At 46.1% G+C, this 144,179-nt stretch overlaps 2 long non-coding RNA genes and 2 pseudogenes across 3 annotated transcripts; 2 read left to right on the forward strand and 2 right to left on the reverse strand.

The window, feature by feature from the left end:
* Positions 1-27,190: 27,190 nt before the first annotated feature.
* LOC148119406 (uncharacterized) lies at positions 27,191-36,531 on the reverse strand. The gene is made up of 2 exons (XR_015735348.1): positions 36,416-36,531; positions 27,191-29,905 (listed from the first exon to the last, which is right to left on the reverse strand). It is a non-coding gene; the product is annotated as an uncharacterized LOC148119406 (long non-coding RNA).
* Positions 36,532-37,663: 1,132 nt separating this feature from the next.
* On the reverse strand, positions 37,664-64,744 carry LOC146891258 (uncharacterized). Of its 2 annotated transcripts, none has more exons than XR_014997808.2 (5): positions 64,505-64,744; positions 47,310-47,410; positions 46,231-46,344; positions 39,050-39,136; positions 37,664-37,871 (listed from the first exon to the last, which is right to left on the reverse strand). It is a non-coding gene; the product is annotated as an uncharacterized LOC146891258 (long non-coding RNA). The 2 variants fall into 2 exon arrangements; XR_014997809.2 differs by lacking the exon at positions 64,505-64,744 and adding an exon at positions 57,242-57,436.
* Positions 64,745-88,333: 23,589 nt separating this feature from the next.
* On the forward strand, positions 88,334-88,970 carry LOC148119407 (large ribosomal subunit protein eL15 pseudogene; annotated as a pseudogene).
* Positions 88,971-122,444: 33,474 nt separating this feature from the next.
* LOC148119408 (small ribosomal subunit protein uS19 pseudogene) lies at positions 122,445-122,929 on the forward strand (annotated as a pseudogene).
* Positions 122,930-144,179: the final 21,250 nt, after the last annotated feature.

Below are 144,179 nucleotides of genomic sequence, written 5' to 3' on the forward strand. Positions count from 1 at the left end.
GACGGGATGGGGAGGGCAAGTTAGTGGCAATACTTCTTAATTTTCATCCGGCAGACATCTCCACGTTGTTTATTACACCCGAGCCTCTGAAAAGGCAGGAGATATAATGGGAAGAACCTCGTCACCATTGATTCTCAGTCATATGTATTTGAAGAAGATGCCAAATAGCTGCAGGGATTGGCCAGACAAATGCCGTCTGCAAGGTTCCTAGGGGTTTTCCACAATTACATTCCCCGAAACTCGCATCCTTTTTCTAAGTAGATTGTCTTGAATAATTAAGAACTCAGAGACCAAGCCCTTCAGAAGCCTCTTTACTCATTCCCCTGATAATGAGGGTGATACTAAAAGATGCATTATAGAAATTTTTCCACCTTAGCCACTGGCATACAAGAGCTTTGAACATCCTAATCCTGGCTCTGCCACTTTCTTGCTGAGTTCCATAGCAAGTCAGCTCCCTTCTATGAGTTAACATTCCTCCATTCACTGACGATTTCTGCAGAGCCCAGATGAGACAAAGGTGAAAGAAAATTGAATACGGGCAGAGTTCAACACCACAGTGTCATTTCTTTTCTACACACCAGTTTTCTGCATGTAACTAGTATAACACCCTCTCGCTGTTTATCCTCAACCCGGGTCATCCTGCCCTGTGCTATAGAACTGATCTGCCTCTGACAAACCAGAGTGTACCAGGTCGTGTTAGGAGTCTGAGAGAAGTAAGGTACAGTAGCACATGTCTACAATCCCAGAACTTGGGAGGTGGAGATAGGGGGATCATCCTCAGCTGTATAACAAGTCTGAGGACATATTGAGCTACAAGAGACTCTATTTTTAAAAATAGATAGATAGATAGATAGATAGATAGATAGATAGATAGATAGATAGATAGATAGATAGATAGATAGAAATCAGAGAGAAACCTGGATATGGTACTGCAATAATAAGTCCAGTACTTATAAGACTGAGACAGAAGGATTGAAAGATCAAAGCCGGACTGAGCTATTCTGTAAATTCAAGATCAGTCTAGGTTATGTAAGGAGGCCTTATCTCAAAAAGAAAAATATTCAAGATGTCTACCAAACCTGTATTAATAAAGACTTACTAAAGCAAATGGGGTGTATTCTCCCCCTGCCTTTCTGTTCCCCTTTCTCCTTATTCCTAGAAAGAAAAACATAAAAGTCCTTCTGAGATTTTCTCCAAAGATCAGTACATGGAATCTACCAGACTGTGTCCATCTTTCATCCTTCCCGTTTCCTGACTCCTTCCTCTTCCTGCGCTGCCAATCTCCCTCCACATCCCCAACAAATGATGCTGGAAACAGTCACCCCAAGGCATAATAAAGCCTGGCATACCTTTAGTCAAAACAGGATGCTAGCTTTTCAAAGGTCGGGCATCAGCCATGATGTCTGCAGCTAGCTAGCATTTCAGATAGGGCAAAAGCGATCAGGGCAGCAGAAAGCAGAAGACATGTCTTCCTAAAAGCCATCAAGTTACATGTTTACGGGGGAAAGCCAAACTCAAAGTGAGCATAGTGCTGCCACTGAGTGTCTCCTTCCATCTACTTCTCCTCCTGGCCCCATTCACAGCCAGAGGTCTGAGACAAGCTGACCCTAGGAGTTTGAGCCCCTCCATCTGTCTCTCAAGTTAGGTTTTTGCGTTGCTAGCTGTTGGGATGGGAGAGAGTCTCCCAAAACCAGCCTTCAGCCATGTGTAAGCATTCTCATGAGGACTAATTGTTTCGTAAGATTTCTCTGGATTCCTGCCAGGCTGACCTCTCCCGCCACTCTGGTTGTGCCCCTTACTTCTTCTCTGCACCCTGGGTTGGTAATTGTTCCCATCTCAAGTCTACGTCTCACTTTAGCCTCAACAAAGCCTAAAGAAATCGGGAAGTCTGAGGGCGCCGGCTCCCACAATGCATTGCAGAATCAATTTAAAGGATCACGTCCATCAGCCCGTCCCTATTGAGCATCAAAATCAGTAGCTCTGGCTACACCCCGTTACTCAAAAAGCCCTGTCCCCCACCTCCACTGCCTCTTCACAGCCCTCCCACTGGCCCCACCACCACAACCACTACAAATTATTGATAATCTAATTGACAGATCCTAGGCGGCTGTCCAGACTGTCAGAATTGTCTGTCAAACTAGGGGGCGCGGGAGGTAGGGGATGGAATTAACTGCCTTCCTTTTTCTCTCTCCGTCAGAAGCAGATGGGGAAGGTGGGAGGAAAGCGATTATTTATTTTCTAGTCTTGCCCAAAGCCATCTCTATTTTGAGGGTCAGTTCCCTCCACCCGCATCTCGAGCGTGCCGTTAGAGTGACTGACAGTAGCCCCCATCCAAGCACAGTTCCAAGAGGCCCCAGACGAGCCTGCTCACACCGTCCGGAAGTGCCTCTGCACTGCAGAACTTTCAGTTTCAAGATTTTGCAAATTTTATGAGAATTTTTCAGGCAAACTGATTTTTTTTTTCTTTTGCTCCCTCTTTCCCCTGCAGCTAAAATCAAGATCTTTCATGCAGCTCTGATCTCAGAAGGACTTTTTTTTTCCCCTCAGCACTTGGGACATGATTAAATAACAGGTGCACGTGCGGGCACCATCCGCAAACCCTTTTATTTCCCAGTTCTTTCTTCAGTAATGAAGCCTGAAATGGAAAACTACTGTGCAGGGAAACTGTAGCGAAGAGAGGATGAGGAATAGAAAACGCCCCAGCCTGGCTCCTTCTGTGGGAAGGAGGTTTGCTCAAAACACGGAACAAATTAAGTCTATGTATCAGATGGAAACCTGTCCGAAGAAAAGTTTCTGGAGTTCAGGGACTACCAGCTGGGGGTCCATTGGACGTGAATAAAGAGAAGTTGGAAAACATGTATCTTTGTATCCTCTCCAGAGAGCCTTAGAGAGGGAGGGATTGGCTGTCGTGAGTGTTCTTTCCATAGTCCAGTTGACATGATCATTAACTCTACCAATTATGGCAATATAAAGAAATCATTAAAATGCAATTATTACAGCTGTATAAGTTTATAGCTGCGTAACTACACCAAAAGCCTGCCTTTGTAAGTCTTTATGTGCTCCATAAACCTGAATAAATTGCAACAAAGAGAAAAAGATTGCTTCAATATGAATCAAGAACAGATTTGTGATTTCTCTGTCTGTCTCTGTCTCTGTCTCTGTCTCTGTCTCTCTCTGTGTGTGTGTGTGTGTGTGTGTGTGTGTGTGTGTGTGTGTAGACAGCAGTAATGCAAGCTGGGTCCCTCCCTCCACCCCGTCCTGGGTGTCTGCCACAGTTTCCCCTATGCTTTGGACCTACATGGACTTGTCACTCACCAGATTGGTCCAAACAAAGAATGATTAGCTAAGTCAACAAGCAGGAAACAAAATCAACCTATAATGTTTTGCCAGCAGAGTAACCAAATGCAACCAGAAACTGTTAGAAATATTTTCTAACACGAGCTCTCTGTTGCTGCAAAAATCCCAATCAAGCTGAATCAAAACAAGCCGAATTAAAAAATATCCAGGTTTAATAGGACTCCTGCACTTTCAGGTGGTCCCTCGTGGAGGGGAGGGGTGTCACGTGTTGACTTTCCTGGGAGCGGTTTAAATAGACTGGGGGAGTGGTCCTGACCTCCTCTGGGAGGGGTCAAGGTTTGACAGGCACAGGAGATGAAGGCCAGAGACCAGGATTTACCTTGGCAGAAACAACTTAAAGGGCGAATTGTTTATTTTAGCTCATGTTTTCGGAGCTTTCCGTCTGTGGTCCTTGGGTCCATGGATTCTGGGCTGGCGAGGCAGAGCTGGTGATCACGGCAGTGAGACTGGAAGAATGTGGCAAAAAATCAAAAGATTGTTCACCTGACTCATGGCAGAGAGAAACAAAAAGAGGCCAGGGCCATGACTCCCTGAGGTCCTGCCCCCAGGACTGTGCTTCCTCTCCCTATGTTCTGCCTACTAAGTTTTCCAGAGCCTCCTACCTGGTGATAACACTACCTGGGTACCAAGACCCTGACGTTCAAGCCCTTTGGAGGCATACTTCATGCCCAAATCACAATACAAGCCCACGCATTATGTCTTAAAGTTCTCGCATTTAGTAGTCAGGAGTGGCTAAATTACCATCCTTGCCTTACAAACGAAAAACTGAAAATCCTAAGAAACTCATCCAAAAGCACATGGTAGGCAGAGTGATCTTGGTTTGTACCCTTTCTCCAACCCCAGGCTGATGGTCCAAGCTTCTTTCTACTGTTCTATTCCTAGAGGGACTATGTCAGAAGTCTTTGACCCTCTGACTTTCAGTCAGATTACGCCAACTTGAGGTTATAAGCAAGAAGATAGAAGGTAAAAGAAAAGAGAAATTGGGATTCCCCTGGCCACTATTATCCAGGTATGGCAGCATGGGTTTGTAATTCCAGCATCAGTAGGAGTGGACGAGACAGGCAGATCCCAGCCATTCTAGCCAACAGATCAAGCTCCAGATTCAGTAAGAGATTTTGTCACAGACAGTTAATGTGGAGAGTGATCGAGGAAGACACCCAATGTAGACTCTGACCCTTACATACATTCAGTCAAGTAGCAAACATACACACACACAATATGCATATTTGCATATAAACCAGAGAGAGAGAGAGAGAGAGAGAGAGAGAGAGAGAGAGAGAGACTCCTCCTCTTAGGATCCAGACTGAGATGCGCAGCTAATGAGTGTTGGGACCTGAACTAGAACCCAGATCATCAAAACCCTAGGAGTCCAGGCTTGAATGATTTAGAAAATTTAATTTGCTCCAGACACAGACATACTAATTGTCATCACTATCAAAGTGCCATGCCTCACTTGGCACTGTGCTGGGATGCCTCCCAGCGTATCAAGTACGCTGACATAAACCAGGAGGTACAGTGTGTGGGCTGGCAGGGGCATCCCAAAACAACACCTGCATGGATGGTGATGGCATGAGGGTCATCCTACAGAATGGAGGTAAATGCTCTTAAGAGTTGAGAGTGGGCTGTCTAGAAATCGCATGTTCTATTTCCAAGCCAGGTAGAGAAACACACTGGATCAGATCACAGAAAATTGCAAATGATCTCCAAACATTTCTATTTGGCTTTGCCATGCATGATTAGACAATACATCATTGATTTGTTTGGGGATTTCTCCTGTAAATGTGCCTACCTAATTAATGTTCATTAGACTAATAGTGAAGAGAGCTGGAATTCTTGGAGTTCACACATATGACTACCACCTGGAAGGCAGAAACAAAGCAATCTGTCCTCCTATGTCCCTATGAGCAGGCTAAAAAGCAGATCACCCAGACATGGCTCACCGTAGTTCCCTGCCCATTTCTGCACTGTAAGAACTGATATTCTGCTTGTTGGATGTAGTCCAGGACACAAAAGGCCGTGACTGGTCCATAGTCTGTGGATTCAGCATGTGGCTCCATGCTCCTTCCCCTGAGGTTCCAAATACTTCTGTGTAGCAAGGTAAATCTTCTTACTCACTCATGGACTGGGGACAGCAGGACGAGTAAGAAGATGAACTAGGAACCAGAAGATGCTGTCTCCAGGCATCTATGCATGGTCTCCCTGGGAAGTCCTTGAACCTCAAGGAATTTCAATGTCTGATGCTTTAAGATGATGAAACTAATAATTACATCTAGAATCAAAGTTCAGTGAGGAGGCTAAAAAAAAATGCTCAAATGATAAAGTACTTGCCATGACTTCAATCACCAGGCCCCACACTAAAAATGGCATGAATATTGATTGATACCCACTTCTAATTCCAGCACTGGGAAGACAGAGACAGGAGGATCCCTGGGCTCTCTGGTTAGCCAGTCTAGCCTAATTGGTGAGTTCCGGTTCAGTGAGAGACACTTGTGTGCTTAAAGAGAGAGTGAGACACTGGCCCTAACACGCAGAGAATACTCAATGAGTGTTGACAGGCAACACTACGGATGGATAGCTGCTTGTACACCTTAACACATGTGCCACCATTATTGCTAGAGACAAGGGCTGGAGTTCTCTTGTCTAGTTTACAAATGTTTTACTGAATTGTACCCATTATAAATCAATAACTGTCTGGATTTAATTTTTTATTGTGTTTTGTTTTAATTTTCTTGCCAGAATAGATTATGTATTAAGCATATTATCCCCTACGCCTCAACCCTCCATTCTTTCCTCTTTTTCCTTTGATTTTCTTCTCTCTCTCTCTCTCTCTCTCTCTCTCTCTCTCTCTCTCTCTCTTTGAGGTAGGGCTTTATGTAAGCCAAAAACACCTCAAACTCTCTACGTAGCTAAGGGTGACCTTGAACTCTTGATCCTTTTACCCCTATGTCTCAAGTGGATGGTGGGAGGATAGACGGGAGGTGGGGGGAGGGAATGGGAACAGAAGAGCAAGGGGAAACTGTGGTTGGTATGCAAAATAAATGAAAAAAATAACAAAAAGAGAAAAAAGACTATAACTTCTGTATGCCTTGAGTGTGGAAATGAAGCAGGCAGGTAGATGAAGAGGGAAGCCTGTCCCAGGAAGAGAAAAAGCTGACAGTGCTCTGAAGAGCCAGCCTGGGTGCTTCTGTGACACAGAGCACAAGACCATGCAGACTTTGGTGAAGCACACGAAGGCGATGACAAGATGTCAGAGAGAAAAGCAAGGAATGCCTGAGTCAGACCTGCAGAACTAATGGGCAGAGCTGTGCCTCTGGTTACCCGGATGTTCCCACAGCCGCACACTGTGCTGAGGATTCAGAGGTGAAAGAAGTATCCTGTCTCTGTTGTGGAGCAGAAAATCCTTAGACAAAGAATCTGAACCTGTTCAGTGCTGCTTGAAGGCCTCTGTGGCTCAAACTTAGTCTGGGGAACCGTCACATCCTTGGGTGTGATGGTCCTGGGCTGACTCGGTCTTGCAGGGCTGGGCCGCTAGTGGCCCCAGCAAATCTGGTGGAGAACATCTAGCTGTCCTTTGGCCAAACTCAGAACGGGCATTATTAAAGGAGGAGAAGGCTTGTGGTTCTCCTTATGACCCCGTCCCTGGCTCCAGGAACTGAGACCTGGGATACTGCAAGACCTGAACTACATCTGAGAAAGAGATCCCTTCCATGGAGAAGACTATTTTGGGTTAATGATCTCCATCTTTTGCCAAACCTGGCTCAAACACAACTCTGTGATAGGCCAGTGGGTCTGCTTAGTGATCCATCACTTAGCAAGGAATGGGCGTAGGGAAGATTCAAAGAGGACAATGGTGGCAGAAATGAGTTAGGACCTAGTGAAGAGGGGTGGTTGGAGAATGATACTAGAAATAGCCTGTGCTAGAAGCAACAGAAGGATGAATGAACATCATTAATTTTCTGTTTATTGTGGTTTCTATCATATATGTAAAAAATTTTATGTTCACTTCAAAGATCAATAATGTTCATCCACCTTTCAGATTCCTTAAGCGAGAAGACTCTTCATACACTGGAACCTTTTTCGTTCTCCCTGAGGTTTTGGCAAGAATTGCCTTTGTTGTTTATTGTTTTCATATCTATTCCTAAACAATATGGTGATTGGTTTTGTACGGTTTGATGACATTTATTCCACTGGGGGATGTAGCAAGGAGCTGCGGGCAGGCCTGCTTTTTGTCCCACCCGGCTCCCATACGGCTGCTTAGCCCTGGAAATAACAACACACAAATTGTATTCATTTAAACACTGCCTGACCCATTATCTCTAGAGATTTAGTTACTAACTCTCACATCTTGATTAAGCCATTTCTAATCATCTGTGTAGCACCACGAGGTGGTGGCTTACCGGAAAAGATTCAGTATGTCTGACCTGGTGGCTGGCTCCATGGCGTCTGCCTCATTGCCCTCTTCCAAGCATTCCACTTACCTAATTTTCTGTCCTATCAAAGGGCCAAGGCAGTCTCTTTATTAACCAATGAAAATAACACATAGACAGAAGGCCCACCTACATCAGGGGGAGGGTCACTGAACTTCTTTAATCTTAATATTTATAAGCTTTGTTTTAGAAAAAAAGAATATTGGGAAAAATGACCTTAAAAGAGAGGGCATTTATCTCCTAAATGGCACAGCTGGGATTTAAAGTCTGAGTCTGACCTGTAGCACTGCTCCCTACCACCATACTCTCCTGCCTCAGAAGATGCTGTTGCGGGGAACTGTCATCAGCACCACCAATGTTTTCTAGCAAGAGTGACCGGAAGTGGCTACATGACCATTAGTGAGGTCTAGGAAGATCTGAAGAACCTGCATATGGACATCCGCTATAAACATGACCAGGGTGAGAAGTTACGTGGTGTGTTAAAATGACAGCAAGCTGTCCCCAAAGGCCATGAGCAATAAGGACAAAAGCTTAAAGATGGGCCAGAATGCTGCACCCCCAGAATACTAGGCAAAGCATGCGATACCTGGAGGGAATAGGGAGTCAGTCGCCAAATGTGTTTGAGCAGGAGTTCAACCAATCAGGATGGTATCTGAGAGTTAATCAAGGGACAGTTGTGTGTAGGATAGTGTGAGGGGGAAAGACTGCAGACCGGGAGACCATGTGACCCAGCCATCCAATAGGCTGCTCTTCACCCGCTGAGATAAATAAAGACTTGTTGACCAACTGACAGACAAGCTGATTGAACCACAAGCCCCATCAATGTCAGAAGACCCTTCCCCCATAATCTACCCACAGCAGGAGCTCTGCCAGCAAAGGGACCCAGAGCTGAGGCTAAGGAAGTTAAAAGAAACAGAAAGCGGCATTTGTCAAGGGAGAGGAACTGAAAATGAGGAGCCAGCCCACAACCGAGAGGAATTCCCTTCTCCAAGGAAGGTGGCCAGCGACCAGAGCATAAGCCCCAGAGAACCAAAGGCAATCCCAGCTCTTCCAGTTCTCCGTTGGATTCCTCAGCAATGGAGGGAGATGCACAGCTGCTGTGTTAAAGCAGAAATGATAGCTTTATTTCCACGCGTGAGGCTGTCTAGGAATTTAGCTGTAATCTTTTATTAGATGTTAATAATTTAGAAGAGGGAGAAACATTCCCCAGTCAAATCTAATCTCACACAAATAAATACAGGAAACGATTGCATCACATTCATCCTGGTTCAGTAGGCGACTGTCAGCACTGATGCCGCCAACATCTGTCACCTGAGCCGCTTGCTGTGGTTAATGACAGTTACACTGCCTGCCTGGGGTCTGTCTCAGCAGTTAGATTCACAGTTGTGTGGGTCTGTCTTCTACACTGACTTCCCAAGGCTTCCCTCGATACCATCTAGAGATTTTGTTCTGGTGTGTTTCAGTGTGAACACTAACAGATATGGATGGGGAAGTAGGCTGTAGTATCTGATGTTCACCACTGAGCCGATGTCCAACCTTGTGTGCCCTGCCCCCACAACCCCGTGTTGAATGTTCAGTTAAAGCCAAGGCATTCATCAGAGTGAGGAAGTGTCTTGCTTACTAGCAGGGGCGTCCATCCATGTAATGGAAAAAATGACATTTGGTGATTAGCTTCCCAGGTTTTTTGTTATCCTCACCTCAAATTGATACCTGGGTACAAGTTGGCCTTCTGCATCACAGTGCACACTACGAGCTGTTACATGTAAGACGTAGCATGTTCTGTCATGTGTATGTTGGGGTTTGGAGTTCACAAGTTACCTTTCCCCTCCACAAAAGGAGCAGAAATAAAGCAAAGCTATAGTAGAGAAAATAACCTGAAGAGGGATCCAGGAAGATGGCTCCTGGGATAAGTTCTTGCTCTGCCAGCATGAAGATCAAAGTTCAGGTCCCCAGAACCAATGAGAATGGTACCATGTAGTTCCAGTACTCAGAAAACAGAGACACAAGATCCCTACAGCAAGCTGGCTAGCTAGACTAGCGTGTCTGTGAGCTCTGGGTTCAACTGAGACATCCTGCTGCTATAATTAGGTAGAGAGAAACACTTAGGAAGTCCCCTGTCTTAGTAAGGGTTTCTTTTTTATGATTATTTTTATTATTTTCCCCTCCTCCCACTTCCCTCCCACTTTCCCACACACACACTCTCTCCCCCTCTCCCTCCAGCCTGAAAGAAGGCAAGGTACCCTGCCCTGTGGGAAGTCCAAGGCCCTCCCTCCTACATCCAGGCTTAGGAAGGTGTGCATCCAAAGAGAATAGGATCCCAAAAAGCCAGTACATGCAGTAGAGACAAATCCCGGTACCATAATCATTGGCCCCTCAGTCTGTCCCAGTTGTCAGCCACATTCAGAAGGTCCAGTTGATCCCATGCTCGTTCAGTCCCAGGCCAGCTGGATTTGGTGAGCTCCCATTAGCTTAGGTACACTGTTGCAGTGGGTGGACCCACCCCTCGTGGTCCTGACTTCCTTGCTCATATTCTCCCTCCTTCTGTTCTTCAACTAGACCTTGGGAGCTCAGTCCAGTGCTCCAAAGTTGGTCACTGTCTCTATCTCCATTCGTCGTCGGACAAAGGTTCTATGGTGATATTCAAGATAGTCATCAGACTGCCGGACAAGGCCAGTTCAGGCACCCTCTCCTCCACTGCCCAGGGTCTAGCTGGGATCATCCCCGTGGACTCCTGGGAACCCCTCCAGAGCCAAGCCTCTTGCCAACCCTAAAATGGCTCCCTCAATTAAGATATCTCCTTCCCTGCTCCCATATCTGTCCTTCCTCCATCTCAACCATCCCATTCCCCCAAGCTCTCCCCAACGCTCCCCTTCTCCTCTCTCTCTCCCCCCTCTCCTTCCCCCCAAATCATTCCCACCCTCATGCTCCCAACTTTTGCCTAGAGATCTTGTCTGCTTCCAATTTCCAGTAGGATCTATATATGTTTTTCTTTGGGTTCACCTTATTACTTAACTTCTCTAGGATCACAAACTATAAACTCAATGTCCTTTGTTTATGGTTAGAATCCACTAATGAGTGAGTACATACAATATTCATATTTCTGGGTCTGGGTTATCTCACTTAGGATAGTGCTTTCTATTTCCATCCATTTGCATGCAAAATTCAAGATGTCAGTGTTTTTTTACTGCTGAGTAGTACTCTAATATGTAGATGTGCCACAATTTCCTTAACCATCCTTCCATTGAGGGGCATCTAGGTTGTTTCCAGGTTCTGGCTATTACACATAATGCTGCTATGAACATAGTTGAACAAATACTTTTGTAGTATGATTGGGCATCTCTTGGGTATATTCCCAAAAGTGGTATTGCTGGATCCTGAGGTAGGCTGACTCCCAATTTCCTGAGAAACTGCCACACTGATTTTTAAAGTGGTTGCACAAGTTTGCATTCCCACCAACAACGGATGAGTGTTCCCCTTGCTCCACATCCTCTCCAGCATAAGCTATCATTGGTGTTTTTGATTTTAGCCATTCTAACAGATGTAAGATGGTATCTCAAAGTTGTTTTGATTTGCATTTCCCTCATAGCTAAGGAAACTGAACATGTCCTTAAGTATCATTTGGCCATTTGAAATTTTTCTGTTGAGAATTTTCTGTTCAGTTCAGTACCCCCATTTTTTAACTGGGTTATTTAGAATTTTAATGCCTAGTCTCTTGAGTTCTTTATATATTTTGGAGATCAGACTTTTGATGTGGGGTTGGTGAAGATCTTCTCCCATTCAGTAGGTTGCCTTTTTGTCTTAATGATTGTGTACTTTGCTTTACAGAGGCTTCTCAGTTTCAAAGGTCCCATTTATTCATTGTTGCTCTTATTGTCTGTGCTACTGGGGTTGTACATAGGAAGTGGTCTCCTGTGCCCATGTGTTGCAGTCTACTTCCCACTTTCTCTTCTATCAGGTTCACTGTGGTCAGATTTATATTGAGGTCTTTAATCCATTTGGAATTGAGTTTTGTGCATGGTGAAAGATATGGATCTATTTTCATTCTTCTACAGTTTGACATCCAGTTATGCCAACAGCATTTGTTAAAGATGCTTTCTTTCTTCCATTGTATAATTTTAGCTTCTTTGTCAAAAATCAGGTATTCATAGGTTTGTGGATTAATATCCAGGTCTTCAATTCGATTCCATTGCTCAACGTCTCTGTTTTTATGCCAATACCAAGCTGTTTTCATTACTGTAGGTCTGTAATAGAGTTTGATGTCAGGGATGGTAATGCCTCCGGAAGTTCCTTTATTGTATAAGATTGTTTTGGCTATCCTGGGTTTTTGGTTTTTCCATGTAAAGTTGATTATTGTTCTCTCAAGGTCTGTGAAGAATTTTGTTGGGATTTTGATGGGGATTGCATTGAATCTATAGATTGCCTTTGGTAGAATTGCCATTTTTACTATGTTGATTCTACCAATCCAAGAGCATGGGAGATCCTTCCATTTTCTGGTGTCCTCTTCAATTTCTTTCTTCCAAGACTTAAAGTTCTTGTCAAATAGGTCTTTCATTTCTTTGGTTAGTGTTACCCCAAGATGTTTTATGCTATTTGTGGCTATCGTGAAAGGTGATGTCTCTCTGATTTTCCTCTCAGCTTCTTTATCCTTTTTAGTTAGGGTTTCTATTGCTGTGAAGAGAAACCATGACCGTGGCAACTCTCATAAAGGAAAATCTTTAATTGTGATGACTTCCTTACAGTTCAGAGGTTTAGTCTATTATCATCATGGTAGGACACAGTGGCATGTAGGCAGATGTGGTGCTAGAGAAGGAACGGAGAGTTCTTACATCTTGACTCGAAGCAACAGGAAGTGATCTAAGACACTGGATATGTCTTAAGAACATAGGAGATCTCAAAACCTGCCTCCACAGTGACACACTTCCTCCAAAAAGACCACACCTCCTAGTGGTGCCACTCCCTTTGGGGGTCATTTTCTTTCAAACCACCACAATCCCCAACATCAGTCTCAAACCTACATGCGTATGCATGTGTGTGTACATGCGCATGCACACGCGCGCGCGCACACACACACACACACATGCACACCTCAACACACATGGAACATACACCATAAACAAGGGTCCATTTGTTTTCAAGATAACCAAGAGAGGAATTTGTTGTGATAAATGCTTCTAATTGAAGTTTTTCAGTGTTAACAGTCACTAAGCTCTGGCTTTTCCTGTCCTGGGCTGTGGACCAGGAGAGACATTTGGCCACAGCTCTGCCTAGCTTGGCAGAATGGAGGTCTATTTAGTCTTGTTTTTCTGTTCCTCTCCTAAACTAACCTTCTCATCCTCCAGGGAAGCAGCTCTCCACAGCCAGGCCAGGAGTCTCTCCATCCAGGCTGAACCCCTGGGCAAAGCCCCAAGCTTCAGGCTTCTGCCTATCTCTCTCTCTCCTGAGACTCCCCAGTGAGGCTGTTTCCAGGCAAGGCTGGTAAACAAGTTCTCAAGGGAAGTAACTAACCTGAGTTACAGTGTTTTTCCGTTTTCATGGTGTTAAAAACACCCAGTATAGCCAATTTCAAGCCACACTTTTTTTTTCTTTTTCTTTTTCTTTCTTTCTTTTTTTTTTTTGTGACCAAATGATGCAAACATTTATTTGAAAGAATCAGTGCAGGAGATCAAGTAAGCAAGAGGGTTGTAGAAGTTCCCAAAATATTGGTCCCAGAGTTACATGGGAATCAGACAATGGATGGGTTTGTCTGAGGGAAAATTTGCTTTAAATCCTTGGTGTCTGTGATCAAATTCAAGCCACCACTTTTTGAGGTGTAACATTAATGTAACAGCTTGTAACATTCTTAAACATTTTACAGTCTCCCTGTGTGATCCAGCCTCAGCAGAGCCCTATCAGGTCCCCGATTCCCCACAGTCCCCGAAGGCCTCATCTCCGAATGCCTCTGGCTTAGGTGGGTGGTGGGAAACCCTCACCCACCGGCTTGGTCTTCACACTCACTGCACAGCCTTTGGAGTCTGTGAAACAGAATGAATTCAACGTGTCCTTAATCAACATCTTGTTCCGAATGTGTCACTTGCCATAAATACAGGCTTTTAACCTGTCTCTGGCAGCTCCCTCTGGGAGTGGGGACAGGGAATTCATCATAAATTTCAGAGCTGGTAGATTTCAAGGGAGTAGGAGAGACTCTTTGTCCACAGAAACCATGGAGTGAACACATCTCCCAAGCCCCATCACAGAGCAGGCAGACAGCCTCCCATCTCTTCAACATCCGGCCCTGCCCTGAGTGTCCAGGCCAGAGCAAAAACCAGCAGGGACTCTGCCGTCATGAGGGTCAGGAGAGAGGCTAAGGGCACGTGGACCTCATGGTGTATGATTGGGATTCAGAGCCAGAAACCCATCAGCAGTTATTAAGAGAATTACAGGGAACATTTTATAAGCATAAAAGCTGCTTCCAGGGGACTGGGGAGAGAAAACAAATAGAGAACTGGAAACTAAGATCTAAGATGGGGTCAGAGGCAGAAATGGGGGGAGACAGGTGGACAATGATGAGGGGTCGCCAAACCACATTCTGCTAAACCTAAAAGTTCCAAACAGGTGTATTTCTCCATTGAATCCAAGCCCCCAGATGTAGTTCAAAACCTGTTCAGCCGCTGCTCTTCCATGCCCTCCTTTCTTTTATGGTTGATGCTCTCATTCTGGCTGACAGCACAACCTCCATCTTGTTCACAATCACACAGGCCTAACCACATGCTGTAATCTGACTGTGGCTTTCCTTGGGCTGTATCCCTTCTGGAAACATTGTCTTCCCCTCTAAATTACTTTCTTCTTTTCTAACCTCGTTTGGACTCTCACCTCACCAAACAGACATCCTGACTTAGTTCTAAGCACTTTATTTCTCTTTCACTCCCTTAGTACTTGGCTATACAATTTCAAAGAATCTTGTTTTGTGCAGGTATGTATGCGTGTGCATGCACACATGCTGTAGTGTAGGCGTGCGTGTGGAGGTAGGAATGCCTGCACCTGGCATGCATGTTTGGAGGCCACAGACCAGTGTCGGAAGTCCTCTTTCATATCTCTCCACTATACTTTTTGAGACAGGGTCTCTCACTGAACCTGGAGCTCACTGTTTCAGACAGATTGGTCGTCTAGCAATCCCCACGGATCCTCTTATCTTTGCTCCCCGTCACTGGGATCACAAACACAAGTCAGCATGCCCAACTTTTACCCAGGGTATCTAAACTCAGGTCCTCATGCTTGCGCAGAAAGCAATTCCACCTGGTGTCTTTGGTAAATTTCTACCACTGTGATAAAGCACCAGGACCAAAAGGAACTTGAGGCATAAAGGACTAATTTCATCCTGCAACTCTCAAGATGCATTGTCACTGAGGGAAATCAGGACAGGAGCTCAAGGCAGGAACCCAGAGGAAGGACGTGAAGCAGAAGACGAAGAATGCTGCTTACTGGCTTACTCTCTATGGCTTACTCAGACTGCTTTCTCTTATATCCAGAACCACCTGACAAGGGACGACACCGCTCACAGTGGGCAGGACCCTCCGACATCAATCATTAACCAAGAAAATGCCCTACGCATGTGCCTATAGGCAATCCAATAGAGACAATTCTTTACCTGAGGTTCCTCTTTTCAAATAACTCTAACTTGTTTCAAGATCACGACAAACAAAAAACCAACCAGGATACCCACAAGGACATCTCCCTAGTCCCTGAACAAATCTTTATTACAGTGGCCCATCCCACCACAGTGCAGCAGCGTGACTGACCTCAGACAAGTCATGCCCATTCTCACATCTTCACTGCAACTGTTCAAGGAAAAGGCTGTACAGAACGTTTCATTCGTCAGCTCCAAGCGGCGAGGGCCACCCAGAGAAAGACTGATGGGGGAGAGCAAACAAATGGGGTGGCCAGAAGATGGCTGAGAGTGATGGATGGTAGCAGGGTGTCCTGACTTCTAGGCACCCCAGTAGCCACTCTTCCCCCTCCTGTGGCTACCACCCCACCCAGAAGAAAGGTTACACATCCCAACAGATGCTTCCAACTTGATTTGACTATATGCTGGCGTACCAGACTCAAGAGAGAGAGATGTGTAAGAATATGTGGGAACAGGACACACCTCATCAGTTACACCCTTTTCTTCATTATCTTTTCCTTCATCCTGCCGCTTTGGATGTGGATGTGATGTCTGGAGTACTGACCTCCCAGTTAGTCTGTTCGCGTGAAGACTACAGTGATTTGGAAAGAGGCCATCTTGTGAAAGACTTCCCCTAGGGACTTTTCTTGAGAAAGAAGGAAAGCCTCCCATTTAAGACATGGTTACTTCGGGTTCCTTAAAGCTGAACTTAATCCTAAATGATTCAAAGAGGGTTGTAAGGTTGAGGGAGAATTACTAAGAGGGGCAGACAAACAGGTGGCAGAGCCAATAGTGAAGAATTGATAAAAGACACTGGGCAGGCAAAGGGAAAATGGGAAGGGGCAGCGGAAAGACAGAGCCACACTCTGGCCTGTCCTCTAACAGGGGATCCCAGGTCCATCCCTAAACCTGCTTCCAAGAAACTGACCCTCCTTTTGTCTAGCCCAACACTCCCAGGGTGTGCAGTCCTCCAGTCTCCCACCCACTATCTTGCTTATTTAGGGTTCCCTTTCCAGGTGATCCCCTTTTCCAGCTAGATCACTGCTGTGTAGCAATTTCCTTCCCCTCGAAACATTCCGTCTTGGAGGGGGCGGGAGCTCACTAAGACTCAAGGAAGCTCCTAGGCCTCCAGAAGTCAGGAAACAAACAACTCCACAGCCTCCAATGGACCTTCAAACTGGCCGCATTCTCAAGGCTCCTCCCTCCGAGGTTATGTACTGAGTAAGGATGGCTACACACAGGAGACCCTCCAACCTTTTTAGCTGCCAGCACACTGTGTAGAGAGCTCCAGGGTTCTAGTCTCCGTGAGTCCTGAAAGTCGACAGTCATGCTGGGGACTTTCATTGATACAGCCGCCTTTGAGTCACCCATATTCCTGTAAGACACCTTCACCCATAGTCCTATGAGTGACCCCAGTAAACTCACTGGTTTACTAAGTTGGACTTTGGTGGTATCCTAATTTTAATCTGACATCAGCTCCCTGTCTGAGGTGAGTAGATGTTTGTCTCCTCAGGATAGTGTTACAGAACAGGATGCATGTCCTCTTACATTCCCCCAGGTACAAATGATGATGTCCCACGTTTTCTGGTGAAGACCAGATTTCAAGAATTCTGTCTGGTACCCCTGAATCTTTTTTTAAAAAAAAATGTTAGCATTTAAACTGCATCAGCAGTTTAAACTTTGTTTACTGTACACCTCAGGAAGCTAGAAGAAATTATCTTAAATGTGTTCACCATAAAGAAATGGTAAGTGTTTGAAGATATAAACATGTTTACCCTGGCAAACATTATGTATGTATACATGTATCAAAACATCACATGATAGCTCATTAATGTGCTCAATTTTATGTACCTGTTAAAGAAGTAAATTTAACTTAAAATTTAAAATATTTTAATTGTTAAATCAGCAAAGTAATATTTTAAACATAAGATCAAAACCTAAATCCTAATTTAAATTTCAGAAAATTTAATTCCCATACTCATCAACCTACCTGGGTAGTCAATGTTTTTTTTTTCTTATAATCTATTGATTCTCCTCTCCCCACCCCTTGATGGATGAAGAGTGTCTTGACAGGGTCCCGCAGGCATCGAAGTGGAAAGAATGATGTACAGGTTTAGGAGTGGTGCTGAAGTAGAACAGACTGAGGCAGTGTGACTGACAGGGGTATCATCAGGACCAGGGAGAAGATGCTCAGCCTAGGACAATGGCCAGCGGGCCACCTGGCAGGGACCCATAGGGCTTTGCTGACGGTGCATGGAAAGTGCCCAGGATCAGACCCTGGCTCAGGGGAAAGAGACAGATGAGAGTAAACATCCAGGCTGCTGTGGAGACCGGAGAGCAGATTGTGGGCATGTCATCCCCTCCTCCCCACGCCTCACTGAGAGTGCAGCGAAGGGATTGTTTAAAGAGAGACAAACTCACAAAGACAAGACAGAGTAGGAAAGGAGGAAGCAGGGATAAATCATGAAAGCTGCCAAAGTATACAGGCAAAGGATAATGAACTTGACAGAATCAAGGAATCTTAAGTCAGGCCTGGTAGTCTGGAAAGCCAAAAAGTCAGCTCAATAATACACCACAGAACCCTCAGAGCTCCCTGGAGTTGGCAGCACTGGGTATTTCTAGAAGTAAAAGAATAAGGAAAGAGATGAATGCTGTTCACACTGCGGTCTCTGCATGCCACCCCTATTTTGACCTGGATCAGGGTCCGTCCCCACTGCATACATTTTGTCTGTAGAGGGAAGAAAAATGAAAGGTCCCGATGCCCTCAAGGTAGCTTACTTTACCTCAACAGGACAACCAATCCCATTTGAGCCCTTCTCCAACATTACCAAATATCACACAAGAGTCAGCTTGAGTAACAGTGGCTCTCTCTAGCTCTAGGTCAGCCTTGTGCGCCCTGCCACTCATCCCACGTAAGCCCCGCCCCAATTTCTTCCATCTTCACTTCCTCTTGCTGCTGACTATCAAGCGTCTCCGTCATTTGGTATAAGAAATACTATCTTTTGTCCTTATTGCGTTAGTCATTCGCTGTCATCACCATGAGGCAAAACACTGGAAATGCGATGTTTTCGAAACATTTATTTAGCTTGTTTAAATTTAAAACCAAATAAGAAGAAAAAATGTGAAAAAGGGAAGAATCTGTTCAGACAATTCTCTGCCACAAGGCATAGTGATGAGAGAGACTCATGTTGCTCTCTGGACCACAGGGATGTGTATGATTCCCTCCGTGTGGCCTGAGGGGCTGGGAGAGAATCCACAGGGTACGCGTCAGTGTAGCTAAAGGAGGAGATGCTGAGAGCTACCAGATCATTGCCTATGATAAAGAGGAAAAACAGCAAGGAGAAGCCAGTGTCCCTTGCTAGTAACAGAGGTCACTATCTCTATATTCCTGCATGTCCCCTGCAAGTCCCCAAGACCTTTCCGCCTTCTGCCTCACTCAGAATCTTCACAACACTCAGTTTCTGGGCCAACTAGCCAAGGGAACCAAGAATTTGTGGGGATTATGACAGATTCCAGGGTAGAGGCCACATACGCGAAACCTGAAGATGATTTATGAGAAGGTCTCGGATTCTCTTGCTCCAGCTCCCTCTGGAACTCTCTGGAAGATTCTGGTCATTTTGTTTCATTTAAATCACCAGACTGTCCTTCACCCTAGCACCTGGCCCTGGGACTTAAAGAGAACTGGTCTGGTACAGTCATTAATCACAAACCTGTTGGGCTTTGGGGGAGCATGCTCTCTTCTCCCCTGCCCCACCAGAGCAAAGTGTCCTTCCTCCAGTGCTCTGTGTGCTTGCTGACTTGGATTCCACATTGAGAGGTCCAGGCCTCATGTGGGGAAGCCTCTCAGAAGGAGAAAACATGGCTTGGTCTATTCCCGCTGCTTTAACTAGATACCACTGGATGGGTTGTTCATAAATAATAAAAAATGCGTTTTTAACATTTCTGGAAACTGTGAGGTCCAAGATCAAGATGTCAGCACATTTGATGTCTGGCGAAGAATTATTCCTTCTTGCTGCACCTTCACGTGGCAGGGGGGTCAGAAAGGGATTACATAGGAGACCATCTTTCCCAAGAAGATGCAGTGATTCCAAAGTGGCCTGTGCTCCTTTGTATCTCCCATCCTCTGTGGAGACAGCAGGTTGTCCTCCCCTTCCCCATCTACCCCATCCTAAGGAAGAAGGAACTCTACTCTGTAAATATAAAAGGCCCCGGAAGGAGCCTCACCTTGCAGCTGGACAGCCAACACTCAGATCTCCAGTTATTATTTAGGCAGAGATGTGTTAAGAGTCGTCAGCGAAATACACAGTACAGAGACATCAGATGGAAAGAAATGTGTGTAGATTAAGGATGCGAAGGACTGCTGGGACAATCTTCCCCTCTTCGTGTTACCTCACCACCTTTGAAGGATGCTGTACCTTCTTCCATCCATCTCTGCATATAGCGTACATTAACAGCATACATAGTTATCACTTAGAAAGAACATGACAATGATGCCCTCCCTCACTGCACATACTCAATACATCCCTGGAAGTATCATTCAGGGCAAACCAGTCAGAGAAAGAAATAAAGAACATCAGATAGGAAACAAGGAAAACAAACTGTCATTGTTTGCAGTTAATACGATCTTAGACATAGAAAACTCCATCAAAATAATATATTAGAACTAATAAATGAACCCAGCAAAGCCACAAGATACAAAATCAACATTCCATTTGTAGCATTTCTGTATTCCAACAGCAAGTTGCCTGAAAAGAAATCAACAAAGCAATCCTACTTATAATAGCTACCAAAAAAAAATTTTTAATGCCTAGGAATAAATTTAACCAGGGAAAGAGAAGGATTGTACATCGAGGACACACATTTCCGAAGGTCTGTTATGAGCCAGGTGTGAGGAAGTGCTGCCCCTGCCCTCAGAAGGTCCATGGCGAAGGAGGGAGGAGCGTGTCTGTAAACCTCTAACTAAATGCAAGAGCACAGTCAACACAGAAGGCTGCAGAGCACAGCAGAGACAGGGAAAGACGGATGCATTTTTAATGAACACCCGGGGAACTTCACTGTGAAGATGACATTTGAGCCAAAACTGGAAGGAGGAGAAAGTTATCCAGGACACTAAGGGCCGAGGACAGCATAGCGAAGGGGCATTCAAAACCCAGACGGGCTTCCTACAGCTTCCGCACAAATTAGCCCAAGCTGATGTCTTACCACACCAGAAACGTATTCTTCTACATTCCAGGAGACCAGAAATCCAAGCTCATGGTATCTGGGTAACTGCATCTCTCTAAAAACTTGGAGGAAGAGCGACCCTGTGCACCTTCTGCCTCCTGCTGGTCACCTGACAGTCTGTGCTGCTGCTGGTCTGCAGCTCCCTTCATCCCTGGACATCTCCCTGAGCTCTCACATCTTCTCACAAAGACACTTCCTGCTAGGTCGGCCCGGAATCCACCAAAATTTTCACTTGATATCTCATGTAGTTATACCTATGAGGACCTCATTTCGAAGAATACATCACGTCCTGAGGGTCTCCGCGGGTATGAATTTCGGGGTAGGGATGCACTTAACCTACGGCTGTGGTTTGGCTTCTGATGTGTCATGCCATAGTCAATATGCAAATATTTTCTCCATCCATTGATGCAATATGCTAATGTTCCTGCTCCCTGGCTGGACATGAGCTCAAAGGTGATAATGACTGAGATTCTGTATACCTATGCCTACCTCCTGGGAAAAGACTTGTGGATGCCACCCTCAGGTGATGAAGGGACCAGTACAAAGCTCCCAACAAGTCAGAACTCAGATGACTCCTGTGTCCCTGGGCCTCTGCCCATTCAGAGTTCAGGCTTCCTTTTCAGCATTTCTCCGTTTGCTAAGAAAACAAGCGATGTTCTCTCAGGCCCCTCCCCTCCCTCCTTCTCTCCTCACAACTGGGTACAGTGTGTTCTGAACAGAGAGGCGCTTCAGTGAGGTATGAAATGAAACAAATCCGCAGGCAAACAGCAAAGGAAGCTGCTGTATTTTTAATATGCAGATACCACTTTCGGGGATTGTGGGGAAAGTTTTCCCTCTTCGTATTGAAAAAGCAGTGCTGTGGAAAGGGAGCCAGAGGTGGCGGGGACGAACACACACACAGCCCTCTCCTGGCAGCACAGTGCTTCTTAAGGAAGCAATTGATTAAAGACAGAGGGTAGGGAACTGGCTGTTCACACTCGCCAAATATTTCTAAAGGTTTCAAAATCACTCAAGGTGGTGGATTTTTTCCCATAAAGTGTCTACAGAATCTGTCACCTTGTCACCCAGTGTTCAAACAGGGCAGTGTCTTGAGAAATGACTTTGTTCTCAGGAGCTTTCGCAGCGCTGGCCTGACAGGGATTCTATTTTCTGCATCAGTGTGAAACTGCTGTTAAAAAAAAAAAAAAGAAAAAGAATAAAGAAAAAGAGAAAAGGAAAAGAAAACAGCCGCTGCACACTTTTCAGTCCAACAGCTGACAACGGCCAGGAGAAACAGCCTCCATCACTCCTGTCCCCTACCTCTTCTGCCATGAGCCTAGGAGCAGCCCGAGGGCTCATCACCTCTCACCTGACACAAGGGACCAGAGTGGTTGACTCCGGAGTCCAAAGGGAATGGGCAGCCTCGGCACCACAGGCCTGGAAGCAACTTAACCTTCTCTCTAAAGATGAGGACACTCAGAAACAGAGAAGGCAGTGACTTGCCCAATGGGCTGATGGGTGTTTCACATTTGCTTTGGTATTCTGAAGCTTGGGTCCACCTTTGTTTGGGAGTAGAGATAACTCCCTGACATTAGATGGCTCCCAAATATTAGTTCCTTTCCTCAAATACCTGACGCAGGCAGCTTAAGGCAAAAGAGGTTTATTTTAGGTCAGGATTTAGAGGCAGTGTGGCAGGAACGTTACTACAGCAGGGCCAGCTCCTTTCTACGGTGGCAGGGCCATGAGGCACATGGGACAGCCTGTCACATCATGGCAGCAGTCCTGATCTGCCACAAGTAGGAGGCAAGCTGGTATCCTCCAAGGCTTGCCTGCCTCTAGCAACCTCCCTCCATAAGCCATATTCGAATCACGAGAAAATCAAGATCTTCACGAGAAAGCGTTTGCCTCTAGCGGCACTAAAGGGATCTTTACCTTTAATTAGAAATAATAATAATAAAAAAAAAACACCAGTTCTTAAGTTCTCAACTCCAAGCCTCAAATGAAAATTAGGAATTTGTTTCTCTGCGTATTAGAAAAATACTTTTTACCTGCTGAAAGAAACACAAATCAAGCTAACGTTTGTTCTTGAAGAAGGCTGCGTTTTAAGACTAGTTTCCTTCGCAGCCTCACATTGCCACTTAGGTGAAAATTAGGGCATTGATTAGCCGAGAGGCAGAACTAAAAAGTGAAACTGTTTTACAGCACGTGTCGAATAACTCAGAGAACCCCAAACTCCGAAACTGCCCTGATCCTGATCCCTCTCCTCGGCCAAATCAGTCCCTGCTCTCCGTGTTCAGCTGGACCACCTGGATAAAAACCCTGCCCTGATCTAACTTGAGGGCATGTGTCAGTTAGACTTTGGGTTGCCATGGCAACATACCTGACAGAAGTAACTTAGAGGAGGAAGTATTGATTGTGCTCACATTTATATTTATGGAGGCTTTGGTTCTCGGCGGGGAGCAGTTCGGCAGAGTAAAAGCTTGTATCACTGAGGCCAGAAGAGAGGGAAGGAGGGAGGGGTGGAGCGAGGGAAGAAGAGAGAGTGTGTATACCTGCTGGGCCTAGTATTTTCCTTTATTCCATCTAGGCCTCGGACCATGGGATAGCCCCACACAGAGTCAGGCAAAGCTTCCCCCTTTTCCTTAATGTTCTCTGGAAATGCTTTACTGCTCAGACAGTCTCCGTTCAAGCAGGTTGACAGTCAAGGATTCACCACAAGTCTCATCTTACCCCGGCCCTCCCAAAGGTTTGCGTCCATTGTCTAATGCAAAAAAATGCATCCAGTCTACCCGCGAACGGTTCCAAAGTTTGAACAGCGCAGCGCCTTCGTGCCTCCAAAATCCAAATTCAAAATGTCCCCCAGAGACTTACGGCAAACCCTTAGCTATGGATTTTCAAACAGAAAATCATATACTTTCAACACACAGTGACACAGAGTAAATATTCCCATCGCAAATAAGAGGAATCGGAAAATAATAAGGAAAGATTCAACTAAAGCAAAACCAAAGCCTGAGAGAGCAAACCTAAATCCTGTCGCTCCGGAAGCAGCCTCCGGGGCATGTGGTGTCGGGATGCAAGCGCCAATGCTCTTGAGCAGCCCTGAGCCTATGGCCTCGCCGGTTACACACCACATGGACTCTTTAGCTGACTCTGCTCCCTGACTGCTGCTTTTGATAAGGGCGCCAGGCGAGAAGAAGATCACTGTCACAATTTTTGAGCCAAATTTGAAGCAAGCTTTATTCAACACTGGACGATGGACACTGACCAGGTTCCTACCTGGGATTCCCAGAGACTGTCCCCAAATTACATTAGTCAGGTATTTGTAATGGCAAAACCCACAAGGCTACCTGTGGGGAGGGCATGCGTAGATCCTAAAGTACTTCCTTCCTACGCACCTCCCACCTATGTGTGATGAAGTACAGCCTGTGCAGTTGGGACAACCAACCTTGCTTACAAAAGTGAAAACATGTGGCTTGTTATCTTACATGAACGGTGCCCAGGATAATTTCTAAGAAATTATCTGTCCTTGGGCAAGTGGGACTTACAGGTTAGAGGCAATTTGTTTCACTCTCAAGCACAGTCATTAAAACTTAAAACACACTTTCCTCAGTAGGCAGCTCTTGTTCCTGGCATCTCTAACTTCCTATGATTTGACCTCGCCTCTCATCTTTGGCTTCATCCACACAGTTTCGTGCATAGCCCTCTCAGGGGGCTGCCTGAAGGGATCTTAGCCCTGCCACACATTGTTGACCCTCCAGGCTTTTCTCTGAAACCTGGTGGGCACCTCTGTGAACCCATAGCGTTTGCACTTTGTATGCCTTCCTAGATAGTGGAATGTGGGGACGCACTTCTGTAGATAGACTTGTGTAAGCGGGGCGCTGGTGTGCTCTCTTCTCAAAGCTAAGCCTTTCACATGAGTCAAAAACTTCTGTATTCTTGATGCCATTGTGAGTGGGGTCTGGCCGTTAGCTGAGATTCCCTCAGTATACCTCTCCCACTGTCAAGATATAGCATACTTGGTTTCTTCCTATCAGCCCTGATTTCCTCAACAAGTATGCTCTATCTGTGTCCACAACTCTAAAAGAACTCCTTTTTCCACCCAGACTGTGTAGTTTCAAAATCTTTCCCCTTTATTATTGCTCCCAGCTCTCACTGTAAACCTGAATAAAAAGCAGCTCGCAATAACTGTGTTATAGCTTAAATGCTGGGTTGCCTTGAAAGGTCCCCTACCATTTTAATAGTCTGTCACCGTTAAATTCAGCCTCACACAAAGTCCTGAGACAAGGACAAAATGTAAACAAGGTCTTTGCCAAACTATTCTGGCAAAAAAAAAAAAATCTAGTCTAATTTCCAAGAACTCTAGTTCTTGTTCCCATCTGAAACCCCACAAGTACAGTCTCTGCTATTTCATTTCTATATTTTAAATTTCTATATTTTCATTTGTGTTCTGGCCTTCCGTTTTCCTATCAAAGATGCCCACTCAACTGTGCTAAAGAATTCTAGGGTTCTGTAGTCTGCGTCTCCAAAGTCTTCCGAACTCCTTCCGTACACCAGTGCCAAAGGCTCTGTACGACATGGCCAGGCAGTCACAACACCGGCCCCGCTCAAGGTATGAATTTCCTGTATTAAACTCTTCGTCACTATGACAAAATATCTAGCAGAAAGACTTCAGGGAGGAGGACGTGATTACTCAGAAGTTTTGGTCCACGGTGGTGTGAAAAGACTATCAGATCAGGAGCATCCGCATCATGTTGACCGGGAAGCCAAGAGCAAATAAATGCCTGATGCTGCTGGCTTTTCCCTTTCTCTCCCCTTAGTCCATCAAGCCCCTCCTCTCTCCACTCACAAGATAGTGCCTGCCACATTCAATTAGAGAGTATTTTCCTCACTTAGTTGATCTTGTCTATAAATGGCCTCACAGATACAGCCAAAGGTATATTTTACTAATCCCCTAGGTATTTTCAACTCAATCAATTTGACCAATCAGGATTCATTATGACATCATATTACCTTGCAAAGAGAAATCAATTCTTTTCATGCCCACCCTCCCTCATTGCTGTATTTACAACTATTGTTTGATCTCAGCAAATCCCGGAACAGGATGGGGTAAGGCATAAGTATATCTCAAGTCCCTACCTAAGGTATGAAAGAAAGAGCTAATAGATAAAAATGCATGCCTTTGGTAAGCACACTGACAGAGAGTTGGGCAATATATGAACTAGCTAGGTGTACTAATATGGCACCTCTGCATTCGATGCACTACTTGAAGAACTAGGAGACACTGTAATTGTTTGTTACATAAGCTGACAGAAACCTGGACTCATTGGTGCCTTGTGAAATGCAGCTTTGGTTCTAGAAATTACAAAGCATAATTTAGAAGAAGGAAATTCAAAGTCCTAAGGAGGCAAAAGTTTTAGAACAGAATGCTTAGTTACCCCCCAACTGCATCTCCCAACTCCCAGGAGTACTCCAAACTTGGGACTGCCATCAAGACAACAGTAAATACATTAGTGATAAGAGTCCCTACATTTTTTACCAAAGCCATCATGACTAGTGCCCGTCAGCAAACAGTACTGGAGAGAAGCTCTAGATGGAAACAGTTCGCGTATTTCCAAGCATATTGAGTGTTATAAAATAGTGCAAGCTGGGAAAAACCATGAATGACAGAGACACAAGGAGCTTGGCTAGCACACCAGACAGTGGACAGTCAATCCATATCCATCTTGGTGTGGCAGTTCGTTAAAGTCTCAGAATAAAAGAGATGGGCATATCAGCAAGACTCTTATTTCTATTTGACAGACCTGACATACAGAAGTCTGACCTTTGTCACCATAATTGAGAATGACAAACCTACAGAATAAAGTAGATGACAGACTATGTTCATTTACCATCAGTAAGCTCACCAACCCTTCTCTTCCTCCTTTCTAATGACAGTCCTGCTGAGAATTCTGGGCAGTGATTCCAAAATGCCCTCTTCTGTTGACCATCATCTGCCTGGATGTGGAGCCTACATCCAGGATGAAGCTGGGTTGCAACCACAGAGGAAGTAAACCAGAGCTAGGAGAGGCAGAGCAAAGGACAAGAAAGAGCTGGAGGTCTTCAGAGAGAGAGAGAGAGAGATGGATGAATGGATGGATGGATGGATGGATGGATGGATGGATGGATGGATGGATAGATAAACATAGATCATATATATATATAGTATTACCTTGCAAAGAAAAATCAATTATTTTCATGTTCATCCTCCCTCCTTGTTGTCTTTACAATTATTGTTTGGTCTCAGCATATCCTTACATACTTATTAAAATCCATATATATATATATATATATATATATATATATATATAGAGAGAGAGAGAGAGAGAGAGAGAGAGATGTGTAATGTAAGATGACAAGGAAACTAGAAGCAAAGCTAATTTGGAGAGTAAAGCAAGGGAAGGAAAGAGACAGTGGAAGATGGGGCAGGGCCATGGAGGAGAATATGCTCAACACATAATATATACTTTTACACCAATATCCTTATGTAAAAGTTCTACATACAGCAATAAATGCAATAAAAATATTAAAATAAACAATTAAAGTATCTGTTATTAAAAGTTAAAAATAGTCACACGTGGTGGTGCATTCCTTTAATCCCAGTACTAGGGAGGCAGAGGCAGGAGGATCTCTGTGAGTTTGAAGCCAGTCTGGGCTACAGAGTGAGTTCCAGAACAATCATGGCTACACTGAGAAATCCTATCTCGAGGGTGGGCAAGAGGAAGGGGTCAAAAGTAGCAACAAAAATAAACAATAGAAAAAAATCAAGCAGTGACTTTGAGTCTTGCCTGTACATTCAAACTAACTAGAGAATTGTAAAGAACTGCAATACCCAAGCAACAGTATACAGACCAGATAAATCAAACTGCTCAGGATTGTTTTCCTATCTCCAGGTTATTCCTGTATGAACCAGCAGGTGTTCATTTTGATCACTTAGTCTTACCTTCAGAAATAAAGAAAGGGGGAGGAAGGGAGGGAAGGAGGGAAGAAAGAAGGAAGGAAAGAAGGAAGGAAGGAAGGAAGGAATAAAAAAATAAAATCATGTCTTCAGAGTGAGATTAGCATACCAGGTATTTCTGGAAAAGAAGGGGCAAGCCTTGGTGTAGCAGGTTCTTCTGTTTGTATGTTGCTTTCATCGGTTGAATAAAGAGACTGTCTTGGCCTTTTGATAGGGCAGCCTTGAAGTGGGCAGAGTAGACAGAACAGAATGCTGGGAAGAAGGGAAGTGTTGCAGATGCCATGAAGCTCCGGCCCAAGACCGATGTAGGTTAGAATCTTTCCTGGTAAGCCACAACCTCGTGATGCTACACAGATTATTAGAAATGGGTTAAATCAAGATGTGAGAGTTAGCCAATAAGAGGCTAGAGCTAATGGGCCAGGAAGTAATGTAATTAATACAATTTCTGTGTGGTTATTTCAGAGGTTAAGCTAGCCGGGCGGCCGGGAGCTGGGCAGTGGCACGGCCCACTCCTCTCACTACAAGTCTGATAGGTCCAGATGCCCTCTCCCCCGAAGTGCAGGTGGCTTTCAGAAGTGCACAATGTCTGCTCTCCAGCAGGGTGCACTGTCAGTGGATGACCGGAATCTCCAGGAGCTCGGACCACTGTTATTACCACTGTGTGCACACACACTGAGCAAGTCTCTGCATTGACAAATGGGCTGATTCCTCCGTGTGCTTCTTTATCTCTTTGGTTGTTCAGACAGGATGCACCCTGCACCAACAGGACATTGTCTTCAGTGCCACTCTGGACCCTTAAACTGGAGACACAGGTCTAAGCAGCCATTTCTTAGAATCAGCTAAGCCCCAGTCTGACAGTCAGGCCAGGAAATCCTTACTCACAGAAAACCACTTCAGGGAAGAGACAGGAGATGCAATAACTTTTCCCTGCCTTCAAATTTGAAACCAATGCAGACCTTAAAGCAGTTCTCCTGCATATCAGATATTTACATTACAATTCATAACAGTAGCAAAATTGTGATTATGACGTAGTAACGAAATAATTTTATGGTTGGGGTCACTACACATGTATTAAAGGCTCGCAGCATTAGGAAGGTTGAGAACCACTGCCTTAGAGAAGGCAACAGCAGGAGGTAAAGCAGTAGTGGTATGAGAGGCAGCAGGAGTGACTCCTTGGCTGAGCTTCCGGAGCTCTTGGGTCCACAGCCAAGTCTGTCACCAATCACTGACTGGTTTTGACAAGTCTTGTCCTCTCTGATGCACCTGCCTCTCCCATAGAATGAAAGGATAGAGTAGCAGGTATCTGAGATGCCTTCTAGTCTGGGCCTCTGTGGGGAAAGAGAGAGAGAGAGAGAGAGAGAGAGAGAGAGAGAGAGAGAGAGAGAGAAAAGAGAGAGGAAAGAGAGAGAGCCAGAGGGAAAAGGAAGAAGGGAGGGAGGGAAGGAGGGAGGGAGAGAGGGAGAAAGAAAGGGAGGCAGGAAGAAAAGATTGAATCTCCATTTAACTGTCCGTCCCGGGGGTAAGGAAAAGACTAGAGGATCCTTGCTCAAAGGGAGTGAGTAGAGGCGTCTGCTGGGGTTAGACTCCTTCGCGCTTGCCAGCCCAGGCATATCAAGCCAATTACCAGATGGAAAAAAAGAGGAAGGGAGGTTGGTAAAGATGCATCTATCCCTGACGGGCATCAGAGGATTCGGCAGAGCCGTGCTGCCAGCCCCTGGGAATTCTGTTCTGGGCCTGGAGACTTGAGGGAGGCAAGGCAAGGACCCTCAAAGGCCCCACGGCTGAGCCTGATTCCAATTTGAAGCTGTCAGAACTGCAGTTTGAATTCTGATCAGCCTTGGTCTCAGGGGGTTAGGGGCTTCTCGTGGCTGCCAGAAGAAATTACTCACTTGGATAAACCCAAATTAAACTTGGGCAAGTGGCACACTTCTCTTTACCCCTGAAGTCCGGAACGTTTCTCTACCGGTCTGCCCCTCCACCTTCCTTCCCTCTCTCCAGACACTTCAAGTCGCAGTCCCGGGAAGTTCTCAGGCCTCTGTGGTCTCTGGTGTCTCACAGACATGTTGGAGGTTATGCTGAAATCCAGCAGTGTGGAGAGTGCAGGCAACCCATTCACAGGGGTGGTGGGCATAGAGAAGTGAAGCCAGTGAGCCCTACCAGGCTGCCTTAGACCTCCGGGAACCCGATGGAGACATTAAGAAAGCTTTTTGACTCCCCTGCACCATCTTTCAGGGAAGGACCTCCCGTCCTCGATTCCTTCTTCAGAACAATAAAATACAAAGCCTAGAAGGGTGAGAGGAAAGTGGATTAGAGGATCCGCAGGGATTTCTCATTAGCCATCCCCACACTTGCTTCTTCCCTTGGTCTGATTGGACCAAGGGTAGAGTGCTTGGCCCCAGACTCAGTTCATCATGTTCTTGAATCTAGGATGCAGACTTGAACACAGTCATACAGAAAGTAGCAGGCAGTTGGAGCTACTGGAATCCATTGTCCTGGAGACAAAATTCAAGGTGACCTACTAGGAGCCTAGAACCACTCTCTTTGTTCGGTTTCCCCTTTTGTTAAATAACAATATCTTTCACCGTGAGCTGGCTGGAGTCAGCTGTAAGAAGCTAGATGAGTAAATAAATAAATAAATAAATAGAACCAAGCCTGGGTGAAACACATCCTTTCCCCTGGGGCAGCTTCATGCTATTGGAATAGTAGTCTCCTTGGTCTTGTCTTTGGCTCCCTAGTTGTGGTGGTTTGAATGGTAATGGCCTCATAGCCTCCCACATTTGAATACCTGGGCCCCAGTTTGTAGAACCCTGTGGGAAGGATTAAGAGGTGTGGCCTTGCTGGAGGAGGTGTGTCACTGGAGCAGGCTTTGAACTGTTCCAGTGCCTCTACCTTCTACTTCTGGTTCAAGATGTGAGTTCTCAGCTGTTCCTGCCACTGGTGCCTTTACTCACTGTCGTTGACTCTAACCCTCTGGAATTCTAAGCCCGGTTAAAGACTTTCTTAGGAAAGTTATCTTGGTATTTTGGCAAAGCAAAAGCAAAGCCACTGGTAGACTAGCCATACTTCCAGCTAACTCCACCCTTCCCTCAGATCACAAGTGAACAGCCACTAGCCACTGCCTCCTGCATTCCTCACTGGGGACGGGTTCCCCTGGCAACAGGTTCTTTTCCTGTGGAAATGAGCTATGTGCTCACCTGTCTCCTCCCCTGTGCCAATGAACTGATCACTTATAACAAAGCTATAGCTGCTGGGCGTTTTGTCTCCAGCACATAATGCAATGCCTGAGACACAGGAAGCACACGGTAAACATTTGCTGAATAAACACATGAATAAATGAAGACGTCCACAGCGATCTTTACCCCTCCTTCTCACGGTGAAGTAATAGAAATTAATTACCTGGTCCAAATTATTATTCATCTCAGAATACAACCAGTCAGTCAATAAATTAGGACTAATTGGTATGCCAAAATCTGTATTAAGCTATGCAGCTTGGACAAACAAGCTAAATACCAGGAAGGGGGCAGAGAAGGGGCTTCCTCGTGAAAATTGTGATCTGCAATAGGTCCCTCTAACTTTCTTTGTGCCTGATCTGAAGTCATTTATGCCTCTATTTTCTATATCTTGAGGATGGACAGTTACGAACTCCTTTAACGGAGGCTGGGGCTGTAGCTTGGTGGAAAGGCACTGGCCTTGCATGCTGAGTTCAGCTGTCGGCACTACAGGAAAAATCACCATCAATGATTTATTAGGTTTGCAACTGGCCCTGAATCAATGAGCAGATACTTCTAGAATCTCACTTGATCCAAATGAGGTAGAAACCTTTGGACAAAACTCCACTTTCTGTCTGGCTGATTCTGTGGACTGGTGTTTACTTCACCTCTGCCTGTGTCTGGCTCAAAAGAGTCCCCCACACCTCTCATGAACTGAGAGGCCCCAGGGCAAGGGACAGGAGTCAGGTCTGAGTTTTTTCTCAGAAAACCTGTTCCTATCATCCTTGCTTTGGAGGAGAGAGAGAGAGAGAGAGAGAGAGAGAGAGAGAGAGAGAGAGAGAGAGAGAGAGAGCGAGAGCGCACACGCTCTTTCCTGCCCCCAGGCTAGCAATTACAAGAACCAAATTGTCTCTTGCAAGAGGCATTGTGGTTCTGGTGTCATTTCAACATACAGTAAATTGTGCTGCCCATCGGGCTGCTGGAGGCCAGCCCTTGTTGGCGGCTCCTATGGCTCCAGAAAGAGCCCGTGCAGATGTGAAGACAAGTCAGCCAGCTGCAGCTAGAGTCAAGAGTAACCCCCGCTGGCTGAGGGAGTGTCATTCTGTCATGCAAGGGCCCAGTACATGCCTGAAAGGGCACAGCTTCAAGCTGGCACCGGCGACAGCTCTGCCAGGCCTGTCTTCTATTTGTTAAATCCCAGCAGAGAGTAGGATAAACAATTCAAAGCAATACAGAGTAAAACCATGCCACAAATGTGATGTCTGTTATTCAGGGGTGAGGGTGTGTGTCTGTGTGTGTGTGTGTGTGTGCGCGCACGCGCGTGTGTGTCTGACACTGCCAAGACCTCTCATCATTTCCTGCCTGGATGGTTTCAGTGAGTTTTTGTGGGTCTCATGACTTTATATTCCCTCTCCTCGCCAATCTTCTCTCTCTCCTGCCTCAAAACTCCTCTTTCAGGACTAGGGAGATGGTTCCCTGGGTCAAAGCATGAGACCCTAACTTCAAATCCTCAGAACCCATTTAAAACCAGTCACATAGCTCAGGCCCTTAGTGCTTCTGTTGGGAGATGCGAGACAGGGTCAGGAGAACCCCCAGAATCTGTGATCCAGCTAGCCTGGGGTATGCAGAAGCAGGGTGGAAGGCAAGGACCAACACTTGAGGCTGTTCTCTAGCTCCCATGCTGTGGATTTATGCAAGCACAGTCACACACATGAATGCACACATATATACCATATTCATCCTCATGTTTTTTTAAAAAACCCTCAATGTTTATAAAACTTTCCTCTTTGGCACCCTGTATTCCCAGCAAACTGGTCACATCTCTGCTGTGATGTACATTCCCGTTTCAAGTGTGTATCCTATGGGATCTTGAGGGTCTATCCTAAATACTCCCTCATTCATGACAGCCCCTGCGCTCTCACCATGCAACCCCAGAAGCTCAGAGTTACCTTTCCTCCCTCTCGGAAGCAAAACTGCCAGTGCTATCTCTTGCTTTCCACTTTATGTGCATTATATTGACACTATCAGTACACCCATTTTATAGATGGGAGAGCTGAGGCTTTGGTAACTTATCCAAGATCACCAAACTCCTACATTACCCAACCAGAACTTGAACCAGAACTGCTGTCTCCAGTATCCACCCATAATGGTTGCATGGCACTCTTTCACCTGAAGGGGTGAGTTAGGGCAGTGTGATCCCCATCACCCAGGTGAATTCATAATCTAAACAGTGATTGTAGGTGAATTCTGCATCCACAAAGACCTAATCACCAAGGCCCTTCACCCTCGAAACCCTTCCCGAATTTCCAGCAATGGAAATGTTTCAGCAAAACATTCTTTGGTGTTAATCAAATTTTGTCAAAGCAAGGGTCCCTATCCCAGCATCCTTCGGTCTTCCTGTCACTGGTTGGGTACAGAGTCGCCTTGAGCATTTAAGGACACGGAGGAGGGAGAACTGAACTGGAGGGGTTTGTTGTGGGTTTTTATATCTACACGGTTCCTGGCTGGGACAACTGGAATTAGCTGCTCCACGCTGCTCTCCAGAAGTGACTCTGGGAGGAGGTCCCACCCTTCCTACCAACAACTCCAGCCCGCCTGGCTTCACAGCAGTGCAGGAGCAGAGGTAGGGACAGTGCCTGGACACAACTGAGACTTCTCCTCCTGGCCTTTACTAGAACTTCTGTGTCAGAGCACAAGCCTGCAGCACTGGCCCCAGAAACAAATCCATCGGTGAGCGGAGTCTCATGCTTTATGGATCTTATCAATAATTCAAAACAGACTTGATCAATTGCGTTGGAAGAGAAACAGGGTTATCTTTTATATTCTGCCTTGAGGACACGGCATGCCAAACTGTTGTCATTTGAGGGAACATCAAAGAGAACGCAACCCAAATTGTAGGAAGAAAGCGCCAGAGAGGTGTCAACCACCTAATTCATCTTTAGTCTTGCTACTCTTCTGTTTCTGCGCTGTCTGTCCACTTTGAGATGTACAGTTTATAGCTATCTATCTGTTTGTTTGTGAGAAGCGTCCAATTTTATACCTAGCTCTGTACTCATAATCTTCATTCTTTCTCTTAAATAACTGTCCTACTAATTAATCATATTTTGCCCTTCCTCAAAAAAAGCCTGAATCTGCCCCCATAAATCCTGGTTAAAAAAAAAAAAAAAAAAAAAAAAAACAGCACACTTGCTACGCTGACCCCACTTGACCTTCTAAGTCCACTTTTTCCATTTAGCTGCAACATTTACTCTGGTCTTTGCAGGAATTCCAAGACCACAGCTGCAGTTACACAAACTGGGCCTCTCCAATGGTGTCCACCACAGGTACTTGTATTTACGGTTTATTTTTATCTCTTTCCAGTGACCACACTCAAGGCCTTACAGACTTGATAGTGTTTCCAAGGAAGAGCCCCATCTTGAGACAAAGGGTTTGGAGTAGACAAGGACCCTTTCCTGTTCTGTATGCTGGTGATGGCAGAATATGATTCTGATGTTCCTCTTTGTGCATCAAACTGCAAGGGTGAGAGCCTTCCTCTGAGATGCCCTGCATCTCAGTTGCTAACAGGCATTTTTTTGTCTCTATAATCTCCCTCTTCTCCCTTCCCTTCTACCTTCCAGTCGTGTTAATTTGAATTATACTAATGTAACGATCTCTGAAAGGAGCAAGAATAAGAACACAGGAAGTATTCACAGTTCTGGGCTTTTCCATCCTGGGAAAAATCAGGAAAAGACAGGTAGCATTCCAGGTGAAAATCAGACCCAGGCTGTTTCTGTGTGGCTTGTTCCAGGACAACCTGATACACTCACATTCCTTAAAGGCAGGGGCCTGTCTCGTCAGTGACCTGTGAGATGAGAGGCCCCCAGGGAGCAAAGCTAAAAGCAACAAAATCCATTTCAAAGATCAGAAGGTGTGGTCTCCGCCCAGGAAATGAGTCTACCAGCCAACTAGATGGGAAAGAAAAGAAAGAGTATTGGAATCGCACAATTACTGCCTGACTAAATTAATTGTTACATTCGTCTAAATGGATGAGACATTTTAATTAGCAGGGTCTGGTTGTTTACCGAAATTGAATATTTGGTATGTGGGTGTTATGTGCACATGTATGTTTGTGCTAGCGGAGCCCATGCTGGAGCAAATCTACACTGATTCCATTCTCCACGGATGAAGGGAACGGCAGCGTGGGGAAGCCAGTCTTCTCTCTGCAGATCCTCATCCTAAGCTGGGAAGAAAACGTGCAGTCCTCACCTGGTCACCACAGGCGACTTTGCAGCTGGAGAACACATCTGTGTGCTTACGGTTGGCTGAGAACAGAAAGGGAGGGTGGAGGAAGAAGTGCCTGATGTTGGAATGTCCACTTGGTTTATAGGGGGTCGGAAGGGGTTTCTGAGCCGTGAGAATGTGTACCCCCAGGGGGCAGCAGAGAATCAACCCTAGGTTTCCTAGTTGTGACCAGAACCATGGGACTGGTTAAACAGAGGGTTTCGTGACAGAGAAGAGCAATTTGGAGAGAGAGGGTGCAAAAATTCAAACCACCTGGGCCTTTAGGGGGTCAGTGCCAGTGGGCAGGAGGAAGAGCCAACTCGGGGAAGGGAGAAATAAGCTGGGACAATAAGAACTGCAAACGGGCTGGCTTTCCCAGCAGAGAAAATGGAACTGAGGACCCACCATGAGATTCAAAATTGTGGAGCAAACCCAGTAAGGTGCAGGACCTGGAGCATGAACAGAAAGCAAGGATAGACCCTACCACTCTAGATGCCATCTATATAAAGAATGTCAAAATATTTCTGAAGATGCAGGAAGCTAGAGAGTTAGCCAAAATCCCCCTGCCAAAAGGACTGTAGGGGTTAGCTGGGTACATGGCTGCACCTTGGTGAGACCACATGCACGCATCTAGAGGTAGGTTGGAGAATTAAAAAAGGAGTGTTCAGAGAAACAGGAAGCAAAAGCAGGGTGTGCCCTCATTATGTGTGCTAGACATACCACACCTCGAGGCTTTTATTTCACTGGTGGGATATGCGTGTGTGATTAGGAATAGCATTGAATTCCTGGGGACAGCACTGAAGAGGCAAGGCCTGCCACCAGCTGGGGACACAAAGCTCTCTCAGCCTTCACTAGAAAGGAGACAAATCGTGATCCTAAAAGGTGCTCGGTCTAGATCTGGTTCCACTTGCAGCATCCTGTGTCACTAACACACTAGAGTGGGGTGGGGGACCTTCTCTCCCCCACTCTACCTCCCCAACCCCTCATCAACTTCTTCAGGGCCTGAAGAATTGGAGGTCAAGTGGGACTGAAGCATCTTTTCAAGAAACTGAAGGAAAGTGTTCTTCTGCTTCCCCACACTGGACCGGGGAAAGAGCCTCGGCCTGAAGACACAAAAAAGGAAGGTTTCTGATTCTCTTTCACTTCAGTCTGCCACCAGGGCCTGTCTCGCATCTGTTACGAAAAGATGCCGTAATACGCTCGTGGCTACACAGTCAGTGGAGCAGAGGCAATGAGATTGTCTGTGGACAAGAGGAGATAATCGCATTTTCTCTGTCTTTTTGATCATGGGAGCAAGGGGGAAATGAAATTTCATGCGACTTACTCCTTTCTACTGCAGCTGATGGCAACAGTTAGTTAACATTTCTTGGGAGCCAAAGAACTGCACGGCCAGCACTGCAAGGCATCGATGAGTGTCTCCTGAGCTGGGAGGCTGAAACAGGCACAGAATCAGCACCACGCAGTTCCAGAGAAGGCTAAATTCCCAATATCATCTTACCCAGGCCGCATGTCTCTGGACTGGAGTGTGCAGAGAATGCACAATTAAAGGGAGACGAGTGGCCAGTCTTCACGTTTCTCCCACTGGTCACTTGGGAACCTGGCTCGCACTTAGCGAATTCCCACTCCATGGTTCCCCTCCTGCCACGACAGATCCCACCCAAGCCACTTGTTGCTCTGTGGAAGAGGATGTGGGTTCGACAGCTAAAGCAATCAGATCTGCCTTCCAGATGAGAAGAACTTAACACTGTGCCCTATTGTTCCTCTGCCCATTTCCCAACCCATCACGTCCTGCCCGCGTCCTCCTGCGTGGGTAGGGATGCAACAAATCAAATACAGTTGAATGAACTACGCTCTCCTCTGGCTTCAATTTCCTCATTTAGGAAAAATGACACATTTGGGCCAGATAACATCTAAACCCAGCCCTGACTCACTCGCAAGGAGAAACAGCCCAAAGAGGAGGCTGAAATGAGGGCCCGAGCTAGTCATGTGGGCTCATGAGAGGCAGCCGGAGCAGCCGGAACTGTAGTAAAAGAAGAACAAGGAAGGAGAGCAGAGAGAGAAGGGGCTGAAGACAGTTTTAAGGGTCTTTAGCTTGCTTCTTCTGAGCCTTCGACAGAAAGCCCCTTGAAATAGCCTTGAGTGCCTTGGATGGGGGAGCTAAAGAAGGCAGCTGCCTCTCTCGAGGCTGAAGTTAATGGGAGTGTGTGTGGCGGTCCATGAGGCTCCAACAGAACCCTGCCCTAGGATGCTGTTAGCAGCTTTGTGGCGAGGAGGCACCCATGAAAGCATCAGTGGGCTCATGCACTCAAGCCCTTGGTCCAAGCCACACCAGCAAAGGCCGTATCACTCTGAGAGCTGCAACAAGACACAAGGGTCACCAAGAATAAAAGGCCTGCCTCTCCAATGCCAAGATATGGGATTATAACTTGGCAGGCTCTGGCTTTAAAGCTGGAGATGGCATAGGGAAGGGGATGGGGGGGGAGATTTACGGGGAGATGGTACTAATCCTTCTATTTTTACGGAGCTCCCAGTGTATGAGGCCCACTCAATAAATTACCTCATTTATCTGTGGCTCAAAGATGCAGGGAGGAGGCTGTCTGTTCTTCTCTGCTGTTCTGTGTAAAGAAACTGGAGTGTAAACCAGTTGAGTCACCTGCCTAAGGTCACACAGACAACTGGAGAGAGACTCAGGAGTGACCCCACTTGGCAGACACAGACAGACCCAAGCCTCGTTGCTCCTCTGTCTGGACTTCGGCTTTGTCAGAACTTTGGCTTTTATTCTATAAAATCAAGCAAAAACAATTTGCTCAGTTGAGACAGATAGTGGGTCTACATAAAAAACCAACAGATCTACTCTTTATTTCCTTCCTAGGACTGAGACTATGGCTCAGTGGTCTAATGCTTGGGTAGCACACTGGTCTAAGCCTTAACTCCACCTACTACAGCAGAAATTTTCCTTTCTTTAGGATAGACACTTAAAGGGGGTGGGGTGGGGGTGTCAGGGGACCTGATTTCAAATCTTGTTCACTACCTCTGGCTATGTGATCCTAAACCAAGTTACTAAATTTTCTAGTAATTTTTCTTTCGGGAAATGGAAAACCAGAATGCCCACCTCACGGAAGTACTTGACAGCTAAGAGATGGCACAGAGAACAGATTTAACACCGTCCCGTCTTAATAAAGGTGGTGTCCCTTCTGTCAACAGCGGATATGAGCAGTCATCTTTTCAGGAATCCACTAGCAAATTCTCAGAATCCTCTTCTATCTTCCAATAAGAATGACTATTACTATCTTTGCTGTTATTTACCAAGAACTTCTTCTGGCTCAGACACAGTGTTTAGCCTGAATTAGCTTGTTTTGGAGGCTGGGATTAGTTGTTGTTGTTGTTGTTGTTATTTTAGTTTTTTTGAGACAGAGTCTCATGTGGCCCTGGCTGGCCTCTAACGCTCTAGGTAGTCAAAGGTTACCTTGAATTCCTGATCCTCCTACCTTTACCCCCCAAGCTCTGCAATTATGAATGTATCCCCGATGGGCTAGCCTATTTAATTCTTACTTAGCTGAGAACTGGTCTAAAACAGAGACAGAAAGGGTTCAGAAGCTCACCCAAGGCCACGCTGTCAATGATGGTAGAGATGAAACTAGGCCCTAAAGCTTTTGACCCAACTAGGCTCTACTGACTCCACACCTTTTGCCGAAGACACCACTCTTTCTGTGTATGAGTGCCCCACCTTGGAGTCACAGGGACCTGGCAAGCTGGGAAGCACCCTGGCCAAATTGAAAGTGCAGACCTAATCATTTATGCAAATTCCAGAATTCTGTTTGCTTAAGAGGTTTCAAGTTGAGTTGCCTTTGAGAATCTGGAGGATGTGGATGATCGCAGAAAGCCGATTAGTGCACAAAGGGATATTATCCCTGGCTGGAAAAGCCAGGCAGGCAGTGAGGCTATCAAGAAAACTTACCGTATGCAAAGTATTCAATTAGAGAATCAGCCAGCGGGATTAGGAGCCAAAATATGAACACTAAGAGTGGGCGCCCTCCCTTGACACCTGCAGAGGAGAGTTTGTTGTTAGACCTTCAGGGAAGATGAAGCATCTCAAGAATATCTGGATTCCTGGTCCTCAACACAGACCCTGGTGCCGTGTAAGTGTTCATAAAAGATATCTAAATGGATGGATGGATGATGATGATGATGATGATGATGATGATGATGATAATGATGGGTGAATGGATGGAGCATGGATGGATGGATAGATGGATGGATGGATGGATGGATGGATGGATGGATGGATGGATGGATGGATGGATGGATAGATGGATGGATAGACAGATGGATGGATAGACAGATGGATGGATAGCTAGATGGATGGACAGATGGATGGAAAACAACTCTCTTACCAAAGAATGTGGCACATTACTTAACACCCAATAACTTCAGGAAAGTCAGGAGACTTAAAAAGAACTCTTGGACAGTTGAAAAATAGAAAAGGACAAGTGAAAATGAGAGAAGACATAGCAGCCCCAAGAAAATATCAGGACAGGGTCAGAAGATCACCTTGCTAGGGAGCTGAGGGTGGGCAGAAGGGCACCAGCCTCCTGAATCCTAGAGTAAGAGGGCCAGCGAGCAGAAAGGGGCCAGTCCATGAGGGACACGCAGCTGCAACGTGATTACCTTTGAATAGAAATCGATATATTGGGAAACCAACCTGGCTACCCTTCTTGTTAGCCTGCTCACTTCTCACCCTGCAAGTCTGCCCCAAATCCCCGGAGCATCCCATTAAGTGACAGTTTCTAGAGGATCTAGCATTCTTCAAAGTCCACACTAGATATACTCATGGGGACATAGTTTTTTTTTCAGTTCTGTGCCTGTGATTTTAAAAGTCACCTCTGAAAGATGCTGGTCACTTTAGGAAGCAGCGGTAAGAGCGTCGGTTCAGAGGGTCCTTAACGCAGGCAGGCAGGAGACTCACGCGGACCCTATTTTAGCTCAGAATAACCCAATGATGTTAGCATTTAATTAGCCATTATTTTATTTAGGAAAACCTTGAAACTGAAAGAAATTAAGAATTTGACTGGAGAGATGGTTCTGTGCTTATGAACAGTGGCTGCTTGTCCAGAGGGCCCGGGTTTGATTCCCAGCATCACATGGCTGCTCACAGGGTCTATGACTCTAGTCTCAAGGGATCCAGTACCCTCTTCTGTCCTCTTTGGGCATCAAACATACACATGGGACATAGACATACAGGCATACACATTTTAAAAAAAACATAAAATATTTTCTAAAAAAGAATTTGACCCAGAAAACAACTAATAAATGAAGGACTCAGCATTTGAGACCCAAGACATGGAAAAGAGGCTGCACTCTCTCCAGATACAAGGCAAAGACGGGACATCAGGGGTAAATGGATATAGAGCTCTGCTAAGGCCTTGGTTTCCCCATGACTCTTTTAAATACAAGAGTTTTAAATATAATTGTTTGTAAGTGGCAACTGCTTACAAAGTCTCTCCCATTTTTCTGAACTCTAACTCAAAAACGTAATCTTCCCTTTCCCTCTTCCTTTCACTTTTTCCAACACACCCATGAGCCAAAGCGTGCTCTCTGACCCTCTGGGCTTCCTTGTTATTTGCTGAAGACCCCATATCTTGCCCCCATGCAACTACTGTCTGACTTCCATGTCTAACTTTTAAGACATGGCCCTCTCCTCTTCTTCACCTCCCTCCTTCTGGCAACTGCCAGAACAACTGCCTGTTGTTCTTCTCTCAGACCCAGATAATACGATCCCTGAGCTTTAGCAAAAAGAGAAGAAACACTTCCTTAACCATAAGCCAATCTACCAGGATGAATAAGTCAAGGCTGCCTACTTTGAGTTCTTTCTTGTAAACCTACTTTTATTAATTATTTGACAATTTCATACATATATGCAGTAAATTTTTACCATATTTGTCCCCCACTCCTCCCCCAACTCTTCTCAGAGCCACCCATCACTTTCCACGCCCTTCTCAATTTCATGTCTTTTTTCTTTGTTTTAATGCTCCAAGCGCAGTTTGTGCTACTCCTGTACTCGAGAGTGTGGGGCCAGAGCTGTGGTTGACTCACCAGGGGCCACACCATTAAAGAAGACTGACTCTCCCTCCCCCAGAAGTCGCCAACAATCAATAGCCCTTTAGCTAGGAGTGGGGACTCATGAGCCCTCCCCTCTCCATAAGCATGAGTTCCTAACCGGAACTTTCCATTACCAAGTGGGTGGTGTTTTTTCCCAGCAGTCAGAGCTTCCAGAGCCCTGTCATCCTCCCAAGAACCCTAAGCATCTGTTTCTTTGCAAAAGAGGTCAGAAAGTAGATTTTGCTAGGAGTGGGGTGTGATGAGGAGTTTGACTAAGGCTGTTTGAACTCAAAGCTGAGAGCAGAGATTATAAGCAATCTGCTGGTTCACGAGGAACTTAGACTTCTTATCTGAGCCAAAGCAATCACTTGCAGAAGGGCGAGCCCATCCAGTGTGGGAGGATTCTTCTCTATCTTTGCCAGGAGCTGGAGAGCTTTTGCCTTTGTAATCAACTTCTAAGAAGAGGCTGCCACGCGGGCTTGTCTAGAAGGCTCAGAAAGTGCCTGGATCCAACAGGTCCTGGGAAAGGGAAGGACCTAGGTGTGCCCTGACGCTGTCTCCACACATTGGACACGTTGAGCTCGGCTGCTTTGTGGCCCTGCTTCCTGGAATGATTCTCAGTTGAGATGCTCAAGGCCAGGATCATCGGAAGAAAAGAGTTCACGCAGCATCCAGTCTCCCAAACATTGCTTTCCCCCCGCATTGGGAAACGATTATGGGAGACGATTTCGGTTGTCTCTGCCATGTCCTCCTGCCCGAAACACATTATCACACTTGTAAGGATCACTTCTGTCATCAGAGGAAGCATTCCTATGACACTTTTCCATCCATGACTGATAGACCAAAGTGGGGTGTTGAGCACCAGCTGGATTGGTCATGTCCTTCTCTCTTACGTTTAGACATAAAGACCTGCAAGCCACGTTGGTGGCATCCCTGGAGCTCAGAGAGCTGATGACTGACACCAGGGTGGGGGGGGGCCATGCTTTGCTGTTGGGGACCATGAAATGACACCCAAAAGTACAGCCCTATGGAGAAGGCCTGGAAAGCTTCTAAAGGAGCCTGAGAAAAAGTCTCTGTGAGCGTGTGCTATGCTTTTGTCAACATCCGCTCTTAGTGTGTCTGATAAATAGCATCCCTCTCCCCAACATGTAGGCAAAGGTCTCTTGTTCATTTCCCAGCCACCCAGACCTGAAATAATCACACAGAAACTATATTAATTACGATACTGCTTGGTCAATTAGCTCATGCATATTTATAGCTAACTCTTACAATCTTGAATTAACCCGTTTACTAATCTATGGATCACCACAAGGTTCATGATTTACTGGTAAGGTTCTCTAGTATTTGTCTCCTTCAGCAGCTACATGGCGTCTCTCTGACTCCACCTTCTTTCCTCCTCTATCTGCTAGGAATTCCTAGCCTTGCTCTATTCCGCTCTGCCATAGGCCCAAGCAGCTTCTTTATTAACCAATGGCAATAAAACATATTCACAGCATACAGAGGGGAATCCCACATCACCAAGTTGCATCATGGAGGTTAGAACCCTCTTCCTTCCAAATTAGTGATAAAACCTAGAAGGTCACTCTTCCCTTCTCCCTTGACCCAGAGGCCTGGGAAGAAAGAAGGCTGCAGTGAGGGTAAAAGGAATCTGCCACAGACAGGCCTTGCTTCGTCCCATTCTGCCGGTGACATCATGTCACACCCTCTTGTCTGGTGTCATTTACCACAGCTGTCCTTTCTTCACTGACCCTAAGCACAAACAGTTTCTGCTGGGTCTTTATGTCCTTGCTTCTGAAGCCTCTTACATCATAAAAAAAAAAAAAACTAAGCCATTCTGCTGGTCTCTGATTGCCTTTTGTTACAAGACTGTCAGTTGTGATTCTTAGGATGGATGAGAGAAGGTGCCCTCTGCCCCATTTCCATTTCCACCCCAATCCAACCAAGTGCATAGAGAAGAGAAGAATAAAGGGGGGCGGGATGAAACCACGCAGGGACAGCAGCTAGCCCAATGGTTGACAGCATCGTACTTCCTGGCTTCTGACTCCAAAGAAGCCCAAGTTCATGTTCTGCCCTTGGGTGTGCACTAGGCTCCACCCCACTGGGCTTCCTTCCTCCAGAAGCCCCTTTGAATCAGTTTCCATTATTGGCAATCAAAAAGAGAGTCTGAAAAGCAATTAGCATTACCATCCAGATTAAGAGTCTACTAATGGTTATTGAATACCTGTTTCACCCGGTCCAGAAACTGTCGTGATTTATCTCACTTACCGTCATCTCTTCATCAGCAACATCATGCACATTAGCATCAAAAAGTATTTATGAAGAGACGGGTTTCCCATGACAACACTTAGTTAGACTGAAAGGGAGTGGCACCAGCCACGTCCAAGTCCCCTGACGATTTTCTAGACAGGCATGCTGACATGAAGACAAATGCATGGGGCATTAGATTAAGACAGGAAGAGACAATGAGGGAGGGAAGCCAGAGCAAACCTGGCAGATAAGCTGAGGGCATGCTAGGTCAGGGCAGAGAGAATGGTCCCAGCTAAGGGGTAACTCCAGGCTTGCTCAGTTTGTCCAAGAAAATGCAAAGAAAGGAACACAAAAGGGAATGAAAGAGTAGTCTGGTACCTAGGCCAGTTTCAATGATCACAATGTATATGTTTAATCTAGGAATTTAGAAAGGATGGGGAATTGAGGGGAGATGGAAGCAGCTGGCAGAGGTGGAAGGGCTAAGAGAAGAAAAGTCGAAAGAATTTGTCAGTGTTGGTATCGATCCATCTGGCAGATCTCAAAAAAATAAAAAAATACCCAGCATGCAAAACTGAATGGGCAGACGACTAATAGGAAAAAAAAAGGAGATATGAGATTAAACCCCAAAAGGCAACGCACCAAGTGGTGATGGAGAGAGATGGCTAGAAAGATCTGAGGGTGAAGGAGAGAAGACAGAAGAAAGGAGAGATCAGAGTGAGGGGCCGGCTGGGATCACAAGTAGGGAACACCAAGGGCTAAGCCAGGTAAAGAGGATACAAGGAATCCCAAGACAGGGAACCGGAGAGGGTCCAAGAAAAGGGCAGTAAAGCCAGTCTGCAGAGGAGGGTGGGAAGCCTCGTGAGAAGTCTGGTGAGAAGAGAGAACTGTCCTGCAGGCCTCAACAATTCCCTGAGGATGCTGCCATTCTTGGCCTCCTCCAGTCTCCGTATGGACATCAGCACACTGCTGTGTCATTCTTCCAAACACACATCATTCTCTACCCCTCCCCTTTCTCCCACCAAGGAGGAAGTCAAGTTTGTTGACTGACAACAAACTTGTTCTTGCCTCTAGTAGACATGCTAAATCATGCCTACTCATCTCAACCTGTGGGTCGCAACCCCTTTGGCAAACCTCCTTTTCCAAAAACATTTACCTTATGACTCATAACAGTAGCACAGTTACAGTTATAAAGTAGCGATGAAAATAATTTTATGCCTGGGGGTCACCACAGCATGAGGAACTATGTTAAAGGGCCGCAGGATTGGGTTGAGAGTCACTACCCTAAATGGTCTTTCTTTCTGCCCAAGCAACAGTGATTGTTCCTATTAATCTTTAGCTTTGCAAAGATCTTATGAGATGGCCTTACATCCTCCCACCTGCCGTGTGAATTAATATCATCACACCCATTCCAAGGTCCATTCAGTCATTAGGCACACACTTCCTGACAATTAGCCCCAACTTCATGTTCCTTGCTGGAGAGTCAACCCTGAACACCATAGAGCAATAGCTGATCTACGGAACTTGGGGACTCACAGCCAAGTCGGGTATTAATCAACCGACCAATTACGATGTTGACAAGTGCTACATGGGAGAAGCAGAGGGCGCCATGAAAAGGTAGGACTGTATGGACACTTGGCTGTTAGAGCATTGGAGCGGTAATGTTTCCCATGAGCTCTGAAGAAATGAGGGGGTCCTCGTTTGACAGTCCATAGCATGCACCTGTGATTCCAGCTGCTGAGAGGCAGAAGCAGAAAGAACAAGAGTTCTTAGCCAACCCAGGCTGTGGAGCAAGTTCCAGGCCATCGGTCTGTGCTATATAACAAGACCCTGACTGTTGTTTTTAACAAAATCTCAATCGTTCAATTTCACCAGTAAAGACTTGGGAGCCAGATGCTGGAGGTGAAAGCCTGCTAGATTGGAGAGGCAGAGGAAGTGCCCGACTTGTCTTCCTCCTTAGTAACTGCCCCCGAAGCCTCTCGTCTTTCCTACTGTCTCAAACAAGAATTCTTCAACTCAATGTCCCTCCCTTCCACTTCCTGTTTGTCTCTCTATCCATCCTCCTGACTCCCTCTTACTCTCAATAGTTTTTTATTAATAATCTTATGTTCATTTCCTGTCACTTGGTTGCTTGTTCAGCCTCTTGGCCTATGGTTGTCTTTATTTAACCCTGTTAAAACTATTCAAGCCAAAACTCTTGACTTGAAGGTGTGTCCTAGGGCTGAGCCACACCACAACTAGGAACAGGTTTTTCCAGTAAATTAAGCAGCCTCGGGGTTCACATTGTGATCAAATATCATGCAACACCTATCTCATATTAAGAGCAAGAGAAGAAAGAAGGAAGGAAGGAGGAAGCAATTGGGGAGGTTGTCAGGCTTGTCCTTCCATGGGATCTGGAAACTCAAAGCTGTCTTCATCTGGCAGCATTCTACCTGCATTACCTCTATGTCCCTCAGAACACCATCAGACAGGCATAGGATAGACAGGGCTAGACACGATTGCCATTCCTTCAGGGAAGACTCCATGCCCCGCCCCCAGCCCCAGTGTCTCCACCCAACCCAAACTCCTCTGCCTACACCCGCAGGACCCACAATCTAGTCACACCCTCCTCTGGAGTACAAGCCCTGGACATTAGTTGGAATCCCACTGGCATAGCACAAAGGGCATTCGTGCCTTCATTGGTGTGTTTACTCTTTCATCCAACACTTTTTAGCCTCTACTGTGCCAAGCAGGCGCACTGCTGCTGCTATTCCTCCTCCCTGAAATGTACTTCCCACCATTCTAAACCCTACTCACCCGGAGTCTCATTTCCTCTCTCTTCAGTCCTTGGCATATTGCGAGAAAAAGGGTAAAGAACCCAAAGTCAGAGCCAATGTTCAATTATTGTTGAAATTCTCTCAGCCTGTGGTCCTGTCAGCAAAGTGGAGACTTAACAGAAATAGTGACAAAGGCATCAAAATATCAGAAAAAGATAGAGTTTCTATCCAAAAATTTTTCATAAACTGAGAAGCAAATTCAAGGAATGAGAGATTGATTGATTGCCCCAGTCATCAGAAGCCCTCTCTCCACACACCTGCTCATGCAAATAGCATGACACTTGTGTCCCCACTTGAACCCTGGTCTTAATTTTCTTCCTCCGCTAGGTTATAAGCCACCTGAGAGACAGGCACACTTCTCTCCTCTGCAGTAGGTAGGGAAGAGCTCGGCACACAGTCAATACATCCAGGTAAAACTAGGACAGTTGGAGGTCTGTGGGTATGATGTGAGATGTTCTCGTCTCAAGCAGGCTTAACTCAAGAGCAAAGGTGCCAGACATTCATGCTCACCGCAGCTTCTGCTAGTCAGTGGCTCCGGGTCCTCTGTCTCACAAATTACAAGAAGGAATTTCAAGGACAATGATGCGTGAAGTCAGAAAGTTTTATTAGAAAGAGAACGCAAGGGGCTGGAGAGATGGCTCAGCGCTTAAGAGCACTGACTGCTCTTCCTGAGGACCCAGGTTCAATTCCCAGCACCCACATGGCAGCTCACAACTGTCTGAAAATCCAGTTCCGGGGAATCTGACACCTTTACACCAATGCACATAAAATAAAGTTAAATAAACCATAAAAAATATTAAAAAAAAAAAAAAAAAGAAAACGCAAACAGAGCCTCCACACAGCAGAAGGTTCACAGAGGGTCGCTAGCAAAGTTTAGACTTGGGGTACGATTGGAGGGGCCAGAGACAGGGTTGCTGCCAAGAGACTTTCATCTAGGGCTTAAATAGGCTTTTTGCTAAGGAAGTCAATTGGACTTTGAAATGATTTGGCTGAGATATGGGGTGGTGGACTGATCAGTCCAGCTGATCAGACCATGGAGCCCTGTGAGGTATCCCTTACCTCTGCATCCTGGTGACTAGACAGGCCTCAGCACACCCGTCCAAAGATCAGTGAAACATTTGACCACACTTATCTTCCAGGTGGCTCTGCTCATTAATTTTCTGTGCAAAAGAAGAAAAATTTAAAACCAAGGACACAAACCAATGTCTCTAGTCAGAACATTTTTTCGACATTTCTGGTGATGAACTAGCCTGCCTCCATCTTAGGCTTAAAAGTCATCTTATAGTAAAGACAAATTAGGCTCAAGGATCAGACTATGGCCCGCCTGTAGTCTCAACTACAAATGGTTCTGCACTGCCTGCTCCTGGAAACAGAAACCATGTCTTTGTTTCAAAACATTATAACCATCTTGCAACCCTACCTTTGCTTCAAAAGGGTTGTCATGGTGACCTTGTGATGCCCAACTTGCGATCATGCTTCAGGAGGTAGTTATGACTAACTTGTTATGATTATGCTTTGTCCCTGTAACCCCAACTACTTTTCCTGACAAAACCCCCTTTGGGGAACCCCTTACCCCTGAACTATAAAACAACATTGTCTTCCTCACATTCAACGCTGACCTCTCAAACCCCACCTTAGGGGGAGGCAGCCCAAGTATGCAAATAAAAAAGCTTGCTTTAATTAATTTGGCCCAAATGATTTGGGTCTGCGGTCTTTCTCCTTGTGTCTTGGAGATTAACACTGGCCTCTAGTCAGGACACAACTGCTAATAGGACCAAGGAGACTCATGACCGGCCTGACTGATTTAGGCGTCTTCACCTTCTCTTATTTATATAATAAGGCTTCTTTGTAGGGCTTCTTTTTCCTAGTCTCATTATAGGCTTAAGGTTGGGCTTTCCTGAAGGATCAGTAGACTTGGGGACAATGGTGGTAGTGGAGTTACTGACACCTACAAGACTGTCTGGGAAATGAGCCAGCTCTTCATGCCCCTAACCTCAGGCTACCCACATCCCAGAGATGTCAAGACTCCCGATGCCACCAAACCCATCAGCCGTTAGATTGATTTAGAGACATTTGGTTTTTTCGGTTCCCCCATACACACACAGAAATTTCTGGAGTTCTGTTCCTCTTGCCAACCTAGCTGAAGCCTTTCTATAGCCCTGGGATTATAGCAATAAATTTCCATTTAGCCGTGACAAATGACTCCACGGCTCCCTTGCTACTGTAGCCCCCACCTCCTTGCTCTGAAGTTTTCCTCTCAGAGGCAGCTCAAGGGCCTTGCCTTTGTGTGACACTGAGGAGTGAGACTACCGTGCACAGTTGCCTATGCAGGTGTTATTCCAGAGTAGACAGTGCCCTGAGGGGAAAGCAGCCAACCTTCCCTAGGTAAAGTCCCTGGTGATGCAGGGCTCAGACTAGAAGAATCCGAGAATCTGAATAATAAGAGGCTGGTAGCAGAATAGCAGAGGGAAAGAGGAAGAGGGAAAAAAAAAAAGTTCATTAGTTGCATTGATTCAAGGGGAAGACAAGTGATTAAATAATTCACCCCCAAGGAAGAGGCTCCCATCCTGGCAGGGTGCAGAGATAAATTTAAAATTGTAGTGAAACAGCTCTTGCTCTGTCTGAGCTGGTGCTAGGGCGAGGGGGTTGTTAGTAAGACCACCACACCTCCCCCAGCCAACTCTTAGTCAGGCATCTTAGAGGAGGGGGCAGCGCCCTCTGGCTTCTGAATTAGTTACTTGGAGGTATGCTGAGCCAAATTAGGCCCAGCACCACAAAGGGCGGATGTAAAGTCTCTGTTCTCAGAGGCAGGGCCCCATTACAGAGGAGAGAAGGTGGACCACGAACTGGGAAATGTACAAAGTAAGCAATCTTCATTCACAGGGTCCAAAGCCAACGGTCACGCCACTTAGAAGAGATGTGAGATGGCCTGCTTGGTTCTGAGTGCCTTTAGCCTGCCAACTAACCTGTTATTACTGTCCTCTTGTTATCTGCCAGACAGAGAGACAGAACACAGGGGAAAGTCCCTCGAGGCTCTCAGTCACTCTAGATAGGAAAGGGAAGTGCCAACAAGTAACTGCCATGGATATAATTTAAGACCTGCAAAAGGTGGGGATATGTAAGAAGGTGGGAGGAGGCTGAGGGCTTCTAAAGTTTCCCAGGGGAGGTGGGTGCTGGGCTGGTTAAGATACCCCTAGGTCTGCTGTTCCAATATTCTAACACAGACTCCTTTGCCAGTTCACAGCTGGCCAACGCTGGCTAGCGTCCCTCCCATTTTCCCCTGCCCAGGATCCCTGTTGTAGGACCACTTGCTAGGAGATGTAGTTCAGCCCCTTCCTTGAACACCAGAGAGAGAGAGAGCTTCTTCATACCCATTTCCACAGGCAGACTCAGCCCTCCCAACTTATTGCCATGTTTTGGTGAGTCTGAGCAACTCTTCGCGGCATCCTCTTTCACTCTACGCCCTAGGTTAAAGTCTTCAAATCAAGTTCAAATTCAGACTGGGAGACAGGGTGACCAGCTGCCCTGGGCTGCTCCTCCATTCAGGCAGAAGAGAAAGAAGCTCCTTCCTGCCTCCCCCACCCCTACATCCCTACTGCTGCTGCCACCTTCCTTCCCCATGTCCTGCACTCACCCCTGACCAGGTACCCTGAGAGAGAGCCACTGAAAGAGGAGAGAAGGCAGAATAGACTTCTGCATCTCAGTTTGTTCCCCAACACCTGAAGTCTGTCAGCTCCCACCCACCCTGCACTGCTAAGCACTTGAAGTCCTTCAGGCAAGATTCTGACTTCCATTAGCCCAACCCTGCAATCGATAAGTGCTTTGGTTAAGAGCAGCCTGGCCGCCTCTTTGGCCAGTTGCTGCTCTCGTCTCCCATGAGCCAAAGCCCCATTAAAGCCTCGCCTGTAATGCACACACACTTGGCAGGGGCTGTTTCTCTTACTTTACAGTCAAAAGACCCAAGTCCCCAGTAAACGCACCCACTTCCTACCTAACCAAGGGCTTCCCGCGACAAATTCACAGAGTAAGACCAGATCTTTTTGTCTGTAAGAACTCCAGAAAGAAATAAAATTAGTAACTTTCAGCTCGGATGAAGGAGAAGCTCGATGGTCATGTAACTGAGCCCAAAATTTCACCTTCATGCTCTCGAGTTTCTGTCATGTGACGCTAACTCCCGCTTCCCAGGCAAGCATTGCGCCTGGAGGTCTCACAACAATTCCAGAACTTTGTCTCAGCCATAGTCCTTTCTAGGAAAGCACCCCTGAAGGACAAGCCTCAGCTGTCCATATGAAGAAGGTGTCAGAGTGTCCCTTTCTAAGCTGTCCATATGAAGAAGGTGTCAGAGTGTCCCTGGCTAATCTGAGCCAGACCGCGTGTCTCCATTTTCTCAGATGAAGTATACGGCATTCCTTTGGCCTCCACCTAGCGTATTGCTCACATTTAACAACCTCAGCAAGACTGGAATAAGAAGTTCTGAATGTTTCCAAATTGGTAGTCTCTTCCCTCCCAATAGAAGCCGGGGTACCAGTGACCAAGTAAGAAGTAGGAGTTTTCTCCCAGTATTAATAAAGGCTTTGTGTAGGTGTTCACATGTATGCACGTGACCATATGTATGGGATTGTCCTGAATTCAATAGGGAAAATGGGGACTGAGGAGCAAGTTCACTTCAGCCACAACCGTAGGTAAGCATAGAGAGATGAGCTAACATGTACATCAGAGGGGGAGGGGTCGATGCCCATTGAGTCTGGTTCTCAGCTGAAAACAGTTTATGGTAACTTAGCTCCAGGTGCAAAGCGTTGGGGAGCATTTCAAGGTCTCCACTTCTTTGACACTCACTTTCCTTAAGAACTGAAATGTACAAAGGACCAAGAGAGCAGTTAAGGCAAGTCGTGGAGGCCCAAAGCTGGGAGGAACTTAACCTCTGGGTCACCTGGCTCCCAATATTGGGTTTTGGGCGATCATCACACAGCCTCTGGTTTTCCCAAGAGAAGAAACATAGAAAAGACTGGCAGGTGAAAACATTCGTAATGACTGTCGTTGATCACGAAGCATTGATCGATCAGCTTCTGTGGGCTTAGTGCTTCTCGGGGCACTTTGGTAAACAAAGAAGGGAAATCTAAACAGAGGAAGCAAGTACTCGATGTGAAACCTCGGCCTGAATCACGTCATAGGTGCTCATTAAACATTCGTAGTGCTGCATCCCATTAAACCATGGTAATGCCAACCATCCTTTACAGAGTTCTTGGAGTGTGCCAGGGATCTTGTTCAAGGCTCTTTCCGTGCTTTTTTCTCATTCGGTGCTAACCACAACTTACGAAGTGGACACTTCTACTTACCATTTTCCAGATAATGCAACTGGAGGGCAGAGAGGCCAAGCCCAAAGCCATGCCCTGGGTAAAGGGACAGGGTAAGAATGTGCATTTAACCCCAGGATTGCAGAAGCCTCAAGACATACATATTGTGTGTGCAAATGAAGCACTTCTAGCTGAACTACCCTTGGAAAATTGGTAAAATACTCATTCTCATTGGGGTTCTGACAGTGAGGACTTGTCAGGCCATGGCTAGGAGAGCCTCTGAATGACAACTGTTATTGTGTAGTGTGCCCGTATCCCTTTCCTTTCACAGGCACAGTGGGGACAAGCACTAACACACACACACACACACACACACACACACACACACACAAAACCAAAGGCCTTGGGGGAGGGGTCATAAAGAAAGTATTTCTGTACCATCAAGATAGGGATAATGACTTTATCTGCCAGAAAAGGAATGTTAGGGATAGACTGAGTTAATAGAAAGAGGAGCTTGAAGAGAACCTGGCGGTGTGTGTGCATGTCACAAACGCCAGCTGCCACCATCAGTATTGTATCCCCATCATTGCTAGTTGCAGACATGCACTACCATGGGGCTGTGGAATACAGGGCGAGAGCACCTAGAAAATGTTTCTGTGAGTAGCAGAGCCCGGGGTTAGGCCCCAGAGAGTGACTGAGGCTTACCCGAACACTAACGAGAGATAGCGTGCCTAGCTAACAGGACCCGAAATGGCGTGCCAACCTCCTAGCAAGCAGAGGAGTGTTTGTGTGAGCCTGAAACACTTGCGCTGCTTTCTTTCAAACTGTGGGCAGGAGAACTGACGAAAAGGTCTTGAGTTGGGACCACCAGCTCTAGAAAGGGTACCCCGCCTTGCTGAGAGGTGGTAGGTCAGCAGGGTTCTGGCTCTTGAAGAACTCCCTGAGATTTGTGAGGATTCCTCAAGAATTCCTATGGCACAGACCTTGGTAGTGCTGTGGGAAGGGGTGAACTTTTAGGAGGCAGAACCCAGTGGGACATCCTTAGGTCACTAGAGACATGCCCTTGAAGAGGATTGGAGGATCCCGAGCCTCTTGCTCTCCCTCTCTTGCTTTCCGGCCATGGGATGGGCAGTTTCCTCTGCCACGCATCCCACCAGGGGCTCAGAGCAGTGACTTGTCTAACCCTGGACTAGAAGTTCTAAACCCAAGGGTCAAAGTGAATCTTTTCTCTTCATAAATTCATTATCTCGTTTATTTTGTTAGAGTGATGGAAAGCTAACTCTGACCAGGACTGCACCCAGGAGCCTAGTAGGGCCTTGCCTGCTGCAAGCCCTAAAAAGGGCATTACGCAGCCTGGCTCCCCAGCTGAGTACCCAGCAGCCCTTTCCTCTCCGTGCTTCCCTCAGCCTGGCCACACTGTAGGAGGTTTGTGTGCTGTCTGCTGTGCTGCCCTTCTGTTCTTAAACCTGAAAGCTTTACTGGGCATTAAATTCCAGCATCAGACCACTGTCTGTGCTCCTGAGTGAAGGAAAAGAGATGGGGCTTTAACACTTTCCAAAAGCAGAGCCTGAATCATTTATGAACGGGCACCACGGGAAGCCCCAAGCTGGTTTTAGGACAAGCAATGCTTCCAGGAGGGAAGAGTTGATTGTGGAAGGTGGGGTGCTGTCCTCACTCCGTCAGTCCCTAAGTCCGTATGCAGGATCACCTGCACCGGCCCCTTCATCACCAATGAATGTCCTGGCAGCATCTGCTATGGGGAAGTAAGTCAGCCCACTACGTCGGGGCAGAGAGGGCTCTGACTCTTGTCTTTCTGTGATAGGAGATCACTCGGTTCTGACTCCCGTGGCTTCTTCAGCTTCGGTTTTGTTCTAGTTGAAATGCTTAAGCCTCCTTGGGCTTCTCCTGGAGAAGCTGGTGGCAGAGGGACTGCCCAGGCTGATAACGCCCAGCCAGGCTGATGACGCCCAGTGAGTGGACAATGGATTCCAGCTGCTCCCCCAGGCTGGAGCCCAGGTAAGGAACGTGCAGTGTCAGAGCTGAATAGCTCCTACCGTTTCTTTTCCTTGAAGCCGGGAGCCCAACCCTTTCACTAGAAAAGCTATAATCAGAACAGCAGAATGCTCCCTTTGAGCACTGTAGCACTACACTGCTGAAAGGACCCGAGACAACAAAACAAGACTAAGCGTCACAGACATTTAGAGGAGAGGTCTTTCTCCATACTCAAGCACCCCCCTCACCTCCCTCATCGCTCAGCAACTCCACAAATGTTCCAGATATCACGTGGCTGTCGTACCTTCTTACAGCTGAAGGGATCTGATCATTTTAGTAGCTGTGAACTACCCACCCTCGAGGTAGCCAGGGCCCTGAAATACAGAATATGGTTGCTTCCAGAGAGATCTTGAAGGTGTTAGCATTACCCTAGCCAGTGGCTTCCGGGTCCCTCAAAATCCCATGTCAGCTATGAAAATCCAAAAAGGACCAAGAAGTCAGTTTTCAGAGCACCAGGTAGGATTCTACACATCTGGGAGGACAGATGTGCTGCCTGCTTTGCTGGGCCTTGTGGAGCTGCTAGGCAGCCATGCTGGTGACGGCCCCTTGCTTGGCCTTTGCCCTGGAAAGTAAAGCCAGCTCTGTCACTAATTGCAGCGCACCACACCCGTATGCGCTATATGTGCTACCGTACAGTTCGTGAACCGGGCAAGGGGCTGGAGATTGAAACACACAAAGACTCACACAGAGACACAGGTCATCCTTGAAATAGGAATGCCCTAAGAATGCCCCCGTTATTGTGTCCAGGGGCAGCTTATATGGGGATAGCCACGCCCCAGCCAAACGCCCCAGAAACCATTCCCCTGTCATCAGGAACTCCTGGGGGTCTCATGCTCAGAGAAGCTGCAAGTATTACAAGCTGTTTACCAGAAATTCAGGATCTGGGGGTTCACAGCTCCCAACAACTAATAAACTGTGGGGATTAGGCTCGCATCTCCCTGGTCTCCAGCGTCCCCATTCTAGACAGGAAGGAGTCAGTTGAAGCGCCAATGATCTCCCTAGTTCTGGGATCCTGGGTAAAATTAGCTGTGAAGACCATCAGAAGTTTCTGTCCTGCCTGGCATGAGCGAAGACATGATCCTGGTACCCAGAGCTGCATGCTAAGGCAGCCACCCAGACCCCATGCTGTTGGGTGAGACAGGATCCAGTGCAGGACAAAATATCCTGCAGAGCATCAACAGCTTCCCTCAGGATCTAAGTCAGACTCACAGGAGTCTGGGGACCAAGGTGCTACCCTCATCTGGGAAGCGGGTTTCCTTCAGAAAAGAACTCCCTCCCAGTCATGCAGCAGTAGTGTATGCCTGTAATTCAAGCACTCAGGAGACAAAGGTGGGCAGATCTCTGTGAGTTAGAGGCTAGCCTGGTCTACAAAGCAATTTCCAGGACAGCCAGAGCTGTTACACAAAGAAACTATGTATCAAAACAACAACAAAAAAAAAAGGAGAGAGAGAAAGAAAGAAAGAAAGAGAGAGAGAGAGAAAGAAAGCTTCCCTCCCCTGCCTCCTTACACTATCAGTAAAAGGGTCCTCCTCTAAGGTCCTAAGGACCTTGAGTCAGTCTGGAGCGCTGGAGGTCAGAGAAGTCCCAGGTAGATCTAATGGATTCTGCACAAGAACAAGAGTCCCAGGAGTTGGAAGGGTCAGAGCAGAGACCCACTTGTGCAGGGCATAGGTGCCGAGAGTTGTGTGGCAACGCCCAGGATAGAAAGCCCGGAGGGTTCCGCAAACACACGTAGCTAACACCCAGGAGCACATGGGCAGGAGAAAGCCCGTTAGTTGACAGTGGAGTTGTACCAGGAAAGCATTATCCTGGGAGCTTGTGCCAGCGGCCACCTGCAGCTGGCCCTGCCTTACAGCCTCAGCTCATCTGGGATCACATCAGCTCAGAACTGTCATGACATCGGGCCACAGGGCCCAGAGCCCTCTTCTGTGACATGCACAGGTTCCAGACAAATGGGCATCCCTCTGGGAAGGATGGAGCGGGGAAACAAGCTGTGTTGGAGTTTGAAGATATCTGAGAGACTCCATGACTTTTTCCCATAGCCAAAGAAATATTTGAGGTTGATAATCTTAAAACACCTTCTACTCTGACATTTTTGGATTCTATTATTATTTAAGAATAAATAAATAAGATAAGATGTGGTATTTGTCTTTGTCTATTTTACTTAGTATAACATTTTGTGTTAGGTCATAACAATGTTAACCAGATTTATTTAATCACCTTAAAACGGATATCAATACATCATATTCTACAAATATCAAAACATCATCTTATACACTATAAATAGATGTAATCTTTATTTGTCAATATCTTAAAGCTGAGGGGGAAATACTTTGAAACAATAAATAAGAACAGAGTGGAAAGTGGGTAGAGAAGAAGAGGTGAGAAAGAAAGGTATAAGGGAGGAGAAAGTCAACTTATGTCCTGGTAACCATCAGGGGAGAGACTCCCCAGGTCCAGCCAGGCACAGGTGATGAGGACTGGCTCTTTGCTGCTTTGCTGCATGCAACAGAACTCTTGGAGTGGCACTCTCCGTTGCATGGTGGGGATTAATTTATCGAACTCAGCACTTTCCTATAAAGCCTTAGCTAAACTGTAAGAGGCCCTGGGTCATTTGGCGTCCTTCCATTTAAGCCTTCACACTGTGCTGGGGACAACGTATACCCTGACTCTTACCTGTCAGCTGACTCAGGACCCTGGAACCTCTGATTACATCATCAGCCAAGGAAATCAAGCTCTTGGGCCTATAGCCATTGCCAAAGCCCTGACACTCGTGCCTAAGTGGGACAGGGCCAGCCCAGGCAGGAGGATTAATGACACTGATTGAATATTTTATATGGGGAATATTGTGTATTTTCCAAAACCAAATGGAATGTCATTTTTCTCCCCAAGAAAGATGGGGAACGTCACTGTCCTCAGTTCCCATTCAGACCACATACTCCATGGCAAACAAGATGAATGAAACCAGAGGTTTCCAGGGGAGTGGGGGAAGCAAGAGAGAAAGAATTCCACAGTTCCTCCTGCTGCCAGTCCCAAATCGCACGGCCACCTCCATCATCACCCAATCGCTGAACCCCCATTACCCTGGATCACTCTGGCTGCCTGCTAGGGATGGACCACCTTTCTTGGTCCCAAGGTAGTCTCTGTCTCACGGGGAGATTAAATCAAAATGCCACGTAATCCATCTCTCTTTTTTCAGGAAATACAGAGTATCAGAAATAGAGAACACATCTCCAACTTGTCCTTGTGTTCTTAGTTCAAGCTCTCATTTATTATTATTATTATTATTATTAAGTGCAGGGTGTGTGTATGTGAAAGAGAGAGCAAGAGAGAAAGAGAGGAAGAGGAGGAGGAGGAAGAGGAGAAGGAGGAAAGAGCATACACATAGGGAAGCCAGAGGACAACTTTTGTGAAGTTCCTCCACTTCCACATTGATGTGGATTCTGGGGAATCAAACTTAGGTCGCTAGGCTTGCAGTGCAAGCACCTTTACCCATCGGGGCATCTCACCACCCCTGCCGCCGCCAAGCCTTCACAGGGGAAGGAATTCCTTCCTTCAGTCTACCTGAGGTCCACACTCTCTGAATGTTGACTCTTGTGAAGAAAGAAAAGTAAGCAGCCTCCCTCCTGAGGGGGGAAATTCTACCTGTTCTCAACGTGAAGGTCTCCGGAATGCGCCTGCAGCCCTGGATCCAGCGTGGCCTTCTAAGCCAGGCTCTTGGGCGAACGGCGCCGCTTGATTAGCCCTGGGGTGGCGCGAGGCCCCTCTTTGCTCAGTGCCCTCTTACACGCTGCAGGGCCACCCACAAGCTCTGCTGCTTTGCATTTGCCCTGCAATCTTTCATGCCAGTTGACTTCTCATCTCCAAATCCCTTCTCACATTAAACACAAACCCACACACTCTGTCCCATTTTCCTTTGAAATAAATCATAGGCCCATGCCAGAAACGACTCAGGGTGTTCTCTGGAATTTGTAAACAGCATTAAAGTCTTGTGGGAAATGTCACAGAGTGTTGGGCTGAATTTATTAAGTAATTTCTCAGCTTAAAATATATCTTCCCAGCCCGCTGTCTGACAACGTTTACCTCTAATGGAATTTTATCCACTCTTGATCACTAAGCACAGTCTCATCCAAGGGTTCAGATGCCCAAGCTCCACTCGTCCTGTTAGACTTGCAGTGGGAGAGCTTTAGACTCACACCAGGCCCCTTCCGTCCACAAACTGCTTGACGCTCCGAGTGCCCAAGCAGCCTCTGTAGTCAGGATGTCAGTGCGTCTGTCACCAGACAACGTGCATGTGCATGTGACCAAACTGGGGACCAAATACATCGCTTGCAGCTACGTTCAGTCCGCACCAGTGGCAGAACCAGGGGGAGTCTGGGGTAAGGTCAGACTTGCCCTTGGCTCCAACCTATTCTGAACACAACATTTGAAATGAAAACCACTATTCTCTGTACAAAATAGCTTCCAGACACATTCTTTAAATTGTCCGTCTCTTCTCCAGCCAATTATTGTCTTTGAGTCTTCCTTGGTAGAAAGGTTGACATCATCCTTGGGAGCTTTTGACCTCTGCTCTCAATTAAGCTAAGTTACACACATCTATAAAGAGTAACTGGTTTATTAAAATTTATAAAGAAGAGCATGAATAAAGAGATTGTTCCCTTCGGTCCTTCCTATACCACCTCCTGGTAGCTGTCCTCTGTGGTCTCTGGCCTGTGTCTTCAGGACCCATCCTGTCAGACCAGACCTGCAACTGTAAGGAAGGATTCAGGCATTGTGCTGGCCTGCCCTGTCATCTGGTAGGATACACCCAGGCTTTACTCTGGCCAGCCCAGGGTCCTAGTTTGTACGCAGGCGCAAAAGTCCCCTTAAAGAGGCAAGCTCCACCCACTCGTGGTTTCTTTTTCCTGCTGCTTCCCTGAAGGGACAGGCAGGACTTTTTCTGCTTTTTCCCTTCTCCTGCTCTCTGTCTCTGTCTCTGTCTCTGTCTCTGTCTCTGTCTCTCTCTCTCTCTCTCTCTCTCTCTGTGTGTGTGTGTGTGTGTGTGTGTGTGTTTGTGAGTGTGTGTCTCTGTCTCTGTCTCTCTCTGTCTCTCTCTCTCTCTCTTTTCCCTTCCCATTCCTTTTATCTCAAACTCCACACTCAAGCTCTGTCTGCCTGGTGTATTCTGTCACCTGCCTTGGCACCCACCAAGGTCCCTCTCATGCCATTTTATAACACTGTCCAGAGCAGTTAACCCTAAGCCTCTCACGCCTCTGAATGCCAACTTTCTCTACTGTGCAATACAGCAAAGATAACACACTGGTCAAAATGCATACAGTTTGGACTGGCAAGAGAGTTCCATGGGTGAGAGAACTTGTCACCAAGCCTCACAACCTGAATTGGAATCCCACATGGGTTCCACATGGAAGAAACTGTCCCCTGCAAGTTGTCTTCTAACCTCCACACAGTCACCGTGGTATGGGTACACACATACACACACACACACACACACATTTTAAGTGTCAGGTCTCAGGTAGTACACATGTCCAGAAATGACAGTCTTGGCACAGCTCAACCTGGACGGTAGAAGAATTTCTGGCAGCTAGATAAAAGCCAGCAGCATCACCCCTAGGAACTTGTGAAATGGGTCCCTATCCTCCAAAAGGAGTCATTTCCCTTGCCTCTGGCAGAAGGGACATGTGACTCTCCACTGGCATATACCTGTGGTTATACATCAAAGCACATGCTGGCCTCCAGGCTCCTTCATCCCTACTCACACGTACTTGTTAGACATCTCAACATCCACACTAGCATCTTGGACCCTCACAGTTCTCAGGCCCCACCTCCTCCCAAATACCCATTTGTTCTCTATATGACAAGCCCGCCTTAGACATACTTCAGTTAATTATACCATGATTCTCTTTACATTTTAATATAGGAAGATGCAGGTGGCATCTCTTAAGATTTAGAAATTGGTCTAAACTCCCTGAAAAAGGATTTATGAACTCATGTTGGGTTAGTTATGTATAGCCTAGTATTTTGGTTTGGTTTTTGATTTCTTTTTTTCCTCAGCCAATAGCTTTCTAACCATACAACTGAAGTCTAAAGGATATTTTGAGTCAGCCAGCCAAAAGACAAAATAAACCATACATTTATTTATCTGATGCATACATATTTTAAATAAATGCAAAGAATTATGAGACTGTTTAAAATATTTACTCTGCCTCTTAAGTCCCAGTTGAAACATTGGAATGAAAGAATGTTCCTATAAGTTACGATGAAGGCTCAGGGGGCTGGGGAGGTGGGACTGCTCATAACCCAAGAGAGGGACCTGATCTGGGAAGAGTACCTTTTCCTCAGGGCTGTAAACTCCAACAGTTAATGAACAAAACTATGGAAACAGCAGGGAGAAGGCAGACAGGAAGGAAGGTCAAGAGCAAACAGGCCATGGCTGAGAATAAACCAGGGATTAATTATAAATGAATTAAAGCTAGCAGCACAAATTAAATAAGCGATTTCATTTGACATTTGCAAGTATTTTTGTTAGTTATCGTTTTGGTGTGTGTGCACTCTCAGAGATAATCTATTTGTGTGTCCTTAAAACTTGTTAAGAAATTCCCAGTTCTGGAGCCAGAGAGATGGCTCAGCGGGTAGAAGAGCTAGCCTTGAAAGCCTGGCATCCTGAGTTCAATCTTCTGAATGCACATAAAGGTGGAAAGAGAAAACTGACTAGACACACACACACACACACACACACACACACACACACAAACACACCATGTATACACAGACACACACACACACACTTAAAAAAACTAAAATAAACTCACAGATCAAAGCAAAAGAAAAAAAGCATAAATCTTTTTCTTAAATAAACTCTTGTTAGCAACTCATGTGGTTTCTGGGGATGTAGCTTACTTGGCAAAGTTCCTGCACTGTATTCGTGAAGCTCTGGATGTGACCCCACCACCACATAAACTAGGTGTGGGCTCACACATCTGATGTCATCACTCAAAAGGTGAAGGTGAGAGGTTCAGAAGTTCAAGGTCATCCTCAGCTACTCAGAATTTATGGCCAGCCTAGACTAGAACCCTGTCTTTAAAATAAGTCACGTGAGATTTGGTCTTTGTCTGGTGTATTTTGCAAGTCTTGGTCCCAACAAGTTGTTCTCAAATCATGTTCTACAACAAGAGTCCCTGGGAATCCCAGGCAATAAAGCCCACATGAGCTGGAGGATCACTGAAACACGAGAAACGTAGTTCTAGACAGCAACTTGCTTGCTTCCTTCTGAGACTGTCTGACCAGTGCTTTTCCTCATTTTTAGTTCAGTTCACACTTGGGAGCCCGTGAGCATCTAAGGCAGGATACCAGGTTAATATGGAAACAAAACCTGAAGATGCTGTCCTGACCCTCAAGTACTTAGCTGGAGAACCTAACCGGCTGCCAGACACAGACCAGGAAGTCAATTGCTCTCCCGAGGCGATCAATGCAGGCACCGAGGTGGAAAAGCTGTCCATCTGCAAACATGGCGACACTCAGACCGCTAAAGCCAGGGTTGTGGCACCAGAGGAAACTTTGTGATGCAAATAAGCACTGAGCAAGCCCTGAGGGATAGGCACAGATGACTACTTGGAGGTAGATGGGCAGGGTGAGAGAAGACAGCAATGGAGGTTGCAGGGTGATGATCTGGGTTCCTCTTTACTGTAGTAAGATGCTAATTAAAATTGCCTTCAGTTCCCGCAAGCACTATCTAGTGAAAGCTCAAAGAGGTGGAATTAAAAAGAGAGGGAGAGAGAGTCCATAAAATTTAGTACCAGCTTAATTTTTATTCATTGTGAATCAATGCAGAAACCAGAACAGACGTAACACATCGTTGTGGAGTGGGGTTTGGAATCACAACATATACTTGGCTGGAATCAGAAAGGTAATAAAACGAAAGAGGAAGTACCAGGTCTTCCATCCCTCTGGTGGCTGTCATTCTGTCCTTGGCATCTCCCTACAGAACAATCTCCAGGAACAAGAAGTCAGCAAAAGCCAGTGTCTGCCCAGGAAATCAAGTCTACATCCTCTACAACCTCTGTGCACAACACTAGCTTTGGCCAGGACATTAGGGCCTCGGTTTAGAGACCTGTATGGCACCTTACCACCCGACCCGCTTGTAACCCATCATACATGGAAAGAATCCACAGGATTAAGAGATATGCATGTCCATCAGAATCTGATGCTGTTGCTCATACGGTGGTGTAGATAACAGGGACGCTAAAACTGCCTGCCCATCACAGGCCTCTTCTCCAGGTCTGTCCAACATAGACAGTCTGCACTCTTCGGACCTAAAAGATGCTTTAGGGAGGCTTTGGGAGATGGTGTGGATAGAGCTTAGACAAATGGGGAAGTTCATGGGGGAAGAAGGAGGGATGGCGTCGGGAATGGAAATGAAAAGGAATTGTCTAGTGGGACTAGAACGCCTCCCTTTGCCTAGCCTACAGAAGGCTGGGGGAAAGAACCGAAGAGCCTCAGCTTCTTAGGGGGTTGACAGTCCCTCCCCCACTGTGGTGGTTTGAATGAGAATGACCCTGCTAGCTCATATATTTGAAGACTTGGTCCCCAGTTGGTGGAACTCTCTGGGGAGGTAAGAAGGTGTGGCATAATTGGAAAAACCGTGTCACTAGGGATGGACTTTGAGGGTTCAAAAGTACACACCACTCCCGTTCTCTTTCTCTGCCTCATTCTGGTGGGTTAAGATGTGATCTCTCAGCTATTGCTCCAGCACCATGTCTGTCTGCCTACTGCCACGCTCCCTGCCATGGTAGCCATGGACTCTAACCCTCTGGAACAAGGAGCCTCAGCACCATGTCTGTCTGCCTACTGTCATGCTCCCCGCCATGGTAGCCATGAACTCTAACCCTCTGGAACAAGGAGCCCCAAATTAGAGGCTTTCTTTTATACGTTGTCTTGCTCGAAGTATCTTAGCACAGCAATTGAAAAGTAATGAGGACATCTTCCCCACATAAATACTGGACACTGAACATTGAAGTGGAAATTTTATTCTATCCCAGGAGGGAAAAAAAAATGGATCCTCTCTCTATCTACAGAGTGTAGTAACTTGTGAGGTGGGGAAAGTTGGGGAAATGCCTGGAAATGCCTAAGCCAGCCTTTACCACCTCTCCTGGACTCCCTTGCTGGACTCCCTCATCTTTTCCTCACATGTTAGGAATTACAGATGAAAATCAGAAGCTTTTCTACCCAGTTCTGGCCTGCCTGTGGCCCCAGTTCTGGAAAGAAAGAGTAGAAGGCTGCCTTTGGCTCTGGACCGAACCTTGTCTTCTGGCACAGAAGCCATCATGGGTTCCCCCAGGAAGCTCCAGCACCAGCTCAGGCATGGGGAGCTGGACAGGTGGCTCCGGCAGAGTCATGGCTTAAAACGTGCAACGGGGAGCCAGCCCGTGGCTAATAAGGCAATTGGAAGCATAAAAGAAACCGAAAGCAGTTTTCACTTAAGAGAGAACACAGCCAGAGCAAGGAGTGAGTCACCGAGGACAGCACAAACTATAAAGAGCAACCTGGACGGGGCTGCCGAGGAAACAGCTGGAAAGTGTGCAGGAGGGAACAGACCTGACCATGACCCAGGAGCTAGAGGTTAGGGACCCAGGGACCGTTACTAGTGGGACATCTCCTAGGCCTTGGAGCACAGAGAGAAAACACTCTGAGAACCTAACAGCACATCCACTGGGGAGACCTAACCTAACCTGCTTCGGAGAGTGAGAAACAGGAATCAAGAGGAAGGGCTCAGCAATCTAAAGACCAAGAGTGGCCATATGGCTTAAAGTCTACCTTGTATGTTAGACTTGGTTAAAATGTATTTATGACTCCGCCAGGAGCAGTACCGATCTATGTATGCCTTGAAATCTGGAGCTCCTCCCTGGAGGGCAGTGCTCTGTGTGGGCTTGCTGGACGAACAGGGGTGTGCATGTGAGTCACAATGTGCTCAGCTGGACCACACAAGCCCGAAGTCTAAAGCCAAGTCTGTGGTTCCGAGATCTTGTAGTTCCCGGTTCCAGAGGCCGCAGCGGTGTCCAGAGGGAACAGGCAGGTGCCGACAGAGGCCTTGTCCTTTTAGGCAGATTTTTATTGATCTAAATTGAGTGACAGTTTGGCAGAGAAGGAATTATTTTGTTTTAGAATTTCCCAACTGTACCTTGGTTTAATTGAAAGCAGCACCTTGGGGGTATGAAAAAAAACTACACATTGAAATTCATAAAACTATTCATCTGTGGAGTTGTGTGCCCAGAACTAGAGAGATGAGTTCATATCCATGGGCATGAGAAATGGGGAAACAGGACAGCAAAATGGAATGCTTAGGTGGAGTCTTTCAAGAGGAGACGTGTTTTAGAGAAATAGCCAGCGCATGGCCTGTCAGCAGGCCATGGCACATATGTGCACATACATACATACACATACAAGTAAATAAAATAAGTACCTTTTTTAATTAAAGAAGGATCTTAGGAAGACAGCTCAGCAGTTAAGAACACTGGCTGCTCTTCCACGGAACCAGGGTTCAATTTCCAGCCATCTACATGGCAGATCACAACCTTCCGCATCTCCAGTTCCAGGGGATCTAATGCCCTTTTCTGGCCTCCATAGGCACTACACACACATGGTGCACAGACATAAATGCAGGCAAATATTTATACACATAAAATAAAAATAAAATATTTTAAAAAGACTTTTAGATGAAAAAAGACATAGCAACAGGAAGTTTTTTAATAGGAGAAAAAGAAGAAAGTGGAGGGTGAAAAGAGGAGGAAGGGGAAGGGCTGGAGTATGGGAGGCAAGGAAGGAGGGAAGACAGGAGAGGGGGGAAATAAATGGGCATAGGAAAGAGAAGAAAGAAAAGAAAACCTGGATGTTCTGTAAGTAAAACGTCCTCACCTGAAACAAGAATGCTTTGAGCATTTCATTCCGCCACTTTGTCGAGTGCTTGGCTCTCAAACCAGCAGGCAACATCAAACAGCTGCTTCACAACTCCTGTCGCTTCACCAGAACTGGCCTGCGCTGTCTGACTGCGGGCACAGCAGACACTGCACTGGGGGCCAGGCATTCTGGGCAGCAGATGGGCAGCATCCGCAGGCAGTGCAGATGCCCAGCTCTCCCTCTGGAACAGGAACTTGGAACCAGGACTCCTGGGAACACTGCTGGGAAGAGATAAGCAAACAGTCCTAGCTGGATATCTCTTCCCAATTTCGAAAATATCTAGGAATAATCTTCCCTCAGCGAAAACACTACAAAACACAGACGTGGGCTCCTACTTGATCACAGACCAGTTGGTTCACCTCCAAGCCTCAGTTTCCCCATTTACCGATTGTTGATAATATTCATCGGGGTTTTCATGTGAATTAAATTACATGATAACATGGCATGCAGCCTAAATATAATCTTCCCTAGGTTATTTTTTTTAATATTGTGGGAAAACAAACCTGGATGCTTGGATTCATGAATGCATAAATGCATGGGTGCACAGATGCATGAGTGCATGGATTCATGGCTGGATACCAGAGATGAGGTGGGGCCAGGGGGCCAGGAAACCCTTCAAATAATTTTTTTGCTTGTGATAAATATAAAAAGGGGCTTTTTATTTTCCTTTCTACTCCGTGACAGCAAAGCTACTTGGAAATTACAGAAGTAACACTCTTTCCACTTCCCCTCCCACAGAAAGTCCCCATCAGTACTGCTCTTAAAACTGCCCCCCATCCAAGCTAGATGTCCATCCTGCCATGGGACCCCAAAGCCCAGACTTCCTCCCAGTGGCATATTTCCTTCTGAAAGTTGCGGCACAACTTTATGATATATCTGCATTGGGATGGGAGTGGGCTGCCTGGGTGAGAAGATCTGGGGATCTCAATGGCAGCACTGTGAAAGGGCTGAGGACAGCATATCTGCCTCCCTCCCAAGATGGTCAAGAAAGGGGTCAAAGGTCAAAGAACCAGCATTCTAGCTCATCCTCACAAGACCACTGTTTTCCAAAAGATACATCATGAGGCTTCAGTCAGTTCCATCAGGATCCGCATCCTCAGCTTCAGCATCCTTGTCTTCATCATCAGCATCTTCATCATCAGCATCCTTATCTTCACTGTTCTCGACCCAGTGCAAATCATCCCAGAAGATACATGAGTCTTTTCCACAGGGCACAGGGAGACCTGCCATTCCACTCTCCTGACTTCACTTGATTGCCTTGAAACCATGGCCTGGGGCCAGCCTGCTTCAGGGAGGTCTCAGAGCCTGTTCCCCGTCTCCATCTGTACCAGGTCTACCTCCAACTCCCAGGGCCAAGATAGTGAGAGCTGAAACACATAAAACAAGCCAACAGACTGTTAAAACAAATATACTCCCCCCCCCCTTGTACCTCGACAAACACACTTTTTATAAGACTGGAAAGTTTAAATTTAGAATTCTTGGGCTCCTTGGAGTTCTGCACTGGAGCGGGGGAGCTGCGGCGGGGAGATGACTTCTAACCTGCAGCCCATTCCCACCTGTTCCCACATTGAACTCTCTCACCCTAGAGAGACCACACACACAGGCATGCACGCACGCAGGCAGACACCCCAACCTGAATGCCCCAGTTCAGTCCCACCCCATTCACAGAGTCAGCCTTTAAAAGACTGCTAGGAAGAGGCTTATAAGGATGCAAGATGCAGGCTTGGGACCACTTAGCAAGGAACTGCCAGTTCTGAGTGTACAAAGTACGTGAGGAGAGGGAGCCATGGCCCTCCTAGGTGTTCTTTTCTTACTGCTGTGGGAAAAGCAACTCGAGGAAGGAAGGGTTCTTTTTGGCTCATGATTTGAGGGTACAGTCCATAATGGCAATGGTGGCGTGACAACAGAAGCAGCAGATGGCTGGCCCCATTAAATCCAGAGTAGGGAAGCAGAGAACAAAGATGCAGGTGTTTAGATCATATTCTCCTTTTCATTCAGCCCAGTACCCCAGCCCATGGGACAATGTCCCTCACACTGGGAGGAGATTTTTTTTTCCTCCTCATTTAAACCTTTCTAGACACATCTAGGTAATTTAATCCAGACACACTGACCAGAGAGATTAATCATCATAGACCTTAAGGGGGTGTATCTTCTTGAATCTAAGGATTCCTTTCCCTTTGTGTAGAAGGAGGGTCTACTTGTTCGCCCAGCTGCCCAGCTAGCTTAACCCCAAAATAATCACACAGAAACTGTATTAATTAAATCACTGCTTGGCCCATTAGCTCTAGCTTCTTATTGACTAATTCCTACATATTAATTTAACCCATTTCTATTAATCTGTATATCACCACAAGGTAGTGTCCTACCAGCAAAGTTTCACCAAGTCTATCTTTGGTGGCAGCAGATCCATGGAGTCTCTCTGACTCCTCCCTTCTTCCTCCCAGCATTCAGTCCAGTCCTCTCTACCTACCTAAGTTTTGCCCTATCAGGCCAAGGTAGTTTCTTTATTCATTAACCAGTACAGGCAACACATAGACAGAAGGACCCCCCACATCACCTTTGGGGGTAGTAATGGCTCAGAAGGGGACAGCAAGCATACCCAGAGCAGGGTCTCCCTGGCCACACTGTCCTTGCCGTCAGCAACATTCTCGTCAACTTCTCACCAAAGTATGCCCAGTGCCACCCAAGGCAGCAGAGACATCCCTCAGATCTGCTTCCTGCCTGCACCTTGCTGTGCCCTTCTGGCTGCGTCTTTCTTTTTTGTTTGTTTTGTTCTGTTTTGTTTTTCAAGACAGGGTTTCTCTGTGAATCTTTGGCTGTCCTGGAACTCACTCCATCAAGTAGACCAGGCAGGCCTTGAACTCGGCGACCTACCTGCCTCTGCTGGGATTAAAGGTGTGTGCCACCACCACCTGGCTTTCACGCTATATCTTTAACAACTCCACTAGAAACACAGAGACACTCAAGCCCAAAGGCCTTGTGAAAAGGAACTACAATGGACTAACAAGAGGAGACCTATGTGAAGCTGAGTCTAGGATTCCTCAGCAAGGTTCCATTGCTAAGCACACACGCACACACGCACACACACACACACACACACACACACACACACACACACATACATATGCACACACGCACACATCACCACCACCAGATTTAATGGTGCTATTCTGCTGTGCTTTTCACAGTGCTGAGGCTCTTAATAGGCTTCCCTGGTGGGCCACTCAGGGCCCACGCTGCCTCAGAGCAGCTGCTGTGCTGAGCCAAGTAGCACAAGAGATCCTTTGCAAACCACCCTGCCTGTGGCTTTCTCAGGGAACCATCACAGCAGGTCCTGGAACAAGCGTCCAAGGAAGCGGCACAGTTTAGTGTAATTCGTCAACTCCGCAGCTGCCACTTGGATGAGAGGAAGCTGCAGAAGCCAGTGTCAAGCCCCCCAGGAATCTTGGAGCATCCCCTAGGCTTCAGAGAGAGGGGCACTTCCCAACAATCTGCGCAGGGGCTCCACATGTGTCTGGCTTTACCTCCAGCCTGGCAGAGGGCAGGAGATGTCCCAGAGGAGGTTAGCCATTTGTCCAGACCTCTGTTGGCCTTGAGAGAGAGCTGCCAACTGGAGAACTCAAGGAAAGATTCAGAGCATCAGGGTGAGGTGGACTCGGACCCCAACCCCTCCATCAGTCACTATTGTGTGATTTTCATCACTGTCTCTGTTTGCCCATCTGTAAAATGGAAAGGAAAGTATTTCCTACACTCAGGGCTGTGCCAGTTCACAGAATACTAAAGGGTTAGTTACAAGTCATGGGTTCTAGACCAGGAGCATCAGCGCATCACCTGGGACGTGTGAGAAATGTGTACCCAGGCTTACCTAATCAGGAACTCTGGCTACAGGGCCCAGTGATAGATTTTCGCAAGTTTTTCCAAGTCATTCTGCTATCATGTATGTGCGAGAACTCCTGATCAAGCTGCACAGCAGTGAGCTCCCTACCCTCCAAGCCAGAACTGTCCAGGTTCTCTAGCAACCCAGCTGCTAAAGATTAACCCCTTGGCATAAAAGAGGCCTCCAGGCCCCTGCCCAGATGCTTCCATTCTGTGTGATCAGAGCCCAGGTCATGCCAGTTTAGATGTTTTCACTATAAGCCTTATTGTGATCAGCATTTGGTGAGTCCAGCCCATAGGCACCAGGCAGAACCCCTGGCTTAAGAAAGACGATGCTCTGGTGTTATTTAAAGGGCTCTTGCTGTTCTTCAAAACCTCTGGGTGCACAGCACTGTTCTGAGTACAACTCTGTCCTTCTGCTGCAGAGACCCAGGCTGCTTTTAAATTCTAATGCTCAACAGACCTTCACTGGCCCTGACCTACCTGGAAACAGCAGAGCAACTGTTTACCACCCTGCTCACCTTATTCCTAAGGAAAAACCTCATCCAGCAGCACAGGGAATGGAGGATTTACTCCATCTCGGCTCTGAAGGATGCAGTCCGTCGTGGCAGAGAAGGCGTGGCAGCAGGAGGCAGTGGGCCACACTGCACCCAGTCCGGAAGCGGTGAGAGAGACTAATTGTGCTCAGTTTGTTTGCTCCTTTCTATTCAGTCTGAGGGTCTCAGCGCCTCAACTAACCTAATCTAGATAATCCCTCACAGGCATGCCCAGAGAGTTGTTTCCATGCTGATGCTGAGCCCAGGGACTTGACGATGAAGATAAACTGCCAAGGTTGATGTCCTTTTGGGTCTGCCGCATTGCTTGTATCTTGGCTGGCTGTAATTTTTATTATTATTATTTTTATTTATTTCACAGACCAAGCACAGTTCTCCCTCCCTCCCCACTTCCTATTCCCCACCTCTTTACCTCCCCATCCACTCCTCAGAGAGCGTAAGGACTCCCATGGGTGTCAAGTAAGCCTGGCATATGGAATTGAGGCAGGACCAAGTCCCTCACCACTGCATCAAGGCTGAGCAAGGTATCCTACCCGAGGAAAGGGGCTCAAAAAGTCAGTTCATGCACCAGAGATAAATCCTGGTCCCACTGCCCGGGGTCCCACAAACAGACCAAGTCACACAACTGTCACCCATTCAGGGGTCCTAGATGGGTCCCACGCCTGCTCCCCAGCTGTCAGTCCAGAGTCCATGAGCTCTCACTAGCTCGGTCAGCTGTCTCTGTGGGTTTCCCCATCATGGTCTTGACATCTCATGTATGACCTCTGGGCCTGAAACTGCTCCAGGAGGCCTGTTTATAAACCACAGCCAGGCTAGCAGATGTAAAGCAACGAATAACCCGGCTGTAGTTTGCAAACAGACTTTTAGCACTGTTTCAGGTTCAGAGCAAAACTGAGCAGAAAGTACAGAATGTGCTATGTGCTTCCCACCTCCGTATGAGCACAGCCTCCCTCTCTATCAGCATCCTTCGCTGGAGTAGGAACAGTTCCTTCCACCAGTAATTCTACCCTGCCATGCCATTACCACCCAGACTCCACAGTTGATACTGGGGTTCGCTCTTGGCAAGACAAAGCTTGTGGGCTTGGGCAAATGTATGATGATGTGTGTCCTGTGTTATAGCCACACAGAGAGCCCTAAAGATCCACTAGGCTCTGCACATTCCCCCAACCATGGATGACCTCAGGTATTTTCCTGGGTCGTTTACTGTGTTTGTCATTTGAGGAGTGTCAAGCGGTTGGAATCATTCAGTTACAGCCTTCCAGGTCGACTTCTTTCACTCAGTCATTTGCATCCACATGTCCTCCGTATTGCCTCATGGCTCACAGCAGCACTGGGCAGCATTCCACTTGTCCAGGAGTGCCTGCCCCAGCTTCTCCATTCACCTAAGGAAGAGTATTTGTTTGCTTCCAAGTTTGGGCAATTATGAATAAAACTACTATCAACATTCATGTGTAGTTTCTTGGGTGGACATACATTTTCAACTGATTTGGGTAGAGGCCAGGAGGTATGCAATGGCTGGATATACAAGAGAATGTTTCCCTTCGCAAGTACCTGCCATGTCATCTTGCAGGGGGCCAGACCACACTGTGCTTCCTACTGTGGTACAGAAGCACTCCCATTGTCCCATCGCTCCCCAACTTCACCAACATTTGGAACTGTCTGTGTATTAGGCCATTCTAATAAAGTGTGTGCCACATCTTGCTTTAATTTGCAATTCACTAGTGATATATAAGGTTGAGCATTTTCCCCATGTTTAATTGGCATCCGGATGTTTGATGAGGCCTCTGTTCAGATCATTAGTCTATTTTTAATCTTTTCATTTCTTGACTGTTGAATTTTAAGAGCTTTAGGTATATGTTAGTAACTATCCTTTATCAGAAATGTCTTCTGCAAATATTTTCTTCTCGTCAGTGAACTGCCTTCTCAGTCTCTTGAAGTTGGTCGCTTTGCAATTAAAGTTTCGTTTTGTTTCTTTTTTTCTCTCATTAGTAAATGGAAAAGAAGTTCATCCCTCTATCCTCTTGTGGTGGTTGGAATAAAAAATGTCCCCTATAGGCCCATAGGGAATGGTACTATTAGGAGGTGTGGCCTCATTGGAATAGGTGTGGCCTTGTTGGAGCAAGTGTGTCCCTGGGTGCTTTGAGATCTCAGATGCTCCAGCTAGGCCCAGCGTGGCATTCTCTTCCTGTTGCCTGCGAATCAGATGTAGAACTCTCAGCTCTTTCTCCAGCACCATGCCTGCCTGCCCGCCACCATGCTTCTTGCCATAATGGCAATTATGAAGCTGTAAGCCAGCCCCAACTAAATGTTTTCCTTTATAAGAGTTGTTATGGTCATGGAGTCTCTTCACAGCAACAGAAATTCTGAGACACCTCCTAAGGTTCACTGAAATGAACTGACAAAGATTAAAAAGAAAGAAAATCATTCGAGGTTAATAATGTACAAAAGGGAGAAGTCACAGCAGGGGAAATCACAGAAATATGTTTACCTCTTCTCTTTATTTAAAAATGAATATGCTCATTTTTCTATAAGGGAAGCTGGAAATGGGAGGGTAGACAATTTTGAGAGCTTGAAAGTGGTGGCTAGGGGAAGCAAATGGTCTCTGAAATGGTCTCTGGAGTCTGAATGAGCCCCAGGGACTGACGTTGTCTGGGAGGGAAGTCTGTCCTAGAGTGGCTAAGTCACCTGGCCTCCTTTACAAAGAAAAATCTGAAATGGGTGGAAGGTGTCTGCTCTGAATGTAGACTAGGGAATTCCTGGGTCTCTCCCTATCTTGGGACCAAAGGAATAAGAATGTTTTAAAGGCCTTTTAATTTTCTCTATATCAGATTGTTCAGCATTGCAAGAAATGTCATATTTTCAGGGCAGCATTCTCTGAACCCCAACAGCAAAGATTCAAAGTGGGAAAGAGTGAATGTGTAGGAAAAAGCTCTAAAATGTTCTGTTCTGAAAGTCTCCAAGCTCCTGTCCTCAGTCCCACCCAGTCCCAGAGACAAGACTCTGCCCTCAGATAGAAATCCCCGCAGCAGCAGCAGCAGCAAGCGGCCCAAAACAGCCTTCATCTCCAACCAGCAAGTGGTCACAGTTTAGGGCCAATGGTCTCTCTGAAAATCTGACCAAAGCATAAAGTTCACATATATACATAATGCATGCTTTTACATACTGTCTCAGGGTACTTTCAGACTCCCTGAGGTCCATTCAACATTTGGTAAGCATATTAAGAGGTCTTGCTAGAGGCAGAAAAAAAAAAAGTTGAGCTGCTAAAAGACAGCCTGGCAGAGTACCAAAGATTAAAGTGTAAGCCATTCTCCTTTAATGAAAATGTCCCAAATTGTCCCATATTCATAGTCCATATCCTCAAAGCTCCTAAGGCCATTTCCTGGCCCATCTCTTGCTCTTTAGAGATTTGTAGAAGAAAAACACGAAAAAGACTTGGAAAGTAATCTAGCCCCGATGGTACTACCTCATATAACCCCAAACCAGACAGAATCCATGGTCCACCCTCACCATATCTTGGGACATCCACTCCTCCCGCCCCACCCTCCAAGGTCTTCCCACAGCTCTCCTTCACTCCAAAGGTTCCATCTGGCGGGCATGCTACATTAGGCTTTGCTGGTCCACAAAGACGATTGGGATCTGGGTAAAACAAATGAAGAACCAACACTGCAAACTTTAAGGGGACTCTGCCATGAAGGATAACACTGGAAACCTCCAGACGACCTCTGACTTTCCTTCCCTTTGCCTAGCATTCTAAATTCCTAAGGAAAAAAATTCCAATTAAATGATTAAGACATTGCTAAATAACCTTTCCTTAGTTGGAAAAACAAGGCAAAATAAAACATCTGGTGCCCTTGGAAAATATCAGTGTATGTAGCAATCCACCCATCCCACAGTTTAGTTCTGTGCACCAGTCAACACAAAACACATGAACTGATGTCAGATTGAACTTGCAGGAAAGTAACATGCTTGTCTACAGAATTACAGTAATGGGGCTGGAGAGCTGGCTCAATGGTGATGGCCCTGGTTGTTCTTACAGAGGATCTGTGTTTGAGTCCCTGACCCGTATGGTGCCTCACAACCATCTGTAACTCTAGTTCTAGGAGACACCACACATCCACAGGCACCAGGCATGCATGTAATGTAACAGGCCCCTAGACCTTAGCACAACTGATGCCATCCGTGTTAGAGGCACCATTCTAATCTTAAAACCCTAGCATGTAGGCCCCAACACCTACCAACACCTACCAAAACAGGAGCAAAGATGTCATCTCTCAAAGGCCTAGTCCACCGTTTCAGGAAAGTCCCTACATGTACTAACCTCGCTTTTTAACTTCTGTGCTTTATTTCTTACTAACTGAAGTATGGCATCCAGGATATGGGTTTCGTGCAGACAAGACAGAGGGCAGTAAGGTTGGGGCTGCATGCTGTGGGCAGGTTCCCTGTGCAGCCCCTGGCCAGCAATAAAGACTTTCTTTTCAGCTTTAAGAATACCCATATGGAACCTCTGGTGGGCTTATCTTATATGTTCACATGCATATATACAGGCAAAATGCTAAAAAAAAAAAATAAAAAGCAAATACAATTTTTTAAAGAAAGAGAGCAGTAACTAGTGCTGGAGACGTACCTCAAGCAGGTAGCCCTTGCTTATATATGCAAGGCCCTGGGTTCAATTCCCAAGACTGCAAAGAAAAAAAATATTATGAAAGAATTATTGGAACTAGAACCAGGAGTCAAGGCTAATTTGCAATGCTCTGCCCAGAAGTAAAATTTAAAAGGTAATGCAGGCCCTGAATGCTAAAGATCCCATATGGCACATAGTTGGCCTATACACCACCCTTATGCCTTCTCTCCTGATCTATAGAATTCAATCGTACCTGGTTTCCTGAGATGGACTTTGCAGAATGGTGACAACAGCTCTGCCCACCTTCTCCGGGAGCTGATCCTTAAGTAAATATGGTTTCCTTCCCACCAATCCTCAGCTCTTGAGTGTTGGCTTTTGAGCAGCAAGCAGATGGACTTGCATTCAGGAGTTACCTGGCTAGCAGTCTTACCAGTTTATGGAACTGGCTGGCTATCAAGAGGATGGAAAGACTGCGGCCTAACCAAAACAAGTTCATTCATAGCAACTACAACTACTTCAAGAGCAAACTGTCATTTCACAAATCCCAGACTCACCTCCGGTGTTCCTGAGAGGGTAGGGAGAATAGATCTTCTCCCATACATGAAAGAGGACACAGACTTTACCAGCAGCTCACACAGAGCCCCGGAGAAGCTGACCTGGGGCCGAATGTAAGGTTGAGGGTCTTTTCCCACATCACTCTGGGTGGGTGTGCCGCCATGTCTGCTTAGCCAGCTCCTTCGATGAGTTGAACTAAAGAGAGCTATGTCATAAGAGCCAAATACGGCAGTCAGTCATGATTCTCACACAGATTACTCTTACCAGTTTCTGTCCTGAACTCTCCAGAGCCCTTTCTACAATTCTACATTCTCACCACCCGGTTCCCAAAGAAGTCGACCAGCAAACTCCAGCTCTTGGCTTCCGTCGGCCCTTCCCACACTCTTGTAGCTGAGACTTCCCCAGTATTTCCAGGTCTAGCAAATACCGATTCCCTAGAAAAGATGCAAAGAACACCCTGCCTGCCTTCTGGCCCACCCTCTGCCTATGGTGGCAGGGAAGAAGGGAGGGGAATGTGGTGGAGCAGCCAGTGACTGATAATGGCAGGGAGCGGCTCATCAGCAGTTACTCAGGTGTGAAGCCGGTGAGCCCGGGGAAGCTAAATAGGGTGTGAAATGCGTCCTTAATGTCTTTTCCGATGTGGAGTCTTCACGTGCTGTCAGTCTAGGCAATCAAGGAGGCAGGAGAGATGGGATCTACGTCTCCGATTTAGGATGTACTATCCCCATCCATGGGCCATACTCCTCTCTGCTCACCTGTTCTTTCTGCCTTTCCCCAGGCGTTCTCCAACTTGCCTGTCACAAACGCTCTGTTAGACCTTGGGAAAGACTCATGTTGAGGCCACTGAAATAGAAAGGGACAGGGAAGGGGGAGCACTAGGAACTGAAGAAATTTTTTTTCCTACTCATTTCTCTTAAGGAAAGGAGTTTTCAGATTTAGAAGACTACAGATAGTAAATTTACTGTAAAAAGAAACTGCCCTACAAAGAATGGAGAGCCTATATATAATTTAAAGTGTTCAAGCGAAAGACCATTTGAAGGCCTCAGAAAAGCTGGAAATCTAGAGGTCAGTCACGTACCTTCACGACACAATGCAGCTTCCTCACTCAGAAAGCATCGCACAAAATGTTTTACCTTTTTGGACCTCAGGAACATGACAGATTCACTAATCCTCTTCACTGGACCAGCCACTGGGCTAAGGATTGAAGATCCAATTAGTAACGGCCACATTAACTACGTTTCTTATGCATAACCGGGGATGACCAACGTGTCCTAAGACCTTTATCACACTGAATTCTCAATGGTCAATCCATCAGGTAGACGCTATTATCATGTTAATTAATCTAAAGTTTCACAGTCCACGGCTGGGAAGCGGTGGGACAGGATGTGGACCTGCAGGTCAAGCCCACGCTCTTACCCATGCAGAAGAGGAGTCACGGCTCTCCTCAACTGTATTTCCTTGGCCTGTTTTGATTGGGTTGCTCAGAGAAGTTGTAGACCTCTGTAGACCACAGGAACGGCTGTGCAAGTCTGCCTCTGTGAAACAGCCTTCCATCTATGAAGGAAGCAGCCAGGGAATGTAATCAGGCTGTTCCACAGGGCCTCTTCCTTTCTGCCTGGAAAGGATCATTTCCCAGGAAGAGAAGAACGGAGTGAGACCTCTGCCCAGGTGAGGACGGCCATGAGCATCGAGAACGGGACGGCATATAGTGCTTTCTGCGTCCCTCAGCTTGACCTTCTACACTTCGTGTCCCATTCCTTCCCCAAACAAGCTCATGCCCTGCCCTGTATCTACACTATGTAAACTTCAGCTGTCTAGCCTTCACATGAGTCCTGTGCTCTGTATATGGCTCTTGTATTTTTCCATGTTAACAAACTTGTCATGTTTTCCTATGAATACGTCAACTGTCCATTTATTTATTGACAAAAATGATTAACTTCTCAAAGGCAAAGACTAAACTTAGCATTTTCCTAAACCAGGCTGGGGAGATGGCTCAGTGGGTAAAGGGCTCGCTGTGCCAGCAGGAGGACCTGAGTTTAGATCCACTTACAAAAACGCAGGGTCCTGGGCTGCACATCTGTGACACCAGCATCGGGGAAGGACCCTGAGGGCTCTCTGGCCGATCAGCCTAGCCTGAACAGCAAGCTCTAAGTTCAGTGAGAGACTTTTTCTCAAAACCCAAATAATGTGGAGAGTACTAGAAGTCACTCAACAGCAAGCCCTTGCCTCCACATGCACACTGCACACACATGCAACAGACACACACTCATGCACACACATGCAGCAGACGCACACACATGCAACAGACATACACACACATGTAACAGACATAAACACACATATACACACACACAGTCTTTAAGTTTAAATGCTTTCCCTAAACTACTACTATATACTGCTTCTTAAGGCAAAGAAACAAAGAAAGAAAGAAAGAGAGAGAGAGAGAGAGGGAGGAAGGAAGAGAGAGGGAAGAAAGAGAGAGTTGTGAAATCTCTGCCTTATGAACTTCACAGTCCAAATTTGACCCAACACCTACTTTTGTACGTAAAGCTATATTGAGGGCTGAGGCAATGGCACAGTTAATAAAGTTTTGCCTCACAAGCATAGGGGCCTATGTGTGGATCCCAGAATCTGCATAAAAAGCTAAGCACATGGGACCATGCGGTTGTTCTGGCCAGGATTGCTGCCAAGAGCCATGTCTGGGTCCATGGTTGTACGGTAGCCAGGGTCTCTGTTCATGTCCATGGCTCCTGATATCAGGGATCTGGGATGACACCTGGGGCCATGTTGTTCTCTGAGGGCCACTCTGCTGTGGGGGCCATGCCAATCTGAATGCCTGCACTGCCATCTGGGATCACAGTGACATCTGAGTCCAGGCTACTGCTGGAGACCACATCTGGGTCTGTGGTTCTACCACAGCAGAGGCCACAGGGATATCTAGGGTCCTGTGAACATTCTGGTGTTCAAGTGCTATGCCACCTCCAGGGCCATGCTGATCTGAGAGGTCTGAACTGTCACTTGGGGTCATGGTGACACCTAAGCCAGGACTGCTGCCAAGGGCCACGTCTGGGCCCATGGTTCTACTACAGTCAGGTTCTGTGTTGATGTCTGTGGCCCATGGTACCATCCAAAGTCACACAGATGCTTGGGGACAGGGCCACAACCTTTGGCCATGTTGGTGTCTGAGGACCATGCTGTCTGCCACCAGGGCCATGATCTGGGTGGCTTATGCTACCACACGGGCCACATTGTCAGAGCTGCTACCATGAGTCATGTCTGGGTCTCTGGCTCAGCAGCAGCCAGGGTCTGGGTTGATGTCCATGGCTCCTGTTGCCACCAGGGGCTGAGTAGATCCTAAGGTCTAGACAGTCACCTGAGACCATGTTGGTATCCGAGGACCTTGCTGCTGGGGCCATACTGAACTGGGTAGCGAGTGCTACCTCCAGGGTCATGGTGACATCTAAACCTAAGATGCAGCCGGGGCAATGTCTGGGTCCTTGTTCCTGCCATAGCTGGGGTCTGTGGTGACATCTGTGGCCAGCGTTTCTACAGGGAGTCATAGGAACCATACGTGTTGAGATTCACCAATATCACAGGCCTTGAGCTGGCCCACCCTAACTTCTATGACCTACTGGGGTCTGTGAAGGGACTGGTCCTGTGGACCGGTAACCACATGATTTCCATGACTTGGGGTAACAGCAGGATGTCCAAGGGGAGTTTGGGTGCATATCCAGTGAAGATGGTGTGCCAGAGACCTTGAACCAGACCAATGACTGATTGCAATGGACATTTTGCAGGTGTGACTGACTGGACAAAGGGTCTACTGCATGACGCACTGTAGCTCCCAATGCCACTAGGATGAATGAAGAGGTTCTGGAAAGAGGGAGAATTGAGGTGGGGTTTTTTGTTTGTTTTATTTTTAATTAACTTGTGGGGGCATGCTGTAGGGGTGAGAGGCAGGTATGGGGCGACTGGGAAGTGAGCAGGATTGGGGTATCAATATGAAATTCCGAAAGAGTCAATAAAGGATTGTGTTTAAAAAAAAAATCAGGCACAGCGGCACACAACTATGCTGGGGAAAGACCAACAGGAAGACCCCTGGGACTCACTGACTGGCTAGTCTTGCTGATTTGGGGTTAACTGAGTTCTAGTTTCAATGAGAGATCTTGTCTAAAACAGTAAGATGAAAGACAATAGAGGAACAGACCCAACCTTGACCTCTAATATTCACAAGAACAATCATGCACACGCAGACATACACACACATACACATGCACCACACAAAATAACAAAATAAAATAAGGCGTTATTGGAAACACACTCATTTACATGCCCAGTACCCATGTCTACGTTTACACTATGATAGCAGAATTGAATGACTATTACAGAAACTGCATGGGCCACAAATCTTTTTTTATTGAGAATAATTTTTCATTCAGTATATTCTGATTAGTTTCTCCTTCCTCATCTCAGCTCACTCTCAGATTCCCACACCCTGCAAAAATAAATAAGGCAAAAAAGACAAGTAAAGCAAAAAAAATAAGCATTAGGAGACAAAACATTTCCAAAAGTATCACTGAGTTCTTTTAATGTTGGCCATCTACTGGTGGGCAAGGGTCCTCCTTGAGTGTGGTTTGTATACCCAGTGAGACTCCACTGGATAAAATTAATTTTTTCTTAGTGAGCAGTTGTCAGTTGGAGACAGTTTCTGGGGTAGAGTTGGGTGCTTGTGTCCCCTAACTAATGTTTCCCCTCTCAGTACTGGGACCCCACCTGGCTTGAATCTGTAAGCCCTGTGCATGCTGCACAGTCTCTGAGCTTGTATGTGAGCCAGTCCTGCTGTATTTGAAAGGTGCTCACTGTTTCCTTGATGTCCTCCATCCCCACTGGCTCTTACCATCTTTCTTCCCTCTATGCCCCTTAGTTCCCTGAGTCCCGAAAGGAGGGGTTTGATGAAGACATCCCTGTAACATGAGGGCCAGGCTTGTTGGGGTTTCTGATCAGCCCTGTTCCCACAACCGGCAAGGTCCCAAAGAAAATCACACAGAGGTCTATATTAATGATAAACCGATTGGCCCATTAGCTCAGGCTTCTTGTTAACTCTGATAACTTATATCAACCCATTATTCCTATCTATGTTAGCCACATGGCTCGGTACCTTTTTCAGCAGGGCAGGTCACATCTTGCTTGTTCTGTGGTCTGGGCAGGACTGGGAGAGAGCTTCCTTCTTCCTAGAATACTCCTGTTCTCCTTGCTCTGCCTCTACTTTCTGTCTGGTTGTCCCACCTATACTTCCTGCCTGGCTCCTGACCAATCAGCATTTATTTAAAACATAACTGACAGAATACAGAATTGTCCCCACCACATCCCGTTTAAGGATTCCAACGTCTCTGTCTCTCTCTCTCCCCGAACATTGTACAGTTGTGGTTCTCTGCATGAGTTCCCATCTACTGCAGGAGGAAGCTTCTCTGATGATGGCTGAGTCAGACACTGATCTATAGGCTTAGCAGAATGTCCTTAGGAGTCGTTTTACTGTTATGTTCCTTTAACAGAACAATAGCATTTTGTTTTATGGGCCACAAATCTTAAAGCATTACTATATAGTCCTTCAGTGTGTTAGACTTTCATTACTGTGGCCAAATACCTAACAGAAATAAGGGAGGAAAGATTTATTTCAGTTCATGGTTTCAGAGGACTTGGGCCATGGTCACATGGGCAGGACATCATGACAGGACATGTGCCAGTTGCCTTCCTTCACTTCTTGGCATGCAGGAAGCAGGGGAAAGTCACACACAGGAAGTGGCATAGGCACGATGCACTCCCAGTGAGTGGCATACTCTTCCAACTAGCTCTTACTGCTGCCATTCTCTCCTCCTCCCCAAAATCCCAAGTATTGTGACATTCGCTAGTTCACACATGTGTAGTATACACGATTTGTATATGTATAGCCAAGATTCTTTGGCTCAGCCTTTATTAAATGACACCTAATGAAATAAAATAAAGAAGATATTGACACACACACACACACACCTTGAAGATGTGAAGCCTTAGGCTAGCCTGGGATTTGCTTTGACATGTGGAAAAGGTGAGAAAATATTTACATATCAGAAGCAAACCTTTGATCAAATCCACACCTCTTCACATCTTGTCATCATAGCCTTGAGTTTCCATCTAAGTCTGTTTATGAAAAACATTCAAAGAATTTCTCTATCATATTGAATAGTTTCAGAGTTCTAATCACTGCCAACTCATAACCAAGAGACCACTGAGGTTTGCTGTCACAGACAGCATGTGTGAAAACGTTTGCAGTAGCAAATTGTCACTTAGAGTAGCTAAGCTGCATTTATCAAAGGAGGTTGGATTTGTCTCGCCCTCCTCAATAGAATTAATCCACTGCCTATGACCTCACTGGTCTTGTTATAATTTAGCCAGTGAAAAGAGACTCAGCCAAGCCTCTTAAAACTAGGAGCGTGGCTAAAGGCATTCCTTCTGTTAAAAGGAAATTTATTTGGAAAGTCAAATAAACAAGCGGTCCTGACAGATGAGCTTCAAAGCACCATGCAGAATCTTGATTTTCCAGCACAGCGGAGTTGTTGCATCAGGAGGTTTGAAGGGACAGACCGCCTGAAGATCTCCCCCTCTTTAAAGCCAGATGTGGGCGCATCTTCAGGTCATCAGGCCTATGGCTACTCATTCCTACTCGCTCTGGGTCTCAGAAAAATATGCAAAGTGCATCCCTTCCCCAAGCCGGTAGCCTGACTCCCTGCACTTCCCTGCAGCTTGGCCTGCAGAAAGCCTCTGGAAAAGCTGGCGGTGGCTGAGAGTGGGGGAGTTCCCTGGAGGACTCCAGCTGTTCTCTTCCCCAGCCTGGAGCCTCCCGGAGCCAAAGACCTGTGACTGGAAACGAAATTTGCTTTTCAGTGCATTTTCCCCTCCCAATCGGGGACAGAGGAGTGGTGTTAGCTGCCGCGGAAGATTTTGGGTTAGACACAAACATTAATGGAATGTCAGCTGGCGAAAGGCAAACAGCGCTGTCATACCAGGTGACTCGGGAGAGTGAGCTGGGTAACCCCAGAAGGGCTGCCGGAAACCCATGTGGTGTCGTCCAGTGTAGCCTGCCATGCCAGGAACACTGGAACCAGGGAATGACTTCTCTCACAGGTTCCAATGCAGGCTCCTGCTGAGTTGTGGCCCGTATGACCCCAGGAAGACTTAGGAGGGGGACAAGGTAAGACCTGTTACTCAAGAGTTTTGTTGTGTTTTTCAAACAGGGTCTCTTGTAGCCTTCACTGTTCTCAATAGTGATGATCTTGAATTTCTGGGCCTCTGTCTCTACTTCCACCTCCCAAAGTGCTGAGGCTGCAGGCACATGCCCTGTGCTTGGTTTTATGGGGTGCTGGGGATTGAACTCAAGGTTTCCTGCTTACCAGGTCAGCACCCTATCAACAGAAGTACATCCCCAGCCCTGCAACTCAACTGTGAACAGGTGAAACTCTTGTCAGCTTGCAGACTAAACTGGGAACCAGCTGAAAGGCCATTACTCCCCACCCTCAGGTTTCCAAGTGCTGGGGGACACCTGGACACCCAGAAGCAGTCTGTCACCTCCCTCCCACCAAGAACACCTGTGACTCCAGAACGCTCAGGGGAAGTGGTGTCTCCTCCTCCCCGTTTCCTTTTTTTTTTTCTAGGCTTTAACTTCTCAGCTGTTACTTCTTCCTCCTCCTTTTTTTACCTCTTCCCTTACGACTTCCCTTTCCTTTGCTGAGTAATCCAAACTCAGAAACTGCAAGCTAAACGGGGTTCTAGCTGGGGTCTCAGTTTGGGAGAGACCGATCTGGAGAACTGTCGGTGTTCAGAGAAAGGAGGGAGAAGTGGAAATGTATGTGAAACTGGGGCTCGCTGGCTAACTCAGAAGAGCGTGCCAACAGGGTGGAAATGTGGGCAAAGCAAGAGCCCCAGAGCCTCTTAATAAGCGTCTCGAGCCCCTTGGAACCTCAGCTTTGGATGCCAGCAGAGGGCAGAGAGAAGAGTTGTTGTTCCTGGCTGCCTTGGGGTATGCTTCAGCCATTTGCTCAGTTCCCTGATGGTCTCCCGATGCCATCTGTAAAGCTCTTGCAGCCTTGGTCCCCTTGTGCTCACTCCTTTAGCTGTACATTTTCTCTCCACGCTCACCCTGCCTCTTCCCTGCCTCCCTTCTCTCTGTTGATCTGAGGCTTCCTGCTCCCTGGAAAGGAGTTGCTCCCAAACTCAGGAGGACCAAATGCCTCTCCGCAGACAGACCTTCTAGTGAAGGTGCCAGAGCCATGGAGAACCCCAACTGGGCCAGTGGCTTCCTTTCCTCAGACCTAGTGAAGGGAGCATACCTCATAGCTGATGGCAAGGCTGCAAGGTACAGGGCTTCTAAGTCAGAGAGACTGGGTTTGAGTTCCGGGCTCTTCTACTACTCATGAGCTGTGGGAGCTTGGCAAGTTCCTCGAGCTCCCTGAGTCTTGGCTTCTCTATCTGTAAGAGCAGGAATCATACCTATCTCAGAGGTGTGAAGATTAAAGAGTTCTTGTAGATAAAATGTCTGGATCAGAACTGGTGAACAATGGTGTAAGCCAGGCAGGCCCCTTTCCTTCCCTCTTTTTTCTGTGAGTCAGTAGTGGCATTGGAAAAAGGGCTCAGGAGACTGATCCATCCGTAGTATACTTCACTGTCGGCCCACATCCTAGGACATCAACATCTGCAGTGTTTCCTGTGTCTTTTGTCAATCCCTTCTGGGTCAGGTTGGAAGGCCCTGGTTAAGAGGAGAATAGGGGCCTGGGGAGGTGGTTCTGTCAATAAAGTGCTTGCTACATAAGCGTGAGAACCTGAATTCAGATCCCCAGCACTCACATAAAAAATCAAGGTATGGCAATGCCTGCCTATGACCCAACATGAGGGAAACAGAGACAGGAGAACCCCCAGGGCCTGCTAGGCAGCCAAAACAGTAGACCCAGGTTAAGTGACAGACTCTATCTCAAAGAATATAGTGGAGAGCAATGGAGGAAGGCCCATGATAATAACCTCTGTCTTAGGACACATGGGTGCATACAAATACATACACACACACAAACACATGTGCACATGCAAGTGCATACACACACACACATAAGCAAGTCAACTGGGATCAAAGACTGAAGCAATCATGTATGAAGAGAACAGAACTCCAAGTGGTTCAAATGATCAACCAGGTCTCCCAGGGCCTGTTGACAGTTGCTTCAATTTCATCCCCCTTTTCTTTGGCCCTAGAATGCTCAGCCCATGAGTAGATAGATAGCCACGGGTCCATCAGATGCCCCTCCCCTGCACACCCCAGACCCTGAATTACATACTGCCACCCAGTGCCTGTTCTGAGATAGGCCCGCTCTTCCGTTTATGAGGAAACAGCCCATCAGAACTGTTCTTCCTGGAAGCGTGGTCTGTGTTAACCCTTCGACCCCTTCCCTTACACAGAGGCATGCTTAGTCAGACCACTGCATAAAGGCCAAGAGTCTCCCTTGGTCCTCTCCATCCTAGAAAAGATTTGAGGACTATATAAAACCTGGGGAAAAAATCCCCAGCTGTGTTCTCAGAAGGTTCTCTAGAATAAAAGTCATAATAATAACCAGCAACACTATGTAACTCTTTGAAGTTTCTGAAGAATTTTTACCCTGTTTAAACTCTGTCAAAAGTAGGCTAAATGCTACAAAGAGAGACCCCAAAATTTCAGCAGCATGACAGAATCAAAGTATTTTTTGTTCTCAACCAAAGTCAATGCAGACAGAGATGAGCCTGGCAGGAGGGAAAATCTGAAATGGAGAAACGGGACCTAGGCTCCTTTCAGGTACCACTGTCACCACCTGGAGCCCAAGTCCTTCTCTTCCAGCACTCAGGCGTGGACTGAGATAGCATGGAGGGCCACAGCGGAATGGAAATGGGAATATCAGTTCCACCCACGTTCATTGACAGTTACGGACCCATCCAACTCCAAGGGAGGCTGGTGCCCAGAAGGGGAAGAGCCAGGATACAGTAACTGCTATAACACCACAAGACAAGTACTTCCCTGGAGCAGGAACTAAAACTGAGAAGAGTTGATGTGTCCCATATACCAGTCAGTGAACGCACTTAAATGTATATCTCCTTCCATTCTTTATCTCATGAAGAACCTTTTTCTCCCACGGATACAAGCTACTGAGCAACTTATAGAGTCTCAAGCATGACCTGGTCCTGTCAATATCATTTCCTTTCTTCCCTGCCACCAAGTATTGGAAAGTAGGAGAGAACCATTACTGTATACCGCCCCCCCAATAGCCCCCAGTCAACTCTAACTTCTTTATCACAGAAGTGGAACAAAGCCCCTCCCTCTGGGTTTCAACTGTGGAAATAAAGATGCTCACAGGCTATTGCATTTCTGACCCTGGGGAGAAAACATGGTCCTCTATTTCTGAGAGTGCACAATCTAATGACAGAAACATAAACTGCTGTAACTTGGCTTGATTAGACATCAGTAGGGTCTCTGCAAAGCGCTCTGAGAACACATGTGAGCGGAAAACTGATTTTCTCCGAGTCAGAGAAAGTTACCAAGAGCAGATCTTGCTTGCCCTGGGCTGTGAGTCAGAAATACCTGGACAGGGGAGATGAAGGAGGCTTGGCAAGCCAGAAAGGAGCATTTGCCCAGACACAGACATGAAAATGATGGTCAAGTCCTTGACAGGAAACAGGGAATAATCCTGGAAATCTACAGAAGCCCCTGTTTGTTCCTTGGCTCTAATGGAGCCTTGGAAAATGGAAGACACAGAAGAATATAACTGGGTAGAGTTCCCGGGCATTATGCTGCAAGTCTGAAAGGCTGGAAGGCCATGGCTTCATCGTTTGCACAATACAAAATCTAGAGGCTCTTTACAAATGATCACCGCCACTCTTCATTACACAGCTCAGGGAAGCAAACGTTAGGGGAGTTTAGTCAATGGGGAGCAGCAGGATGAGAACTCACCCCAGACCCTGTACTCCAAAGGCCATAGAGTAGAGAGCTGAGAGCATGATCCAAGAGGACCCCAGTGCACCACCCCACTCTAAGGGATGAGGGATTGCCCCTGATTCTGGAGAAGACCTACCTCTCCCTTCCTTAATCATCAACAGTTCCAAGAGGAATTATTGACTGGGTACTATATTTCACAGCATTTCTCCCCGTCCTCTGGTTCTTAGAGTTTTCCTGCTCCTCTTTTCACAGTACTTGTTAAGCCTTGTGGAAGGTTGATATAGATATCCCATGTAGGACTGAGCGCCCAGTAATCACTTATTCTCAATACTTTGACCAGTCTCTGCATTAACATCTGCCCACCGCAGAAGTTGAAAGCAGGACCAATCTATGAGTATAAACATAACTTTTGGAAGATAATTTGACAGCATGTCCATTTATCAAAACAACAGTTGTAGGCTCCCCACTTCAGGCCTACGACCTCCAGAGCATGAGCTTTTGACCAGGTTTGTATTACCAAGAATGAGTTCTTGTCTATGGAGCAGGCCTCTAACCTAATTGCAAAGTGATTGGTTGTACCCACAACCTTCACACCACTATTCTACCAATGAGCACTTCTTGCCTGGCAGGTCAGTTTGTAGCACACAGGATTTACTGCTGGGTAATACCACTGATGGCTTTCCCCTCCCCCAGCAGCCTGCATAGCATCTTCTGGCACGATGAAAACTAACCAACAAAGAGGTAGTTTTCAGGTCAGTTCTAGTTTCTTTTCTCTACGTCCTACAGCCAAAGTATGCTATGTCTTCAGCAACAGGGTCATACCATCTAGTGATGGTGGGCAACCAAGAGCATGGAAGAAGCCTGTGTGCCTGTAGAGTCTCCCTGACAAGTAACTCATTTTTGCAACACTTTGGGGATGTACATATTAGGCATCTGTGAGACTACAGTCATCACTGTCTTCATCTTACTGACAAAAGGCCTCACTGGGACCCATTAAAAATTTATAAACTGACCCAACTGTGAACTGGGAGTCTGCAAGCTGTGTCCACCAGGAAATCAATGTCTTAGAGACTTACTTAGAACTCTGCTCTTAAGTTTGTCTGCTTGACTTCAGAGTAAAAATTCTTCTAAAAAAAATACACTCTGTTGGTTTCAACCCAATACACTCTGTTGGTTTTTCATGCCAAAACATAATAGTAACAATAAAATTAAGTTCAGGGTTCATTTCAGTGATAGATGAAGACTATGCATGGAGGACATTGGTAAGCTTCCTAATTTTTCTTAACTAACACTGAATTAAGAATGTGCAGCTAAACCCCAAACTATAGAGATTCCAAGGGTCATTCAACACCAAGGAGTCAACAAACTGTTTTGGTATGAGAGTAGATATTTAAAAGAAATCATCATCATCATCATAACTAATTAATTAATTAACCAGAGAGTGAAAACAGCCAGGAAGGTCTGTTTTCCACCTGCTAAGAAAAACTTCATCAGAAGAAACCCTAGAAACTTGGTACAAAGATGATTATAGGAGCTTCCCATCATACTGTGCTATCTACCTCTAAGTCTCTTAAGAGTGATTTAATCAATTGATATTGAAGACCACTGCAAAGGTCTCCAACTAACTCTTTTCGGTTTTGTTTGTATCTTAAAGGATACTGCTTTACAAGTTTGATCACACACACACACACACACACACACACACACAGAGGAATTTCATGCGTGATAAGTTTGATGGCCTTAAGGAATTAGGAAAGGCATGCACATTAGCTAGGCAAATAGGGAAAGCAGCTGGTTCTCCTCAGTTATTTAATGCAATTCTGCTCTATTTGTAAGGGGAAAAGTTCTTCCTCACCAGGGAGCTCAGCAAACCATTTATCGAGGATTCTCTGTATATTACATTGAGTAGATATAGCCAGATAGTAATTAATATAAGCCAAACTTTGGTGACAAGTTCCCAAAGTATATTCAGGGGTCTTGTACTGTTTGGGGTTTCTTTTTATGGGGTTCTAGAGAAGGAGGAACTAGCTTCTAGGGATATAGCTTGGGTGATTCTGTTTTGAGTAGCAAATTTGTTTTGTAAACTTTCCTTTGTTAAGTATGTCTTCCCCATAATGCATCTGATTGTAATCATTTGTATACCCAATAAATAACCATTTAATTAAAAATTATAATATTCTCTCTAGACTTTAGAGTCAAGGATAGAAGAAAGGGGATATGGAATCTCCCTCCATGACTAAGGAAAGCCACCAGGGCCAGGTGTAAGGCAGGGGTGTCCCTGTGTGGAGGCCTAGAGAGGCCACTGTGTGAAGCTGTGAAGGTGAAGCTTGAATTACCCTGGAGACCCTAAGATGTTGGAGATGCCAGAGCTGTGGGTTACGTGCTGAGGAGAGCTGCTAACAGGGAGTGGAGCCAGCCCAAGAGAAAAAAGTGTATTTCAGTCAGCAAAGACAAAAGGATCTGGAGATATGAAGTGTTTTAACATCAGACATGAAGCTTCAGAGTTTGGAGTTTGCCCAGCTGGTTTTTAGTATTGCTTTGGTCCAGTATTTCTTCACTATTCTCCCTTTCCTCCATTTTGGAATGGTAATATATATCTGTGCCATTACATGTTGGAAGTATGTAATATGTTTTTCATTTTGATTTTATATGGGATTATAATTAAAAGATTGTATGAATCTCAGAAAAGACTTTGAACTTTTAAACATTTTTGAGACTTTGATAGATTATGGGAACTTTTGAAATTGAACTAAGTGCATAGGTACAAGCCTGTGTGGGACAGGGAGTTGAATGTGGTGGTTTGAATAGGTGCGGGCCCCATAGATTCATGTGTTTGAATGCTTGTCACATAGGGAGTGGCACTATTAGGAGGTGTGACCTTATTGGAGTAGGTATGGCCTTGTTGGAGAAGATATGTCCCTGTGGGGTGGGCTTTGAGGTCTTATATGCTCAAGCTAAGCCAAGTGTAGCACGCAGTCTTCCTCTGCTGCCAGACGGTCAAGAACTTCAGATGTAGAACTCTCCATTCCTTCTCCAGCACCATGTTTGCCTACACATCACCACGTCCCACCATGATTATAGTGGAGTAAACCTCTGAAAACATAAGCCATTTCCAATTAAATGTTTTCCTTTATAAGACTTGCTATATCGGAGGACCACAAAAGGGATTGTGGGAGAAAGGCTTCTTCCTTTCCTCTGGCGGTGGCCATCAGGTGAGCCAAGATGGGCGCGTACAAGTACATCCAGGAGCTGTGGCGGAAGAAGCAGTCGGACGTGATGCGCTTCCTTCTGAGGGTCCGCTGCTGGCAGTACCGCCAGCTATCGTGCACCGGACTCCCCGCCCCACCCGGCCGACAAAGCGCGGAGCCTGGGCTACAAGGCCAAGCAAGGTTACGTCATATACAGGATTCGCGTACGCCGTGGTGCCCGGTACCCAAGGGTGCGACCTATGGCAAGCCTGTCCATCATGGTGTGAACCAGCTAAAGTTTGCCCGAAGCCTTCAGTCTGTTGCTGAGGAGAGAGCTGGACGCCACTGTGGGGCTCTGAGAGTCCTGAATTCTTACTGGGTTGGCGAAGATTCCACATACAAATTTTTTGAGGTTATCCTCGTCGATCCGTTCCATAAAGCTATCAGAAGAAACCCTGACACCCAATGGATCACCAAACCGGTCCACAAGCACAGAGAGATGCGTGGGCTGACATCTGCAGGCCGCAAGAGCCGTGGCCTTGGAAAGGGCCACAAGTTCCACCACACTCTTGGTGGCTCTCGCCGCGCAGCCTGGAGAAGGCACAACACTCTGCAGCTCCACCGTTACCGTTAATACACGTAATGTTTGTACAAATCATACCCAATAAACAATTTAGGACCTTCAAAAAAAAAGAATTGCTATATCATGGTGTCTCTTCACAGCAACAGAACCCTAACTAACAGAAATGCTAAAGGGAATGACTTATTTCCATTGTTTGAAGTGTATCTATGCAACTCTATGCAGAAGAGGGTTCCAAGTTGTCAACGGTTTGTTAAGACCATCATTAGAAAAAAGGTGTGCTTTTTCCTAATTGCCCAAGTCACGTTGAGTCCCACATTGCTAAGTTATTCCTATGTTTGCCGGCCTCACTCTCATGAAGTTCCTATGTGTCAAAGAAGACAAAAATTCAATAAAAAAATGAGGAAATGAGATCAGAAATAACATCAAATCAAGTCATGGTAGGAGATCAGAAGGAGAAAGAGTGAGACAGAGCAGGGTAGTTGGTTGATGGAGCAGCTTCTGCAAGCAGGACAGAATAGCATGTGCTGTAGTGAGGTAATCAGAGGCCTGGAGGAAGAGAAGGGGTGCACAGGTGAATGAGGAGCAGCTTCCTAAGAGCACATGGTCGATGGACAAATGGCGGTTCCCAGCAACGTCTGAAATTCAGTAAATGAGAATGATATGGGGTATGTCTAATCTAAGAATCATTGTTTACCTGAAATTCTGTTGGAACTGGATGCCCTGCATTTCCATTTGCTAAACTCAGCAAGCATAAGAGAGGGGGAACAGAACACGGGAAGACCTGAATGCGAGAGCATGTGTGACAGATTCAAAGAACAGTACCGCGGGTGCCTGGGGCGGGAATGTATTAAGAGTGACAGCTGGAAGGGAAGCAGGTGCCGGAGCACATTAGACCATGTGGAATAGAACCATGCCTGAAGATCAGAGGCACACGTGGTCACCCTCCTATAGTGTCTGCTCCGGAAGAGCCATCTGGGAGAAGTTGGTAATCGAGCTTATTCTGGGCCCCACCTGGCCACTGTGAAGTGTAAAGATGGGAATCAGGGAATTTTGTTGTCACCCGTACAAAAGGGGACGTCGTCACATGGGCAGGAATCATGAGCATCCTCCCCAGCTTCTCTTCTCACTCAGTGAGAAAACAACGGGTTAACCAGAGTCTCCACCACTATTTCCTCATTCTATGCAGAAATACCTGGTTAATGCTGCTGCTATCCACAGACCCCTGGGCAGAGCTCTAGGGCCCATGGGCAGCTACCTCCACGCCACTTCAGCTGCTTCTATCCTTCCTAAACAGGGCAGAAGGAGAAGGAGAGGGGAGAGGGCAAGAGCGAGAGAAAAGGTGAACGAGAGGGCCAGAGAATGGGGACAGTTGGGAAGGGGAGAAAGGAAATAAAAAGCAACCTCTCCCCCTCCTTCCTTTGACCTGGCCCTCTTCTGATAAGTCTGGGAGAGAAAGGCCTAGGTTCCTCTCGGTTCTGCCGGCGCTATTGATTCTTTTCCCACACTCAGACTGCCGCTCCAGCTGTCTCCTTCAATCAACAACAAGAGTAAATACAGGCAGATGTTGATGGCTCCTGGGATGCTTTATAGCGCTTCTCGCGCTCTGCTTGAAAAGGAGTGTTTTCTGGAATTGATTCGGGATATGTGACCCCCACAAGCATCCAGACCAGAGCAGAGGAGACAAGCAAGGAGCCTTGTCACAAAGACGTGAAAGAAGGAGGTTTGCTTTGCGGCTTAAGAAGCTGTAGACTTGAGTTTCCAATGGCAGTATCCGATTCCAGTGTCAGCAGTTGTCTGAGCTTGTGTACAGGGTATTGATTCTGGGATTGGTGTGAGAGGCATAGATCTTCCACTGGAGCTTCTCCTGCGATTTGTCTCTGCCCTTGGTTTTGTCCTGGGCAGCATTGCTTTAGGCAGCCTGAACAAAACCATAACATTTCAGCGCGGTGCGATACAGGAGAGACGCTGAACCACCACAGTACCCATATGAGCTTTTGTTTATGGCTATTCTGAAATTCTGTTTAAACTGAATGTCCTGTATTTTCCTTGCTTAAACACAGCAACCACAAGAGAGGAGAAACAGAAAATGTAAAGACCCAAGGCAGGAGGCTGGTAGGGAAGCCGATGCCTGGATGATTTGCTGAACCCCTCTGTCCTGCCCCTTCCCACCCATATACATGTAAATTCAGTTCTGTCACTTCAGGTTGCACTAAGATTCATTGAGATGATCCATGCAAAAACACTTGGCTCAATGTCTGGCACAAAGAACCTTGTCATCTGTAAAATGGAGACAGTAAAATGATACTTGACATTCGGACCTGAAACCCAACTGACTCCAGAAAAGAGGACTTAATTATTGGAAAGCTACCACGCACTCGACTAATAGATCAGAATTAAGACAATGGACATTAATAAGCCATGCAATTAATAACATTAATTAATTAATTGATTGATTGATTAAAACCAATAACAGCATGGAGACTAAATATGAGCTTGATAACAATTCCAGTGAAAAAGACTCGGGAGTTTCAATTAGCCGCGAGCTCGGTTTGAAACGAGAGTGGAACGAGGAGCCTGTGCAGCGGTAGACTGTGGAATGATAATTCACACACAGTGAGCACTTACTGTGTCCCAAGTGCTACTTTAAGTACTGTACTGTACTTATTCAGCGTCCTCAGCAACCCAATGAGAAGCTCCTTTTATCACCAGTTTATAGACGGCAGCACCGGGCAGAGAACGCGGAGTAAACTGCCTGTGCTCGCAGAGTTTGTGACCAGCAGCGCTGGGACAGGCTGACGTCCCTCTTTGCACGGTTCTTCCAGATTTACTGGCTAAGTGCTGAGTACACCGCCAAGGCACAGCTAGTTCCCTGCCCCCGGGGCACCCCAACCTTCAGTTGTTCCATGACAACAGGCTGAGGAGGAGTCCATAGATGGCCCAGCTTCAAGTTAAGCTCCTTCCCCAACACTAGGCTCAAAGATCAAGCCTTGAGTTCAAGATGCACACATAGCTTTGCATTTCACTGTCTGATGGGTGAGGGACTCTGGGCCTCAAGGAATGGCTGTGAATACTGTATTGCTTCTAAATCGCTACTTCTCTCTCCTCCAAGTCCCAGCGCTCCTCAGCCTACTCAGCTGAACCCCCGGAACTAATAACTACTTGCCATTAAAAATGTTGAGGGCTCAACTGGGCAGTGGGGCACATGTGTAAAAGGAGCGGCGGGCCACTTCCCACCGCCCGCCTGTCCAGCTTTACCCAAATAATTACATGGAAACTGTATTCATTTAAACACTGCTTGGCCCCTTATCTGTAGCCTCTTATTGGCTAACTCTTACATATTGATCTAACCCATTTCTAATAATCTGTGTAGCACCACGAGGTGGTGGCTTACCAGGAGGATTCTAACCTGCGTCTGTCTTGGAGAGGAAAGTCATGGCGTCTGCCTAACTGCCCTTCTTCCTCCCAGCATTCTGTTCTATCTACTCCACCTACCTATGTTCTGACCTATCAGGCCAAGCAGTTTCTTTATTAATTAACCAATGAAAGCAACAAATAGACAGTTAACCCTCCTCCATCACACATGCCTTTAATCCCAGCACTCGGGAGGCAGAAGCAGGCGGATCTCCATAAGTTTGAGGCCAGCCTGGTCTACAAGAGCTAATTTCAGGACAAGCTACAAAGCTCCAAAGAAACCCTGTCTCAAAAAACAAAAACAAAATATTGAGGACTCACATCCCCCACAAAATTTATTTGCAGTTGGTGTCAATGAAAAAGGAGATACATTTACTTGGGTGGTGTAGCCACTGAGAAGGGGCTCATGATCCTGTACTCAAACTCCGATAAAACTCATTAGGTCACAAAGGGAAAATGAAGCCATAAAAAGAGGCAGGGGGCTGGTTAGCAACAGAAAGGGGATTATGAGAAGTGGGGAGACGAGTGTGATATAAACATATTGTGTTCATGTGTGAAAGTGTCATGATGAAGACCGTTGCTGTGCACAATGTCACGATGAAGACCGTTGCTGTGCACAATGTCACGATGAAGACCGTTGCTGTGCACAATGTCACGATGAAGACCGTTGCTGTGCACAATGTCACGATGAAGACCGTTGCTGTGCACAATGTCACGATGAAGACCGTTGCTGTGCACAATGTCACGATGAAGACCGTTGCTGTGCACAGTGAATTCATTCTAATAAACATCTTTTAAGGGACGGTGCCTGAAAAGGAGGCAAACCTGATATCTTTGGGGCCTCACATCTCCTAAAAATCCATGATTATTCTGTACTCCATATTATATCTCATTTTGTGTTAGCATAGCAATAGTATTTTAGGCAATTCAGCCCGGGGTAAAATTGATGCTCCAAGTGTGATGAACCGTCCCTTCTGTGCTTCAAGACTCCAGCACACTGTTAAACATTCCCCAGCCTGAAAAGCTCAGGATAACAGATTCATATTTCATAACAAGGAGAGATGTTCAGGGCGTATCTCCAAGGGATACCAAGTAGGATACCAAGCATTACGATATCTTTTACATTCCTGAAAGGCTGTATTGTCTATATATGTATACTAAAAATCTCACAGAGATTATATATATGGCTTATAAAAAATGTGGGAGGTTTCTATCTTGCTCTTTTTATCTGATTATGCCATATTATTTTCCTACTATGAGCATATGAAGAGATTATATAATTTGTAGTAAGTTTCTTTGGGAAAGGTGGTTAGTTTTGCTTGGAAGTTTGTTGTTGTTCGGAGTTTCAGATTTTTTTTTTGTATTTGTGTGTGTATGCACAAGCACGTGTGTGAGAGCGTGCATTTGCGCATGCGTGCCATATGTGTGGGGGTGCCCATGGAGACTGGAAGGGTGTGTTGGATCCCTTGGACCTGGAGGGACAGGTAGTTGTGAGGGACCCGACTTAGGTATTATGAAGTGAAAGCCTTCCAGCCCTCCGGGAGAATAGCAAATGCTCTTAACTGCTGAGCCATCTCTCATCCAGTCTTGGCTTTTTTGAGTCAGGATTTCACATTATATCCTGGACTGGCCTAGAACTCACTATGTAGCCCAAGATAGCCACTAACTAGAACAATCATCCCGCCTCAGTGCTGGGATTACAGGCATGAGCCACTTTGATGGGCTGTTAGGTTTGCTTTTTAAGATTCAAGAGTTAACCGCTGCCTGAATTATTTAGACACCTCTTCAGCAGGCTTATCCTTTAAAAGCCTGAAGCCATTTCCCCGTGATGCAGGGACACCAAACTGAAGAAAACCGCAGTACATGAGAGTGTACGTTCTCCCTGGCTGCCCTCTTTGTCACTTGCAGCAGTGACCTGGAATTCCTGGGATGCTTATACAAACTCCTCTCCCCTTCAGAGTGTGCTGTGATTAGCCCAGCCAGCCGCCTGCTTGCCAACACTGTTGAGTTATCCATCCCAGCTTTCTGTATCCTGCCTACGCCGTCCTAGCCGTCAGCTCCAGTCTACCCAAAGCTTTGCAGTCCCAACCCCAGTCTTAACACAAGGGATTCATAGATACTGCTGTAAGCAGAGACGTAAAGAGCTCCCCCACACTGGACTGATTGCCCTCAAGCTGATGCTGGCTGACGCTTGTCATAACCCACTAGACATTTGAAACTTGTGGACTAGCCTGGCCCTCTTCTTACTCTCAAAGATGCCTCTACTGCAAGCTCAGCCTCCTGTCCTTCTGTCTTTACCTCATTCCTAGGTCCCAACCCAGATCCCATTACTGTCCTTCTTATGATATCATTAATCCCATTTGTTCATTGCAGAATCATGTTGTGAAGAGCACCGGTCGAGCATCTCATGCATATGCTCCTTTGATTTTTCAGATGGAGTCTCATGTGTTCTCAGCTGGTCTCAGACTCACTGCATAACAGAGGATGCCCTTCTCATCGTCCTCCTCCTGAATACTGGGACTAGAAGCATGTGTGCCAGGTTAGAGTTATATGATGCTGTCGACTGAACCCGGGGCTCTGTGCTTGCTGGGCAAGCTCTCTAGCCACTGAGCCACACCTCCAGCCCTGTGCGTTTTCTTTAAATGTCCGTGGTAACCCTGTGAGGTAGATTTCACTAGCCTCACTTCACAGATGAGGGAACGGAAGCGCGAAGAGCTCTAATAAAGCCTAAAATAATGATCCAGCTGTCTTCTGCTGCCTCTTGAATCACTCCTAAACTTAGCAGCTAAAGACAGCTCTTTCATTCAGAGGTCACCCAGACCCAGTCAAACAATTCTTACCTGAGATTGTTCATGCTTTTGCAATTAAATGGTTTTGCAGTTAAGGGCCAAGTCAAGCAATTCAGGGGTTTCCTAACAACATACAATTACCTTGATGACTGTCTTGTTTCTGTTAACCAGGATCTTACTATGTAACTTAGGCTAGCCTATAACTCACTTATATAGCCCAGGCTGGCCCAGAGCCTCCACTTCTCTTCCTTCACATCCCCCCAGCGCGGGGATTAAAAACATGCGTCCACTGCACCCTCTTTTCAAAGCTTTTCTTACAAGTCTAAAGGTTGACACTGGTATGAACTAGGACTTTGAATTCAAAAATACACCCATATATGGCTTCACTGTGGCATCTTTCCCCTTGAGTCTTTTGTGATGTTCTCACAACATGATGGCTGAGTTCTACAGCATACAAGAGCTGTGGTTTACATGATGGCTGTCTCTGTCAACCTCATGCATTGAGATTTAATCCCCCAGGGAAATGGTATTTTACTTTTTAAAAGATGGGACCTAGTGGGAAATGATTAGGCCATGAGGGCACCGTCTTCAGAAGGGATGAATATAGTTCTTACAGGACCAAGTAAGTTCTTGTGAGAATGGGTTATGAAGAAAGGCCACTCCACTGAGCCTCTTCTGCCCTATAATGGTTGGCTCCCTTCCTCCATCTCCACCACGTGACACAGTCAGATGGCAGTGCCATGGCATCAGGCTTCCCAGCCACACCAAAATCATAAGTCAAAGAAGCCTCTTTTTATATAGCAGGCACTAATTACCTTATCACAGCAACAGTGGAGCGAGCTGGCATCCGAGGGAAACACATTAAGTGCAGGCATTTTTGTGACTTACCCGCAGAAGTCACACGGCACTTCTCAAAGGTCTGCCCAGGCTTCAGAGGACAGAATATAGACTGCACCAAATGGTAAATGCAGCATTGTCACACTGCAGGAAGAACATACTGGATGGGACATATTGTGGTGGCCATCTTTAGCACATACAATCTGCTCCAGTCACATGGCAAAAAGCTTGGGCCGAGGCAGCATTCGGACCTAGTTTGCCCTAACTTCATAGGCCTGTCCCTTGTTTGCTTGGGATTTTTATTGTGTAGCTAGCTGGATGAGTGTGTTATTTTGGTTTTGTTTTTGTATTTTATTTGAAACAACATCCTCACCATGAAGCTCAGGCCTCCAATTCTCATCGTGACTCAGCCTCCTGGGTGCTGAGATTACCGGCCTCCGCTTCCATATCAGCTAGCTTACGTTCTTAAATCACGAGAGTAGACTGCCAAGCCAGATCCATAACATCCCAAGCGCTAGTCTGTGATGGAGAACACAGCACGTCCGAGGGACATTAAACAATAAGTGCGCCCTGGAAGGGGAGGCTGGGGTATTGAGATGCCTGGGAACAGAACAGTACCATACAATTTAACAAACAGTTGAGAATATTTAGCCTAAGAGGAAAACTTAAAAGTGGCATTACATCTTTCTCCAAATGTGCTAAGGGCAAAGGTAGCTGAGAAAGACAAGTCTTAGGGGCTCTAACGGATAAAGAACCAGGGGGGCAGGTCCCAGTCTTAATGAGGTTTGGTGCATGTGGCCTGACGCTGACTTTGGATTCAAGCAAGCCTTGTTCAAATTGCCTACCTTCCCTGAGCCTCATGCTCTGCATCTGTCAGACATTAATAGTTTATCCTACCACTGAGAGCAAGGGCTCAGTACTTTGTTTATCCATGTTCACAACAATGCTGTTCACAGTCATCTAATTGTAGACACAACTTGGGTGTCTACCAGTGGGCAATTGTACAAGCACACTGTGTTGGTAAATGCATGCAGCAGAGTAACATTCAGCCTTGAAAAGAAAGGGGAGGCTGATGTGTGCACCCAGGGGTAAACCTTGAAGAAGCCATATAAACTGAGATAAGCCAGGCTAGTGTTTTGCAATGTGAAGAGAGTTCTAGAGTTGGGCGAATGGTTCCCAATAGTACACCAGTACTTGCTATCATTGAACTGCATGCTGGGAAATGGCTACAATGTGGCTAGTGATATGTGGAGAATATGGGTTCTAGACCCCGTGCCCAAAGAGAATGGTTAAGACATTGTATTTTTACGTTGTGTGCATTTATTTCATCAAAATGTAAATGCCAGAAGAAACATGTAAGTTGCTTCAGAAAAATGGAGATAGTGCATGTACAGCGTTCTGCTCGTTGGAGCTTCTTAAGAAGAAGACCATCTGCTGGCAAAAGCAAACACACACCAGGGCAGGGAAAATGACTCAATGGCTAAAGCGCTTGCTACCTAAACCTGACATGAGTTCAGCTCCTGGAATTCACATAAAGGTGAAAGGAGAGAATCAACTGCACAGAGCTGTCTCCTGACTTCCACAGAAATGCTACAGTGCTTGCTCCCCTTTCCCCCATCCCACCACCCCCACACACACAAGCAAAGCACCAATGTTTTCAAAACAGATTGTTATACAAGAGAGAAAAATTATACTTGGCAATAGAACTCTCTGGATGGAATGAATGTTGGACTAAACACTTGAGTCTTTGGCCCACTTGGCCCACCCAAGATGAAGTCTGAAGTCCCAGCTTTTAAGGCTGTTCATTGTCTTCTGCTGGGTTTAACCTTAGGGCCTCCCTGGGGCCTTGGAAGAACTGGCTAGGGAACAACAGAAGGAGACCAGGGAAGCACGGAGCTGCTGCAGGGTCGGCACTGGACCCTCGAGAAGTGTGGCTGAGGCAGTAGATGTCACCAGGAGTGATTAGAGTCAGAAGATATCAAATCAGTTCTAGAAACATCCACTGAGACCAGATTGACCTAGGTGTGGTCTCTGCAAGCAGGCTCCAGTCTCTAAGAGAAGGACATAGTAGAAATTGAGATCCCTATAAAGAAGGATGACCCCACACACACACACACACACACACAAAGTACTGATAACAAATTAAGAAGTGAAGTCTCGAATCAGCAGCAAGAAGGAAGGGAAGAAAGGAAAGGGGAGGTGGGGAAATTTTGACTCCCTGTTTATCTGAACGGTCTGTGCAGTGCACAGCATGTCTAGGGATGGTTTTAAGTATTTCATGAATGTTAACTAGTTTAAGCATCATGATGCTTCTTTAAAGTGCGCACGCACGTACGCGCACACACACACATACACACCTGTTAAGCGTATGGAAACCCACGCAGAAAAACTAATTTAATTGCCTCCATACCCACAGCTACAGAGCTGTAGAGTCCAAGAGGCTGGAGGTGCAGCTCAGTTGGCTGAGTGCTTACCTAACATGCAGGAAGCCCTGGATTTGATTCCCAGAACCATATAACTAAGCGTAGTGGCTCAGACCTGTAATCCTAGAATTTGGGAGTTGGATTCAGGAGGATCAGAAGTCCAAGGCCATCCTTGGCTACAAAGAAAGTTTGAGGTCACCCTGGGCATAAGGCCCTGTCTCCAAAAAGGGGACAGGAGTGACAGTGGGTGGCAGGGAGGCTGGTGAAATGGCTCAGCAGTTAAAAGCACTTGCTTCTCTTCCAGAAGACCCAAGTTTGGGTCTCTGCATGAACCTTAGGCAGAGGCCTGTAACTCAGATTCCACCATGAGATCCAAAGGCCTCTTGGGGCACCTGCACAAATATGGCATGCATTCACACACACACACACACATACTCATAAATAAATAAATTTTTTTTTCATTTGTCAAAATCGGGCTTGAGCCCAGGAAGCCTAGCTCCAGATACACAGTCTTTACTGTTTCACTTTCCACCTCATGGGAGCCAGGCAAATGTACACACACACCATGTAACTCAGCTCTGCAGAGAGGGCAGTTATTATGGCCTCCTAGCCAGAGGAAGAAAGCTGAGGTACCAAGGAACAGAGATGCTCGCAGACATCATTCAGCCAATAGAGAACTGAGATAGGACGCTAATACGGCTCTTAAGCTCTTCACAGGGCAAGTTCAATAGGCTCAAGGACACATGCCGAGTTACAGGACCCCTTGGACTCCTTCCAAGAAGCTATACCTGGACTATACCTAGAAGCTATAGAGCAGATCAAATCTCAGGGTCAAGGCAGAGTCTCAGTACCATCCCCTAACCTGCCACTTCTCCCTTCTGAATGCAGCCCTGCTTGGGCTTGGTGTCACAGTGATAAATGTCTCCTAGGCCCCATCCCTGACTGCCTGTGAGACTGCAAGACCTTTCCCTGGCTCACCAGGGAAAACCTTGGAGAAGAAGGTAAGAGATTGTGGCTTTCCAGAACATTAAACTTCCATCGCCACTGCTGCCTGCCAATCTCCGTGCTAATCACTGGAGAAAAGCAAGCCAATGCCCCTCAGAGGGAGCCTGAGCAGGACCTGCTCTCAACAGCACTGCCTGCTGAGAAACCCTTGTCTTTCCAGCAGGAAGGAACCTTGGAAGGTCAATGTGTCCCTTCACCTAGCCTGGCTCCAATGCACTTCATGCAGAAGAAGAGGTCTGGCGTGGCCAAAGAGATGTCTCTCTCCGCATACTTGGTGACAAAGATAAAAACCAGAGTCTATTCAAAAGCCAGCATATGCTCAGTGAGTACTTCCTACGTGCCAGGCTGATTAGCCGGGCCTTCATTTTGTCACCGTGGTTGATAATCAGAAGCTTAAGCAGCAAGGCTCAGGATGGCTGCTCCTCAGATCTGAGGGTGTAGATGCTGATCCTCTCCACTCCAGCACCCCCACCCTGCTCCGCCCTTTTCTCCCGACTTGACTGACCAAGGGATGATTTTTGTCTGGGCAGAACCTTTCTAATGAAGGTTCTGTGGAGTTCAACCAGCAGTGGGTATAGTAAAATAGCCATAGAATTCTGACTGGGCTGTTTGTTTCTTCAAAATAAAACAACTGCATTGAATTTAGGGTCAATAACATGGCTCAGCAGATAAAAACGCTAACAACACACCTAGAAACCAAGTTAAATCTCCAGAACCGAATAAAAGTAGGAGATAAATAATTCCCCCAAGTTGTTGTCCTCTGGCCTCCCCAAATGTGCCATGCGTACACACACACACACACACACACACACAACCAACAACAACAACAACATCAACACCAATAATAGTTTTTAAACTAATTTGGTGAGTCAGTCATGTTTGTTTTGTTTTTGATATAGGGTCTCTATGTAGCTCGGGATGACCTGGAATCCACAAGCCTCCTGTTTCCGCCTCACAGCTGCTAGGGTTATATGTGTGTGTTACCACACATGGCACTGGATTTGGTCTTTGGTGGGCAGGGTACTGAATCCAAACTAAAGATCTCATGCTGGTGTAGCAAGTCCTTAACCCACTGACACATCTTCCCAGCTCTGGATGGGTTCTTAATATGAGCCTGGGAAGCCACTCAAACTCTGTGAGTTCCAGTTTCCTTATAAAGTGGGATTTATTATACCATGTACTTTATGAACGGCCATTGCATCCCAATCTCTTCACCATGTTGCTGTATTCAACAAAAACACATTTTCTAAAAAAAAAAAAAAAGAAAGAAAGAAAGAAAAAGAAAAGAAAAAATGAAAAGGTGTGAGTGGTGGGTGCTCTTTTGCACTGTTTGGAGGGTTGTAAGCTGGTGTGCCCCTTTTGGGAGTGTAAACAAGCTTATCCTCATACTTTCTTCCACAGTCTTCCCAGGTATTTACCACAAGGGTCATCATAAGTCACAGAATTTTTCATTTTTATCATGTCAGATACATAAGCCATATATATGATAGATACCTGCACTTTGAAGAATAGCCATAACAAAAATAATCAGCCGAGGACCCAACCTCTCCTTACAGGTCAGACCTGCTGCTACATGCCTCCCATCCCAGCTACTCAGAAAGCTAAAGCAGGAAGATTGCCAGTTCAAGGCTAGCCTGGGAAAAGTTAGTGAGTTTCTGACTCAAAATAGCTGTATCTCAATGATAGGATGTTTGTTTAGCTTGTAAAGAGCCAAAGATTTCATCTCTAGCATGCTGGCTAGTTTTATATCAACTTGGCACAAGCTAGAGTCATTCAGGAGAGGACTCGATTGAAAAAAATGCTTGTGTTTTATATCTCACAAAAGAATTAGATAAAAGCATTTAATATTAATGATTTTTAATTTAACAACAAATTCATTTAGTATCATTTTAGACAACAGTATTTAAATACCTGCCATTTGTTCTCTTCACTGTTTATCCTTGTCCTTTAAATCTTCTGGGGACATGTTCCTCCTTCCTGGTGTGCATTTTAATAAGTTCCTTTAGTAAGTGCTCTTAGTAGCCAATTGTTTGATATTTTAAAACATTTTCAATGTCTTTATTTTACACATTGCACATACTTTTGAGGGGGTCAGAGCAGGGTTTCTCAACCTATGGGTCACGATCCCATTTGGGGCCACATATCAGGTATCCTGCTTACCAGATATTTGCATTAAAATTTATAAGAGTAGCAAAATTGCAATCATGAAGTAGCAACAAAAATAATGTTATGGTTGGGGTCCCCAAACGTGAGGAACTGTATTAAAAGGTTGCGCCATTAGGAAGGTGGAGAACCACTGACTGAGAGTTTAGCATGACAGCCATTTTCATATTGCGGTATAAAGCTGCCATCCCGTAGTTTTCTTGGCTTCCCCTGTTTCTGTTGCAAAACTGTTGTTAGAATTCCCATCCTTGGGTGGGCAATCTTTTTTATCTGGTTACTTCTGCCTTCCTCTCTTTGCCTTCAGCGTTTCCAGTTTTCTATACAACATGAAATTCAAGAATCTGGGAGCAACACAACTGGTTCCCCTAGCCTGGGGGTCTTTCTGGAGATGGCTGTCCAGATGTTAACAGGAACTACAGTCACCTGAGATCTGGTGGGCCAGACAACCCCCTCCAAGGAGGGCTGGCATGGGGCGGTTCCCAGGATCTTTGATCTTACCGTGTAGACTTGTCTGCCGGTTGCTTCGGTACCCTCACAGTGTGGAAGCTGGCTTCTCCCAGAGCAGGCAAGGTAAGCATAAAAAGGAGGACAGACACAATGTCTTCTGCGGTTTATTCCCCGAAATTACACAGCATCGCTAGCCCTTGGAAGTAATCACCAAAACTGTTGAAAGTCTTTAAGACCAATCTTCTCAGATGTAGAGGGACTGGGTTCCACTTCTTGGAAAAGGGAGTATGAAGGCACTTGTGAGTTACTGTAGGGGTCGTGACAGAGGCACAAGGTGCCCAACATCTTTGGTCTCCCTAAAGGAGCCCTATCAGTACACGGTTCAGTCAGTTTAACATACCCTGGGTAACTATTGGTCATTAAAAGTCAAGAAAAGAAAAAAACAAGAGGGAGAGATAGGGAGAGATTAAAGTGTGGTAATTTCTTATGGCCCATCTGGAAAATATACCGTATGGCTGGACAACTCGGGGGGTATTCTTATCGGGCTGTGGTTCCCTATTTTTGTTTTGTTTTATTTTGTTTTGTGGTATATTTGTTTGTTGTTGTTGTTGTTGTTGTTGTTTGGTTTTGGTTTTTTGAGACAGGGTTTCTCTGAAGCTTTGGAGCTTATCCTGGAGATAGCTCTTGTAGACCAGGCTGGCCTCAAACTCACAGAGATCCGCCTGCCTCTGCCTCCTAAGTGCTGGGATTAAAGGTGTGCACCACGACCGCCCGACTTCTTTCTTTATTCTTGGTACCCTCATATTGTACCACAGAACCATTTTAACACATTCTCTTCTCAAGATCAGTGCTCAGAAACTTGACTTGAGAGAAGAATTAATGTTATCTTTGAAAGTCTCTTGTATTCCAGGCTAGCCTACAACTCACTATATATCCCAGGCTAGCCTCAAACATGAAGCAGTCCTCCAATCTGAGCCTCATGAGTGTTGAAATTATAGATGAGAGCTGCCACACCTGACTTAAGACATGAGTGTAAAATCTTGAAGATACTAATATGAGAATGCATGACTTTTTGATGGCTTTGTCTGTCTGCAAAAATTTATTTCCAAGTTCCCTTCCTGGACACCGCACCACCATTCTGGCTCTGCCTTAGTGGTAACCGATAGATGGGGAGCTTCCTTGAGCTTGAGATGATTGCTGGGAAGAATGAAGCTCTTACCTCTGTCTAGATTATTCATCTAGTCTGGTTTCTAGACTTTTCCACAAGCGATGCTGACATGCATCCAACATCCACAGCCAAAGACTGCAATTCTGGCCCTTTTGTTCCAGGTGCAGAGTCTCCCGACCTAGAGACTCTATGTTCCAACACCAGACCTCTGTGGGAGGGCCAGGACCTCAGCCAGTGCACAAGAGTTTTCTGGGTCCAAATGTACAACATTCCTAAGCCCAGACAAGAACTGTCTGAGTTCCATCTAACTTCCCACCTCCCTTTCCTTAGCTCCTGTGCCGGGTTAAGGAGACTAAGGGTCTGGGGGCATTAATCCCCAAGTTCTTGAGTTCCTTCATAGCTACCTGGAGGTTTCTGCAGAGTCCTGTGATTTAGACATTTGACGCTTCATAGGAGTGGAAAAGAGAAGGAGACTTTGACTCTTCTGTTCTTCAAGTTTATGTGATACTGGGGGTGGAATCTGGGGCCTTGTGTATGCCAGGCAGGGGCTGTACAAACTGAGCGACAACTCCAGAACCTCTGTTCTGTTCTTTATAGAAACTGTCTTCTCCCACTATAAGGATATTATCTTAAAATTTTCTCTCCATGTAAAACCTTACTTCCAAGACTTTTGCCCAAGAGAACCCTGAAACAAAGAGCTGGCTTGGAGATTTAAAAACAAACAATGGTTTCCTTTTCTGGGGTGCTTCCTGACTTCTCTGAAGCACTGAAAACCCCTTTGCTCTAATGGGAGGAAAGCAAAATGTCCACAATATAGGTAGTCATCCAAAAATCACTCAATCTGTCCCCTTGAAACACATAAGATGTTTTCTCTGAAATGACCTCGTTGCCATCGATACTTTATTGAGACCACCAGCATCCAGCCTGTTAGGTGCACCTCCCTCTCCTTCAGAATTCAATCCCAAATGCTCAGCTTTCCCTCTTTTTGAGTAGCTGAGTTTGGGCCCGTTTTCCTGGTTTTGAGCTGAGAGGTTCTCCCAGACTGTGAACTCCAGTACTTACCCTTTGAACACAGAATAAGAAAAGAATCTTCCTGGCACCTTTTGCTAAGAAAAGAGAAGTCGACCGCAGGCATATTCTAAGTCATGCTAAGAAATTATATATGCAGATTATATTATACTTCGCAAATGGTCATGCACTACATAGCTATCAAGTATTATTTCCCGGAAGAAGCTAAGGATGGCACTTTTCTTCCTATTGCCCCTTCTATATACTTGCCTTTGTGGTAACATATGTCCCCAGGGCCAGGAAGGAGAACCTTGGGGTCAGAAGGTGTCTTCTTAAGTCTCTAGTGGAAAAAGGTGGCACCAGAGGGGACACCTGTGGCAAGACATTGCAGATGCAGCTCATCCGCCCTGACAGCCACTGGCTCCAGGCATCTGCTGGCAGAGTGGTATGAGAAAATGCAACTTACAGACCACATCTAGAGAGGTTCAGGTCACAGTGCGAGATGGTAGCTCATCAGAGCCTCAAAGCCACGATCGGTCACTTCTGCGGCCCTGGGCAGAGATCCACCCAGGCTGCTGTCCAAATTCTCTCTGAGGAGTAGAAGAGGAACTGATTTATATCTCCAGCAGGTATGCCAGAGAAAATTCAAATTGATCAAAAATTAAATATTCATAGGACATTATTCATTAAGATTCATCTCAGCGAGTGGATGAAATGAGGCAAGGGAAGAAATTAGCTTGCTTGAGAGTGTCAAAGTGATTATGTGATTAAATTGCAATTTATAATTTCTCCTTCAAAAAAAAAGTGTTACTTCATGATTTGTGTTTTCTCCTCCTTTCTGTGCCCCCTTGTTGTCTAGACCTGAGCCAAGGACACTCGGGGTTAATGAGAAACAGGAGGACTCCAAAGCCAGGGTCTGGATCATTCCCTCCGCCCTCCCTAATCCACAGGGACTCCATCCAGGGCCTGGGATTGCTCTTTCCACTGGTCTTATCTGTGCTGACTGCACAAAAAGCCCGTCCCCCAGCCTCTGGCCTCTGCTCTTGGTACCAAGGTCAGGAACTCCAGAAACAAGTGACCAACCCCCAGAAGAAATCATCCAATCTCCACAGCGCCATTCAGTGGACAGTCTCCCCACCTTGGCCGCTGCCTTTCCTCCCTCCACATGGAACATCAAATGTATGTCATTCAGCATCACCTTCCTTTCAGTTATCCTTACAAGGGTATACCTAAGGATGCCCCGCAGCCGCCACCTCCAGCTAGGGTCCAGAAGGGAAGTCCTTCCCATATCTGGGGTCCCCTCTCCTGAACTTCCAAAACACTCTTGAGGCAAAGTCTGGATCAGGAGGTCGATTGATGAAGCTCCTTCCCGATCCCCAAGAAAACTTTACCCAGAAGTCAGAAAAGTTCCCAAGCTCTGCCAACAAAGGTCACTAGGGGAAAAATTGTCAGAGTCCAAGAACCCAAGAGGTTCAGAAGCAATGAACCCGCCTCCAGGGACACATCCTGTCCTCCACACCCCAGCCTAGGGGGTGCTAGGCTCAGCCTGAATCCAGGCGCAATGCAGACTCGAGCCCCTAGGCGGCGTTAGTTTTCCAGCTGTGTTCTCTCTGGTCTGACAACCCTGTGGAGGGAGACAGAGGGACCTCGAGGAGTAATAAGTCCCAACCGCCACAGCTCAGCTTTTATCTGTTTTAGACATGATGTTTCTGCGTGCAATTTCATTTCAAGAAAAAGCTTTACTGCTAAAAATAATTGAAAACCCACTGAATTAGATGACCCCTTCCATGGCCCTTCCTGTCCTGGAGCCTCTGATGCCCTGACTTCAGCGGTGCGGGAATCAAAACGTTCTCTGAGCTAGACAAAGACTCCTGCTCATAGAAAGAAACTTTGCCTGTTTGTCTGTCTGTCTGCCTGTCTGTCTGGATTCCAGACTCTAGCTACGCTGCTATGTATGGACACGGAGACAGATGGAGAACTGTATTTATCTTCCCCCGTCTTTCTATCTTCTTCCTCTTGGCCTTTTCCTGTCTCTCTAACTCGCCCCGTCTTGCTCTTCCTACTTCCCAATAAAGATTTAGAGGCTGGCTCCAGCAGCTGAGAAGGGCAATATTAATTCCAAACTTGTTTCCAAACACCACGGAGGCCTGCCCGGGTTAATTAGTTGCACAGGCTTTTCTTCAAGTGAACGAGCCGGCAGGATTTTTTTTTTTTAACAGCTCTGGCACTGCATTTATTTGTTTGTTTTCTGTTTTATTTGAAAATACATTTATCTGACAATAAATAACACCCACCATGACTAGCGCTGATAAAGGCAACGAACAGCCCTTCCCAAGGGTTGGAGAAGTTACATTTAGAAGGTTTCCTGGTCTAGGTTCCCTACCCTGAAGGCTCTCTTCCGCCCTTGGAAGTGGATAGACCAGGGCTGAAGGAGGAGGCTGCAGGGGGTGATGGGACCACGAGCAGGGACTTGTAAGTCGATGTCATCTGGGGAAACAACCATGAACAAGGGGGTGGGCACCCGAGGTCTCCGCAAAGGACAGAAGAACGCACCTGCAACTTGCTAGGGCAAGGCAGGCGTGTCCCCAGCCCCAGTTCTCCCGCGGATAAGCTGTGCCACCTCCGCGGCTCACCTCCAGCCCCTCGGGCTCCTCCGCACAAAAATGAGAATGATAATCACCCATTTTCTGCCCAGACTGCTTGCAAATCCATCAAGGAGATGATGGGAGTGAAAGCTCTGTGCAAACAATAGACTCTCTCTCAGACAAGCAGCGTTCAGGTGTACTCGCCTGGAATGTATGGGCAGATCCTGAATCTCCCTGGAAAAAAAAAGCCAACCTAAGACATTAAAATGGGCCTTGGTGAGAGAGCATCAGCCTTCTGTCTACAGGGTCCGGTGCTGAAAACCAACCCAATGGCCTCGTCTGTGGAGTCCTCCCAGGCCTCGACCGGCTCTTGCATAAGCCCTAGCTGGGAAGATTTAGTCATTGCAAACAAAAGAATACTGGGCTGTGTACCTCACCCTGATTCAGCAGGGCTCCGTGAAAGACGGGAGGGGCAAGGGACAGAAGGGTGTAGCGTAAAACCAAGCAGGCAGTCTGTCCTGGTTTGACTTCTGTCGCTGTGACTAAACACTGACGGAAATCAGGCGGGGAAGAAAAAGGAGAATTCCATCTTACAGTCCAGGTCTCAGTAGAACACGCAGGAACTCAGTGTCGGAACCAGAAGGCAGGAACTGAGGCGAAGCAGAGGCCATGGAAGAGCATCATTTACCACCTGGCTCTCCATTTTCTCAGCCTGCTTTCTTAAACTTCACTTTGGGCAGAAAGCAGCCGTGTCAGCTTCTCCCCAGGGGAGAGCGGTTGTCACCTTTCTGCACTTAAACCATCAAGTCACCCATTTCTGAGCCGGATTGGGTGCTGGTAGATTTTCTTAAACAACCCAGCACCTCCCAGAGTGGACGGGGCAGGGCGGGGGGCCGGGCGGGTGGGCGGGGGCCGGGCGGGTGGGCCCTCCCACATAAGCCCTTGCCGTATAAAACCATCAATCAAGAAAATGCCCCACAAACTTGCCTATAGGCCAATCTGAGAAAGGCATATTTTTCTCAGTTGAAGTTCCTGTCTTCCCTGATGACTGTAGCTTGTCAATGGACCAAACAAACAAACAAACAAAATCCCAGCATGCAGTTCTAGATGTGGTAGAATGAGCCCAGGGGTCAGATCCTCTCACTCTCTCTCTTCCCCCCACCCCACTTTTGTTTGTTTGCTTGTTTGGGGATTTTTGTTTCGGGTTTTTTTGTTTGGTTGGTTGGTTGGCTTGGTTTTTCGAGACAGGGTCTCGAACTCACAGAGATCTTCCTGCCTCTGCCTCCAGAGTGCTGGGATTAAAGGCGTTTGCTACCATGCCCGGTCAGATCATCTCTTTGTGAAGCTTTCTAACTATAAAGTTTAGACGCAGTGTTTAACGTTTCTGTCTTAGATCAGTGTTCTCGTGTGCAAAGGGGAGGATGGTGATACTGACTCGCCAGGTTGTGGTGTGAGAACTGGGTGAAATGAAGTGCAGGGCATGCTCCAGACATGAGATGGCACACGGTAAGAGCGCAGTAAACATGAGCTATCCTCGTAATGCATGGACTGAGAGCCTAAGGTAAAGGTAAGGTAAAGGAAAATTCCAGAGGGATGGGATTTACTCGAAGAATGCTTGCCTGAGGAAGAGAACACTAAACACAGTCTTTAAAAGAAGGCACAAAACTGTGCATGTTTGTTCCTGTACTTCCAGCACTGAGGCAGAAGGATTGCCATGAGTTCAAACCTGGACTACATAATGAGTTCCAGATCAGCCTCAGTTAGGGAGTAGGACCCTGTATCAAAATGATGATGATGATGATGATGATGATGATGATGATGATGATGATGATCGCTAGGATCATAATCTTGACGATGGGCAGGAGAAAAGATATCCCTGCACACTGCTTGATTTGCCTCCCAAGTCTCCCCATTGTATAGCAATTAAAGCCAAGAGTCGGCCAACCCCAGAGTTACCAACAGTCACCAGCAGATGGAACCAGTCACCACCACACAGGGCTGAGGGAACACCAGCACGCCACACCCCAAAATGTACCAGCACCCAATCTAGCTCAGAAACCAGGGACTTGACAGTTTAAGTGAAGAGAGGTGACAACCCCTCTCCCCTGGGGAGAAGCTGACACGGGTGCTTTCTGCCCAAAGTGAAGGGAGAGGGAATCCAGACTAATGACGGCCCAGGGCCTCCTCAGGGGCCTTTAGTAAACATAGTAGTGAATACAGCTATAGTATTGAGTATTCCAGTAAACTGGAGTAATCTGGAAATCTGAGATACAGCCCAGTGTACTTTCTGCTCCACTCCCCCACTGTGGGAGGAGGGAGCAAAATGCCTGATGCTCCTGGCCTAGGGACTGGAATTATACTTGACTGCAGACAATGTTTTAATAACCTTTTTATTTTATGGTGCTAGAGATTGAACCCAAGACCTTGCACATACTAAGCATGTATGTGTGTGCATGTGTGTGTGTGTGTATGTGTGAAGGTTCATGCATGTTTGTGTATGGGTGCAGGTACACCCATGCCACAGTGCACATGTGGAAGTTGGAGGACAAACTCGGGTCAACCCTTGGCTTCTACCTTGTCTGAGACAAAAATCTCTCTTTTGCTACTATAAAAGTCAAACTAGCTGGTCCACAAGCTCCCAAGGATTCTCGTACCTCCCCGCCCATCTGAACAAAGAAATACTGAGACTACAGACACACGCTACTGTGTCCCTCTTTCCACGGACTCTGGAGGGTTCTGAGGATTCGAATGCAGGTCCTCACATTTGTATTGTAAGTGCTTCTATCCACTGAGCTGTCTTTCCAGCTCCTAAACAAGCACTCTTGACTAGAAACTGGTCCTCACCTGGGGCCTGGAGGTTCTGAAAGCAGGAAGACCACTGACCTCCATCCAGAGGCAACAGACAAGGCTGCTGCGGCATGCCCGAGCAGAAGACAGAGTGCCCTTTCCAGTCAATCTCATAGAGTTGCTGGAGGGCATCCAGCAGACCCTGTGGCTCCACAGGCAATGCACAAGAAGTCAGAAGAATGACCAGAACCCAGATTTGCCTGGCAGCTTCTTAACTAAGAGTCAGATATTCGTGGCCAAGATGGAGTCATTGGGAGCCTGTACTACTGGTGAGGTCAAAGTCAAGGTGTAGCTAATGGGTGAGGAGAGGAAGAGGCGGTCCTGATTCGGAAGAGATCTCACTAAAATCTCCATCAGAGCCACGCTGGAGCAGGAAGGGGTAAAAGACGCTAGACCCTCCCTGTAAGTCATGTGAAGAGGGCTATCATTCCCCCATCCTGCCCCTCTGTCCAGGGACTCGGAGGTCTCACTAAGGATGAGGGCGGGGTGCCTTCAAAGCAAACGTCATTTCTCAACCACTGCTTCAAACATCTGTGGACCAACTCCAGCATGTGTTGAAAGGGAAGAAGAGCTTAAATCATGTAATTTTTTTAACATAAAACACTGTGTCTTAATGAGCATAAAAAGACCACTGTAGCAGGTGAAAGTGGCTGGGAAGTCATGGAAACAGACAGATGGTGAGGAGAGCTGTTCCTCAGCAGGAAAGAGACCTGGCACCGCACAGGCCGAGCACAGGCAGCAGCTAACTGGAATAACAAAACTGCTTCGTGTTTGCGCCCCAATGAGTTGAAAACATCCAGTAAATCAAACCCAACTGCATACATGTGAGAAGGAACAGGACCTTGGGGACCCTGTCCCCACCTTGGTCAGCACCCTGGTGAAGAGTAATGACTCACACAGAACTAACCCGCCATGGCCATTCAGGCATTGACCTGCTTCCCGGGGAACAGGAGACAGGAGACACTGCTGTCCCAGGCTTTTAAGGAGGCCACTACAGAGGGAGCACAATGGTCTCTTCTCTCGGGGATCCTTGGTGGGATGTGCTGTCGAAGATATAGCTTGGTTATCCTCTCTCTGGTATATTCTAGGAAACACCAACCTCGCTTCACAGGAAAGGGAGTGGTGGACTGATCTGTGAGGGTCAAAAGCCAAGGAGTTTCCAAGCTGAGATCTGGAGAGGAACAAGTCAGGAGGACACCACAGGTCCTGGGACACACATCCAGAAGATGGAGACGCTGCCATTGGTGCTGGGAGGAAGCGAAGCTTTAAAAGAGCAGAGTGGACGTTAGTTTAGAGAACACATCCATTTGGTGTATTTCCACTAAGCAAAGAGGACCACTGATTAGCATCAGGGAGTGTGCTCGGCCTTGTCTGTCCTTCGGTTTATCTGTGTTTTGAGACAGGGCCTGACTCTGTAGCCCAGCCTGAACTCACACTCCTACCCTCCTGTTTCAGTCTCCCAATGCTGGGTTTCCAGGCATGAGTCACCTCACCCAACATCACCCTTGTCTCAGCCTCCTCACAACCCCATAGGTTACAGATAGGGAAAATGAGACACAGAGGTCACCCAAAGTCACATGTTGCTGGAATCAGAACCTTGGGTCTGTCTGTGTGGCAGACATAGTGATCGCATACCCATATGGGATCAAAGCACTGACTCCTAAAACTATTGGTTTTAGTTTCTTCAGCTTTTAAGATACAATCAGACTTCTCTTAGAAGTATCTCCTGCCAGTGAACAAGGTAGTAGAGTGAGATCGTCACCCTTTGCTACCAACCAGGAATTCCTGTCAAGCAATTCTTGCCCGACATGTGCCACTGGACTGGCAGGGACCTCTACCAGTCTGAATCACCCGCTAAGTGTTGTAGAATATTATTGTAAGACGTGTTACCTTTGTTTATGCTGTGGAACATTTGTTTAATGATGCAAAAGCATCTTGCATTCTTTCATGTTGCATTTGTTTAACTCTGTGAAGCTGTGTGGTTTTGCCTGCCCAAAACACCTGATTGGTCTAATAAAGAGCTGAATGGAAACGCTGACCAGCCACAAGCAAGGCAGGGGAAAGGATGGGGGAGGGGCTGGCAGGTAGAGAGAATAGATAGTGAGAGAAAAGACAGAAAAGGGATTGAGAAGGAATAAGGAAAGGAGGAGAGGAAGACTCCAGGGAGCAGCAATCCAGCTATACAGCAAGTCACAGAGAAAGAAGTAAAGAAGGGTATACAGAAAAAAAAAAAAAAATGATAAATCCCCAGAGGCAAAAGATAGGATAATTTAAGTTAAAAAAAAAAGCTGGGTAGGAATGAGTCAATCTAAGTTTGGGCACTTATAAGTAAGAATAAGACTTCCTGTGATATTTGGGGGAGCTAGGTGGCTGGCCCCCACAAAGAGTCCAAAGACTAGAGTAAAACAACCAACTACAACTGAGAGCCAACCTGCTGCCTCTGTTCTTCCACAGCTGCCGTGCCCCTGTATGCACCTAAGTCTGTCTCACTCAGCATCTGCTTCAGAGGCCACAGCTCTGCCTCCCCAACGGTCTGACTCCAAACTCCTCTCTTCCTGACATTCTTCCTCCTCCTCACTCCTCTCCGGGTGCTGCGGCCAGAGACTCCAGGCTGGATCGGCAGCTGAAGCTTCACTTGGTCCAAAGCTTCTAAACTAGAAAGAATTAGGGCAGTTCCCAAAGAGCGAGTTAACCTTGGCGATTAGATGCTAAACGCTCAAAGTCAGTGGCTAATGAGCCTGTGGGCGCCAAGGGCGGAATGGAATGGGTTGAAAGTGAAATGTCGGCTGTATGTTTGTGTGTTTGAACCTTTGGGTCCCTGCCAGAGGTACTATTTAGGAAAGCTGTGTGAGTTTTCTGAATGACTGAGAGCTGACCTCGAAGCTTCACAGGGCAGCCTAACTTCCTACTGGATCCTTGTTTACTGTTCCACTAAGGTGTGAGGGGGCGGAGTTCGGTTCGTGAGGGGGCGGAGTCCCAGCTACTTGCTCTCACTGGAGCCGCCTACACCACCCGCCATGCCTTCCCAGCCATGGTGAACTGTATCCTCTCAAACTTTAAATGCGTCTTTCATTAAACATTTCTTTAAAATTTGAGCAATGAGGCTGGAGAGATGGCTCAGTTGTTAAGAGCACCGGTTGCTCTTCCAGAAGGCCTGGGTTCAACTCTCAGATTGTGGTTCAACCATCTGTAACTCTAGTTCCAGAGCATTCAACCCCATTTGTCTAACCTCTTCAATTACTGGGCACACAAGTGGTATACAGACAGACAAGAAAAACACTTATACACACAAAACATGTTTTTATTTTAACTGAACATGGAGCTGAAGTGCCGCCATACTTAGAATCGAAGTTCCGGGAAATGAGTTTACCTCGCTTTCTTCCTTTTCCTCTCGCCACTCCTATTCCATAAACTGCAACAGCGCAGAACTGAGCCGCGTGGTTCATTATATGCTGTGCTGGATGGGAAAGCTTTCTGATACCTGAATTTGGCTGTCGAAAGCAAATGGTCATAAGCCACAATGAGAATCCGTATAATGGAGCTTCTTCAAAAGAAAGCCTTTTGTGCTTAAAGGACCCCATCAAGAAGGTGATAAGACAGCCCTGAGAATGGGAACTGTATTTGCAAACTACACATTCGATAAGAAATTAGTCTCTGCAATATATAATTAGCTCCCACAATTCAACAATAAAAGGTTAAGAAACTCGATTAAAAGTGAGCAAAAAAAATGAACATTTTTCTGAAGAAAATATACAAATGGCCAATATGAGCATAAAAAGATGTTCAGCTGTATTCAGCATGGTAGAAATGCAAATCAAAACCACAGTGAATGGCAGGGCAGACAGCTTCGTGATAAATAACATGCATGAGGAAAGGAGAGAACCAGCTCCTACACACATACCTGACCTCTACAGCCATACACTCAAAATAAATGAATGAGTAAATAAATAAATACAAAAATAAGAAGAGGAAGAGGAGGAAGAGAAGAAAGAGGAACAAGAAGAAGAAGAAGAAGAAGAAGAAGAAGAAGAAGAAGAAGAAGAAGAAGAAGAAGAAGAAGAAGAAGAAGAAGGGTGGCATGTCCATTAGTGTACTGTATTTTTTTAAAAAGCCATAGTGACTTATTCCTTCAATCCCAGCACTTGAGAGGCAGAGACAGGCAGAACTCTGAGTCTGAGGCAAGCTTGGTCTACATGCAAGTTCCAGGTCAGCCAAGGTTATATAAGGAGACTCTGCCTTTAAAACACAGATGCCAGGGATCTCTAAGCCACAACCTGTGACCTTTTTTAGGGAGGACGGGGCGGGGGAGGACATACAGATCTGAGTGGTCTGGTGTCGTTCAGACCCGGGATGCTGCTGAGGGCCATGTCTGGGCCCGTGGTCCTATAGTAATCCGGGTCTGTGTTGATGTCCATGGTTCCTTTTGCCTCAAGGGTCATGCAGATTCTCAGAGTCTGGGCCACCATCTGGGGCTGTGTGGCATCTGAGTGGCCTTCACTGCCACCTGGGACAATGGTGACATCCAGACCCAGCTGCTGTCTAGGTTCATGATCCTACCACAGCCCCAGCTCTACTGGAGTCTGTGTTGAAGTCCAAGGCCTGCGTTGCTACCAGCGGTTACACAGAAGCCTGGAATCGGGCCACAACCTGTTGCCTCATTGTTGTTCGGGGTTCCAAGAGTCATTCTTATCTGAGTGGCCTGCACTTTCACCAGAGTCAGGATGTTGTCCATTCCAAGCTGTTGCTGAGAGCCATGTCTGGGTTCATGGTCCAGATGTAACTGGGTCTGTGTTGATGTTTGTAGCCCTTGTCACCTCAGGGGGCCACAGAAACCATGCGTGATGAAATCAGAGGGCCATGCTGAGCTAACCTCGCCCTTTACTGGCCCTGTGGTAACTATCCCTGCCTACCACATCGAGAACCTGCTGGAGCTCATGAAGGGGCTGGTCCTGCGGACCACCTACAGGATCACCATGACTCAGGGTAGCCACAGGATATCTGAGAGGAGTTCGGTGAGGATCCAGTGATGATGGTGGACCAGAAACCAGAGGCCTTGAACCAGACCAATGGCTCATTGCAATGAACATTTGCAAGTAAAGCTGATTGAACAAAAGGGGAGACTGTGTGACACCTTGTGCCTCCCAAGGCAGCCAAAATCAGTGAAGAGATGCTGGAGAGGCAGAAAGATGGAGGAGTGAAGAGGGTTTTTTTGTCTGTTTGGGTTTTGTTCTGTTTTGTTTGTTTTTCTTTTTGTTTTTGTTTGCTTGCCTGTTTAGTTTTGGATTGGTTTGATTTTTTTCTTTGGTTGGGCACTGTAGAGGTAATGGGAGGATATGGAGGGACTGGGAGGTAAGCAGAATTAGAGTGTATGTTGTAAAATTCCCAAAGATTCAATAAAGGAATTAAAGTAAAGATGATGATGATGATGATGATGATGATGATGATGATAATAATAATAACTGGGCCACGATGGCACATGACTTTAATTCCAGCACTCAGGAGGCAGAGGCAGGCAGATCTCTGTGAGTTCAAAGCTAGCCTGGTCTACAGAGGGAGTTCCAGGACAGCCAAGGCTACACGGAGAAACCCTGTCTCTAAAAATAAACAAACAAATAAATAAATAATAAAAATAATGATAATAATAACAGGCATTAAGATATCAGAAAGCATGGGAGGAAATTGGAAACAAGTATAAAGCAGGGTAGCCACTTTGGAAAACAATTCAGGCAATTGATTAGACAGCTAACGATAGAGTTTTTTTAAAAATATTTATTTATTTGTTTATTATGTATACAATTTCTGTCTGTAGGCCAGAAGAGGACACCAGGCTTCATTACAGATGGTTGTGAGCCACCATGTGGTTGTTGGGAATTAAACTCAGGACCTTTGGAAGAGCAGGCAATGCTCTTAACTGCTGAGCCATCTCTCCAGCCCCCCTAATGATAGAGTTTTTATCCTAGTTACTTCTGTGTGGCTGTGAACAAAAGCAGCTACTTCAATGGGGGGAGATTCATTGCAGCTCATGGTTTCAAAGGACTCTGCCTATTATGACGTGGAACACATGGCAGAGCAGTCGCAAGTCCCTGAAGCTGGCAGGTGCAGTGGAGATGGAGGCTGTTCACATCATGGTGGACTAGGAAACAGACAACACAGGAACCAGGAATTAGATGTAAGCTTCAGAGGCCTGCCGCTGGTGATCTTCTGCAAGACCAAGAAGGTCTCACCTCCCAGATTGAACAGCCATTCAAAACAGCACCTATCACCAGTTAGGGATCAAGCATTGCAAGCATAAGTCTGTGTGAAACATTTCAGATCAAACCATAACAGTTATCATCTGACTAGCAACTCCACATCCTGGTGTGTATCCAAGAGAACAGAAAACATAAAAAAAAAAACTCATACATAACTGTCCAAAGACACCATCAAAAAAATTATAAAAAACAAATGTCCAGCAATTGATAAACCAAATACAGTATATTGTCATCAATCAAGTGATGTGGAATTCCTCTCTGTATGCTGTGAATACCATTGGTGAATAAGGAAACTGCCTTGGCCTGTTGATAGGGCATAACTTAGGTAGGTGGAGGGGAAACTAAACTGAATGCTGGGAGAAAGGAGGTGGAGTAAGGGAAAAGCCATGGAGCAGCCAGAACCAGATGTGCTGAAACTTTGCTGTTAAGCCACAACCCTGTGGTGATGCACAGATTAATAGAAATGGGTTAAATTAATATGTAAGAGTTAGCCAATAAGAAGCTAGAGCTAATGGGCCAAGCAGTGATTTAAATAATATGGTTTCTGTGTGATTATTTCAGGTCTGAGCTGCTGGGTGGCCAGGAAACAAACTAATAGCCTCCTTACAACAATCAAGTATTATTCAGTGACAGGCAGAAACGGAGTTCTTATACATTACACAACACAATGAACCTCAAGAGTAAAGTGAAGACGTCAGATACAAAAGGTCACATACTAGTCGGGGTGGTGGTGGTGCATGCCTTTAACCCTAGCCAACCTCTGCCTAGGGGAGGCAGAGGTAGGCAGATCTCTGTGAGTTTGAGGCCCACCTGGTCTACAGAACTAGTTCCAGGACAAGCTCCAAAGTTACAGAGAAACCCCGTCTCGAAAAAAGGAAAAAAGAAAAAGAAGAAAGAGAGAGAGAGAGAGAGAGACAGAGAGAGAGAGAAGGCCACACACTGTATGATTCCACCTACATTAGCTGTCCAGAATGACCAGTCCTTAGAAACAACAGGTTCACATGGTTGTGAGGGACTAAGGGAAGGAATAATGGAGAGGCTGCTCAGTTGATCTGGGCTTCCTTTTTAGGGTGATGGAAAGATTCTGAAATGGCATAATGGTGATGGGTCCACAACTTTCTGAATATACTAAAAATTACTGAAATGTGCACTTTTAAAGGGTAAATTTTATGGTATGTGAATTATATCGTAATAGAAAATTTTAAGCCAATAAGTTAGATATTTTATATTTCTCTAAGGAGACCAAACCACTTCAAATTTGGTGTCTCAAGACGTGACCTTTGACTGATTTCGTCCCACTAGGTTGATGGTCTTTGACAAAAGACTCATCCTTGGTCTAAGAGGGTCATATTTCAGGCAGACTCATACGTCAGAACAAGGACGAGAATGACTGAAGTCATTAAGGCCTTTAGTGTAGCAGATCAAAGAAGGAAACTAATGAGACCCAGCGAAAAGCCAAGCGCGACAATTAGAGCAGATCATTCAACCAGAAACAGAAACCCCAGTGCCTGTCCCTCAAGTCAGAAGAATGCAGTTCGCCAATAGGCAACCCATGAGACAAAGGGCCCTGGCCTTCTGGGAAAATGCCATCCTAAATTTATGCCCAGCCCATATTGTGTGACTGTGAGCCCAAGAAAGGCCTAAAGCTATAAAGGTAGCTTTAAGGCTTCACAGTGAGTAGTTGGCACGGTTCATTGGTTTTATAAGATGGTAATGTATCTCCTGTTTTTAAAAAGAAAGAAAAATAATAACCTATGTATACTAAACATATATGTGTGTGTGAATATGCACATGTATGTGTGTATATGTGTATGTATACATAGAACTGAATTTTGACAAAGAATAAAAGATAGAATTTTCAATAAAGGATACTCAAATAATTGCGTGTTAACCATGCAAAAAATAAAGTGAATTTTAATCCTGACACTCAGGCCATACCATATACATTACATGGATTATAAAAATTAAAATAGACCACTAATCTGAATATAAAATCTAAAACTAAAAAGCAAGAAATCAAACCAAAAAACTTTCAAAAATATGTAAAAGGGGTTTAATATATGGCTCAGAGGTTAAGAGCACTGGCTGCTCTTCCAGAGGTCCTGAGTTCTATTTCCAGCAACAACATGGAGGCTCACAACCAACTCTAGTGGGATCTGGTGCCCTCTTCTGGCATAAAGGCATATGTGCAGATAGAGCACCCATACATAAGATAAATAAATAAATCTAAAAAATACATAAAATTAAATTAAAGGCATGTGCCATCGTGGCCCAGTTATTACTATTATTATTATTATTATATAAATCTAAAAAATCTATAAAAGAAAAATTTTGTGGTAAATATATCTTAGATGTGTCATCAAAAACACAATCTATAGAAGGGAAAGTTAATAAATTGGGCTTCACCAAAAATCAAAATATTTGCTTTCTAAAGGCTACTGCCAGAACCAGGCAGTAGCAGCACACACCTTTAACCCCAGCACTACCACTGGAGAATGAACAGATGAGGAACACTCTGCGAGACAGCTTTGCTGAGTATATACCAGGTAAAGGCTTATGTCTAGAAGGTACACCAGACTAAAAACTCGGCCATAAGAAAGCAAACAGAATTTTTTTTAAGTAGGACAAATTTGAACAACCACCTTAACAAAGAAAACAGTCGCAAAATAGGCTCAGGAGAAGGTGATCAATACAATTAATCATTAGAAATACAAATTGGCACACCATGAGGGTCTGCCACTATCAACAGGACCCTCACAGGTTTTAAAGGCCGCACATGTGTTGATGGAAGTTAGAGCAGCTGGAGCTTTTAAAGTCTGAAAATAGTGTGGCAGGTTCTTCAAAACCTTTATCTAGGGGGCTGGGGAGATGGTGCAGCCAGTCAAGTTTTTGCCGAGCAAGCCTAAGGGACCTGAGTTTGACCCCCAGAACCCACATAGAAAATGAGCCATGGTGGTCCATGCCTGCAATCCAAACACTGGGAAGGGAGAGATAGGCAGAGCCCTGGGGCTCCCTGGCTACCCAAGCTAGCCTACTTGGCCAGCTTCAGGTCAGGGAGAGATTCTTCTCAAAAAAACAAACAAAACAAAACAAAAACAAACAAGAAAAAAAAAAAACAAGAAACAAAAAGTAAGGTAACAGGTCCTGAGGAATGGCACTCAAGGCTGACCTTTCACCTTCATACTTGTTTTACACACTTGTGTACCTGCACACACACACCAATGCACACACAAATCCATGTGTAAACACTCATGGCACAACAAAAGCCTGCAACCTCAGCCCTTGAGAGACTGGAGCAGAAAGATCACTGAGTTTCCAAGGTGGTCCTCGTTTTGAAGGTGTGAAGAAGTCACAGAGAGTAGCTTGGGTGGACTCGACTCAATACAAAAACTTTCTGTGGTTTCCCTTTAGGAAGAAGGAACTGCCCACAGAAGAGCTATGAGCTGGCGGTGGGAAGATGAGCAAGGGATAACCCAAGAAACGGGAGGTTCTCTGCCAGAATACAGCTTTATAAATTACATCATCTCTTATTAAGACTCTGGAAACAGGGGGCTGGAGAGATGGCTCAGAAGTTAAGAGCACTGCCTGCTCTTTCAAAGGTCCTGAGTTCAATTCCCAGCAACCACATGGTGGCTCACAACCATCTGTAATGAGGTCTGGTCCCCTCTTCTGGCCTGCAGACAGAATATTGTATACATAGTAAATAAATATTTTTAAAAAAAAAGACTCTGGAAACATCACTAAAAATCTTCGTTGTGCTTCATAGCATTTTATGAGGAGAAGCCTTACTATACAGCAGCACTAACAGGATTGGAAATTTGCAAAGGCTTCGGGCTTTGGGCCTTGATAATGTCAAAAGTGCCCTATAGATCTGGTGACGACTGCACGGGTCGCACTATAATCTTGCTTTTAGCGATCTTGTCTCCAGTCTCAGAAGCAGAGTCGTTCTGAGCCTGGCACTAGATTATCTAGGGTCAGACCCCAGATTGCTGAACAGTGAGGTGAACTTGAACATGTCATTTTTACCCCTCTAAGCCACCGTTCCCTCACCTTTAAAGTGAAATAGCACCCGACTGATGCTAATTTTCAGGATTAAATATGGCAATACATAAAAAGCACTTCAATCAGTGTCTGACCCATCAAAATCGATTGATAAATTTCAATAATTAGCTGGAGAGTTCTCTCTGGGGCAGAGTTTAGGTCTTGGAGGCAGCGTTTAAGGTTTCTGGCTCTCCAAGTGGCCCATGAAGTGTTTAGGGCTTGGTACAGCCTCAAACAGCTTGGTAGATGGATGAGTCAGTAAATGACCTAAAGCCCTGCCATTTTGTGCATAACATCTGGTTTGCTTTATTGCTAGTGTGCTGGGTGCATTTTACCCCGGCATGCCCGGTATCTTGACACCGCTAACACACCCTTCCTTCCCACCATAGCCACCTCTACCACTACAGTCATGACCTTATTGAAGGTCATGGTGCAGTGATTGCCAGCAGACAGGCAGAGAGGCTTGACGGAGCCATACCTCTGCCTCTGTACTGCATCTTGCCACCGTGGTACTGAGACAAGGACTAGAATCGGACAAAACTACCCAAGAGAGGTGCGGACCACTAGCTGCCTCAAGATTCCGGGAGTGAAGCTGGAGAGATGGCTCAGTGATTAAGAGCACTGATTGCTCTTCCAGAGAGTTGAGACTCAGTTTCCAGCATCCTCACAGTGGCTCACAACTGCCGGTACCTCCAGTCCCACTGGATTCAACATTCTCCTCTGTCTCTGTGGGCACCAGACACACGAGTGGTGTACAGAAATGTATGCAGGCAAGCCATACATAAAAAATAATAAATAAATAAAATGTTAAATGGGGTGGTGGTGGCGCATCCCTTTAATCCCAGCACTCGGGAGGCAGAGGTAGACGGACCTTTGTGAGCTCAAGAGCAGCCTGGTCTACAGAATGAGTTCCAGGACAGCCAAGGTTACACAAAGAAACTCTGTGTTGAAAAACAAAATCAAAACAAAGAAAAAAAAGATAGCAAGCACCCTTGCCACCTGGAATCTATCCTCAACCTAGCACTCAGAATGATCCTGCTAAAATCTCAACTGGGTCCTGTCCACTTCTTTGCACAAATCCCTCTTCCACTGACTTCTCTTGCTTGCTTGGCCATCTCCACCCTCTCCCGGTTCATCCCTTACCTCATGTCTTCTTGCACACACTGCTCCAGCCTTTTTGTCAGTACCAGCCTTGCTACAACTCAAACATTCCTAGAGGGCTCTTGCCTGGAATCTCTGCGCTTACCTGTCCCTCTGCCTGCTATGCTTTTCCCCAGAAGTTCATCGATTCTCTGTTCAAAGACCATCTCATCAAAGAGGCCTCTTCTGCCCTCTTGTCTAAACCTGCACGAGTGTGAGGACGTTCTTCAGTGCTCCCCTCCATCCCAGCAGCTAGCCCGGCCAGTGGCACAGTAGACTGGTGAGTACTTATCCACTGATCAGTGAGTCAAACCCTAAGGTTCACTTGTTTTCCACGTGTTTCCTTTTTGGGCTAATCCTCCCCCAAAGGGAGGCTTTTCCAGGACGTCCCAGAAATGGCTCCTAGACCCGCAGCAGGACAAGGAACATTAAAGCAAAATTAAAGCCAATCCCTGGAGCAACGAAGAGCAGCTGACTAAAATTCTCTGCTGGAAAACTTGAGGGTCCCTGGCTTTGCAGGATGAATTGTGTTGGTCGGTGTTTCCAAGGCAAGGTATAATGTGTCAATGTCCAAGAAGTTTAAGTACTCATTGTGTGACTTTATTAAACAATGAGCGTAACTGAAGAGGACATAGGAGAAAGAGAAAGAGAGAGAGAGAGAGAGAGAGAGAGAGAACCATGTGGGTGTTGGGAATCAAACCCAGGCCCTCTGCAGGAGCAATAAGTGCTCCTTATTAACCACTGAGTCATCTCTCCAGCATCACTTTTAATCCAGGTGCACAGCTTAACAATTTATTTTTTCAAACAGGGTCTCACTATATTGCCCTATCTGGCCTGAAACTTGCTTTGTAGACCAAAATGACCTTGAATTCACAGAGATTCACCTGCCCCTGTCTTCTACACACTAGGACTAAAACTGTGTGTCATCACACCTAACCATATTCTTGGGACTCATGTGGCCCGAGGGTTGAAATTTGGACTGCCTGGGTCATTGATGAGGGTCTCCTCGGAACATGCACTTTAAACAAGTTCCTGTGGCAATTTCTTTTAAAGTTATTTTAGTTTTGTTTTGAAACAGGCTTTCAGGGCTGGAGAGATGCCTCAGAGGTCCTGAGTTCAATTCCCAGCAACCACATGGTGGTTCATAACCATCTGTAATAGAGTCTGGCATCCTCTTCTGGCCTGCAGGCATCCACACAGACAGAATACTGTATACATAATAAATAAATAAATATTTTAAAAAAGAAAAAAGAAAAGAAACATGCTTTCATGATCTATACCAGACTCACCTTGAGTTTACTGTGTAGTCCAGGTTGGCAAACTCACAGAAATCCGCCTGCCTCTGCCTCCCGAGTGCGGGGATTAACTATGCACCATCACTTCCCTGCTAGGCAGTGTTTATTACCAGCTTAAGAAGAGTCTTACACTTTTCCGAGTCGCCGTCAAGATGGCCGAGGTGGAACAGAAGAAGAAGCGGACCTTCCGCAAGTTCACCTACCGCGGCGTGGACCTGGACCAGCTGCTGGGCATGTCCTATGAGCAGCTCATGCACCTCTACAGCGCCCGACAGAGGCGACGCCTCAACCGCGGCCTGCGGCAGAAGCAGCACTCGCCGCTCAAGCGCCTGAGAAAGGTCAAGAAGGAGGCGCCGCCCATGGAGAAGCCGGAGGTGGTTCACCTGCGGGACATGATCATCCTGCCCGAGATGGTGGGAAGCATGGTGGGCGTGTACAATGGCAAGACCTTCAACCAGGTGGAGATCAAGCCGGAGATGATTGGCCACTACCTGGACGAGTTCTCCATTACCTACAAGCCTGTGAAGCACGGCCTGGCATCGGTGCCACCCACTCCTCCCGCTTCATCCCCCTCAAGTAGCTGTGGTCAATAAAGACTCATGTTCAGTTAAAAAAAAAAAATAGAGTCTTAGAAAGGGTCTTAGAGTTTTAATAAAGTGTGAGGTTACTTAAATGGGAAACACATGGCCATTACAGCCCAAAAGATATGGGTTCAAATTCTGCTGTCATTACTTATTATATGCTTAGCATCCTGCTATTACTTATTTCTGAGATCTTGGGTGTCCATTTCTAGTTGAAGTAGAAGGCTATGCATATATTTTTTAAATATTTATTCATGTATTTTATGTCTGTGAGTACTCTGTCTTCATGCACACTATAAGAAATCTGATCCCATTACAGATGGTTGTGAGCCACTGCATGGTTGCTGAGAATTAAACTCAGGACCTCTGGAAGAGCGGTCAAGTGCTCTTAACCGCTGAGCCATCTCTCTAACCCCTGCATATCTTATTAGGATGTTGAGATGGTTAAATAAGTATAACATGTACCTGGGACATAGCAAATGATTAATAGTAGCAAATTGCTATTGTTGTTTATATTATTTATTATTAGTTTGTGTATATAGTCATTTCTCTCCTTCCAATTTTATACGGGTTCTGGGATCAAACTCAGGTTGTTTGTGTAGCAAACACCTCTACCTGCTGAGCCGTCTTGCCGGTCCACTATTACTTGTTTTTATAGCATCTATATTTTCTGAGTGCTTAAAATTCATTCTCATTCTCTCTCTCTCTCTCTCTCTCTCTCCCCTCCCTCCCTCCCCCCCCTCTCTCTCTCACACACACACAAAGTAGTGGCATCACAGAGATGAAAACATAATTCCAAAAAGCCTGTGTTTCACTAGAAAACTCAAGCCAGAAGGTGGTGGCACACACCTTTAATTCCAGCACTTGGGAGGCAGAGGCAGGAGGATCTCTGTGAGTTCGAGGCCAGCCTGGTCTACAGAGTGAGTTCCAGGACAGGCTCCAAAGCTACAGAGAAATCCTGTCTCGAAAAAACCAAAAAGAAAAGAAAATCCTCTCGAAACCCTTCCCTAGAGTCCTATTTGTCCTCTTTAGTAGACCAAGTGATACATTTTGCTCTTAACTACTATTGATCATTAATAATAAATCCATATATTTTTGGAGTCCGCACTCTACTAAAGTTTTTGAATGACTTGTTTCAGGACTGAAGCTTGAGAAGGTGCCAGAAGAGACTCCCTAATCTCTCAGAGAGAGTGGTCTGTCTGAGAGAATGTTACTGCTCTTGGATTCAGAGACCGCAGTGTGCACAGTCCTTTAGAAAGTAGTCCCTGTCATTGGGACCTTAGGACGCCAAGCTCGAGGACAGCGGAGAGAGAGGCAGCGGCCACACCACGCTATTGCTTCCTCTCCTTCGCCAGCTTCTGGGGCTCTGAAATAACAGTTGAAAAGTGAGGGAAGGCTGGAGTTGGTCTCCTAAACTTGGCTCTGCTTGCCCCAGCAATCCCTTCCGCCCCGAGATTGCCAGCCTTCCACAGCTCCACACTCCCACCTGCTGGAAGCTGCCTTGCGCAGCCGGCCGGTTCACAGCTGGCTCTGACTGCAGCTCCCCGAGGTTCACCGCCATGAAGGGGCTGCTCTGGGAGCCACGGCACAGGCTGGAACTGGGAGAAGCAACTCGGTTACTTTCTTAATCTTACCTGAGTCTCCATCTATGCTGTTTTGTGAATGTCGCACCCTTGGAATTTTGGGTTCTCCCAACTTGTAACCAGGGGGACACAGCCCTGACTACTCTGCCCTGGGCTGCCTGGGTGAAATGGATAGATTGACAAACTGCCCACTAGGCCAGATGGAAAGAATTGAGATGTTGGACAGGGAACTAGTGTAAGCTTCATTACTAAGGGGATAGAAGCAGAAGCATCCCCAGTAAACAGATGGAAAAGGGAAGACCCAGAAAATCAGTGTACGTAGTCATAAGGAAGAGACTTCCATTTTTCCTTAGGGAAGAGATTTCTTTCCTTCTTTACCCAATTCTGTTGACACAACTCCCACTGCGAACTGACAAGGACAACCACAGACAAAAGGTCACCCTCCCTACCTTCATCCCTTCACAGAGTGACTGGTCCCTCTGTCCATCTTCTTATCCATCTGGCTTCCGAATACGCTCCTCTGTGGCCTTGGCAACCTCATTCTGATAGAAAAGAAGACAGCACACTCCAAGAACTTTCCCTTCTTCCTCTCCCTCCCATTGCTGAGACCTGATCTACCCGCCCAAGGACACTGGCGTCCTCAAAGCCCTCCTCAGGGGGTTGTTCTTTCTCCCACACGAGGTCTGTTTTCTGGCCAGAAAGGGGGTGCCTGGGGTCAGTGACCTCCCTACTCACCTCCCGCCTCTACCAGATCCACACTGTCTCTCTGAACAGCTCACTTAAAGCACTCTGTGTGTGGAATGGTGTGTTGATTCGCCTCAGCCTCTTCTGGTCATTGCTACTGACCCTGGCCCACATCAGCTGACAACTTCCCCATTGATCAATGGGTATTAAATGTCACCGTCATCCAGAGACAAATTGCCAAAGCCCAGTCACCTCCTCTTCTCTCAGTACCCTCCACTCTTCCAGTAACCTGCTTTCTCCAGCTCCTCCTTGAATGGCCATTCCCGACATGCACCTCTCAAATGTTAACCATACACATCTCAACTTAGACAACAGCGCTACCCAGGAACCTTCCTCCCACTTTCCCACTCCTGACCGTCCTGAGCCCCAGCACTTCAATCCTTCCCCTGTCTCCAAGTTTATCCTCCCTCTCTTCCCACTCCCACCCCCAGGTCTACTGGGCATGGTGGCATATGCCTTTAACCCCAGTTCCGGGAGCCAGAGTCAGACAGATATCTGTGAGTTCAAGCCCAGCCCAGACAACCTAGTGAGACCCAGTCTCAAACAAAAGAATCTAAACCTCTTGGCCGTCTTAAATGACTCCCCATTCCTTCCTCCATTCTCTTGCTCCCTTTTTCTTCCACTTACAAACCCTAGAAAACCCTGCACCCCAAGGCAATTCTACCACTGTTTGTCCTGCACTTAAGCCCGAACTTTGGAATCTTGATAGAAAGAACCTATACTCTTGTACAAATCGGTCACTTGTACGTTTCTTGAAAGGCCATTGCAAATCTATCTCACTCTCCTGTCTCTCATCAGACTGCCTGGCCTTTTCCTTGCTAGGAAAATTAAAGTCAACAGTGGCTGGAGAGATGGCTCAGTAGCTAAGAGCACTTGTTCTTGCAGAGGACCCAGGTTCGGCTCGCAGCTCCCTCATAGCAGTTCACAACAATGCATAACTCCAGGTCCAGGGTGCACATGATACACAGATATATACGCAAGCAAAACACTAAAACACATAAAATAGTGATAATAACAATGATGATGATGATGACGATAAAGACAAGAGCCCCCTCAACATTGCATCTTTTTTTCTTGTCCTTCCCTCAGTCTCTACACTCTGAAGATGACCCTCTCTCTGTTCAGAGGCGGTCTTTCAGCTCGTGCCTAAATCCTCCTCTCCCACGCCAGAGCTATGACAATGACAGGATTCTTAGCGTGTCCAAAGCCTTACTATGCTGCCGTCCCTTTCAATGTTCTAGCACAGCTCCGGCTGCCACTCTCCAAGGAAGTTTCCACAGTCACGCTCTTCAATGAAATTCAAAGCATATTTTTTAACTTCGAATTTTTTATTTTTATTTTTTATTTCATGTAAATGGGCGTTTGACCTGTATACATATCTGTGTGCCACGTGTATGCCTAGTACCCACAGAGGCCAGAAGAGGGCATCAGAGTCCTTGGAACTGGAGTTACAGGTGGTTGTGAGCCTCCACGCCGGCTCTAAGGATCAATGCTGGGTCCTCTGGAAGAGCAGCAACTATTCTGAACCTCTGAGCCATCTCCCCAATCCCAATAATTTTTAGCCTTACTCTTTTTCATTTGATTCGTTTGAAGGATATAGTCCCAAAAAAAGAGGCTGTAAGACAATTGCAGAGTTCTAGTCACCTCCTCGCACCCCATTCTCCAGCAACAGGAAGCAAGTGGCCGTGTCGCTGCTTCTCTGCAAATCCAAGTCCAGTGAGTCACACAGCGAATGTACACAAACCCCAGCCACAGCCGCCAGAGCCAATCCACCCACCATAAACACAAAGACAGTGCTCACTGCTCAAGTCATTAAGACAATAGGATCCTGCAAGGCAGAAAAACTAAGAGACCCACACTGTATAAATTATTTTTAAAACTCAAATTTTTTTATTGATTCTTTTGGGAATTTCACATCAAGCACCCCAATCTCACTCATCTCCCAGTCCCTCCATACCCACCCTTGCAGCATCCCCCAAAATAATTTTTTAATTAAAACATTAATTTTAAAAATCCCACTTCACTTCTCCATCTTTCCCACCTCTCCATCACCTTTCCATTCATCTTCGTGGCACCGGAAGCGGCAGTGTGTCACAGAGCATAACTTTTTGATCAAACAGCTTTACTTGCAATAGTCCATTGTAATGAGTTGTTGGTCTGGTTCAAGGCCTCTGGCTTTGGGTACACCATCAATATTGGACCCTCACCAAAACTCCTCTTGGGTATCCTGCTGTTGTCCCGAGATTCTGCAGCTCTGGTTCCACAAGACCAATCCCTTCACATGCTCTAGCAGGTCATAGATGGGGTAGATGTTAGAGTGGGCCAGCTTAAGAGCACTGGACATAGGCCTAGGTAGTAACTGAGCTGGCCAGTCTGGGCCTCCACTGGGACCACTTTTCTCTGTCAAGGGGCAGAGCCAGCTTTCCAGAGCCTGTGGTGAGGGGTGGAGCCAGCTCTCCCAGGGCTGGTGTCACTGGAGGCCAACTCTACTGTGTGGGGAGGGGCCAGCTCTCCCAGGGCTGGTGTCACTGGAGGCCAACTCTACTGTGTGGGGAGGGGCCAGCTCTCCCAGGGCTGGTGTCACAGGTGGCGAGGGGAAGAGGGGGGCAACTCTACTGTGTGGGGAGGGGTCAGCTCTCCCGCTGCAGCAGCCAGGGAGGGGCAGGACCAGATCTCCCAGACTCAGCAAGAGGCACGACCAGCTCAGCGTGGCCCTCGGATTTCAGCACGCACCCAGTGATAACAGGGACCACAGACATCAACACGGATTCAGAAATGGTACTACGCAGCAGCGGGCAGACCAAGATGTCACTATGGACCTGACAGCAGCATGGCCTCAGGTAGCTGCCCACTTCCTGGGCATTAGCACAGCCTTCGGTGGTAACAGGAGTCACGGACATCAACACAGACCCTGGCTGAGGTAGAACCATGGGATAAATTATTTTTTAGTGGAGGGGGATACAAATTTCAAATGTCAGGAATGAAAGGAAGAACCAGGAGATCTTAAAATGATGCTTACTGAACGGATTCCTTGAAAGACAAATTACCAAAGCTGACACAGGAGAAATAGAAAATGTGAGGAGCCCTTTATCCACCAAGTATATTGCGTTTTTTATTAAAAAAAAAAAAAAAAAAAACCTGGGGCTGGAGAGATGGCTCAGAGGTTAAGAGCACTGGCTCCTCTTTCAGAGGATCCGGGTTCAATTCCCAGCACCCACATGGCAGCTCACAACTGTCTGAGACTCCAGTCCCGGGGAATCTGACACCTTTACACTAATGCATATAAAATAAAGTTAAATAAATTATTTTAAAAAACTGTACGAGGCTGGGGTAAGCACACACCTAAGATACAAAGCCCTTGGTTCAATCTACAGCCCCTCAAAACAAAAATTTCCACAATGAAATCCCTAAGCCAAACAGCTTCATTAAGGAATTCTATCTCTCACATCAGAGGAAGAGATAATTTAATTTGTTAGTAGTCTTACACTGCTACCAGAACCTAACAAGAAGGTAAAACTGGATCAGTACCTCTCAGGGAATATTGATTCACTGTCCCTAATAAAACATTAATAACTAGAAGAAGCAATATGTAAAAAATGGTTTTGAAAGAATTTGTTATGATTAAATAGAGTTTCTAGAGAGCACAATGTTTAGTCAAATAATCCCCATGGTTTGCTACATCAAGAGAATAAAGGAGACAAATCATATGATTATCTCAACAGATGCAGAAAATGCGTTTGTTAACAACTTGACAACTGTTCATGGTAAGGCTCTCAGCAGACCAGATAGAAAATGATTTCCTGACCCAGAAAGGCTCCTACAGAAAGCCTGCTGGTCACACCACACATAGCTGGACACTGAATACGCTCCGTCCTAGCAGAGAGAACAAGGCAAGAAAGCCCTTTCTTTCCACACCCATTCCACACTGCTCCTAAGACAGTGGGGGGAGGGGCGAAAGAGACAGGGAGGGCGGCGGAGACCCAAAGAGACTGCGAGAACTGAAGCTTTCCAGACTCACACGGTTGTGCTTGCCGGAGCGTCAAGGAATCTGTCCCCAAGATTGCACAATACAAGGTCAAGGGTCAACACCGCTCTTTTTCCTGGAATGTATTAGCGTAGTTTTTATCTTAAAGAGTGTTAAATTGAACCACTTACTTCAGGGTCCCTAAAAAGGCTACAGAGGTATGGAAGGCAAGGGTCCTTGAACTTTCTATCAGGTTGGTCACCCAGTGCCGTGACGGTTGGCCTGAGGAGGAAGTCAAACATACGAGCACGCTCTCACTTGCGTTTATTATAAATGAATAGTGTAATTTTTAAAATTTTGTACCATAAAATAGCAGCAGGACTTCTAATACTGACCAAGACGGAGTAACAGGGACTAGATGTACACTCCGACCTGAAACAGCTAAAACTCCAGGCAAAACGCATGGAGAAGATTTTCAGACGTTAGCAGCAAGGCAGCCGGGGTGAGCACTGCATCTTCTTCAGGCTGTGACAGGAACAAGTTTCCCAGGTGGTAATCTAAGAAGGGGATCTCCAAATCTCCCTCCATTCAAGATATCATGCAGGCCAGGTCAGAACTCAAAGATGGAACTAAAGAGATAGCCGGGAGTCTGAGGAAGGTCTCCATCAAGGCTGACCCACATTCGCGTGTGACTGACTGGGCCTCCTTCCGCCCAATCCAGAGAGATAGCAAAGATAGCTAAGCTCCCTCGATGTTGAAGGGCCTGAGTTCCAGAGTCTCGCATCTAAGCTTCCAAATCCAGGGGCTTAAAGCGCTAAGCCTCTAAGATGAGAGGTTTACAGCTCCACGCTCTCCAAGCTGGAGGCTCTCTGCTCCCGGTGCTCAAGGCACAGGCTTAGAGCGCTAACACTTGACAGCAATCGGTAGAGCCCTGCGCTTTAGGTATAGGGGATTCCCAGCTCTTCAGCTCTCGGCGCTCACTCAAGCTCTTCTGGCGTCTGGGGCTTGCAACCCACATAGGCATAGTGATGACTTTGATGACTTTGACTCCTTCGTTCTGCTCTTCACAGCCCCTCGTCTTCTGTGGTCTCAACTCCCCCATCACCTCTTCCCTTCTCAGCACTTCCAAGGTCCTTCGCAGTCTTAAAGGTTTTAGAGTCGGCAAGCCCCTTGTGCAGCACCTCAGGGCTTCTGTCGTCTGAGCATTTAGTTCTCACTAGTTCCGAGTTTCCTCTTGGTGTTGTGACTTCAAACTTTTGTTATCAAGTTCCTTAGCCCCTGGCAACTCTGGAACTTTTCAGGAGCCTCTACTGCTGCTGCTCGGAAAATCCAGGCTTTTATCAACTCTTCATACTTAGCCTGTTTTACCCAAAAGAGCCTTTTCTGAGACCTAACATTGCAGCATGGGAGGCAGGGGTGTCACTTGGGGTGGGAGGGTAGTGCCCGGGAGGGTAGTGCCCAGGAGAGATGTAAGACCTATGGGGCAGGGGTGCCACTTGGGGGTGGGGGTTCTTAGTGCCCCGGAGAGAAACCTCCCAGACTAAGCTGGAACACAAAGAAACTGCATGAGGAAGAGCATGCATGCTTGTACACAGACTATAATTTCATCAGTCACAGCCCCATGTGTGCAGTTTCTAACTCCACCAATCACAAGCCGTACATCTGCATTAGTCACAAGCCCTGCTTGTGAGCCAATCAGAAGCCTTACACTGCACCAATCAACAACTTTGGCTGAGGCACTAGGGAAACGCCCTGTAAATAGAAGTTTCTGTCTCACTCGGTCCCGCAGTGGTTCAGTCCTAAAGAAACACATAGAAGAATACATTAATTACAAACTGTTTGGTCTATTAGCTCAGGCTTATTACTAACTAGTTCTTACAACATAAGTTAACCCATAATTCTTATCTATGTTTAGCCATCTGGCTTGGTACCCTTGTACCTTGGTAGAGCATTGACATCTTGCTTCCTCTGCATCTGACTGGTGGCTGCATCTCTCTGCCTTTCCTCTTCCCAGAATTCTAAGTCTTGTTGCCCCGCCTATACTTCCTGCCTGACAACTGGCTAATCAGCATTTTATTAATATAATGCAAGTGACAAATCTATACAGAGTACAAGAGCATTCTCCCACAGCAGTGCCCACATCCTATCCTGAGTTGAAGAGCTGCCAGGTAAACAGACCACCTAAAGTCCATCCAGGATTGTCTGGTTAGAAATGAGGTCTACTGAAGTTGTTGCGAATTGCCTGGGGTGGTATAGTGATATTTCATTTATATTTTAATAAATAAAGCTTTCCTGAGAAAGTTAAGAGAGTAAAACAGCCACACTGGCCAGACATACAGACCAGGCTGCAATAACACACATCTTTAATCCCAGTAGTCACACACTAGTTTGCCATAGTGATGGGGCAGTACATGCCTTTAATCCCAGTGGTGCACTTTTAATCCCAGAACTAGAAAGGATTCTAAAACAGAAGGAGACAGCTCTCAGGCTCAGTCCCATTCTGAGATTCCTGAGGGCAGAATTGCCTTTTTGGACTGAGGTTGAGGTAAGTGCCAGTGGCCGGCTGTTTTGTTTTACGGATCTTCAGATTGAACCCCAATTTCTCTCTCTGAGTTTTTATTAATCGTGATTCAAGGTGGTCCTGACTGGAATAAGGTTCTTTTGCAGCTAGAGTGGAGCATTCAAAATAGCCATCTGGTTGTTGCTCCTCACTCATGGAAGCCAGGCATCAGGCAAAGATATGGTAACTACCAAACACAGGGTCAAAACAACTGACCTCAAACAGCGTTTCTCACTTAAAGAAAAAAATAAACATTAAAAGATTGGGTGCTAGAGAGACAGCTCAGAGGTTAAGTACACCTGTTGCTCTTGCAGAAGACCCAGGTTCAAATCCTAGCACCCATGTGGTGATTTACAATTCTCTCCAGTTCCAGGGGATCAGATAACTTCTGTGACCACCAAGCCCCATACATGGTATACACATACATGTTGTAGATCTAATTTTAAATTTTTTAAGTCAGTTAGTAGTAGTGCACGCCTTTAATCCCAGCACTTGGGAGGCAGAGGCAGGTGGATCTCTACGAGTTTGAGGCCAAACTGGTCTACAAAACAAGTTCCAGGACAGCCAGGGCTACAAGAGAAACCCTGTCTCAAAATCAAAACAAAACAAGAATGTAAGTGCCGTGCCGGTTGTGCCGGCTTTGCCCAGGAAATGCAGCTCCTGCCCCGCACTGAAGAAACTTCTCTTTGCAGCAGATGAACACATTACTGAAAAAAACACAACTGGTCCAAATGCAGAGGACAACTAATCATGGAGAGCTGAACTCCAAAAGCTACATCTATCAAACAGCTTCCACACCCACAGCTCAAGGAATGGTGAGGAAGCGGAGGGGTAAGATCATAAGAGCCAGAGGACCAGGGAATCTACTGTGAGATTGTGCCTCCTAGAAATGGCAGAGAAGCCTCAATAATATGGCTTCCTAAACAAGGACAATTCCAATAGACGTGGGAGGGGAAAATCTAACAGTGCCCCATGTCTAGAGGAAGAATCACAGGAAACTAAGGAATGCCGTGAGCAGGAGATGAGCTTCCCCAGTTAGGAGCTCTATAATTGGCTATCCAATACCAAATGGTCAACCCTAAAACCGTATACATATAAGCAATCATAAATGGATGCAGCAGGTTGTGTGTGTGTGTGTGTGTGCATGCACATGTGCGAAACAATAACAATTAAAGAAAAAGAGGCCATAAATTTGACAGGTATTAAGGAGGAGTGGGCAGGAGACATGGGAGAGGTTGAAGGGAGAAAAAGGAAGGGAGAAGTAATATAATAGTATTTCGATAATAATAAAAGTGTTATGACCACATTTTAAGAACAAAATTAAAGTGCTTACAATAAAGATCTATCATGATATTAACATGTTAACAGTATTTATAACTCCTAGCCAAATACCTAAGGGAGAGGCTTTTGGTTGTCTCAGAAGCACTCGAGATTAAAATAAAATTATATTTGAAAGGAGTAGAGGAGGAAATTCTCAGGGTTTGTTTGTCTGCTGGCCTGCTGGCCTGCTGGCCTGCTGGCCTACTGGCCTTCTTGGAAAACCCTCAAAGTCCGGAATCACTTTTCTTTAGCTGGTCCTTACCCTAACGGTGGAGCAATAGGAGACAGAGATCAAAATTCGCGCTGGCTGTACCTAAACAAAGCAAATTCAGAAGATCGAGTTGTTTGTTCCCAGAAGCCTAATTGTGTCACAGATCAAGGCTCAAGGGCATCTGAAGAAATACAAAATATCCAACACAACCGTCAAAATACGCAGTATTGGGAATCCAACCAACCCATGGTTTTAAGCTGCCTTGGTCATGGTGTCTCTCCATAGCAATAGAACAGTAACTAAGACCCAAGAATTATGGCACACACAAATAAACAAGAAAATATATAATCAGTTCGAAATAGAGCTAAAGAGCAATGAAAACGGGTCTAAAATGGATGTAAGGGATAGAATTAGTAGACAGAGATATTAAAATCGATATTAAAATAGCATTCCATCCATTCAAAAACCACATTAACTAAACACGTGGAAAGTTGTTTTGTTTGTATGTGTCTGTGTGTATGCCTATGCACCACGTGCTAGGCTGGAGCCCACAGAGGCAGGAAGGGGGCATCAGGGTCCTGGAGCTGGGGTTACAGACAGTTGTGAACTGTCACATGAGTGCTGGGAACAAGTCTGGTCCCCTGGAAGAGCAGCTGCTACTCCTAACCACTGAGCCGTCTCTCCAGTCTCAATAGAACAAGTTTTAAAGCATAATGGAGACAAATGTCCTGCATGGTACAGGATGCTATTAAGCCGAGCTATGGTTCAATACTAGAGATCTTGCTTAGCACACTCAAGGCTCTGAGTTCAATCCCCACGCTGAGAAAAGGAATTTCTTCTTGTTCTCTTGTTCCTTCTTCCTCCCCACCGCCACCTCTAGCCCTTTCCAGGAGAAGGGGTGAGAATGATTGACACACATCTCTGGATGGCACATACGCAGCTTTCCTTGCTCCCCTTTCCCTCTGGCAACATGGCTACCACCATACCTGCTGGCAACTGGCATTTCAGGCAGATGTGCCCGGCTGCAGCGGCACCGCTACCTGATGGTGCATCTCTCTGGGAAACCAGAAAAGGGAACGCTGTGTTTAGCAGGTGTATTTTCTTCCTCTCCAGGTAAGCAGGAGAAATAATGGAATTCAAATTGGAACGACCATGTGGTAAAACTTCTGCCCACCAGGTGTTTATCCCGGTTCATAAAAACAACTTTTTGAAGGTAATGGAAAACCACTCCCTGTTGGGGAGGCAAATGGAACCACATGGTTCTGAACAGTTTGAGAGAAAACAGCAAACCCGCGGAGCAGACAGCAAATGCATGTCAAACAGGATCGGCACAGACTCCCTCAGGAATTCTTCCCAGATGAGGCCTCAGCGAGGCCTGAAACTCTAGAAAGTCAACCACCCAACAGCATGCGGTGCACCTTCCATTGTCAAACACACAGGCTGCCCTGCTTCTGCGGGTTGTGGGAAGGCTTCCCACTTGCCCTCTATGCAGCGCCTAAGTATGCATCTCCCTCTCAGTTCCTGTTTTGATGCCCTACTGCTCCGTTCCATTGGACTTCCCTGCCCAGCTCTTTCTCTCTTCCTCCATTACCCCTAACGATAAATGCACAGGCTTTTTACGGCTGGCAGAGTTTATTGCTAATCACACAAGTGAAATAGGGAATAAGACCAACAAAGATGAAGACACTTATTTACCTAATGGCCCTTTATATGTATGTGACCAAATGTTCCTCTATTCCAAGGGCAGCTCTGGCTTACACCTGTTCTCCTGTCATATTGCTAATAGCATTCTTTCATTCTCAAAAGTATTCATTTTCGTCTTAAAGTAGCATAAGTTATTTTATTCATATAGCATTTAGTTTATTCCAGGATTATAAGCACAAACCTACTTACGCCCAAAGCAAGCCCATGAAGTAAAAATGTTTTTAAAATAACAAAACCAAGGGATGGAGATGCATTTAGTAGCTTGCCCAAGGCCTCCCAGAGAGTAAGTGTCTGGGCCAGGATTTGAACTGAGGCAACCTGGCTTCAGTGTCCCTGCCCTTCTGAAGGTCTGATGGTCAATCCTCACTGTCTACTTGTCTGGATTTAGAATCATTTCTGGGTGCGTCTGTGACAGTGTTTCCTGAGAGGTTTAACAGTGAAGGGAATACACACCCCAAAGGGAATGCACACCCTAAATCTGAGCAACGCCATACTGTAGGCTAGGAACCCATACTGAATAAAAAAAAGAAAAAGAAGAAGAAAGGGATCTAGAGAGATGGCTCAGTGGTTAAGAGCATTGGCTGCTCTTCCAGAGGAACTGGGTTTGATTCCCAGCACCCACATTCTGGCTCACACCTGCTGATCACTCCAGTTTCAGGGGATCCAGTGCCCACTTCTGACCTCCGTGGGTCCCAAGCACTCATGTGATACTCATACACACACACCAAACACACACATACAGGCGAAACAGACGCATAAAATCAAAAACAATTTCTTAAACACCCTTCCTTCTGTTGTTTTTGTAAGGTATTTTGTCCCATCAATGAGAAAAGTAACTAATACAGAAAATTGGTGCCATAGAGTGGGGTTGTCACTGTGATAAATCTGACCACATGGTTCACAGACCTTTAGCGATGGCTTGTGAAAGGAATGTGGCAAGGTTTGGTGTTGTGACCGAGAGAAGCCCTAGGATACTGTAAGGGACTGGGGAGGCCAGAACACTAACAGAAAGCACACAGCAAAGACTATCCCCACAGGGTTTTGGAGGGGAATAAAGACTATTGAGAACCGGGCTAAAGACTATCTGTATTATATATCGGGGACGGGGTCTGGCTGCCCTCCGGCACATGACTTTCAGTCCATGTGCTGGAATTGTGTATGAGTCTCAGTTGAAAGCTAATGGACTAAGTTGATGAAGGAAACTTCAAGACGGCATAGCATCCAGGGGGACATGGTTATTGCTTAAAACTCTTTGTGAGCTACACAATAAGAGAGGATAAATATACAAAAAGTGTGCAGTTTATGGGCTAGAGAGATTCCTGGTGGTGAAGAAAAGTGGTGGCCCCCATTCCCAGCACCCACGTAGTCGCTCACAACTGTCTGTAACTCCAGTCTTGGGGATCTGGTGCCCTCTCCTGGCTTCCAGTGGTACCAGACACACATGCAGTGCACAGATGTACCTGGAGGGAAAACACCCATACACATAAAAATAAATAAAACCTTGAAAAGACAGAAAAGTATCCAGTTTGGTGAGGAAGAACTCCTGGAGAGATGGCTCAGTGGTTAAGAGCACTGACTGCTCTTCCAGAGGACCTGGGTTCAATTCCCAGCACCCACTTGGCAGCTCACAACTGTCTGAAGATCCAGTTGCAGGGGATCTGACACCTTCACACCAATGTACATAAAATAAAAAAGTAAAATAAACCATAAAAAATATTTAAAATAAATAAATAAATAAACCCTTAAAAAGACAGAAAAGTATCCAGTTTGGTGAGGAAGAACACGTGAGCAAGTTTAAAGCTGCAGACAAGGCTTGTGGGGAAAGTTAAGAGAAACCTCCTACTGTTCATCGGAATAATGAGGAAGGGAAGCCCCCAACCTTCTATGAAATACAACTTCATCCCAAAGCAGAGAGCCTGACCGAGAATGCCAATGAAGAGGCAAGTATCTTGACATCAAGGCCATGGCATCACAGAAGGGTTCAGACTTCATCATGAGCCAGCAGCAGACTTAGCCGCATTGTCCATGTGGTTTTGCACACAATAATTAGGGGATAATGAAAGCTTAAACCAAGGCAAGGTCTAAGAAAGTTGTTGAAGCCAGGCAAAGTGTGACGGACCAGATTCCCTACAAGGATGCCCTGACAAGCCATTGCAGGAAGCTGTGAAAGTGACTGACAAGGAGAGCCTCAAATATGGAGTAGAACAGGCCTATGAGTACTGTGGGGGCAGAGCTGGAAACCGGATAAGCAAGGACTTTGGGGCCCAGGTGATTCCATCATGAGGCCCAGATGCCAAATATGGAGCTGTAAGATTTGTGTTTACCATGCTTGGCTTTGGTCTTTCTTTGGCCTTTCTTTCTGTGTTTCTATCCTTTCCTTTTGGAATGCCAATATTTACTTCTGTGCTGTTGTATATTGGAAGTACATGCTTTGGTTTGTTTTGATTTTATCTAACGGGAACTTACAAGAGTGAGATTGCTTTCAGTCCCAGAAGAGACTGAGCTGGAGGGTTTTTGAACAATGTTAGAACTGCTAAGACTTTGGGAGACCCTTTTAAATGTGCTAAGTCCACTTGCATTGAGCTAACTATGACCGTATGAGGATCTCAGTGGAAGTATACTGGCAAAAGTGATGTGTTTGGGTGTGAAGCGGACAAGGGGCAGAGTGTGGTGACTGGCCTCCATTGTCAGCTTGACTGGATTGGGACTCACCTAGGAGACACAGCTCTAGGGGTGACTCTTAAAGTGCTTTCCAGCGGTATTAAGATAAGAAGGAAAGACTCATCCTGAATGTAGGGGGCAACGCCCCATAGGCTAGAGGTCTGGACTGAATAAAAGAGGGAAAGGAGAAAGACACTGCACACCACATGTTCCATTTCCTAACTAAACACAATCACCCTACCTGCCATGATCCTGCCCGCGTGCCTTCCCCACAATGATGCCCTGCATCCTCAAACCATGAACTGTGTGAAACAAAACCTTCCTCCCTTTGACTGTTTGTGTCAGGCAAGTGAAGAGAAGCTAAGACACACCCTCAACTTTAAGAACCTCTAGTCCTTAAAACATCTTTAAGGCTGGGCCATGGTGGTGCACGCCTTTAATCCCAGCACACGGGAGGCAGAGGCAGGTGGATCTCTGTGAGTTCGAGGCCAGCCTGGTCTACAAGAGCTAGTTCCAGGACAGGCTCCAAAGCTACAGAGAAACCCTGTCTCAGAAAAAAACAAACAAGTAAAACATTTTAGCTAATCAGGTCCTTCAATAATAACAGCTACTCACAGAGAATTGGAGGAGCTGGGACAGGAAATCCAACAACACAGTGTCTCTCATTCCCTTTCCATTTGGGGCCCCCAAATCCTCCATAAAAGTCGCTATACACCAGTCTCTTGTTAACGAGTCTCCTCTGGACAATAAAGAATAAGGACGGGGAGCCCAAACATCACCCCGGGGATCTACAGCGAGGAAAATCTTGGCCAAGGCCAAGTCCAGACAAAGTGAGGATTCAGGTGACTGCTGGATAGCAGACTGAATCTCAGACTCACATGAGAACAAATGCAGAATAACCCCTCAGCGAATGGCAGACACTTATGATTTGCTTTTCAAAGCATCCAGTCTCACTCTTTCTAGTGGTAAATAGATGAGATAACAGATGACAGAGAGGCAGGCAATAGGTAGGTATACAGGGACATAGACGATTATGATTAACAAGACGACAGATAGGTAGATGACAAATAGGCAGGTAATAGGTAAGTATAGAGACATAGACGATTATGATGATAGATAGCTATCTTTGGTTTCATTTGAGGTTGTAGCTTTTCACTGTTCTTGATTCACATCTCCCGGTGGAGGCCACGACATATACCAAACCATGAAAACTGCCCATCCCCTGGCCGCAATCACCAGTGCAAGCACAAGGCGTGCCTGCAATCCCAGCACATAGAACATGGAAGGAGAATTGTGAGTTAAAGATGAGCCTGGGCTGTACAGTGGAACTCGATCTGAAACAAACAAACAAGTAAGCTAACAGAAAGAATGAACGTGTGGACTGAGCCCAGTCAAAGACGCGGTGAGATTTTTCTCAGTCTCCCGACAAAGAGCAGGTGATCCTTCCTGCTGAAGGTGGCAGGTCATGGAATGGAATCCCAGGTGCCTGGCGGCTGAGGAGGAAGAAAGTATGACGGAGAACAGAGCCAACACACAGGAGACAGAGTCACAAACTACACAAAGAGAAACCTGACCTTGGTAAATTTTTGAGAAGCTAGATCAAGCCACATCTGAAGTTAGATTTCACAGACTTTTCCATCGCATGAGCCAATAAAAACCTTGTTTTCCTTTTGGCCAGTTTGGCTGGAGCTCTCTGTCCCTTCCATCTGGAGGAGGTCTGATCATGATGTAAGATAATGATTTCAGTTATTTTCTTTGGGAAGCGTGAGTCCCGATTATGGTGTAAGATAGTGGGTTCGAGCTATTTTATTTGGCACGTGTGGCGGCAAGAAAGCAGGACTTCTCGGGGTCAGCAAGTTACACAAGTCTAACTCAGGGACCTGGGTGTTCCAGGTCCCAAACCGAGAGGTGGTGGTTATTGTTGTAATGGGAATCGGCATTGAGTGATTGCTTTTAGAGTGAAAGGGAGACACGTGGTCAGAAGAAAAACAGACATGCAGTATACAAACTCTTTCCAAAGAAGCAGAAATCCTGGTCACTTTGCTCAGGACAGAGGGCCCGACAAGAGCAGCGAGGCAGGAACTGGAGGGACAGATGTTTCCAGCCTGTGCTTGCGCCAAAGGGCACTTACCAGGAAATTGCCTAGAAATGACAGTGCAGCCAACCGCCATAACCGGCCCATTACTTTCCCTACAAATATGTCTCCCTTTCGTGCGCAACAAGGACCCATTCAGCCAACTGTGTGGTGCTTCAGCTGAAATAACAGAGCGGAGGAAATGCCTAATTGGCTTTCATCAAATCAAAACTGTGGAGCAGCGCTGTCTCTGGCCCTAGCTTGGAAATTATTTTCTGCTTAATGCCAGGCCATGTGTGGAGAAGAAGAGAGGAATAAAGAGAAAAGAAAGGGAAGGCCAGACTTTGGACCATCTTTAACCTCTTTGTAAGGCCATAGCCCAGAAGGGACAGAGAGGGATCTCGCCTAGGCATGGGAAGAAGGAAAGGAAAGGCAGCAAGGCAAGAATGGGCTGGGAAGACAGCTTCGCTGGTAAAGCGCCTGCCTTGCAAGCATGAGGACCCGAGGTCAAATATGGCGGCTTATAATTAATTCCTCCGCTGCTGAGAGAGAAACCAAAGGCTCCCTGGGACTCGCCAGCCAGCCAGACTAGACTAGCTGATAAGTTCCATGTCAGCAAGAGACCCAGTCTTAAAGGAGGCAGACAGTGTACCAGAGGACAACACCTGAGGTTATCCTATGTACAACACACACACATACACACACAACAAAGGGGCAATTCACAGAAAATATGTAGCCAATTAGGTGTGCTAATACATGCCTTTAATCCCTATAGTCAGGAGGCAAAGGCAGGGAGATATCTGTTGACTTTGAAGCCAGCCTGGTCTACAGAGTGAGTTCCAGACCAACCAGGGCTACATAGAGAGACTCTAAAAAATAAAATTATATATATAATATTTTATTATATATAAATAAATATAATATAATATTTATTTATATAATATATAATATTTAATTATATATTATATATTATATTTAATTAATTTATTAATATATAAATAAATTTATTTATTTATATAATATATAATATTTATATAATATAAATAAAATAATTTTATTTTATGTATATATAGTCAACTAATACCTTCTTCCAGCTGTCCAACTGTAAAAAATTTACATTTAAAAATAATTGGGGGTGTGCATTCCTTTAATCTCAGTACCTGGGAGGCAGAAGCAGATTGATCTCTGAGAGACTGAGACCAGTCTGGTCTACACAGCAAGTTCTAGGACAACTAAGGCTACAGGGAAACCCTGTGAAAAGAAATGAGATTTAAGAAAGATTTAAATAAGATTTAAGAAAAAAGTCAGTTTTCCAGCTCATTGCTCAGAATGTGCAATGATAATAGTTAACAATCTCAGAGTGACAGTGGGAAGGAAAGTGTGTGACTCACTCAGAGACACGAAGCATTCATTATTCCAGAGATCTGTGACTAACGAGCGTTTGCAGGCTGAGAGGAGGAGCTAAAAATAATCCAGATTCTTGGGAACCTCATGGGGTGGTTTGAGAACCCTGTAATTTCTCTATTTCCAGGAATTTCCCCTCTAACATTTCTTTCACGCCCTGTGAGATCTGAATTCTGCACCCTGGCACACCAACCTCAGGGGAAGATGTGGCTTTCACCCGCGTCCTCTGGGTGCTTTTCCTGACATCACTAATGGAGTGAAGTCCCAGGCACTTCTGCCTTAACTTTTTCATTCCTGCCTCAGGTCTCGGGGGATAGCTGAAAAAACACATGACACTGGTTATCTGGTCCTCAGAAAGGACCTTAATAAGTGGCGCAAAAATCCTCCAAGTGACAGTGGCCTAGCCTAGGGACCCACTACTGTCGCCCAACAGCTTTGTGAGGCAATAGAAGACTGAGGGGCCCTGCGCTGTGACTCCAGGCAAGCTGTTTAGCTAATCCGTTTTTAAAGTATTGAGATCTGTTACCTGATCAGCTGAATGACTTTAAAGCTTTGCTGGAATCAGGACCCGCACGATGCACCTGGTGCGAAATGGACACTTAGTAACTGGCACGGGTGTGGCATTGTTACCACGTGACCTTGCGCCAAGCAGTCTCTCTGAACTTGCTTCTTCCCTTGAAGGGCTGGAAGTCGTAATAATTACCCCTTCAGAGTGCTTATGAGCATTATATATGTGAAGACTACAAGGTGTGTATGCAAAAGGCCTGGCCCAGTGTCTGACTGAGAGTAGGCACTCAATGTTTGTTTGTTTGGTTTTTTGTTTTGTTTTGTTTTGTTTCTTCCTCCTCTGAGATCTACCTCCACCGCAATCAAGGATAAAGGTTTTCCGCCTCTATCATAATCACACTGGCCCCAAGTTCAGCTAAAAAATAATAATAATAAGTAATCTGTTCCTGGAGTTGGCTGTTTGAACTGCCTGCAGGTCTTTAGAGTCCCCTACCTGATGGACTTTCTGCCTACACCCATAAAAGGAAAAGCTATCAGTGCATCACGGAGACCGCCAGGAAAAAAGCAGACAGTTTGCAGGACTCAACACTGAACACTAGAGGGAGCAATAAGCTCGGGAAAGTGCTAAGAGCCACACCCAAAACTCTCAGACCGCTCCTGGTTCCCTGCCGCTCAGGTTCCTGCAAGAAGAGAAAGATTAAGCGTTGCCCAGAAAGACCTCCGTGAGGACAAAAGATGCGAGGGGAATGAGGGAACAGGAATGAAACACCTTCCTTTTGGCTTTGGCCCAGCACCGGGCTAGAGAGCCTCTCGGGTTTGGTTTCTGAAAGTGGATAGGACACTCTTCGCAGTCACTTCAGCTTCTTCTAGCTCACCCAGCGACGCCTCACGGCCTCTGGGCCACAGCTAAAAGACTACGACAGACTATTATAGAGTCCCGGATGTATAGTCGGAGAGCTGGGACCCACAACGAGAAAGGGCTTCAGAAAGGTCTCCAGGTGATTTACAAAATCCCATGTGGAAGTTTGTGTGATGAGCTACTGTCACGTGTATCATCTTACTGGATAGTCACAGACTGGTGTTTGGGGCAGAGGCGAGCATCTCATTTTAAAAGTGAGGAAGCTGGAGTTCGGGTAACCACCCACTATTTTGCTACCATGCTCCATCATCACTCACTGTTTGCTCTTCTCCTGCTGCCCTTGTTTGGTTTTTATGCGGTTTGGAGATCTAATCCAGACCCTTGCCTGTGCTAGGCAGGTATTCTATCACTGAGCTGTACCCCAACCCCCTGCCCTTGTTTTAAAATTAGTTCAAACTACACACATAACTGCAGGAAAACTACTCAGCTCCAAGTATTCCATAAATCTTTTAAAAACTTTAAAAAGTATTATTTTACTTTAAAAAAAAGATTTATTTATTTATTTTATAGGCATGCTCTTATGTATATGTCCTCTAGTGACCTTATGTCAGAAGAGGGCATCAGATCTCATGATAGATGGTAGTGAGCCACAATGTGTTTGCTGGGAATTGAACTCAGGACCTCTGGAAGAGCAGCCAGTGCTCTTAACCACTGTGCCATCCAGCCCTTATTTTACTTTTTGTGTGTATGAGTATTTTACCTTCATGAATGTCTGTGCACCATGTGTATGCCTGATGTCCTGGGAGGCCAGAAGAGGGTGTCAGTTCCCCTGAAACTGGAGTTGTGAGCCACCATGTGGGTGCTGGGGATGGAATCCTGGTCCTCTGGAAAAGTAGTTCATGTTCATGTTCTTAACGGCTGAACCACCTCTCCCGGTTCCATAAATCAACAAATGTCATTGCATTTATTCATTTGTGGGGGGCGCGCGTGCATGTGCATTGCCATGCTTTGGGTGTAGAAATTAAGAGACAATCTGTGGAAGTTCATTCTTTCCTTCCTCCATGTGGGTTCCAAGGCAGTAGGTGCCTTTGCCCACTGAGCTATCTTGCTGGCCCCGTAAACCAAACGGGCATTGCTGCACTCTCTATTTTCTTAACCTTCTGAGCATGGTGGAGAGAGGATACAGCATAGAAATCAAGAGGGTGCACTTCTGTATTGGTCACAAGATCGGGGACCTATTTGTACTCAATTTCCAAATCTGCAAAATGGGAATAATATTAATGTTCTTCCCAGAGTATGGACACAGATGCTTTTTGGAAATTAAGTCCACAGCACCTGGCACATAATTTAATAGTTATTCAATGTAGAATACGTGTGTGTGTGTGTGTGTGTGTGTGTGTGTGTGTGTGTGTGTGTATACACACACATATATAATGGTTTTACAATCACGGCATATAATGATATTTAATAATTCATTTATTTCTTTCATGCTAATTACCAAAGTAGAGTTAGAATTAAGTGGGGAAGATTACTTTGTCAACTAGATTTGTATGTGCTGGTCCTCTAAAAGTTACTATCTACCTAGAATCTCAGAATGTGAACTAGTTTGGAAACAGGGTCTTTGCAAATGTCATGAAGATAATAAATGTCATGAAGATAAAGCATAGCAGGACATGCTTATAAACCCACCTAT

Source organism: Myodes glareolus, chromosome 17 (assembly GCF_982192425.1).
Source record: "Myodes glareolus chromosome 17, mMyoGla1.1, whole genome shotgun sequence".
NCBI classification, from domain to species: domain Eukaryota; kingdom Metazoa; phylum Chordata; class Mammalia; order Rodentia; family Cricetidae; genus Myodes; species Myodes glareolus.